Genomic DNA, 144,179 nt, shown 5'->3' with positions numbered 1-144,179 from the left:
ACTTCCATATCAAGAAACTGAAACAATTTCTTGTCGGAAACTCCCCCTTCCCCTCCCTAACCGACAAGGGTTATGAGGACCTCTACCAATTTTGAAACTTTTAACGTCATTCGATAGGGCTCCACTCCCTAATCAAGAAACAAACAATTTCTTGTCGCAACATCTCCCTTCCCCTCCATAACCGAATTAGAATAACCGAAAATTGCTATGGGGACTTCTACCAATTTTGAAATTTTTAAGATCATTCGATAGAGCTCCACTCCCTAATCAAGGAACTGAAACAATTTCTTGTCGGAACCTCCCCCCTTCCCCTCCATAAACGACAAGGGTTATAAGGACATCTAAAATATTGAAATTTTTTACGTCATTCGATAGGGCTCCACTCCCTAATCAAGAAACTGAAACAATTTCTTGTCGGAACTTCCCACTTCCCCTTCATAACCGACTTACAATAACTGACATGGGTTATGGGGACCTATATCAAATTTAAATTTTTAAAGTGAATCGAAAGGGACCCACTCCCTGATCAAGAAACTGAAACAATTTCTGGTAGTTACCTCCGAATTCCCCTCCATAACCGACTTAGAATAAACGACAAGGGTTATGAGGACCTCTACCCATTTTGAAATTTTTAACGTCATTCGATCGGGCTCCACTCCCTAATCAAGAAACTGAAACAATTTCTTGACGGAACATTCCCCTTCCCCTCCACTACCGACTTAGAATAACCGACAAGGGTTATAAGGACCTCTACCAATTCTGAAATTTTTAACGTCGTTCGATAGGGCTCCACTCCCTAATCAAGAAACTGAAACAATTTCTTGTCGGAACATCCCCCTCCCCTCCATAACAGACTTCGAATAACCAACAAGAGTTATGACCACCTCTATCAATTTTGAAATTTTTTATGTCATTCGATAGGGCTCCACTCCCTAGTCAACGATCTGAAACAATTTCTTGTCGGAATATTCCCCTTCCCCTCCATAACCGACAAGGGTTATGAGGACCTCTACCAATTTTGAAGTATTCAACGTCATTCGGTAGGGATCAACTCCCTAGTCAACAAACTGTAACAATTTCTTGCCAGAACATCCCCCTCTCCTCCATAACTGACTTAGAATAAACGACAATGGTTATGGGTACCTCTACCAATTTTGAAATTTTGAACGTCATTCGATAGTGCTCCACTCGCTAATCAAGAAACTGGGACAATTTCTTGTCGGAACATCCCGCTTCCCCTCCAAAACGGACAAGGGTTATGAGGACCTCTCAAATTTTGAAATTTTTAACGTCATTCGGTAGGGCGAACTCCCTAATCAAGAAACTGAAACAATTTCTTGTCGGAACCTCCCCCTTTTCCTCCATATTTGACTTAGAATAACCGACAAGGGTTATGAGGACCTCTTCCAATTTTGAAACATGTAAGGTCATTCGATAGGGCTCCACTCCCTAAATAAGGAACTGAAACAATTTCTTGTCGGAACCTCCCCCTTCACCTCCATAACTGGCAAGTGTTATGAGGACCTATACCAATTATGAAAATTTTAACGTCATTCGATAGTGCTCCACTCCCTAATCAAGAAACTGAAGCAATTTCTTGTCGGAACACCCCCTTCCCTCCATAACCGACATAGAATTACCGACAAGGGTGATGGGGACCTCTACCAATTTTGAAATTTTTAACGTCTTTCCATAGGGCTTCACTCCCTAATCAAGAAACTGAAACAATTTCTTGTCGAAACCTCCCCCTTCACCTCCATAACCGGCAAGTGTTATGAGGACCTTTACCAATTTTGAAATTTTAAACGCCATTCGGTACGGCTTAATTTCCTAATCAAGAAACTGAAAAAATTTCTTGTCGGAACCTCCCCCTTTTCCTCCATATTTGACTTAGAATAACCGACAAAGGTTATGAGGACCTATTCCAATTTTGAAACATTTAATGTCATTCGATAGGGCTCCACTTCCTAAATAAGGAACTGAAACAATTTCTTGTCGGAACCTCCCACTTTCTTTCCATAACCGACAAGGGTTATGAGGACCTCTCAAATTTTGAAATTTTTAACGTCATTCGGTAGGGCGAACTCCCTAATCAAGAAACTGAAACAATTTTTTGTCTCAACATCCCCCTTCCCCTCTATAACCGACAAGGGTTATGAGGACCTCTATCAAGTTTAAAATTTTTAACGTCATTCGATAGGGCTCCACTCCCTAGTCAAGAAATTGAAACAATTTCTTGTCGGTACCGCCCCCTTCCCCTCCATAACTGACTTAGAATAACCGACAATGGTTTTGGGGACCTCTACCAAATTTTAAATTTTTAAGGTCATTCGTAAGGGCTGCACTCCCATATCAAGGAACTGAAACAATTTCTTGTCGGAACCTCCCTCTTCCCCTCCCTAACCGACAATGGTTATGAGGACCTCTACCAATTTTAAAATTTTTAACGTTATTCGATAGGGATCCACTCCCTAATCAAAAAACTGAAACAATTTCTTGTCGTAACCTCCGGCTTCCCCTCAATAACCGACTTAGAATAACCGACAAGGGTTATGACGAACTCTAGCAGTTTTGAAATTTTTAACGTCATTCGATAGGGCTCCACTCCCTAATCAAAAAACTGAAACATTTTCCTGTCGGACACTCCCTCTTCCCCTCCATAACCGACTTAGAATAACCGACAAGTGTTATGAGGACCTCTAGCAATTTTCAAATTTTAAACGTCATTCGATAGGGCTCCATTCCCTAATCAAGAAACTGAAACAATTTCTTGTCGGAACACCCCTTTCCTTCCAAAACAGACATAGAATAACTGACAAGGGTTGTGGGAACCTCTACCAATTTTTAAATTTTTAACGTTTGTAGATAGGCTTCCACACCCTAATCAAGAAACTGAAACTTTTCCTTCGGAACCTCCCCCTTCACCTCCATAACCGACAAGGGTTATAAAGACCTCTACCAATTTTGAATTTTTTGAGCGCCATTCGGTACGGCTTAACTGCCTAATCAAGAAACTGAAAGAATTTCTTGTGGGAACCTCCTTCTTCCCCTCCATAACCGACTTAGAATAACCGACAAGTGTTATGAGGACCTCTCCCAATTTTGAAACATTTAAGGTCACTCGATGGGGCTCCACTCCCTAATCAAGGAACTGAAACAATTTCTTGTCGGAACCTCCCCCTTCCCCTTTATAAACGACAAGGGTTATGAGGACCTCTTAAATTTTGAAATTTTTAACGTCATTCGAAAGGGCTCCACTCCCTAATCAAGAAACTGAAACAATTTCTTGTCGGAACTTCCCACTTCCCCTTCATAACCGACATAGAATAACCGACATGGGATACGGGGACCTATAACAAATTTGAAATTATTAAAGTGAATCGACACGGACCCACTCTCTGATCAAGAAACTGAAACAATTTCTGGTCGTTACCTCCGAATTCCCCTCCATAACCGACTTAGAATAAACGACAAGGGTTATGAGGACCTCTAACCATTTTGAAATTTTTAACGTCATTCGATTGGGCTCCACTCCCTAATCAAGAAACTGAAACAATTTCTTGACGGAACATTTCCCTTCGCCTCCATAACCGACTTAGAATAACCGACAAGGGTTATGGGGACCTCTATCAAAAAATTGAAATATTTAAAGTCATTCGAAAAAGCTCCACTCCGTAATCAAGAAACTGAAACAAATTTCTTGTTGGAACATCCTCCTTCCCCTCCATAACCGAGTTAGAATAACCGACAAGGGTTATGGGGACCTCTACCAATTTTGAAATTTTTAACGTCACTCGATAGAGCTTCACTCCCTAATCAAGAAACTGAAACCATTTCTTGTCGCAACATCTCCCTTCCCCTCCAAAACCGAATTAGAATAAGCGAAAATTGTTATGGGGACCACTATCAAATTTGAAACTTTTAACGTAATTCGATTGGACTTTGCTCCCTAATCAAGAAACGGAAACAATTTCGTGTCGGATTATCCCCGAACCCCTCCATAGCCGACATAGAATAACTGACAAGGGTTATGGGCACCTGTATCAATTTTGAAATTTGAACGTCATTCTATAGGGCTGCAATCCCTAATAAAGAAACTGAAACAATTTCATATCGGAACCTCCCCCTTCAACTCCATAACCGACAAGGGTTATGAGGACCTCTACCAATTTTGAAATTTTAAACGTCACTCGGTACTGCTTAACTCCCTAATCAAAAAACTGAAACAATTTTTGTCGCAACCTCCCCCTTCCCCTCCATAACCAACAAGGGTTATGTGGACCTCTATCAAAATTGAAATATTTAACATCATTCGATTAGGCTCCACTCCGTAATGAAGAAACTGAAACAAATTTCTTGTCGGAACTTCCTCCTTCTCCTCCATAACCGACATAGAATAACCGACAAGGGTTATAGAGACCTCTGCCAATTTTGAAATTTTTAACGTCATTCCATAGGGCTTTTCTACCTAATCAAGATTCTGAAATAGTTTCTTGTCGGAACTCCCCCTTCCCGTCCATAACCGACTTAGAATAACCAACAAGGGTTATGAGGACCTCTACCAATTTTGAAATTTTTAACGTCATTCGATAGGGCTCAACACTTTAATAGAGAAACTGAAACAATTTCTTGTGGGAACTTCCCCCTTCCGCTCCATAACCGACAATGGCTATGAGGACCTCTACCAAGTTTGAAATTTTTGACATCATTCAATAGGGTTCCACTCCCTAATCAAGAAAGTAAAACAATTTCTTGTCGGAACATCCCCCTACCCTCCATAACCGAATACAATAACCGATAAGGGTTATGAGGAACTCTACCGATTCTCAAATTTTTAACGTCATTCAGTAGGGCTCCAATCCCTAATCAAGAAATTATAACAATTTCTTGTCAGAACCCCTCCCTTTCCCTCCATAACCTGCTTAGAATAACCAACAAGGGTTATGAGGAACTATATCAATTTTGAAATATTTAACGTCATTCGACAGGACTCCATTCCCTAATCAAGAAACTGAAACAATTTCTTGTCGGTACCGCCCCCTTGCCCTCCATACCTGACAAACAATAACCGACAAGGGTTTTGGGGACCTCTATCAAAATTAAAATATTTAACGTCATTCGATAGGGCTCCACTCTGTAATCAAGAAACTGAAACAAATTTCTTGTCGGAACATCCTCCTTTCCCTCCATAACCGACTTAGAATAACCGACAAGGGTTTTGGGGACCTCTACCAAATTTTAAATTTTTAAGGTCATTCGATAGGGCTCCACACTCTAATCAAGAAACTGAAACAATTTCTTTTCAGAACATCCCCCTCTCTCTATAACCGACATTGAATAACCGACAAGGGTTATGGGAACCTCTATCAATTTTGAAATTTTTAACGTCATTCGATAGGGCTTCACTCCCTAATCAAGAAACTGAAACAATTTCTTGTCGCAACATCTACCTTCTCCTCCATAACCGAATTAGAATAACCGAAAATTGTTATGGGGACCTCTATCAAAGTTGAAACTTTTAACGTAATTCGATAGGGCTTTGTTCCCTAATCAAGAAACTGAAACAATTTCTTGTCGGAACCTCCCCCTTCCCCTCCATTACCGACATCGGTTATGAGGGCCTCTACAAATTATAAAATTTCTAACGTCGTTTGATAGGGCTCCACTCTCTAATCAAGAAACTGAAACAATTTCTTGTCGGAACAGCCCTCTCCCCTCCATAAGAGACTTCGAATAACCGACAAGAGTTATGAGCACCTCTACCAATTTTGAAAGTTTTCATGTCATTCGATAGGGTTCCACTCCCTAATCAAGGATCTGAAACAATTTCTTGTCGAAACCTCCCCCTTCCCCTCCATAACCGATAAGGGTTATGAGGACCTCTACCATTTTTCAAATTTTTAATGTCATTCGGTAGGGCTCAACTCCTTAGTCAAGAAACTGTAACAATTTCTTGCCAGAACATCTCCCTCTCTTCCATAACTGACTTAGAATAACCGACAATGGTTATTGGTACCACTACCAAGTTTGAAATTTTTAACGTCATTCGATAGCGCTCCACTCCCTAATCAAGAAACTGAAAAAATTTCTTGTCGGACACTCCCCTTCCGCTCCATAACCGACTTAGAATAACAGACAAGTGTTATGAAGACCTCTACCAATTTTCAAATTTTTAACGTCATTCGATAAGGCTCCACTCACTAATCATCAAACTGATACAATTTCTTGTCGGAACAAACCCTACCCTCCAAAACCGACATAGAATAACTGACAAGGGTTATGGGGACCTCTGCCAATTTTGAAATATTTACTTCTTTCCATAGGGCTCCAATCCCTAATCAAGAAACTGAAACTTTTTCTTCGGAACTTCCCCTTAACCTCCATAACCGACAAGGGTTATGAGTACCTCTACCAATTTTTGAAATTTTAAACCCCATTCGGTACGGCTTAACTCCCTAATCAAGAAACTGAAACAATTTCTTGTCGAAACCTCCCCCTTCATAACCGACTTAGAATAACCGACAAGTGGTATGAGGACTTACCACAATTTTGTAACTTTTAACGTCATTCGATAGGACTCCACTCTCTAATCAAGGAACTGAAATAATTTCTTGTCGGAACGTCCCCCTTCCCCTCCACAACTGACAAGGGTTATGAGGACCTGTAAATTTTGTAATTTTTAACGTCATTCGGTAGGGCCAACTCTCTAATCAAGAAACTGAAACAATTTATTGTCGGAACATCCCCCTTCCCCTCCATAATCGACAAGTGTTAAGGGGACCTCTATCAAATTTGAAATTTTTAACGTCATTCGATAGGGCTCCACTCCCTAATTAAGAAACTGAAACAATTTCTTGTCGGAACTTCCCACTTCCCTTCCATAACCGACATACAATAACCGAGAAGGGTTATGAGGACGTCTACCAATTTTGAAATTTTTAACGTCTTTCGATAGGGTTCCACTCCCTAATCAAGAAACTGAAACAATTTCTTCGGAACCTCCCCCTTCTCCTCCATAACCGACAAGTGTTATGAGAACTTCTAACAAGTTTGAAATTTTTAACATCCTTCGATAGGGCTCCATTCTCTACTCAAGAAACTGAAACAATTTTTTGTCGGAACATCCCCCTCCCCTCCATAACCGACTTAGAATAACTGACAACGGTTATGGGAACCTATATCAATTTTGAAATTTTTAACATCATTCGATATGGCTAAACTCCCTAATCAAGAAACTGAAACAATTTCTTGTCCGACTCTTCCCCTCCATAATCGATTTAGAGTAACCGACAAGAGTTATGGGTACGTCTATCAAATTTGAAATTATTAACGTCATTCGATAGGGCGCCATTCCCTAGTCAAGAAACGCAAAACAATTTTTGGTCGGAACCTCCCCCTTCCCTTCCATAACCGACTTAGAATAACCAATAAGGGTTATGAGGACCTCTACCGATTTTCAAATATTTAACGTCACTCGGTAGGGCTCTTCTCCCTAAATAAAAAACTGAAATAGTTTCTTGTCGGAACTTCCTGCTTCCCCTCCATAACCGACTTACAATAACCGACAAGGGTTATGAGGACCTCTACCAATTTTGAAATTTTTAACGTCTTTCGATAGGGCTCAACTCCCGAATCGAGAAACTGAAACAATTTCTTGTCGGAACATTCCCTTCCCCTCCATAACCGAACATGGTTATGAGGACCTATACCAAGTTTGAAATTCTTAACATCATTCGATAGGGTTTCACTCCCTAATCAAGAAACTGAAACAATTTTTGTCGGAATATCCCCCTCTCCTCCATAACCGACTTAGAATAACCGACAATGGTTTTGGAGACCTATATCAATTTTCAAATTTTTAACGTCATTCAATAGGGCTAAACTCTCTAATCAAGAAACTGTAACAATTTCCGGTCGGATCCTTCCACTTCCCCTCCATAACAGATTTAGAATAACCGACAAGGTTTATGAGGACCTCTCCCAATTCTCAAATTTTTAACGTCATTCAATAGGGCTCCAATCTCTAATCAAGAAACTGAAACTATTTCTTGTCGGGACATCCCCTTCCCTTCCACAACCGACTTAGAATAACCGACATGGGTTATGGGGACCTATATCAAATTTGAAGCCTTTAACATGAATCGATAGGGACCCACTCCCTGATCAAGAAACTGAAACAATTTCTTGTCGTTACCTCCGCCTTCCCCTCCATACCCGACTTAGAATAAACGACAAATTTTATGAGGATCTGTACCCATTTTGAAATTTTTAACGTCATTCGATAAGGCTCCACTCCCTAATCAAGAAACTGAAACAATTTCTTGCGGTGCCGCTCCCTTCGCCTCCTAATCTGAATAAGAATAACCGACAAGGGTTATGGGGAACTCTACCAATTTTGAAATTTTAACATCATTCGATAGGGCTCCTTTCCCTATTCAAGAAATTGAAACAATTTCTTGACGGAACATTCCCCTTCCCCTCCATAACCGACTTAGAATAACCGACAAGAGTAATTGGGACCTCTATCAAATTTTAAATTTTTAAGGTCATTCGGTAGGGCTCCACACTCTAATCAAGAAATTGTAACAACTTCTTTTCAGAACATCCCCCTCCCCTCTACAACCGACATTGAATAACCGACAAGGGTTATGGGATCCTCTATGAATTTTCAAATTTTTAACGTCATTTGATAGGGCTCCACTCCATAATCAAGAAACTGAAACAATTTCTTATCGGTACCGCCCCCTTCCCCTCCATAACTAAGGATAACCGACAAGAGTTATGGGGACCTCTACCAATTTTGATACTCTTAACGTCATTCGATAGGGCTTCTTTCCCTAATCAAGAAACTTAAAAACTTTCTTGACGGAACATTCCCTTTCCCCTCCATAACCGACTTAGAATAACCGACAAGGGTTATGGGGACCTCTATCAACATTGAAATATTTAACGTCATTCGATAAAGCTCCACTCCTTGATCAAGAAACTGAAACAAATTTATTGTCGGAAAATCTTCCTTCCCCTCCATGAGCGAGTTAGTATAACCGACAAGGGTTATGGGGACCTCTATCTAATTTTAAATTTTTAAGGTCATTCGATAGGGCTCCACACTCTAATCAAGAAACTGAAACAATTTCTTTTCAGAACATCCATCTCCCCTCTATAACCGACATTGAATAACCGACAAGGGTTATGATAACCTCTATCAATTTTGAAATTTTTAACGTCATTTGATGGGGCTCCACTCCCTAATCAAGAAACTGAAACAATTTCTTGTCGCAACATCTCCCTTTCCCCTCCATATTCGAATTAGAATAACCGAAAATTGTTATGGGGACCTCTATCAAATTTCAAATTTTTAACGTCACTCGATAGGGCTTCGCTCCCTAATCAAGATACGGAAACAATTTCGTGTCGGATTATCCCCCTACCCGTCCATAACCGACATATAATAACCGACAAGGGTTATGACCACCTCTATCAATTTTGAAATTTTTTATGTCATTCGATGGGGCTCCACTCCCTAGTCAACGATCTGAAACAATTTCTTGTCAGAATATTCCCCTTCCCCTCCAAAACCGACAAGGGTTATGAGGACCTCTACCGATTTTGAAGTATTCAACGTCATTCGGTAGGGATCAACTCCCAGGTCAAGAAACTGTAACAATTTCTGGCCAGAACTTCTCCCTCTCCTCCATAACTGACTTAGAATAACCGACAATGGTTATGGGTACCTATACCAATTTTGAAATTTTGAACGTCATTCGATAGTGCTCCACTCGCTAATCAAGAAACTGGGACAATTTCTTGTAAGAACATCCCGCTTCCCCTACATAACCGACTTAGAATAACCGACAAAGATTATGGGGACCTATATCAAATTTGAAACTTTTAACGTCATTCGATAGGGCTCCACTCCCTAATCAAGAAACTGAAGCAATTTCTTGTCGGAACACCCCCTTCCCTCCATAACCGACATAGAATTACCGACAAGGGTTATGGGGACCTCTACCATTTTTGAAATTTTTAACGTCTTTCCATAGGGCTTCACTCGCTAATCAAGAAACTGAAACAATTTCTTGTCGGAACCTCCCCCTTCACCTCCATAACCGGCAAGTGTTATGAGGACCTTTACCAATTTTGTAATTTTAAATGCAATTCGGTACGGCTTAACTTCCTAATCAAGAAACTGAAACAATTTCTTGTCGGAACCTCTCCCTTTTCCTCCATATTTGACTTAAAATAACCGACAAGGGTTATGAGGACCTCTTCCAATTTTGAAACATTTAAGGTCATTCGATAGGGCTCCACTCCCTAAATAAGGAACTGAAACAATTTCTTGTCGGAACCTCCCCCTTCCTTTCCATAACCGACAAGGGTTATGAGGACCTCTCAAATTTTGAAATTTTTAACGTCATTCGGTAGGGCAAACTCCCTAATCAAGAAACTGAAACAATTTTTTGTCTCAACATCCCCCTTCCCCTCTATAACCGACAAGGGTTATGAGGACTTCTACCAAGTTTGAAATTTTTAACGTCGTTCGATAGGGCTCCACTCCCTAATCAAGAAACTGAAACAATTTCTTGTCGGAACATCCCCCTCTCCTCCATAACCGACTTATAATAACCGACATGGCTTATGGGGACCTATATGAAATTTGAAATTTTTAACGTCATTCGATAGGTCTAAACTCCCTAATCAAGAAACTGAAACAATTTCTTGTCGGAACATCCTCTCCCCTCCATAACCGACTTAGAATAACCGACAAGAGTTATGGGCACATCTATCAATTTTGAAATTTTTAATGTCATTCGATAGGGCTCCACCACGTAATCAAGAAAGTGAAACAATTTCTTGTCGGAACATCTCCTTTCCCTCCATAATTGACTTACAATAACCGACATGGTTTTTGGGGCCTATATCATATTTGAAATTTTTAACGTGGATCGATAAGGCTCCACTCCCTAATCAAGAAACTGAAACAATTTCTTTTCGGAACATCACCCTTCCCCTCCATCAGCGACTTAGAATAACCCGTAAGGGTTATGGGGACATCTATCAACTTTAAAATTTTTAACTTCATTCGATTGGGCTCCACTCCCTAATCAAGAAACTGAAACAATTTCTTGTCGGAACATCCCCTTCCCTTGTATAACCGACTTAGAGTAACCGACAAGGGTTATGGGGACCTCTATCAATTTTGAAATTTTTAACGTCATTCGATAATGCTCCACTCCCTAATCAAGAAGCTGAAACAATTTCTTGTCGGAACATCCCCCTTCCCATCTATAACCGAGTTAGAATAATCGTCAAGTGTCATGAGGACCTTTACCAATTTTGAAATTTTTAACGTCATTGGATAGGGCTCCACGCGCTAACCAAGAAACTGAAACAATCGTGAGTGAGGTTTAGATCGGTTTGATTTGTTGTGTGATTAAATTTATTTGTTCAGAAAAAAAAGTAAAGAAGCTCCAACAGAAGTAAGCCTCTGAGATAGGTAACTATCCTAGAAGCTTACGAGTTGGCTATCTTGTCTCATGACTGTTCTGTGGAAGGTTGTTCCCTCTACGAGTTTTCGTGGTTGTGCAGCTTACCTCCCCTCTTCAGTTATGATGACAGGGTAGGTAACGATACACCTACTTTTCTTTTGTAGGCATAATTTATCGTTTAAAAGCATGTTATTTGCTAGTTTAGGCTTATTTTTGGCATACAGTGAACCTCTAAAAGTGAATAGAAATTTATATTAGTTATGTGTAAATTGCTTCAATGTTCAGTTGTGTGAAAAGTGAAAATATAAAAAGAAAGGGAGTATACCAGTTTGACATAAGAAAAGTTACTTTGAATTGGACAATTAGATGTTAGTACAAGAAGACTTTTGGTATGTATGTATTTTTTTATATTTGGCATGCCGACTGAAAAGGAACATTAATTTGGAACTTAATTTGTATAGACAGATAACATGCTCGTTAGTAAACTTTTCTTAAATTGTTATTTTGTGCAGATCGCGGATAGTCGAAATTACTTGACATTTAGTTTACATGCATTTGATTTAAATAATTCTTTTTTGAGAAGTTTTTTTACATTTGTTTCCGATTTTGGCTTATTAAAAAAATGTGTTATCTTTGTTTAGTTGAAATTCAAATCTTTAATTCTATATTTAACCTGAGAAAACACCATAAAACGTTCTATCCGAGCGGTTTAGTATTAATTTACTTAGATACCGCAACAGATTGTATAAGAAACAGTTTGCGAAACATACAAACCCCTCAACAAGAAAAGATAAACTTTTGTTGTACTTACAAATCTATTAGCGAACATGACAGAATTTTCTCAGTAAATGAAATTGTGATTCCCTTTGTGGCTCTATCTTGATCAAAACCTTGAGGTAAAGTATCATAAGGATAAACATTTTTTTTTTAAAATTTATGATGGCCGCCATCTTCCAATATGGTGCCAATGTAGTTTATTATTTTTTTTATAAACTGTTATTCAGATATTATAAAACGTATTACATTTGAAGTAAATTAGTCCACTAGCCCTTTGGGGATCTTATGGTACATTTTGTACCATACGCGTTTTTCATGGTACATTGCGTTATTTCTCTTCTATTTGAGCTCTTTCGTCCGGGTTTTTTTTTTCAAGTCCAGAGACATCGTAGAAGACATTACGTATGGCTTCAGACTGTCCTGCGTCCAGACATGGGAGGTGATGACGTCATAATCTTAAAATGTATTTTTTTCCCTTTTTAAGCCTATGTTCATTATTTTTTGGCGGGCTTATTTTTGAACGTAGAAGATTGAAGTTTTGCACAAACATTCAGTCCACCGAGTAGTATTTACCAGATTTTTTGTTCCGATGTCAGTGCTAAAGCAGGGGGGGAACCAGAGGAGCAAAGGGTAAAAAAAGGGATATTTTTACTCCAAAAATCCCGTTTGTCGTCATTTTCCCGCCTCACATACATGATAGGACCACGTGAGTCATACCGTCTGAAAGGCCGTTCCATTCTGAAGAGAACGACGGTCGAATTATTATTCTAGGGTCATTAGGGCCGTCTCAGTGAATTTTTATCCAAATATACTTCTGTATAGGGTAAAAGTGGGGCATGGTAGGGAAATTTTTTCTGGCGGGCCTATTTTTTCACGTAGAAGATTGAATTTTTGCACAAACATTCAGTCCACCGAGTAGTATTTACCAGAAGTTTTTTTTCGGTTTCTGCGTAAAAACAGGGGGGTCCAGAGGGGCAAAAGTTGAAAAAAGGGAAATTTTGCCCCAAAAATCCCTTTTTCCAGGAATTTCCCGCCTTAGATACATGATGGAGACATATGAATGGTACCGCCTGAAAGACAGTTCTATTCTGAAGAGAATGATGACGGATTATAGTCCTAGGGTAATTAGGGATGTCTCAGGAGTTTTTTTCCCTGAGATCATAGTGTTTTATGGTGATTTGGGGCATTATGGGAATTTTCGATAAAAATTTTCCCGCCCTTACTATTCAAGATAGAAACTTGAAATTTGGCACACACATTCAGTATACCAAGTACTATTTATCGGATTTTTTTAGATGGCTACGATCACACAGAGGGAGTCCAGGGGGGGGCCAAAGTTCGAGAAAAAAAATTTTCTCCGAAATTTTCACTTTGACAATTTTTTCACGCTTCTGGTATATGGTATGAGCATGCAGGTGGTGCCATTTGAAAGCCAGCTCTATTCTGAAGAGAATGAGGTATGAACCATGATCCTAGGATAAATAGTGACGATGCAGTGGATGCTTGACTGAAAGTCTCAAAAATAGCCCAAAAAGCCAAGATCTCCAAAGGGTTAAAAGCTCAGAAATAATTATTTAATGATATACAGTGTTTTAAGAAATAATTGCCGCGATCTTCCCATATGGCGTCCAATGTGTTTGATTTTTTTTGAAAGCTATACCTTATATACTATAAGTATATTAAGTTTGAAGTAAATCAGTCAATTGGAAGCTGAGAAATATTTTTTTTTAAATAAGAAAAAGTTAATACATGATGTGATTAGTTATGAAATATGTCATAGCGTATACTCCAGTCCCAGTCTCCGCTATCTGTCATTGAAATACATAACTATGTCCGCTTATGTTACATACGCCGACAAGGGATGGCACTACCATATAATACTTGAGTTGTATATAGGTCAAATTTGCAATTATAAGAAACATTTCTCGGGATTCCCCCTGGTCTAGTGCTAAAGAGCTGGACCACGGTGCGCGTGGTCGCGGATTCAAATCCCACCGGGAGTACATATGAGTTCGTGTGGGGAGTTAGCCATATTATATGTTGGCCAAATATAATAATGTCTAAAATCCCATTCCAAACTGACGTAGGAAAATACGCATATGCTAGGAATATGCTTATTTTTCAAAGCATATAAATAGCAACGTGCGAATCTAAACCGCATATGGTGAGCATATTCTCTGGGACATAACCTTGCTGCTGACAAAGGATGCCTAACAAATCAAATAATAATAATTTATTTTTTGTTTGGAACTCAGTTATTTGTTTACGGGGGCGCGGTGGCTCAGTGGCAGAGCCTTCACCTCCGGTGCTTGGGGTTCCTGGTTCAATCCCAACTCGTTCTGTGTGGACTTTGTGATGGACAAACACCGTGTCCATGGGTTTTCTCGGGGTTCTCCTGTTTATTCCCGCATTCTTCATTCCACCATTTCATTCATTTCTTATCTTCACCGTCTCATTTAGCCTAACCGGCATAATCGTGGGACGTAAAACTCAAAGATTTCATTTCATTTTTCAGCTATTTGTTTCATTAACGTTCGAACTATTAATTTAAACCTCGTGTGGTCTGTTACTTTTAAAATAATGAACTGGTGAATTAAATTAATTCGTCTGGTAATCTTATAATTAGCAAGGCATAAAATTTGATTTTTATGTGTTCAGAACAACAGTGCTAGTGGGTAAAATTGAATAGAACTGAATACAGAGCAGCGCCAGTTTCCTAGTCACAATCCGGACTGTAATGTTCGCGTCAGTGTGAAAGGGAATACGAGTGCCATGACGCACTCAGATCAGTGTGAAAGCGGCCTTAGGGCCTTCCTCGAAAGCACCTATTTATCCCGCCTCGAATTCTAATTTATGACAAACTCTTGGAAACTTCGTGTCCGTGCACGCAAATACAGTGAGAGGGCGTAGCTCCTTCAAGGGGGTCTGGGGCCAGCGCCCCCAGAGAGCAAGCCTATTTATTTCGTTTTGGTTTTAATATTGGTGCACAGTGCAATAAAAATAATATTAAAATATATTTTCTTCAGTATTTAGACGTTTAGTTTACAGACATAACATTTCTTTCATGTTTTTCTTTTTTAAAATCTCTTTCTTTCATAAGTTTCTCTACCCTATCTATAAGCACAATTTAGACTTTCCCTTCGTGGCTTGCTAGAGTGCGCCTGGGAGATTGACGTGAAAAAATATATGTTACAAAATTACTTTTACGACCTTCTTCATTTACTGCACTAAACAATATTTGTAGGATATTTTGCATGTGCCTGCTTTTCTTCATTCTATTTTCTCCCGCTTTTTCTATATGTTTAATACAGTATCTTGAAAGTTTAATGTTGAATTTGCAAACATGATAACAGCTTGTCTTTATGATTAGAAAATTTTAACAAGTAGTCAACAATACACGTCTGTAGTCGGCGAACTTCTGTGCACTAGTTTGTTTAGTCTACCAAAGTTCAGGGAACTGGTTTTCTAAAGAAAGTAAAGGAACAATAACAATGCCGATTGTTTCAAATTTAATTGGTTACCTTTTAAGGAAGAAAAAGAGGGTGACAAATGCACCCCACTCAATCGTCACTCATATGATTAATTTGTGTTGAGCTTCGCTGGTGGAAACACGTCGACAGTTCATTGCAAAACATTCACGAAATAATACTTTGTGGACAGCATCATTATTGTAGAAGTTATATTTTATACTCTCCTTGCTGGATTTTGATTTTATTGTCTTCATCTCAGAGAGTAAATCATAAACCACAATATATGAAAGGAGCATTTGAAAATGGTACGTATACGTAATATGTAACCTTTATTTATTTATGTTTTTTATTTATTCCTAGGCACAACAGGCTACATAACCAAATTACAGTGTCCATTACATGTATTAAGCAATTATAAGATATAGTATATCAGATATCAAATTATGTTACTTTGAACACGCACACACACGCGCGCGCACACACACACACACACACACTACTGCTTTAGTATTGGTTTATTTCTGAAGAACAAAAAGAAATTAAAGCATCTATGTTGGTCAGTCAGTCAGAGTGAAAATTTTCCCGATTTTCACTTGTTATCGAAAAATTCCTTTTTTTTTTTTTTTGCCTTTTTGCTAAACTTACCTACGAAATTTCCCTAGACTAGGAAAATTTCCCTCAAACTACGAACACTGATTATTTATACATGCTCTATTGTTTGTATCAGATGACAGATTAATATACAGAGGTAAAACTTTGTGCCAAAGTTTCTTGCTCCGATATTTCCGAAAATCTTACAATAGTATCTAAACTAAAACTCTTCATTTTGACGCAAAGTCATTATGTGCAACCAGATGACAGACATCCAGCAGTGATAACTGGTCAGTATCTCTTAATATATAATTATTTTCTATTTGTGGTTGCCATAGCCTGATTTCTGAAATCTCTTTAATCACAGCTACTCTCATCCCTCCATGTGCAGTGGCGTTTTGTGCGTACGTGCTGCAAAGCAGCAGCATTTCTTTTGGCGCTATAATATAAATTTACTTTTGAAAAAATTAAAACATTTTGAAATATATAACTCCATTGAACGAAAGTCTTTAAAAATATACGGACAAAGAAAGTTGCAGCGCATAAAAATATTCGCCATTATTCCAGTGATGAAATGGATCATGGATCACCGGGGCGCTTGGGTCTCCCTTCTCAGACCCAGTGACTCAGTATGACCTGATGACTCAAACAGACCCGGTGACTCAGTCAGGCCCATGACCTAAACAGACCTGTGGCTCAAGTCAGATTCGGGTATCCAAACAGACTCATTCAGACCCAGTAACCCAAATAGACCCGGTGACTCAGTCAGATCTAGTCACCGAAATAGATCTGGTGACTCAGTCAGACCCAGTGAACCAAACAGACCCAGCGACTCAATCATAAACTTACCTGGTGTCCCAAGCAGAGTCGGTGACTCCATCATATCCAGTTTTCAACAGATCCGGTGACTCCATCATACCCGGTTTCCAAACAGACCCTGTGACTCAGTCAGACCCAGCGACCCAAACAGATCCGGTGACACAGAACCAGTCGAAATATCAAGTCTGCAGTATTACTCCAGAATTTTATATTTGATTCATGGTGTTCATCACTCGAGCTCGTACATTCGTTTGTTTGATTCCTGATGGGACATTTCTTAATCATGGTAGCATATTTTTAATATTTTAAATATAATTTAATCTTTATTCATCTTCTCATACTGAAAAATAATACTATACGTAGACTACACAAAAAGATTTTACAAAACACTGTTTGAGCCCAGCGACAACTTTTGTATTCTAAAGACTAATTTTATAAGTTTCGCTCGATTGAATTTTGACGATAACCTTATAAGAAAATCATTTAGTTTATTTTTTATGCGATTCTGTCTCTTTTATACTGTTAAACCGTGTAGTTATCTTTCAGTGCAATGCTTTGATACATACAGACGCAAATAACAAGTGAGAAAGAAAATTGTACATTTAGTGAGACGACAAAATCTTATTTGTTAGAATTAGTACATTATCAACTGAACCTCACACATATATCTGATGCGTATAACGATGTTTGGGTCGGGTGTCATGGGTTTGTCCAAGTCAGGAGGTCGGGTGGTCATGGATCTCACTGTTTCGGAGTCTTCCGGTCACGAGTTACGCGTGAACTGATCCATCACTGCATTGCTCACGAATCAGAGTCAAGGTCGATGATTCTGTGTCTGACTGCACGCAGACCACTCTCCTCAACCACAGATTCGTGGACAACATGGAAATTTTAAAACTTTTCTCTCCCTTGGGAGAGCTGTTTTTTACTTCGATAAGATCTCTTCTTCGTATCTGGATCTAGATATTCTCTTCCTGCTTTTCCTTCTGCCTTTCCCTCTATCAGCACGGTGATCCAATCGGAGTGTCGAATAAGATGGCCAAGCATCCTGTCTCTTCTTTTTCCTATTATCTTCATGACCTGTCGTCCTTCGTTAGCTTCCTTTAGTACGTCTTCATTCCTTTTCCTTTCGGTCCATGATATGCGCAGTATTCTGTGTCACACCACATTTCAAATGCTTCCAGCTTGGATATTTCAGCTTTTCACAATGCCCACGTCTCTGATCCGTACAGTGCCACGCTACATACCAGTGTCTTAATAAATCGTTTACGAACGTCCAACGACACATTTCTTGATGTTAGTAGTCCTCTTTTCCTATTGAATGCTTGTTTAGCCTGGGGCTATTCTGGAACTTACGTCTTTCTCACTTCTTCCGTCCGAGGATATTAGACTTCCTACCCTAAATAGGGGGACATCTTAACGTATTCGATTTTCTCTCCTTCTAGCCATACGTTTGCCCCTTCCTGTCCTGCTCTGGTGCACTTTATCACTGGTTTTCTTCTTGTTTATCTTCATTTTGCATGTATTTTTCCAGTTGGTCGTTCAAGTTTGAAAGTGCTTCCTGCAAGTCCTTTTCGTTCTTCGCTGTCAGTGCTATGTCATCAGCAAACCTTATTCTGCTGAAAACATGTCCATTTACTTTTACGCTTTTCTCGTTTTTATCCAAGAATTCTTTCATAACCTCTTCTTAAGGCTGCTATAACTGGGTAACTGTGAGAGCTGGTGGCGCTTTTGGAACAGAGTTCTACGTTGAGTTAAAACATGTGATCTGTGACAAAGGTTTCATTCAACTCCGAGCACAGAATGTAATTAATATTAATGAAAATGAATTCAATAAATACTGTAACATTTACATATGATTTGTACTGTTAATAATAGATGAAATGCTTCATTTACATAAAGTTACTAATGACTTTTTCTTTCTTTGTATCTTTGCATAGAACCTTCAAAAACGAGTGTATCTTTGAGGAGAAAACAATCGAAAACTATAGAAATACTTATTCGTCCGTGGAGCATTCGATTTCTAAGAAGACTTATTACGCCGCTGTGAATAGCAAAGGCAAAGTGCGAAGGGCTGTGGTCAAGACTGAAGGGAATCGAACCAAGGCTCTGCTGGGGAAGATGGCCAGGTACACTCAATTCCTGCCCAAGGATGTTAGCGAGGACCGCAAAGAGGATTTGCTAAAGAAACTCTTGAACAAGACTGGACAAAGCGAGTCGGTGGACTCTGGACATCACATTCGACACCAGAGTCATCAGCTGTGTCAACATGCAGCCGGAGAAATGGAGCCAGCGTCGTCGGCAGAGGAAACTGACGACCGGGGCAGAACGTCGTGCAAAGAAAGAAAGCATAAAAAAAGAAGAAACGCAAGAAGTGTAAGGAAGGTGAAGAGGAAGATTGTGGGAAGAGGCAAAGGAAGAAGAAAAAGAACGATAGACAAAATAAACGAAAGAAAAACAAAAACAATAAAAATAGTAGTGATAGTATTGTCGACAATAATCATAACCAGAACAGCAATAATACTAATAGTAGTGGTAGTGAACAATCCAAAGTTCGAACTCATGACAACCAAAGAGATAGAGACATCGTGACACAGTCGCCATTATCGACGGCGACGACATTAACGGCGACTGCGGCGGCGAGACATACGGACGCGGGGTGACTAGTACGAGGAGTCGCCTTTGTGGTGTTAATCATGTTTGGCGCTGTTGTACTCTGCAGCAGATTCTCCAGCGGGCGGCTCCAGTGAGCTTCCATACCATTTGTAATTTCTGTTCGTAGTTAAATGTGCAGCATAGTAACAAAAAAACAACGACAATAATAGGTGTGGTAACGCATCAAATGACCAATTGTAGCAGCAGTGCGTGTGACAAAATTGCGTATAAATTTGTGCGTGTGAACCTGATGCGTTAGAGAAACAAACAGAATGTATAGTTATTTTTATTTGACTATAATTGTAATTTTTTAAATGTATAGCATGTACATATGTAAATTTACCTCTGTGTCCGTGTAGATAATAAGCCTAAATCGAACAATCACCAAACGCCACTGTTAGTGATAAGAAAAAAGAAGTATTTATTTTTAATTATTTATTTTTTAGAAAATTTTATTCGCTTTTGGTATTTTTACGTATGCGTCGATGTCACCTCCCTCCGTAAATGGCCGGAATTTTCGAGTTCCTTTCAGTGCCTCGTTGGAATATAACGTCTAGTCTCGCTGCCATAAAGTCATTTCATATGAATATTATTCACGGTGTAAAGTATAAGAAAATCTAATTATACATGTATTATACAAAGCCATAACTTTTTTTTTTTGTATTTTGTGACTGCTACTCTTTCTGCTTAGTTCAGATAGTTTGGAAGCACGTCTGAAGTTTTTTTTAGGTTAATACCTTGTTCAGCAGAGCATAGTGTAAACTGCATAATGGTTGTAAAATAAAAAGGTCGGATAGGAAAGGTGTCATAATGATGTCCGATGGGAAAAGAACATGAACTGGCAAAACTGAAGTAGGAATATCTTTTGTATTAACATACATAATGTCTGTCTGTTTCACTGAAAGTACAAGTCTTATAATTATGGTGTGGAAGGGCAGGGGCGGATCCAGGACCGACTTCTGGGGGGGTCGGTGGGTTGTCATACTGCTACTTTTAAGGACTCCAAACTTTGTGATGGGTTTTATTTATATATATAAAATAAGAAAGTTTCCCCTTCTGGGTGGGCGATCGGGGCGATCGCCCCCCCCCCTGGATCCGCCCCTGAGATATACTGTACATTCAAATTACATAATACACTTATAGTTACAATGCTGTTTCAATATCATTAATGTTCTTTCATATAAAAATATTTTAAATTAGATTACAAAGATCTGTCTTGAATTGACTTATGCTGTTAATATTAATATTAAAAATCTATTCTGTATTTTGTTAACCTATTGTAGGTTGTACTCAATCTCCATACTGGTGACCTCTTGTTTGCATTCGTGTGTAATCTCCCGTAGTAAAAGAAATTGAAAATTTCAAGACAAGCTACATTTGTAGGAGTGCGTACTTTAAACTCTTGAAGTAAATTGGCACAGTCGATTTTATGATTAAATTACTTATATAGAAACAACATATCTTGCATTATTCGTTGCTGTTCTGGACTTAATGTATTAAAGTTTAAATCTAAAGATTGCCAATTGTATGTCTTCGGATATACTTTTCTCTGCCTATATGCCAAGTCCTTTAAATGTTTATTGTGAGTTTTTTCTATATTATTTACGTTTGTTTTTGTGTGAGGGTTTCATATAGTGGCTGCATATTTAAGTTCGGTACGAACTTAATGCTCATATAACTTTTGGATAGCAGTAATAATAGTAAACTCTTTATTGATCTTGAGGGCTGCGGTGGCTCAGTGGTAGAGCGTTCACCTCTGGTGCTTGGGGTCCCGTGTTCGATGCAAGCCCCAGCCACGTGAACTTTGCGGTGGACAAACACCGTGTGCGTGGGTTTTCTCGGGGTTCTCCCGTTTCCTCCCACTTTCTTCATTCCACCTTTTCATTCATTACTCAGCATCACCGTCTCCTTTAGCCTAACTGGCATAACTGTTGGACGTAAAACTCAAAGATTTCATTTCATTTTTCTTTATTGATCTTGATGAAACCAAGGTTTCGATACGCCTGGTCAACCATGTGGTTTAGCTGATTGTTAAATGTTAAATTTCTGTCATACATCACCCCTAAATCCCTGACAGTGTTCGAGGTGCATTTATTTCACGAGCTACCCTAGCCAACTGTTTTAAGTCACAAGAAATCGGGTGAGTATAGATTTATATTTAAAGGAGCAGTTCGAGTTAAAAACAAGTTTGATGCAATAGAAAGAGTAACAAAAAATAAGAGACCCGTATTTTTTATATCTTGATAGGCTGTCTCATTCAGCTTCTACAGACATTTGTTTTTGATGAATCGTAAATGCTGACGTCACGGTTGGGATACGCGAGAAACTCAATGTGAGTCAGCAACCACTCAATTGTACGCAGCTGGTAGACCTTTGATAGTGCATTGGATTTAATAGATTGTGTTTTGGATTTGTTAGCAGTCTTGCTTTGTGTTGAATTCTTGAGGGACGTTTTTGTTAGTGGTTTTTCGTACACCATTAGTATAAAAAAAAGTAGAGAGAGAGCAATAATTACGTTTGTTGTGCGAAACACTGTTTCTTCCAGACATGTTTTTAGGGTGGCACTGTCTCCCGGAGCTTTGGGAGATTCCCCGGGAGGAGACCAAAACAATACGTCTATAATATAATAAATATAATAGTACTGTGTAAAAATAATGTGCTCTCCGAATACTAGGTATCCCCCCCCCCCCGGATTTTTTTCTGAAAGAAACACTAGTGTGAAGTAGAAAACACGTATTAGCACAGCGAATGCTGCGTCTGTGAAGTAGTGTTTTCGGTTGTAATTCTTGTGCAATTAAAGCTGGGAATATATATATATATATATATATATATATATATATATATATATATATATATATATATATATATATATATATATATATACACGTTTCCAAGTCGTGAGAAATCACCAGATCGATATAAGTTATGGCTCAAGAAAATCAATGGGAAAAAATGTACGAAATAAAATCACTCGATATTAGAGCCCATCTTCAAGAAGTCAAGCTTACTGAAAGAAAAGTTAATGCCAGTGGCGGATCTAGGCTGGGGCCGGGGGCCTAGGCCCTCCCAGTTTTTGAGTGACAAAATTGATTTAAGCTATTATTTAGATATTTTTGAAAGTTAGTAAACATGATATACCTATCATAGTCTGGGTTCTGACTCCCCCCCCCCCCTGAGTTTTTACCGTCTAGATGGACTTCTGGCTAATGCCAGGAGAATTATTTACACGCAAACTGAGAAAGAATGCTGTTCCAAGTATATTATTGAAAGGTTTAAAATCCGAGCCATTGAACAAGCACCGATCTATGTCCAATTACCAACGTACAAATATCGTACAAGACGCAATTGACGGTTGTAGTCAAGACGAGGCATAAGAGGGTAATAGAGACGATGTCACTCATGATTCTGAAGATACTGCTTTAGAAATAAGCTATACAATGTGAATTAGGGAGTGAAATATACCAGCTTGAAGAAGGAATCAGTGACGATACTGTTTCTCAAGACATTGATTCATCGTTCAATTTCTCTGTATCATGTGACAATGATGATGAAACGGGTGATGAGAGTTGTTCCGCGGACAGCTATGCGAATAAAAGAAATTTAATCGCTGAAGAGTTTCTCGTATTCTGGCAAACTTTACAGATGTTATTTTATTTTTGCCTCATATATTGCGCTCCTGTACACACCTTGAAGCACAAAATTATAGGGTCAGTGTTAAAAATTGCAACAAAACGTGAAAATGATCATACTTATGTTTGGGTATCGGAAGAATGATTAAAGAAAAGGTACTTAGTTGTTGCAGCAATATCGTCCGCCATGTATTTACGATATTGGTTTCTATTTTTTTAAACAACGCTCGGAAGGGGAAGGTTCGGACAAAATTTTTTTTTCAGTTTCTTGATTAGGGAGTGGATCCCTATCGAATGATGATAAAAATTTCAAAATTCATAGAGGTCCCCATAACCCTTGTCGGTTATGGAGGGGAAGGGGTGGTTCCGGCAAGAATTTTTTTCAGTTTCTTGATTGGGGAGTGGAGCCCTATCGAAAGACGTTAAAAATTTCAAAATTGGTAGAGGTCCTCATAACCCTTGTCTGTTATTCTAACTCGGTTACAGAGGGGAACGAGGAGGTTCCGACAAGAAATTGTTTCAGTTTCTTGATTAAGGAGTAAAGCCCTATCGAATGACGTTAAAAATTTCAAAATTGGTAGATGTCCTCATAACCCTTCTCGGTTATTCTAAGTCGGTTATGGAGGGGAAGGGGCAGGTTTCGACAAAAAATTGTTTCAGTTTCTTCATTAGGGAATGGAAACCTATCGAATGACGTTAAAATTTTTAAAAACATTTGTTGGTTATTCTAAGTCGGTTATGGGGGGAAGGGGAGGTTTCGACAAGAAATTGTTTCAGTTTCTTGATTAGGGAGTGGAGCCCTGTCGAATGAAATTAAAAATTTGAAAATTGGTAAAGGTCCTCATAACCCTTGTCGGTTATTCTAAGTCGGTTATGGATGGGAAGGGGGAGGTTCCGACAAGAAATTGTTTCAATTTCTTGATTAGGGAGAGGAGCCCTACGGAACGAAGTTAAAAATTTGTAAATTGATAGAGTTCCCCATAACCCTTCTTTGTTATGCTTAGTTGTTTATGGAGGGGAGGGGGGTGGTTCCGACAAGAAATTGTTTCAGTTTCTTGATAAGAGAGTGGAGCCCTATCGAAAGGCATTAAAAATTTCAAAATTGGTAGAGGTCCTCATAACCCTTGTCGGTTTTTCTAAGTCGGTTATGGAGGGGAAGGGGTTGGTTTCGACAAGAAGTTGTTTCAGTTTCTTGATTATGGAGAGGAGCCCTAGCGAATGACGTTAAAAATTTCAAAATTGATAGTGGTCCCCATAACACTTGTCGGTTATCCTAAGTCGGTTATGGAGAGGAAAGGGTGGTTTCGACAAGAAATTGTTTCAGTTTCATAATTAGGGAGCGGAGCCCTTTCGAATGACGTTAAAAATATCAAAATTGATGGTCCTCATAACATTTGTCGGTTGTTATAAGTCGGTTAGGAGGGGAAGGGGCAGGTATCGACAAGAAATTGTTTTTTGTTTCTTGATTAGGGAGTGGAGCCCTATCAAATGACGTTAAAAATTTGAAAATTGATAGAGGTCCTCATAACAGTTGTCGGTTATGGAGGGGAAGGGGGTAGTTCCGACAAGAAATGGTTTCAGTTTCTTGATTAGGGAGTGGAGCCCTATCGAATGACGTTAAAAATTTCAAAATTGGTAGAGGTCTCCATAACCCTTGTCGGTTATTCTTAGTTGGTTATGGAGGGGAAGGGGGAGGTTGCGACAAGAAATTGTTTCAGTTTCTTGATTAGGGAGTGGAGCCCTAGCGAATAACGTTAAAAATATCAAAATTGATAGAGGTCCTCATAACCCTTGTCGGTTATTCTGAGTCTGTTATGGAGGAGAAGGGGGAGGTTTCGACAAGAGATTGTTTCAGTTTCTTAATTAGGGAGTAGAGCCCTATCGAATGACGTTAAAAATCTCAAAATTGATAGAGGTCCCCATAACCCTTGTCGGTTATGGAGGGGAAGGGAGTAGTTCCGACAAGAGATTGTTTCAGTTTTTTGATTAGGGAGTGGAGCCCTATCGAAAGGCGTTAAAAATTTCAAAATTGGTAGAGGTCCTCATAACCCTGTTCGGTTATTCTAAGTCGGTTATGGAGGGGAAGGGGGAGGTTCCGACAAGAAATTGTTTCAGTTTCTTGATTAGGGAGTGGAGCCCTATCTTATGACGTTAAAAATTTCAAAATTGGTAGAGGTCCTCATAACCCTGTTCGGTTATTCTAAGTCGGTTATGGAGGGGAAGGGGCAGGTTTCGACAAAAAATTGTTTCAGTTTCTTCATTAGGGAATGGAAACCTATCGAATGACGTTAAAATTTTTAAAAACATTTGTTGGTTATTCTAAGTCGGTTATGGGGGGAAGGGGAGGTTTCGACAAGAAATTGTTTCAGTTTCTTGATTAGGGAGTGGAGCCCTGTCGAATGAAATTAAAAATTTGAAAATTGGTAAAGGTCCTCATAACCCTTGTCGGTTATTCTAAGTCGGTTATGGATGGGAAGGGGGAGGTTCCGACAAGAAATTGTTTCAATTTCTTGATTAGGGAGAGGAGCCCTACGGAACGAAGTTAAAAATTTGTAAATTGATAGAGTTCCCCATAACCCTTCTTTGTTATGCTTAGTTGTTTATGGAGGGGAGGGGGGTGGTTCCGACAAGAAATTGTTTCAGTTTCTTGATAAGAGAGTGGAGCCCTATCGAAAGGCATTAAAAATTTCAAAATTGGTAGAGGTCCTCATAACCCTTGTCGGTTTTTCTAAGTCGGTTATGGAGGGGAAGGGGTTGGTTTCGACAAGAAGTTGTTTCAGTTTCTTGATTATGGAGAGGAGCCCTAGCGAATGACGTTAAAAATTTCAAAATTGATAGTGGTCCCCATAACACTTGTCGGTTATCCTAAGTCGGTTATGGAGAGGAAAGGGTGGTTTCGACAAGAAATTGTTTCAGTTTCATAATTAGGGAGCGGAGCCCTTTCGAATGACGTTAAAAATATCAAAATTGATGGTCCTCATAACATTTGTCGGTTAGGAGGGGAAGGGGCAGGTATCGACAAGAAATTGTTTTTTGTTTCTTGATTAGGGAGTGGAGCCCTATCAAATGACGTTAAAAATTTGAAAATTGATAGAGGTCCTCATAACAGTTGTCGGTTATGGAGGGGAAGGGGGTAGTTCCGACAAGAAATGGTTTCAGTTTCTTGATTAGAGAGTGGAGCCCTATCGAATGACGTTAAAAATTTCAAAATTGGTAGAGGTCTCCATAACCCTTGTCGGTTATTCTTAGTTGGTTATGGAGGGGAAGGGGGAGGTTGCGACAAGAAATTGTTTCAGTTTCTTGATTAGGGAGTGGAGCCCTAGCGAATAACGTTAAAAATATCAAAATTGATAGAGGTCCTCATAACCCTTGTCGGTTATTCTGAGTCTGTTATGGAGGAGAAGGGGGAGGTTTCGACAAGAGATTGTTTCAGTTTCTTGATTAGGGAGTAGAGCCCTATCGAATGACGTTAAAAATCTCAAAATTGATAGAGGTCCCCATAACCCTTGTCGGTTATGGAGGGGAAGGGAGTAGTTCCGACAAGAGATTGTTTCAGTTTTTTGATTAGGGAGTGGAGCCCTATCGAAAGGCGTTAAAAATTTCAAAATTGGTAGAGGTCCTCATAACCCTGTTCGGTTATTCTAAGTCGGTTATGGAGGGGAAGGGGGAGGTTCCGACAAGAAATTGTTTCAGTTTCTTGATTAGGGAGTGGAGCCCTATCTTATGACGTTAAAAATTTCAAAATTGGTAGAGGTCCCCATAGCCGAAGTTGTCCCCTATTTACATTTATTATTTGCGATTAGTACTTGTATTTTCATTATGGCTCACCAACAAGTTGACTTACTTAAGGTACTTCAACAAATGCAAGCAGAAAATAGAGAACATTTTCAGAAAACCGAAGAAAAATTAGATTGGTAGGAACAAAAATTAGATAGGCAGGATCAGGAACAGAATGAGAATAAGGAAAACGATGCTAAATTACGTGCACAAATTGAAGCAGTTGAAATTAAATGCGTTGAAGGAACTACAAAAATAGCTGATAGAATACAAGCGTTAGAGAACAAAGTAGATCAAAATATTGAAAGTGTCCAGAGGGGAATCGAACGTAATACAGTATCTATTCAGCACAGTAGAGATAACATAGATATTATAGTCCGCCACGTACGTTCAATAGGAATGAAAGTCACTAAAAACACAAATCATTTAATGGGTATATCCGAGAGGTTAGACTTGACACAAGGACAGGTAAAGGCTAATCACAGCATCTGTAACGCTAATAAAGAACGTTGTCTCGTAGCGCATAAAGAAACTGAAAGTCATTTAGACGAAATACACGACGAAGTTGTAGATTTATAAGAACAGGTTCGAAAGAACGAAGGGTCACTTCAGATGTGCTATGAAGAGATTAGGCAACTAGATTGTTATGTTAAAGTTAAAAATGAAGAGGCTTTCGAGAACAACGCGGAAATTAAAGTAGCACAGCGAGAAATAGGAGAAATTAGGCACGATTTGGCGTTAGTATACCAAAAGGTAGAAAGAATCGAAAACAAATCACGGAAATCGGAACCCAATACTAATAGTGACATTCACGTCGGGACTGGATACAAATCGAACAGTGACTCAGCTTACACCGAACAAAGTGAAGTTAGCAGTAGCGACGAAACTCATGTTAAGGTCAATGCGAATTGAAATTTTAGACGTAATAATCGAGAAACTAGACATAGAAACGTAGGAACAGCTAAATTAAAAGACCATCTTACACCGAAAATTATTGCGTATTTACTTAAGTTTAAAGGTGATCTTGCTACTGAGTCATTACATACATACCTGCACAAGTTAGCATTAACTGCGGAAGTTGCTAAATTGTCAGAAAAAGCCTTAGTGGAAGCCATACCTCGTGTATTGGAGGGTGTAGCCTTAAGCTGGTACTACAGACGTAATGAGGAATTTAAGACTTTAGAAGAGGTGAAAAAAGGGCTAATCGAATATTTGCTGGAGACGCAACGATACAGCATAGGCTGTCGGCTTGCAAAGCAACTCGATTCAATCCCAGGACCCACGACTCAGTACACGCTTTTTCTTTAGATCAGTTTAACAAACTGAGAGAACTGACACAGCAATTACCCGAGAATTTGATATTAGCAGACATCATACATATGTTACCACAGAGATTTCGTACGGAACTTGATTTACATTCTTGCACTATATATTAGAGAATTTTTGACGTCTATTCACAAATCAGAAACATTGTATTTCCAGCAAACTAGAAAAGAAAAACTTTCGCAGGGTAACAATTCTAACAATAGACAGAATCAAACTTTTCAGAATTATCAAACATCTTTCGGTTATAGTATAATAATCAGAATAGATATTACAATCACAAAGTTAACAATACCAAGGTTCAAAGAGTCGGTAATTGGAACAGGAGACACGCTAATGATCGTGACAACAACGATCGACAACCACGTTATCCTAATCAGAACTCTAACCACGAGCAAGATCGGAATCGTAACCCTCACAATTACAACAAACGACCAAAACCACGTAATGGTAACTCTAAGGATCGAAGGAATGATCACCGAAAAAATAAAGACAATAGACAATTTTGTGATCGCGATAATGACAAAAATCACCGGAACGACGAACGAAATTATGAAAGGTCTAATTATCGTCACGAACAAGACTCCGACTTTCAGGAAAACTAGATTTAGTGTTCAGTTTTCGCTTTAAGTTACTTAGGTTACTTAGACTTCAAGATTTTCGTTGGAATTATTCAAGATTAATATCCCTTTCCGTCCTTATATTTTATTTTGAACATGATTATGTTTTACAGACGTCTTGTATGACATTTCACTACCTCATAAAGACTAATGATTATTCTTATACACGCATTCTTCGATAATGGTTAACTAGTTTTACATTAATAAGACTAAAGAACTGTTTAGATGGAACCTGGCATCTTCGTCAGTCAATGGATGAGATTAGTTAAAATAATTCAACAAGGTGTATATATGTGTACTGGCATGCGAATTCGTAGTGTGAGTCGGATACACTTGGATGAAGGGATAACCTGTAATTTTTTTCAAAAGAATTCTTCTTTGTTGGAAGTATATATGTGTATCTTACCCATATTTGGGAATTTAAAATTTTTGTTTATTAGGATGCAAGATTTTGCCTTCTTATAGTCACACAAAATTAATCTTACGAATGTTTATTCGTCCAAACCCTCAGGATTGTTACGAATTAACATCCGTTTCCAGGTGAATTAACCTATATTCTTACGATTATTCATAATAAGATTAATAAATCGAACTTTTTAAATTCTATTTGAAGTTAACATATTCACTCGATATACTCTATTATTTTGAAAATATTTAGTGTTTTGTATCACTACATTTTATCTATATTTGTCAATTTTCATTTAAATATTTTAACCACACAAGCATGAATATTTTCGAAAGAAAAAATAACTAAAGAACTAAGAATATAAATAAAAATAAATAAATAGAAACAAAACTATATAGCCCTATAAACATTTTCACACATACAGCCCTATAAACATTTTCACACACATTTTCACATTCAAACCACGTATTCGTTTTCACGTAATCAGTTTAGCCGAAAGTGTTATACACATCACAGACAAATAGTGAATATACCAAAGCTCGTTTCAAAGCAAATGTTCACAGTGAAGTGAGAATATTTATTCTCAATGTTGAAGAAAAAAGAGGCTTTCACTCATGTGTTACAACTGTCTTCGCACCCAATAACCCCAATTGTCAAGAAAACTGGATTTTATCATTGGGACTCTCATCGTAGAAGAGAGAAGAAAGAAGACATCTGGATATGGAATTTTCAGGAACAACTCATGGAATCTGGAATCAACTGATAGCCATCCATCTAGATCAACTGTGTTTCAAACAAAATAAATAGCCCTAGTGATTCGTAGTGAGAAATCTATATTATTTTAATTATTTACTGCGAATAGTGTTCAAAAAAAACAGTGTTGCTGGTGTTTTCCTCACAACCGTCCACACCCAGTGAATCAAGAATAGTGTTGCCAACTCCATATTTTGAAAAGAAGCTATAAACCTCCAAACTTATTTTCCCATATGTGCTTATCCAGGATTCTCAACACATTACTTCGCTTACTCGCAATATGTTGTTTCCTTGCGGATCGCCAAGTTGTGATCGTCAGCCTGGCCACAAGATTACGCTTTTGGATGAAGAGTGTATTTCTTTTTTAACTTTTATTCATGCAACGAAATCGTTATTCTACCCATAGAGAAGAAAAGCTATTTTCCTTGCTGGCGAGAAATTCAGCTCTTTCTGCAAGTGTTCCTTAGTTACTTTTATCATTTCTCACGCTAGAACAAAGGATTTGTTGTTTTCCAATACAACGCTTATCGTCTGGACAAAGTGCTTCGTAGTAGCAGGCTCCTTTTTTTTCTTTCTCTAAAAATAGTTATCAACTTTACTATGACTGTTCGGGTTTCGTTACTATGACTGTTCCATATATACTTTCTTCATAACAACATTTATGAAGGTTGGGAATATTTTTGAACACGAAGTTGATATTGTGTGTGAACGAATTCTCGTCGTCTGTTGTGTTCCCATACACTCATATTGCGTCATCCTTCCTACCGTGAGAAAAGTGTTCACGGCTTGTAGGAGTCGTAGGTGAAATGACTCATTCCCACAATTACCATCGTTCGCTCCTTTCCACTGAACTGTTTCATGTGTAATAGTAATGTAAAAAAATCTAACAGTCATGGGAGGAATATACTAGTTCAGACTGCAACATTTGTTTAACTATCATTCTCAAGTTTTGTTCCCACAGAAGCGAAACATGTGTTCCCAGTGCTCTTCCTTATACCGTCGTCATATTTGTGTTGTGTAAGAATGCATAAAACTTTGACACTTCTTCATTATTTTGTATAACGCACTACCAACCCTTAATATAGTGAACAGGAGGTTCCCAAGCTTTGGTAGAAGCAGGAAGTCAACCGAAGTCTTCAGAGCAAGGAGGAACGAAAAGTTTAGAAGAACGTTTTACCTATATACTAACATAGGAGGAGTACGATGTATAATTAAATATGTGATAAGAGTCTTATTTTGGTGGTAAACGAAAAAGTGAACAACCATCTTTTGAAGTATAGCATTTCTTCGTAATCAAGAGATTTCATCATGGATTAGTATTCCCTGTATCTCACCATTCCCCTTGTCTTAAATTACGCACTGAAAGTCTCACGTCAGTGCAAATAAAATTTTATAGTGCAAGTGATATTGAATAGAAGGGCTATGCTTCTAGCGTTTTTATATAGTGTGTGCATATCTACGTTTATTATGCAATATTATGTGTCTTATTTTTCATTATTTCGTTTATTCAATTGCGTGAGTGCAATTTCTTCTGTCTGAACGTTCAAGCTCCGTAAAGTGAAAGTTTTATGTGTTGTTAGTATTTCTTATTCTACACCGTCCACATATATGCCTATTTAATAAATAAGAATTCATGTAAGGAAATTCTATCGTCTTCATTCGTGTTTGTATGAATCCCTGCGAGCAGTTGGCCTGCCAGTCGCGTATATGTATACGCATGAATACGCAAAAGTAAGAATAATCCAACCTGAGTCTCAAAAGCACTAATGTTGCTCATGTCAAATCACTTATTGTATTTCACCGTCATCAATCTGCGCCTGAACGGAGCTTGAGCCTGGATCAGAATTGTTATCAGCTGTTTTCTTATTCAGTTCTCCAGAAGCCAGCCCGGAAGGAAACGGTAGGTAGCATTCTGAGCATATCCTATTTATGTTTCTGTATTAATGTTTTTCTTTCGAAGCATTCAGGTATTATGCTTTCTCTTTCTATCGACGAATGTGCTATAAAAAGAGTCTCACTGTCGTGAGAATGTTACTAGGTAATCGTCACGCAGAAGGTAAAGGAACTGTTTGAATGGCGGGAGAGTAAATTGAAAAGGTGGATATATACTTCTGAGCCTATATTAACAAATGCAGCAAGCAGTTGTGATCATAGCAAACCTCGAACGACCTCTCGCCTGTTTACGAAAGAGTTGTTTCTTTCCCGATAGAACTTGTTTTAAATATTCACCTCTACTCCGATAAAGCGATGTGGAGACCAAACATGCAGAGTGTTTCCCGGTTTAACGTGGTTGCCAGATTTAAGGAGTAGCGTAGTAAGTTCACTTGACGGATATCTGATAATTTAAATATAAACAACTATGTAGTTTCTTTCCACATACTTTTAAATTCTTGTAAACTTATTTCCCCAAAACTTCGTGTACTTTTCTACTTTGTGCTATTATTTTACACTGTAGATAACTGAAATATTGTAACACTGAAGAGGTCCTCATAACGCCTGCAATTCTGTAGAAGAATGTTAATAGTGTATGTGTGAGTTTAAAATTAAATCATCCAGATATCTTATTGGTACCGGTACCATTTATATCTTGCAGCTAATATTGGGACCAGGATTCAATAAATATAGTACGGCACCACACGTCTTTCCCAAGAAACCGCCAGAAATAGCGACATAAGTATTTTCCCACCGCAAATATGAATAAAAATAATGCCTTTTGATCTCACTCTCGTTTTTGTATCTTTTCTAGTTTTTTATGCACATTTGGTTAGAACACGTCGGTCTTCCAACTCTGAGCTAAAAAGTAGGCAAATACGCGTATAGGTGAGTGTGTGTGTGTGTGTGGCAATACATAATATGCAAATTACAGTTAAGGTTGAACATGATACTTACACAGAATTGCCATTAATATTCATCCCAGTGTGTAAGAAGTGAATGGATTTTTTCAGTGTACAAACACTAGGGTTACGGAGCTAATTTCTCACAGGTAAACTGTACACCTTTGGCGACTGCTTTAAGGGACAGAAGAGGTGGAAATCACATTGGAAAATGCACTCTTTCTGCAAGATGAAATTCGATTACAACTCCTTGCTCTGATCACGAAGAATTTATAATGCACCCCTCCATGCAGCGAAACAACTTTCCCCTACTGAGTAAAGGTCCTAAGCTCCTCGTTAAACCTGCAATCTGCACATCGCTCTCTATTCGCAAAACACACCCCACTATCTAAAATCATATGTACCCTCTGTGATTCAATACACTGCTTCCACAGTAGTAATGTCCCTTTCATTTGGGTATGACTTGTAAGTTTTAATCAGATGTAAATTTGTAAGCCATAGGTACCAGTTACTTAATTTTTCAATGTTTTATAATTTGGAAAGATTGTACGAAATAATTCTATCCGTTACATTGTGTTCGTTTTCGTCAGTTTTTCCTTTTTCCTATTCTATTTTTTTTTAAAATTCCATTCCTTTGTTGTATTAGACCTGTTCAAAGTGATATATTTAACTTGGAACAGTATTTTCCCAAATAATTTTTATCATTTGTTATGAAAATGATGAGGGGGAATTTTTGGTGAATTTTATATTAAGGGTGTTAGCAATATTGGCTAGAAGCAGAGAAAAGGCAGGAGGCGCTCATATTTTGGTGTACAATTTCGGCGAGGTGTTTCGTTTAGACGTCATTCTCTACAGCGAATTAATGGAGATAACACTAACTTAAGGAAAAAGTAGGGAGTAAAATAAAATGAGGACTCCGAGAACCTGTAAATTTTGATTTTTTAAAAATTACGCATCCTTTCACAAACTAATAGGAAGAAAGAAAGACAAATATTGTTTCGCATTCATATTTTGTAGGGCAGCCATATTTCTGTGTAACATGTAAGTAATTGGATATGAGAGGCAGGTTTCTCTAAAACTCCTTCTTTTGGTTTCCAGTAAATGTCAAGATGTGATTAAAATTTTGATTTAAGATTCGTTTATTCTGTTATTTTTCTCCCTCATTATTTATTTCGTTATAATTCGTTCATATTCGATGAATTAAAAGTAGTGAAATTGATGATTATTTAAGTGTTCTGAGGCTTAGATTAAAAGGGTGTTTATATTCTGTAAATAAATACTGAAATTGTTTTTGGTATAAAGGAGACGAAGATAAGATTATTATTTCGTGATCTCGTTCTTAAAAATTTCTGATTTTTACTAGTAATAATAGCTATACTCTTTGTCACAAAACATATTCTACATCTTAATAATGGCAACACTTCGGTATGTTAATTGTAATATTAGATTTGTTGGACTAATGAGATGGCGCAATGGCATATATCGAAAATAGTTAATTCTGGTAGTGTAATTATGAAATTTTAAATATCAGGATAGGTAGTTACACATGCAAAGTTAGGATTTTTTAAAATTCATGTTGTATCTAGTTCGTTACCTGTAGAAATATTGAAATTCTGATTAATCATGGCATAATATTGTTACTTCGGTGCACGTAGAATTATTGTCTGTTTACATGTTTACTTCAGAATACGGAATAGCTGAAAAGGGGAGTAGTTTAAATTATGTGGTTTAATATATTCACTAATTATTTTGAGATACGTGGTTTTCCACAGTAGTTGTTAAAAACAAATTCTTGGGTTGTTTCTATTTGAGGGTCTTACTTACTACAGCTTACTCCTCAAAACAGTTGATCACACATACGTATTTGTTTTTTCTTTAAATTTAATTCTTTTTTTTTTTTCATTTTGCACCCAACATCCTTGTCTATTTCTTCTGGCTTTTGTATTGTATGTCTGTCAATGTGCAATAATCCTTTTCGTATGTTAACTGCCAATTTTATCAGTGTACTGTTATAATTCGGGGATCCATTGCCCATCCTTGAGCATAGGGAACCCAATTTAATTAGACTTACCGTCTGATGTCAAAAGCATTTAAAGAAGGATAAATGTGTTGTCACTTATGCTGTTCCATGTGATTTATTTGAATGTTGCTTTAGTTTACGTAATTTCGAAGGGAAAAAATTGTTATCGTTTATTTTAAATATATCTTGGTAGAGTGTATTACAGAATTGAACACGAGACGATTGATTACCTCTAATTGGACGTTTATGAATATAATATATGTGGCAAAATTCATTCTCGGAAAGGAAATCATCAAAACTTAGCAATTTTTGGTCAATTTTTCGATTCTTCAACCTTATGTTTCTGAATTCTTTCCCAATAACTGTGTGTTTACATTTAATTTTAATTTGTCCTTAAGCTATTTAACAGTTATTTGGATTTGATAAGTGATTAGGAATATGCAAAATTTTGAAAATGAAGGAAAGCTGGTATCGACGTTTTCGGCTGTTTCGTTTATTTTTTGCAATCCTTCATTAATGATACTGATTTATTTAATTTTCGGAGTAGTAGATAGAAATTTTGAAACGCCAAAGGACCACTGGCCAAAATGCTGAGACTAGTTTTTTCTTTTACGTTTTATGATTGGCGTATAAACTTTCCGTTTGTAAGGCCTCTGGGGTTAAGTAAAAGTCTCGAGCTTGAATTCAGTCATGGGAAGTATAAGTAATGTAGATACACGATTTTCTTGTTATTTTTACCCGGGGTTATAATTGTAATGTAATAATGTATCGTAGTTAATTATATAGTGATCAGGAAATGTAGCTCTTTTCTTCGTTGATTGAATAAGTTACGTAGCGACGCGTCAATTGTGAAAAATAGCCAATGAATGGTAAATATGAAAATATTATTATGATTAAATGAGTACTCGTAGTAAAAGTTTGTAACGGAGCTGAGAAAAAAAAATCCCCGCTGCTGTCTCTATTCTCTTAGTCATTGCGTTCGGTTTTAAAGTATAAATTTTGTGAATGCCATAACTGTAATTGTAACATTATTGAAGTCAATATGAATTCAGTACCTTAATTGGAATAAGTGGCAATTAAAATAAAATCTGTACGATATTAGGAACTGTATGTGATGATCATGCGTACGTGTTGATTGGACAACTAAGTGGTTCTCAATCTGGTCCTGTAGTTCCTCTACCTGTCGTCTGAAATTTAAAAATGAAAGAACAAGTTCCTTTTCCTCAATATGTATAAAAGTATTGGACTTAACTGATAATTGGACATCCACATTCACAACGTTGATTATTATATCTATTCTTTCTTTTGGAATCATGTATAGTTCTGGAAAATTTTTTACGAATCTATATTCTGGAAAAGTTCGAATGTTTAACCGAAGCAACAATCTTTTCGTTACGTTTGGTTGGATTATTGGATGAAGTGTTAGTGACAGTTTAAACAGCATATTGTCATGTTTAATTGGATTTTTGATCTTGGTACTAGAAATTGAGACAGATGTATCCTGATTTCAGTTTTCTTTATTTTTGGACAATACCATGGAATTTAGTTGCATTTTAGATATTTGGTAAACTGTCGCCTTACAGTATTTAGAAATTAAGATAGAAATATTTGGCTTCCTGTGTATGTCTGTTGGACAAATATTATTAAGTTTAATTGGTGACTGAATTAATTTATCAAAGTTAATTGTGAGGACTAAATTGATGGTCAAGAATAATTACTAAATTATATATTTTTTTCCTTTCAACCTTATAAATTTAAAGTTTTTCCTGTTCGGGTAAATGTGATATAATGATGAATGAGATGTTATGTCTAACTATCGACGAGAATGCTGTTTTGAACCTGGAAGACTGATTTGAAGTATTTAAAATAAAAGAGAAGAAAAATCTATTGAATTATTTTGCAGCTACGCAATGTAAGTGGGTTGTGCATTGACTCCTTTGTGCCAATCATTAGTACTTTGTCACCGGTGAGGGTAGGTCATTTCGAGCGCAATAATTTTTCCATTTGCTTAGTTCAAACAACATTTTTTGTTTGATGAATGTGTGATCCTCCTGTTTAAAAATGTTTATTTTTTTAACTATTTTTTTTTCTAATTTGAATTCCCATAATGGATGGACTGCTTATTAATATATGCATATATTTATTTATTTATTGGATGATTATTACGATTATTTCCTTTACTTAATATTAATTTATTTTATTTTATTGTTGTTATATTTTTGTTCTTTTGTTATCCCCTTTTGGGAAATAAAGCTTTAAAAAAAAGTCAGCGGTTTACATATTTATCAATTATTATTTTTCTTAAATCTCAGTATCTGATTTATGGTAGGTTTATGTAAAATATATTTTATTTAAGATATTGTTAATGTGTGATTCTAAGGTAGATATATAGAGTGATATGGATTTTTTAATTAAATGATTATTTCCAATCGAAAGCAGTTCCGATCTTGTTGAAGCAGGGATCTGCACTACTTGGCAAAGAGATTTGTATGATCATGGTAATGAGAATCGAATTAAAAATTAATTTTCTTATACTCTTCTTTTTTCATTTATTTATTTAACAATATTTTATTAACTTTTGCTTATCTGTACTGAATCATCGTGCCTTCTTTGGTATTAAGGTTCTCGGTAGTATAGCTGTACATCTCAATTGCCTAATTTCCAAAAAAGTATAAGAAATCCATTCTTTTCTTCTTAAATTCAATTCTAGCTGTTATTATTATTATAGAATTTATATATATATTTTTTCTTGGAGACAATATTTTTTTAACAAACGCGTCTCAAGACTTCGGATTGTGTTAATTTCAGGTATGATTTTATGCACAAAAAATATGTGATTCATTTTTCAAGTAGTTGATATGCTTTTAATTGGTTATTGTAAGTAGACTGAGAACACACATGAAATACCCGCTAAGATTTTTTTAACGTTTTAACGGGGAAATATTTTAAATACTGTAAATATTTATTCCTTTTGGTATTATTTGTTCGTCAACATAACAAACCTACACGGTTTGAAATATGTTTGTTTCCTCAAAACTAAAGTAGCCCTAATAGCACAAAATTTTCCCTAGGATGTCCCATGGCCCTCCCGCCCGGGAAAACGGGACTATTTCGGGACGATCCCATAGGACTCCTGCGACATCCATGGGACTGACACGGCAGTTCCAGATGTCCGCGTTTGTCCCGGGAAACGGGACGACCCGTGGGACTCCAGCGGGAGTCATGCAGGAAGAATCCCGTAGGAAATCAGAGGATATCCTCAGGCAGAACCACGTACGCGAATGGGATAATCCCGGGACGATCCCGTGGGACTTTTGAGACATCCGTGAAATCTTGATGAGAATCCTACGGGACTTCAAACGGAAGCTCATGTGTAACCGTGTAGCATTGCACCAGAAATGACGATGTGAATCTATTGACTGTTTTCAGGCTCTGTTTCAGATTTGCAAACACAATGTACAGTGCAAATCAAACGGAATATGTGTCATTTCACATGTAGCTACTTGAGAGGCGCCTTTGAAAAGCCAGAGCCTAAAAATAACCAATAGCTTAACTCTGTAATTACCAATAGAGCTATCGTGCAATACCACAGGGCGGCCTGTACATGAACTTCCGCTTCAAAGTCCCAGTGAGTCCCGTCAGGTACATACTTATAGGCTATAGGTAAACATTTCAAAAGCAAATGTTTGACTCTTTGGCTTGCACTCTCTATTACCGCAGTAACGTTTCCAATGATATTAGCTATGGTTAGGTAAAATTAAATTTCGTGAAAAAATATATCAATTGGTGCCTTTGGACAATCTCCTTGTAGGCGGGATAAACTGCAAAATGTAGCCAGTGGATGCTTGACGCCACATTGTATCATCATCAAATCCTTCAGACGTCTTCCTTGTGACAAAGTGATCTGTACGATTCAACATAGTCATATATGGGACTATGCGAAATTATAAGAGCGAAGATATAGCTATTTACAATATATAAGTTATCTGCATATAGTATTTTTCCACATTACTTGTAATAATAACTAACTTAGTGTTGTTCAGCTGTAAATTTCTCCTCAAGGGATAGAAAGAAAATAAGAATGGAACATGATTCAACTAGAAAAAAAAACTGCCTTTTCTGAAACATGAACCTAATTAATGATTAATAACCGAAGGTCACGTTTGGACCGTAGTTATCTAGCTTCTGTGTAGCAAAGAAAGATATGCTTAATAAAACAAATGGATTACACACGTACAATCTTTTATTCAAAAGCTATCATACATAAAGGGATTTTTTCAAAATAACCCTTTCAAAATATACATCTAGGGTTTTATAATGTGAGCATTTGCATATTCATCCCGGCTTCAGTCACATCGCACTTTATGTGTGTTCATTTGCCTGTCAACATCGCGCTTTGTTCATCCCCTTTCCCTACAAAATGGAAAAGGAAAAAAATTCTGTTAAAAGACGAAGTGAGTGCAAATATTCATAAAAAATTAGCCACAGAAAAATCTAATAATTACGTTAAATACATATGGATGTATGGAAAGTAGTAGGGAGATCACACTTGTTGGAATTACTCGCTTTATTATTATGATCCAGTCATAAGACAATGAGACCTGTTTTGCTTGAATTGAAAAATCTTTTCGCTAGAAATATGTAAGTACATGTGATGCTGCGAATCAGTCTCGCTTCTGACAAGAAATGAATATAATACTAAGTATTAATTATGAAGCAACAACGAACTTTAAAAAGCAGAGAAAGCACACCAAGTTTGGATTTAGTTCGCATAGCGATGAATATATAAAGTTAGCCTTTAAATCAGTAATCAAGCCAAAAGGCAAAGACAAGCAACATAGCTAACTGTCCAGGGCAATCGAGGCGCACACACATTCCATTTCGAGCTTTGGATAATGACGTTTGTCTCTTTTATTCATTGTTGAACATTACTATCCCTTGACGTAAGTAAAAAATTGTTTCAATGAAAGAAAAAAAAAACTCTATCAATTGAATTCATTTACTTTCTTTTGTATCAGATGTCATGTAAAAAGTGGAAAACGGAACATATGAAGCCAAATTACTAGCATTACTTTGTTACAAACCTTGAGATAGAAGTTAGAAAGGAACAACTAAGTAATAAACAAAATACAATATTGATACAAGTATTTGCAATAGGATGACCAAAAATTACCCGAACCGTACAAAAAAGAACAAGATTTCCGCTGGGCACAAACACACACACACACACACACACACACACACACAATGAAGACAATGTGAATCAACTTTGGTGTAGAACAGGGTATCTACTGGTACTTGAAATACTGGTAATCTACTGGTATTTGATTTTCTTACTGGAAATATTGGAATGTACTGGAAATTATTGTCTAATACTGGAGAAATGTAAAGATTTCCTTTGAGACCCTTCAAGATGGCAGTCCCATTATCTGGGTGTAGGTGATGATAAAATTAATTGGTCAAACATTGAAAGAGAAAATCAAGTTTTTTTTTTTAACCCACTAGTTTCTATGAATTCTTTCCATCAGTATATTGAAGAACTAGCTTTATCAACACATTTTACAGCTTCTTGAATATCATAGTATGACTTTTTTTTTTTAAATCCAGGTTGGTGTTTTGAAAATTTGTAAGTCAAGACGTCAACTCCAGTAAACACCCTGTAGAATCCCGAAGGACGATCGCCCCCAAGCAGTCTTTTGGCATGTTTATAGTTTATGTGAAAGTATATCGTGTAGGATTTCTTGGGACATGGCAAAACATTAAAAACGAAGACTGCCTGACCTGTATGAAGATAAAAATACAGAACTATAATAATTACAATAGCCATTTACACTGGCGCGCGTTAAAAGTCATAAAACGTATTTAGTAGACACATCCCAATTCGTAAATGGGTTTCCATGCCTATCGCGGGTGCGTTACACATGCAAAGAGAGTGTATTATTAATTTTACAACGACTTTTCTGAACTATTAAGTAGGGTCGCACAATGGTGTCTTTGGTGCGACATCAACAATACATTATAATACAGAATAATTTTCTGTATTATAATTGATTGCTTGAAGCTTCCGTTCACCACGTCGACTAAGCAAGAGCAAGCAATTTACAAACCTAAAAGTGTCAATATGTTACTTACGTTTCTCTCTTTTCATTCTTTCCGTTGCGTGACGAAGCCAGCTTTGAACTGGTCTTTTGATCTCAGCATCGGTAGCAAATTTGCTGGACGCGTGTTGCCTCGCTGTCTCTGGAAATATAATATTTCTGAATGAGAAAAACTGACAAATTTCTGCAATAGATGTGTGTTATAACAAGAAGGAATATGAAATATTCGACATGCATTTCAATAGGTGAAATGAGGTTCCAAAAGTTATGGGATACAAAGATAATAGGTCTATCGTGCTATACCTTCTCGAGCATGGCGACTGCAGCAACTTGGAATGGCATGGACTCGACAAGTCGGTGGAAATCCTTCATAAAGTCTTGGTTGTTGGCTATTATGACGTGATTGTTGCAAGTAAAACGTGTGCACAAATGGTTCGTACGATGATATCGTACATGTTTCTATTAACTTTATGTCTAGCAGTATAGTTGGCCGATTCATTGTTTAGAATGCTCTGCAAACCAATCGCGAATAATTTTGGCTTGCTGATATTGTCTAGGTCAATCGGACTCGAGGATCCAAGAATGCCATATAAACACGCACCACATAATTACAGGCCACAAGCTTGTAACTGCCTTGTTGATAATTTGAGTCTACAGCGTCTAGAGTCTCCGCCACATACGCACTCTACCATCAGTTCGTATCAACTGGGATCATGATCAGTATGGCTATCCGGCATATTGGCAGTTATCAAGAGCAACACACACATTGATAGTTTTCGTCGTAGAAGCAACATCACGGTCAATGACCTTTTACAGAAGTTCAAGTAACAGAAGTCGAGTGCTATGTGCATTTATATTTGTTTTCCGCAACACATGAAGTGGTTCTATACCGCTATCCCATAGCTTGTAGGACTTTAGTGTATTTCAAAAACAACATCCTAATTTTATTTAAAATCACGAAGCATTTCAGACACGTGGCAGCTTGTAATTCTACCTTATAATTAAGTTTAGAGGTTTTTCAAAACATGAGAAATATTTGTGTACTATACCATGATTTAAAAAAAAAATCTCCTGGATAACGCAAACTGCTAAACATTATAAAAAAATCTACCATCCATTCTTCTTTCTCAAAAGTAAATTTTAAAATAGAATGAAACAACAGTTCACGATCATTAAATTTTAAGAAAAGTCAATTATGATATTAAACAAGTAGTGAGTATCAAGAAACTAAGAGAATAAGTTTATGTAAGCTGGTATAAAATACTAAATTCACAATCCTCAATTTAATTTCTCGAAACATATCGACATTTATTTTCTCATAGAAATTCTTTGAAAAAACTGAGCTCTGTGAACAAATTACTTCGGAGAATTGTCTTACAATACTAACCTCTGGCTAATTTTTGTGGTGTATGGTCGACTCGAGTGGAAACACATACAAATTCTAGTTAATCGTCTTAAATAATAACATAAGAAATTACATAATAAATCATAATATATTACCTGTAAGAACATCACAAAGTGCAAGGGCTGAGAATGATGTCTTCGTCTTTCCGCCTGTCCAACTTATTTACGCTGCTAACATGTTGGTTAGAATTCGCTTCACTATATTCGTAACAATACTGTCAATATTAGTACCATCAATAAACAACCTTTCTGAGTTAAGGCCTTGTCCCATTATGTGTTGCAGTGTGGTTTTTAATCCTATGAGTAAGCATGTGAATCTTAAAACGAATTTTCGTTGAAATCTCCTTGCCACATTGCGTACAAGTAAATGGACGTACACCTTTATGAGTAATGGTATGATCCTTTAAAACTTGTTTTGTAGTAAATGTCTTCACAATGAAGACTAGCATGGGGTTTTCCGCCTGTATGAGTAATAGTGTGTTTCTTTAAATCAGACAATCTAGAAATTTGTTTTCACACAGTGTAATCATGTGGTTTCTCACCTGTATGAGTAACCAAGTGACGTTTTAAATTACCTTTCGTACTAAAAGCCTTTTTACAATAAGGGCAAGTATGTGGTCTTTCCCCTGTATGAGTAAGCAAGTGACATTTCAAAGTAGTTTTCTCACCAAAAGTCTTACCACAATATGTGCAGGTATGTAGACTTTCCCCTGTATGAGTAACCAAGTGACGTTTCAAATTACCTTTCATACTAAAAGCCTTTTTACAATAAGGGCAAGTATGTGGTCTTTCCCCTTTATGAGTAAGCAAGTGACATTTCAAAGTAGTTTTCTCACCAAAAGTCTTACCACAATATGTGCAGGTATGCGGACTTTCCCCTGTATGAGTAAGCAAGTGACGTTTCAAATTACCGTTTGTACTAAAAGCTTTTCCACAATAAGTGCAGGCATGTGGTCTTTCCCTTGTATGAGTAAGGAAGTGAAGTTTCAGTGCGCTTTTCGTACTTAAAGCCTTTCCACAATAAGTGCAGGTATATGCACTTTCCCTTGTATGAGTAAACAGGTGACATTTCAAAGTAACTTTCTGACTAAAAGCCTTACCACAATAGGTGCAGGTATGCGATCTTTCCCCTGTATGAGTAAGCAAGTGAAGTTTCAGTGCACTTTTCGTACTTAAAGCCTTTCCACAATAAGTGCAGTTATATGCACTTTCCCCTGTATGAGTAACCAAGTGACATTTCAAAGCAGCTTTCTGACCAAAAGCCTTACCACAATAGGTGCAGGTATGCGATCTTTCCCCTGTATGAGTAAGCAAGTGAAGTTTCAGTGCACTTTTCGTACTTAAAGCCTTTCCACAATAAGTGCAGTTATATGCACTTTCCCCTGTATGAGTAACCAAGTGACATTTCAAAGCAGCTTTCTGACTAAAAGCCTTACCACAATAGGTGCAGGTATGCGGTCTTTCCCCTGTATGAGTAAGCAAGTGACATTTCAAATGATCTTTCCGACTAAAAGCCTTTCCACAATAGGTGCAGGTATGCCGACTTTTCCCTGTATGAGTAAGCAAGTGGCGTTTGAATTTACTTTTCGTACTAAAAGGCTTTCCACATTTGGTGCAGAAATGCGGACTATCCCCTTTATGAATAAACATATGGGTCTTCAAATTAGTTTTAGAGGTAAACGTTTTGGAACACTGTGGGCAAGTAATTGGACTCGTACCTTTATGTGTAACATTATGAGTCTTTAACACACGTTTTGTAGTACACGTCTCTCCACATATAATAGAAGTTTCGGTTGTTGCGACTGTATGTGTTGCGGTTTCATTTACAAATATAGATTTTACAGTGTACTCAGTCCCATCAATAGGATATCCGTGTGAGGAACATCTGGTATCATTTGGCACCTGAATTAATGAAGCGGACCTTTGGCGATCGATTTCCACACTCGTATGGTTTAGAGAAGTATGTAATGTCAATTCGATATTTTGCTCTAGTGTTTGCATATTTTTGTACCCACTCCAAGCCGCGCTAAGCGATCTGAAAAATGTAAAATATACTTTCACATGTGACAGAAAAATCAATTATGGAATAGGAGACACAAAATGGATACCATTCTTTGGAACAAAAAACAAAAAAAAAAAAAAGTTACAACGACGGTAAAAGAGTTAACTCATTGCGGGTTAATAAATAATTTGAGTAATATAACAATTACACGCTGATATCGAAATAATATACTGTGCCTTAACTACAAATGTGATCAGGGGAAATTAACAATGAAAGGAAATAAAACTATCACTGTGTGATTATTAATTGGATACGTGTGGTAAAAGTACCTTTTTGCTTTATCAACATGTCACTCTTACGTTAAAGTATCTGAATTTCAGTAATGACAGAATAAATGCACATGACGATTTTCATTCTATTATTACCCTATTTCTGATGTAATCAAATGGCGTGAGAGTTTTCTTTCCTTGACCGATTACAATTTGCTACATAAACCTTTCCAGAAACAGAATGCCTTTAGTTTCCAAACTCTTTGAGCTAAGAATGTGGAAGATACTTAACCGTACCACTGCTTACAAGGCTAAAATGTGCAAGTATGATACTAGCCACCAGAAAACTGACTTCATTAAGGAGATGCTGATGTTAATTTTTAACGACGACGCTATTTCTGAAAGCGTATTAATCGGCAAATATTTCACGAATTTAAAGGTATTCATCCTCGTAATGCAACCACCAAGAGTAATCATGCATCTATTTTTGAGAAAATTGATATAGATGTTGACTTTAGTTCCACTTCAGAATAGGGTGGAGCCTGTCCAAGACAGCTAATCACTGGATCTTATGCTGTTTTCAATGATCACCTTCACGCTCTTTATCGCGTTCTGATCATGTTTGCGGGAGACTTAAAGTTTCAATTATTAACCACTTTTGATTTCCGAATGAGAGAGCAAAATTACAATAAATTTTAGATGGCGTAATGGTAGAAATACCTGTTACTTCCCAAAGAGTCTGACAATTGCAACTGATATTTGACGCCTGTGTCATGAATTGACCAGTGCTGAAGTGTCATGTCCACTTTTAAAAAAATAACGGAGGTCCTGCTGAGTAACTGATACGGTAGAAGCCTATAATTTTAACAGACACAATTATATTATTTTCGAATTAACGATACTCTTTGATGAGTTTGTCCATTTCCGTTCCATTACTGTGCCCAGTTTCAAGTGAATCATGGAATATTAATCACATTGCAGAACTGCTCTCGTAATGATAAGCTTGGACTACTGCAACCCTTTAATCCTACATGGGCAAAAACTTTTCAACCTTAATGAATTTAGGATCGGATCGTTCCAATCCAAAAGCCAAACGTCGTACTACAAGCGACACATCCATTGAGGCAATTGTGTCTGAACAATTTCAAATGAATGAAATCTTAAATTTTACGTCCCACTCTTATGCCGGTTAGTCTAAAGGAGATGCTGATTATGACAAATCAATGAAATACTAGAATGAAGAAAGTGGGAGGAAACGGGCGAACCCCGAGAAAACCCACGAACACGGTGTTTGTCCACCTAAAAGGTCCACTTGGCAGGAGCTGGGATCGAACTCGGGACCCCACGCACCAAAGGTGAATACTCTACTACTGAGCCACCTAGGCCCCTCTGAGGAAATTGAGTGCGAATGAACTAGCGCGATATGTGTTACTATTATATGTCTCTATCCAGAAAATTTTAGTGTCGTTTAGCTCTCTCCGATCTTCTACTAACAATTTCATTCTCCTCAAAGGTATTTTTCATAAAGGTCTTCTTTCGCTTAACGTGAGCAAGAAGTATGATGCCCCAAAGACTAGACACATAATGCAGAAATCAATTTAGTTCAGACTGCAATGCGATAGCACTCGCTTATAAGAATTCCTTTAACTGGGTTTTTCCTCAAGGCCTCGATCTCCGTATTGCAATAATTGCATTAACTCTCAAAACAGTTACGAAGTATGTTGCAAGGATCCCCACATTACGACTGACGCACGTGTCAACTCAACACGTGCTATTATTTATAAACAACGTGAGCAAGAAGTATGATGCCCCAAAGACTAGACACATAATGCAGAAATCAATTTAGTTTAGACTGCAATGCGATAGCACTCCCTTATAAGAATTCCTTTAACTGGGTTTTTCCTCAAGGCCTCGATCTCCGTATTGCAATAATTGCATTAACTCTCAAAACAGTTACGAAGTATGTTGCAAGGATCCCCACATTACGACTGACGCACGTGTCAACTCAACACGTGCTATTATTTATAAACAACTTAGCAGACAGCAAGCCAACACGGAGGACACCGAGGAACGCCGAAAGCTGACGGACCTCACGGAAAGGCCCGAGGAAGACAAATATAAGGTTGAACACCGAAGGACCCAATATGAGTCGTCCAACTGATCAAATCACCTACACCGCCCTGAGGTCGCACTGGACTAGGGATCCTCTCAACAACAAAGCCTTGAAAGCTGCCTTGAGCTGAGGGGGCTATCCTTCCACCCTCACCGAACCGGCAGGTGCCTTGGAGACTGTCTTGAGAGAAGGGGCACCGTGCAAAACACCTATACTCCTCTACTTGGACATTAAGGACAAAACAGTATTGTTCTCTTTGTAATCAAAGACAATTTGTATTTATGAAATTTTTTAATAATATTGGTGAAGGGATAAATCTCGGTCCATTACACACTCTACCAAAATCATTACATGGTGATAGGCACCGGAGTTTTGTACGGGACGCTCTTTTTTTTTTTACTTTTTAACAGACACAAGGCCAGTGTCGGAATCTTTTTTATCTAAGTTTTACTATCAAAATTCTACGTTTAATTATAAAAACTTTCTCTCTTCCTTTCCTTAAGTGCGATTTATGACGGAAACTAGATCGGATAAACAGACATATAGATCAGGAGAGAATAACACAAATATGACAGAGGGTGCATCCAATTTATCCTTTAATATGCCACACTTAAGGAAGGATCTGGAAAGGTTTCTTATGCTATTCGACCATATGGCAGCAATGCAGGAGTGGTCACCGGCTAAGAAAAAGGAAGTTTTACCAATATATTTACAAGACACGGCACTAGACCTCGTATTAAGACTTATAAATGAAAATCAATTTCATACAATGACTTATGACAATCTAAAATCTGAGTTAGTAGTTTTATGTAGACCAAAGGTCTCATCCTATGAAGCAGAACAGGAATTTTTCGAGGTACAACAGGGAATGGACGAGTCAATAGACTCATACTTTTTACGTAAATTTCGAGCAATAAGGCAGTTATTACCGGAAGCGACTGAAGAACAAAAGATCCGCCATTTATTTTTGGGCTTGCAGAGGGATTTCCTTAATATGATAACATTAGAAAGGTTTGCAACGGTAGAAGCGCTACACAATAAACACACTGGAAGCAGCTAATGACCTTTTAAGGAAAAGAGAACACGCAGAGGTCTCAGAAAATTACATATGTAATACGGCGAGAACAATATACCTAACCTGCATAATGCATCCTAAGACCTATCAACCGAACGAAAGTCTATATATATGCTAGACAACAGTTATACCATCATACCTGACCTGTGCGGATGCAACCTGTTACACAACCAATGAACTATATACCTGGATATCAACAACAAAATAATCCTTCCATGGCAATTTTTCAACCCAACCCTGAAGAAATTCAAACTACAAGCCAGGAACTTAAGACCGTTCCCTACCAAGAGCAAAACCCTCCACAAAGTGACCACTCTACCTTGGCCAATAAAATGGCAGAATTGTCGCTGGTGATAGCCCAGACGAATTATAAAAGCCAGAGGAATAAGAACCAGGGAAACGGAAAGAGAAAAATAATGGGAAGAGAAAACAGGGATAAGCACGAAATAATCAACAAGCTGCTCCCACGGAAGATCAAATTTTGGTGTGCGCAATATACCGGAAGCAGAGGCATGGGACATTTAATTGATACACGCGTCAAAAAAAAAAAAAACGCATAAGGCAGCCTTTTGACGAGGGAGCCGATAGTTACCATCACACGGAACGAGGAGACCTAAAAGAAACTGACACAAACTACGAAATTTCTATAATAAACGAACAATTAGGACAATTGGCAGAAAGAAGGGAAAATATTGCGCTAGAGGACGAAAATAACAGGTCGCATCTAACAATTTGTTGCTACATGAAAGGAAAAAATAAAATAAGTTATTTTCGATTACCAATAGTAAAATGAAATGATTTTTAAATGGCATTCACATGAACACTGCCATTAGTGCTTAATTAGTACTTAAAAGTATCTCCTCGAAATCCAACTTCCACAATACAATTCCTTGCGCAAGTGCTACAGGATATTTGAATAGGGCTCATACTGTTTGGTAAGCAGTCACCTGACTACGATCGTCTCATAATATTCCGAGAGCTATGTGCCCTTAAAAGTTCATTTCTCCAAGTTCTCGGCAGCCTATAACTCCGAAGCTATGGACTTTTGACCACAGGTTCATATTTTTCTTCCCGTATTTTGTTTAGAGGAACCACTTCTCTAAGTTTGCACGTTGATTTTTTTTTTTTGAAACCCGAAATGTTATCGAGTTAAACTACCACTTGTGAGTAAAGTTCTAATCCTGGTATAAATGTAGTCAAATATGTTAGTATGATATCTTAATTTATAACATATTTCTTACCCCAATTCCGGTGTATTTTAATTCCGACGAAAAATTTTAGGTCACACCATTTGTTATATAAGACGTATGAAAACAGTTACCATCAAGTCGTTCGTGGAAGGAAAAGGATCACTCAGATTGCTCAGAGGGGCTCATATACAAAACCAAGGTTACAATCATGCTTTTCGGAATCTAATAGTTTACTGCAGATTGATATAAAAAGCAGGGAAGTGTAGATAAAATTAAAAAATAGAAATTGGGGATATAAATCTCGGAGATTTAAGGTGAGTGGTACGGAAATTGAGATTTGTTTGTTTGTATTGAAATATATATTTTTATATTGGTTGAGAGTATTTTTTTCGTTTGTGCTGTTTCTATCGATAACTGACGCTTTGCTATGAAACCTAGCCTTTGCAGTAAATTATCAGCTAGTGAAAGCTCCACAGACAAATTTGGAAATTTTTAAAAAGTTTACAATATTTGGGTTTATAGCCTAGCAGAAAATAAGTCTTAGGAACACTTAAAACAATTTACAGCCTGGGAGCTTGACAAAATTTATATCAATACAATTAGGACTGATCACTAGCCGCGTGTTTCCATACCTTGCCTCACATAAAATTGTAAAAATAGGAACGACGAAAACTTCAAACGACCGGTGTGGGACACACCGTGGTTCTGTTGAGAAATCAGGAATTTCTCTTGATCTTACAGTGGTGGAGAGTTGGTGGGTTATTCCTATTAGCTAGTAGGTAAAAAGAGTACCAAAGTTTTGTTCTCATCCACATAACTAACTGGTGAGATTACGCCTGTAATTTAATTTAGTTAATTACTTCAGCAAATTTTTCTAAGTGTTAAGACTTGACGTATCCCGCGGGGGAAGTGATTCTCAGAAACTGCAAAAAGCTTCAGTTATTATTAGCCTTAAAAATTCATTTTTTAATTCTAGGTTTATTTGGTAGACAAGTCGTAATATTCATTCTTATGTTTACTTATTAGACGCTTAGCTAAGTCACATATGCCATTCTAGACTACATAAAGAAAGATGCGTTGATAATACTATATTAGAATCATCTCTGTTAATACCTTTATTCATGCAAAACATCTTTCGCTAATACGAAAAACCTAAATTGTAAAACTCAGTTTCGCTTTCGGCTTAAATCTATAACGTATTCAGGTCTTTATGAAATTGACAATAATACTTGGCGAATCTAAGGATAGATTTGTACAATAGAAGCAAGTTGCGTTGTTCCATGCCTTAGATATTAGAGAATCTAATGTCTCATTCAATCTCTCGTGCCAAATCTACTTCTTCAACGTTTGGTAACATTGAAAACGTTACACTGAAAATCCCTTCAAGTATTACCTGTCAGGAAAGTAAATGTACACCTATTTTTCGAGTCTGGCATTCCTGCGCTCCATCCGTGGAGAGTATGAGAATTAAATCAATCAAATGTTTACTGAGGGGCAAAAAGAAAAGTTTAATCTGAATAAGACATTGCAGAGGAGCACAGGCTGTGAATACGAATAATGCATAGTATAAATAAAAGACGACACCGAAAGAGAAAGCCAGAAACAGCTGTTAAACTTAGAAAAAAGAGTAAAAATTGTCGAAGTGGGAACATAAAACACAATTACAACAAATACGCCGACAACTAAACGTTCACCACGCCATGATCTTGATGTAGTGGTTAAGGTGCTGGCTTACAAATGAAAAGCACGCGAGTTCGAATCCACATCAAGGACGTTTTTAAAAATTTTGTTAATAATACATACAGCTCATGAGAGATGGTAAAAGAGGTCGTATTTAGTCTTTCGTAGCAATTATTATTGATAATGTTTAGTACTGATAATACTTTTTGTCTTTGCGTATTGCTTTTATTCTCTTCTTAATTTTGAAAGAGAAGAATATCCGAACAAATGCCACCAAAATTCCTCATATTTTGAATGTAAACGCCATTTGCAATTAGTAAAGAATAAAAATTGAACGTTCCGATGTAGCTGCAAAAAGTAAAAAGAAAAACATGGAAGTGGAGTGTTCGAATCCATACTCATGGTTATTAAAAATACAATTTCCACATGCTTTACACCTCCCGGCCACGTTTCTACGTTAGAAATTAAGAGGTTTGTGTTTAGGTTAGGCTGGTCAATACGTTTTGCAAAGGGGCCCGGTTTAGCTCTGACGCACCACAGGTGCGAGCAGGGAGCAAAACACCTTTTCTCTCTCCCTCTGTGTGCCTATTTATCTATCTATCTGTATGTATATATATATAACGATATTTGTGAATGCCATAACCACCCTAATTTTCAGCGGATTGAGACGAAACTTGACACAAACATTAATTGTTTAAATATCTTGATGACTTCGTTAACCAGAATAATCAGATGAAAATGTTCAAAATGGCGGCCCTTCAAACTCTTAAAAACTTCCAAGGGAACCAAATTTCTCCCATAAGTAGGTATTCAGAAAGTATGAATAACTTTCCCTCTTTTACTGAGATATTTGTGTGCAGGGACATATTGAAATATTGGACCTTGGAAAAATTGTGCTTTCCCCTAACACAGAGAACTGTAAATCATGTATTTCAAGTTCGGGAGCGTGTATGGCGAGGAGTGTTACTTGATTTGCTTTTAAGTAACACATTGTATTGCAAATAAAGGTAGGCAGCATTAGTGGTAAGTAAAATATTATTATTATTATTTTAATGTACATGGCAAATTTCTCTCTCTAATCACAAGCTACTTGAAGGACCGTAAACAGAGAGTTGTACTTTCAGGGGCGACTTCTAACCCCCAACCCGTGATCTCAGGGGTGCCTCAGGGGAGTGTACTTGGGCCACTGCTGTTTGTCCTGTATATGGATGATCTCCACCCGCACTTATCAGCTCAACCCAGTGGCCTTCTGCTTTTTGCTGACGATTGTAAGTTATACAGAGAAATATCATGTCTCCATGACACAATTGCTCTACAGGAAGACATAAATTACCTTACAAGCTGGTGTGAAATGTGGCACTTGAAACTCAACAGTAAGAAATGTGACAGTATTACTATTACTTTGAAAAAGTCTCCTGTTCCCTCCACATACCATATCAACGATTCCCCTATCACACATTCTGCTAGTCATAACGATCTTGGTGTCATCTTTGATTCAAAACTCACCTTCTCTGACCACATCTCCTCAATACTAAAGAATTCAATGCGCATGTTGGGACTTCTTTATCGATTCACCGAACTACGCACTGTTTCTTCATTAACAACTTTTTATAAGACTTTAATAGCGCCCAAGATCGAATACTGCTCTCCCATATGGGCCATGGCAGCACCTACACATCTCTCCAGACTTGATTCTGTTCTCAATTTCTTCATTGCTATAGTCCGTTTTCGTGTTCCTGCACTGCGATTATTATCTAAGAAGGAACTCCTGCGACATCTTAATATTCAGACCCCTGAAGTACGCAGAATTACCTCTGACCTGAAGTATCTACATAAAATACTTAATGGAAACTTAAGATCGGAAATATTACTTCAGGAACTATCCTTACGTGTACCTTCCCGCATCACCCGGAATACCCACCTATTCCATCTTGCCCGTCCTAGGTTGGCTGTTATACAGAGGTCTCTTTTTTATAGAATACCAAACTGTTATAATCAAGTAACAACTGATGTGGACATTTTTTCGAGCTACCCAGTGTTTGAAAGAGCAATTAAACGAGCTTTGACGGAATAGTTTTACTTTTACACTCTTTTTCTCTATGTTGTTATTGTTGTCTTGTTTTTTTTTTCTTTCTTTTGTTAGCATGTCCCTGTGTAAAATGGCAAAGTTATGCTGTATCTGGGAATTTGTTCAATAAATAAAAAAATAATAATAATAATAATAATAATAATAATAATAATAATAGGTGTTGTTTGTGGCAAGGCAATATCTTCCTCAATTCTTCTTCAAACGTAATAATTGTAACGCCATATCTCCCTTACAAACAAAATATTAGCAATTTATATCGAGAGAACGGGAAATTGTAGAGTGATGGGAGCAACGTTGGACAGTATGCACTCATAGTAATCAGAAAAATAAGGGATTTCAATGAAAAATGAACGAAGAGTCATTGTCATGGGTAGTCATGGAGCCACGGCAGAGCCCTCCTTAGGCAAAATGTCGATAACTTATATCGAGAGAACAGGAGGTTATAGTGAGATGGGACCAACGTTACACACTATGGACCCATAAGGCTCATCGAAAAAAATTAGTGGGGGGGACACCAGCCAGCCTTACTTATTTCCACATAATAATATAAAATTATATTGACGAAATACACACACGAGTTAGCTACTAATATTTGATATTATTATTATTATTATTATTATTATTATTATTATTATTATTATTATTATTGACAGCGTCTTTTCATTACGTGTGCATGTTTGACATGAAGCCAAAGAGAAGATCCATCATTTGTAGAAAGAATAAGAATAGTCAGTTACTTTAACTGTGAACGACAGCGAAAAATACGAAAAGAGTGATTAGCTGTAGCGAAAAGAAACAATACTTTCTCTAAAATGGATAAAAAACCAAGCCGAGATTGATTCGAACTCCCATGGACGGCGTGAAAAGTCAGTGCTATGTCCACTTTTCTTTTAACTGACTCACAGAACGTGTTTCAGTAACTTACTTATTGCTAATTTTACTTGCTTCACTCGTTCAACTTGCTTTTTCTAATACTTAAACGACAGAGAGACAAACACAGAAACATAAGGAACAGTTAAAAATCATAGATGCTCTCCCGCCGGGAATCGAACCCGGGACACCAGACACCAAAGTCGCACGTGCTAGCCACTAGACCAGAGGAAGGGCACTGCTCACTCTCTGTATCGTTAGGGATCTCGACCACTGTATTGCCAGCTATCACTTTTGTGAGTTGTATACTATGATCACATGTTTCTTCTTTGCTAGGAGTTAAACCTAAATTCTATGTAATACATGAGGTATTTAGACCTACATGCTCTTCATATAATGTAATAAAAGAGTCATGCTGGGAATAAAAAAAAAGAACATTCCTTGGACAAAACGGAAACTATTGGCATCAGAAATATTTATCTACGAGGCATGTGCAGTAGTATATTTCAGAATAGTTACTGTTTAGTTCAGTAAACGAAAAAAGGGGTGTAAAAAAGCAAATATGTGGCGTCAACGAGATCGATCAGAGTTGACAGAGGCGGAAGCAGATGTGTAGTAATAAAACAACTTGGTTAAATTGATAATTGGTTCTTTATTCTATAGCAGATCGCATCACAACTTTATGGGAGAGCAGAGAAAGACTTACTAACGCTGTAATATAGTAAGCTTTAGTAACACGATCCCATAGACGTAAATGGATGTAACTGTGAGTACTACAACTTGGATTTAACGAAAGCCGTTTAGATATTCAGTGGTTTGCAGGGTTGTATAAGACACAAAAAGATAAGACACAATACAATTCTTCATACCTCAGCTTCCAGTAACTAGATACATGCAATTTCTGGTTAGATACTGAAACTGCTGTCGGATTTTAATACATGACGTATTGCAGGATACAAAATGCTTTGCATTATTTGTTTGTTTGTAGACAGCTACTAGGTTAGTGTTCTGAAAGGTTGTGTATAAACTAGGGATAGCCAATTCCGGAATTATTACTTTCCGGACTCCCGAAGGTAAAACCGGACAAATTCCGGAATTTAGAAATTTCTGATTTCGTTAACATTCCGGAATTCGGAACAATCCGGATTTTTTCGAAATCCGGATTTTTTCTCAATTCCGAAATTTTCTAAATTCCGGATTCTTCCCGAGTTCCGGAATTTTTCTGAAGTAGGGTGTTTAACTAAATTTCATAATTTTCCGAAATCCGGAAAGTGAAAGTTCCGCTTCCAAAAAATGAATTTATTTTGGTTAGTATGAATCGTGGCGGAAATAAGTCTTTGACCAGGTAATGGCGATTGCTTTGAAAGAAATGGGGTGTATGAGAATTCAATCTGTCATGTTTGTAGTTTCGTGTGGAGAAAAAACAAACTTGTGAACCAGCGGTTTAAGAACAACTCAAGTTATTAATGTGAACTTTGCCGACATCATAAAAGAAATACGAAAGACATTTTGAATCGAAGAAATATAACATACAAGTTTGCAAGCGGAGACAAAGAAACCTAACGTAACCAGACTAAAGAGAATCGTTTACCGCGTAGCGATGAAGGTCAAGCTGTTTTCGAGGGCAAGTTTCGAGTTGAGTCGAGTTTGATAATGGCCTGCTCGCTCGTTCAGTTCGTTTTAACTCGTTTTGAAATAATGGCCTGATTAGACTGGAAAGCGAAAGCCATGAGAAATGTAAGCAGTAATGTGGAATACTTTAGTGTTGCTCAAGACAGGGGTGCGTCTCATATCGTAATTTTAGTGCATCTCGTGGGGCAATTTTAGTGTATCTCGTCTCGTCTAGATAACGAGAAGACAAGAGTTTTTTTTTACGAGACAGCCTCGAATGTCGTAATCACCAATATAAGTATATACTATAGTTCTTAAAACCAAGGCGGAGACCTGCACTGTCGAATTCTTGAGCCCAAGCAGAAGACCAACTCGGGTAGTAATATCAACCGGCTCGGTTCGTATCAGCTGAGCGAACAGCTCGAGTCGGCTCGGTTGTGATGAGCCGATGACCCGAGCCGGCTCAGTTAGAAAGAGCCATCGACTCAGCTCAATTGAGCCGATGGCTCGAGCTTTCTCGGTTGGGATGGGTCCCCTACTCGGCTCATGTGAACCGGTTCAAGCCAGCTAAGTTGAATCTAGTCCATCGGCACGTTTCGATTCAGCTGAACTAAGCCGATGGCTCAAATCGGCTCGGTTTGGTGAGCTGTTGCCTCGGCTCACTTCTCGGTTCGGTTCGATAGTGAATGAGCTGTAAGCTGAGCCGCTCGAGCCGTTGAGAAGCCTAAACCCGGTCCCAGCTGTTTTGAACATGTTTCGCTGAACCCTATAACTTTTAACAATTTTTGGCTCGAGCCCGAATACTTGCCCCTTCGGAACTCAAACCCAGAACGTGACCGATGTCCTTCCCTCCTGAAGACTTCTCGACGACCGAGATCGACAGTCAATTGGCTTTTACTATTCAGATACAGACCGTATATCTTTTAAAAATTATACACGGTGTTGATATAATAATAATAATAATAATAATAATAATAATAATAATAAAAGTTTTAAACTTGCCGTTGAAATTTAGCAAAATTTACTTAAAAGTAGAGATTTCGGGGAAAGGGTGCCGTACCTTCAAGACACACCTCTGCAACTACCAACATTTTAAACTACAACGTTCCGTTGAAGTTTCATGTAGAAAGTATTCTACTGTATGTTTTAAGGAAAATAACTCTAATAAATACAACTGAATATCACGCAACAGTAAGGCATATAATGAACTAAATTTTAGGATATGCAGAGGTAAATATAAAAACTTTGCTACAAAATACCTACACAGAGCATAATTCAATGAGCTTTTAAATATAATGTAACGAAATAGCCTATGAGATTCAGTCTACAGAGCAATTGTTACTTGAAGAATTGACATAAACTATTTCGAGAAACACAACACGGGAAATGTTTACAATACTTTTCGTCTCGTCTCGATTCTCATCTCCAAAGAGAGACGAAAATTTTGAGTTAGCCTTGACTCGTCTCGAATGTAAAATGTTCTCATGTTATTTTATTTGTTTTAGTTTAGAAACGAGATGAGATACTCCTCTTCTCTGAGCAACATTAAACCAAACCGAAATATTCTTTCCAAATGTAACGTTTCTGCTTGTAATGGTATGACCTGATCGATAATTAGCTCCTAGCTTTTAATCTTCTACGAGATAATAATAATTATTATTAGTTTATTATTACTATTATTATTCCTGAAGATTAGATAGTTCAAGTATTGAAACATCCGAGTATTCAAATATCTGAATATAATAAAACGTATGTTATCGCCGATCAATCGTCACCAAAAATAATAAAGTGAAAAAAAATACAATGTGCATTCGCGCAAGCACCTTGACCACTAAACCGCAATCACTACGCGGTAAAAGTTTCGTTTTTAGTCTGGTTACGTTAGGTTTCTTTGTCTCCGCTTGCAAACTTGTATGTTATATTTCTTCGATTCAAAATGTCTTTCGTATTTCTTTTATGATGTCGAAAAAGTTTACATTAATAACTTGAGTTGTTCTTAAACCGCTGGTTCACAAGTTTGTTTTTTCTCCACACGAAACTACAAATATGACAGATTGAATTCTCATACACCCCATTTCTTTCAAAGCAGTCGCCATTACCTGGTCAAAGACTTATTTCCGCCACGTTTCATATTAACTCGGCAAGAATCCGGAATTTAGAAAATTCCGGAATTGAGAAAAAATCCTGATTTCGAAAAAATCCGGATTGCTCCGAATGCCGGAATTATTCCAAAATGGGAATTTTCCGAATTCCGGAATTTGTCCGGTTTTACCTTCGGGAGTCCGGAAAGTAATAATTCCGGAATTGGCTATCCCTAGTTTATACACAACCTTTCAGAACACTAACCTAGTAGCTGTCTACAAACAAACAAATAATGCAAAGCATTTTGTATCCTGCAATACGTCATGTATTAAAATCCGACAGCAGTTTCAGTATCTAACCAGAAATTGCATGTATCTAGTTACTGGAAGCTGAGGTATGAAGAATTGTATTGTGCCTTATCTTTTTGTGTCTTATACAACCCTGCAAACCACTGAATATCTAAACGGCTTTCGTTAAATCCAAATTGTAGTACTCACAGGTACATCCATTTGTGTCTATATGATCGTGTTACTAAAGCTTACTATATTACAGCGTTAGTAAGTCTTTCTCTGCTCTCCTGTAATGTTGTGATACGATCTACTACAGAACAAAGAACCAATTATCAATTTAACCAAGTTGTTTTATTACTACACATCTGCTTCCGCCTCTGTCAACTCTGATCGATCTCGTTGGCGCCACATATTTGCTTTTTTTACACCCCTTTCTTCGTTTACTGAACTAAACAGTAACTATTCTGAAATATACTACTGCGCATGCCTCGTAGATAAATATTAATGATGCCAATAGTTTCCGTTTTGTCGAAGGAATGTTCTTTTTTTATCCCCAGCATGACCAATTTATTACATTATATGAAGAGCATGTAGGTCTAAATACCTCATGTATTACATAGAATGTAGGTTTAACTCTTCCAGCAAAGAAGAAACATGTGATCATAGTATACAACCCACAGAAGTGGTAGCTGGCAATACAGTGGTCGAAATCCCTAACGACACAGAGCGTGAGCAGTGCCCTTCCTCTGGTCTAGTGGCTAGCACGTGCGACTTTGGTGTCTGGTGTTCCGGGTTCGATTCCCGTTGGGAGAGCATCTATTATTTTTAACTGTTCCTTATGTTTTTGTGTTCGTGTCTCTGTCGTTCTAAATTATTAGAAAAAGCAAGTTGAACGAGTGAAGCAAGTAAAATTAGCAATAAGTAAGTTACTGAAACACGTTCTGTGAGTCAGTTAAAAGAAAAGTGGACATAGCACTGACTTTTCACGCCGTCCATGGGAGTTCGAATCAATCTCGGCTTGGTTTTTTATCCATTTGAGAGAAAGTATTGTTTCTTTTCGCTACAGCTAATCACTCTTTTTGTATTTTTCGCTGTCGTTCACAGTTGCAGTAACTGAATATTCTTATTCTTTCCACGAATGATGGATCTCCTCTTTGGCTTCATGTCAAACATGCACACGTAATGAAAAGACGCTGTCGATAATAATAATAATAATAATATCAAATATTAGCAGCTAACTCGTGTGTGTATTTCGTCAATATAATTTTTTATTATTATGTGGAAATAAGTAAGGCTGGCTGACGCCTCCCCCCACTAATTTTTTACGATGGGCCTTATGGGTCCACAGTGTCCAACGTTGGTCCCATCTCACTATCACCTCCTGTTCTCTCGATATAAGTTATCGACATTTTGCCTAAAGAGGGCTCTGCCGTGGCTCCATGACTACCCATGACAATGACTCTTCGTTCATTTTTCATTGAAATCGCTTATATTTCTGATTACTATGAGTGCATACTGTCCAACGTTGCTCCCATCACTCTACAATTTCCCGTTCTCTCGATATAAATTGCTAATATTTTGTTTGTAAGGGAGATATGGCGTTACAATTATTACGTTTGAAGAAGAATTGAAGAAGATATTGCCTTGCCACAAACAACACCTAATATTATTAATAATAATAATAATAATATTTTACTTACCACTAATGCTGCCTACCTTTATTTGCAATGCAATATGTTACTAAAAAGCAAATCAATAACACTGCTCGCCATTCACCCTCCCGAACTTCAAATACATGATTTACAGTTCTCTGTGTTAGGGGAAAGCACATTTATTATATTATTCTTTCAAATAACACGTTTCACAAGTTACTTCACTTTTAATGTGTAATTCCATATCGTCACTAATAATGATCTTGTTCTGATAGAGAAATAACTCCCCTCCTGCAAACAAACAAAAAAAAAAAAAAAAGCCTGACCGTAGCGAAAGGGCCTGAACCTTCTTTGTGCGATTAATCGGGTCCAATATTTCAATAAGTCCCTGCACACAAATATTTCAATAAAAGAGGGAAAGTTATTCAAACTTTCTGAATACCTATTTATGGGCGAAATTTGGTTCCCTTGGAAGTTTTTAAGAGTTTGAAGGGCCGCCATTTTTGAACATTTTCATCTGATTATTCTGGTTAACGAACTCATCAAGATATTTAAACAATTAATGTTTGTGCCAAGTTTCGTCTCAATCCGCTGAAAATTAGGGTGGCTATGGCATTCACAAATAGCGTTACATATATATTCATACAGATAGATAGATAAATAGACACACAGAGGGAGAGAGAAAAGGTGTTTTGCTTCCTGGTCGCACCTGTGGTGCGTCAGAGCTAAACCAGGCCCCTTTGCAAAACGTATTGACCAGCCTAACCTAAACACAAACCTCTTAATTGCTAACGTAGAAACGTGGTCGGGAGGTGTAAAGCATGTGGAAATTGTATTTTTAATAACCATGAGTATGGATTCGAACACTCCACTTCCATGTTTTTCTTTTTACTTTTTGCAGCTACATCGGAACGTTCAATTTTTATTCTTTACTAATTGCAAATGGCGTTTACATTCAAAATATGAGGAATTTTGGTGGCATTTGTTCGGATATTCTTCTCTTTCAAAATTAAGAAGAGAATAAAAGCAATACGCAAAGACAAAAAGTATTATCAGTACTAAACATTATCAATAATAATTGCTACGAAAGACTAAATACGACCTCTTTTACCATCTCTCATGAGCTGTATGTATTATTAACAAAATTTTTAAAAACGTCCTTGATGTGGATTCGAACTCGCGTGCTTTTCATTTGTAAGCCAGCACCTTAACCACTACATCAAGATCATGGCGTGGTGAACGTTTAGTTGTCGGCGTATTTGTTGTAATTGTGTTTTATGTTCCCACTTCGACAATTTTTACTCTTTTTTCTAAGTTTAACAGCTGTTTCTGGCTTTCTCTTTCGGTGTCATCCTTTATTTACACTATGCACTATTCGTATTCACAGCTTGTGCTCCTCTGCAATGTCTTATTCAGATTAAACTTTTCTTTTTGCCCCTCAGTAAACATTTGATTGATTTAATTCTCATACTCTCCACGGATGGAGCGCAGGAATGCCAGACTCGAAAAATAGGTGTACATTTACTTTCCTGACAGATAATACATGCACAGTTATTATGTGTACTTTCTTTTCCAGTTTAATTGTTTGCAAAATATATTCGCTCAGTGCTCTGCGACATTTAATCCGTGAAAAAATCAGTTCATATTAAAGTACTTAACAGATGTTATTTAAGATCATTCTGTATGTGTTTTATTTGATGCTCGTCGACCGTTGAACGAAACCTTTAGGTGGCCATTCCTACCATTTTAATTAAACAAATGTGCTATTGCTGGAGACAGTGCTATTAGCCAGTTATTGGCCAAAGAAAGAGGGTAGTATTTACAAGAGTCGTACTTCGAGAGTCGTAATGCTAATATCTTATTTAGTGTTTATTATCCAGTGGCTTATATAATTTATGTATACTTAGATAGTGTTATTTAATAACGTGCCTTTGTAGAGTCTATTTTAAGTACGTGTTTCGCGTAGTGTGAATATATTGTATCGGTGTCTAATACGTCACATCAAGGTTCCGGAGAAATAAAAGTAAGAAACAGGCTCTTATTTGGTGGAATTATGATGTTGAAAAAAACATTAGTGAAAGTAAATATGTGTTTATTTGTGAGGAATTATGATGTTGAAAAAAAAATATTAGTGGAAGTAAATGTGTTTTCTCTGTTTGAAATGATTACAAGGAAACTCGCGTTAGAAATGGGTTAAGCATAATGCAAATTTAGTGCTATTGTATATATATTGTGTGAAAAAAAATCTTGAATACCAGGGCTGCTAAAAATTATCCTCGATAATACTGTCATGTTCTGATCATACAACTTTATTGTCAAAAGACTTAAAAGGAAAATAGTTGTCAAGCTACAAAAGTGTCTTTGATAGTTCTTTTATTATTTTTCTCACTGTTAGAACCATTATGTACACATATGAAAGAATATTTGATAGTTACATCACTGATTATACTATAATGTTAACTATGTATGTATCAACACATATTTTTGTTTAAAAAATTGGTCGTTTTATTGATGTTTATCAAAACAAATACATGAGAGGTGATGGTTATACATTTTGTCATTTTCTATTTTTCTGGTTATCTGAATAAAGATTATTTTCAGATTGAAATATTCGTTCTTTGCTTATTTAAATGAATACGTAACGAGATAATTCTATCCATTACATTGTGTTAGTTTTCTTCAGTTTTTTCTTTTCCCTATTCTATTTTTTTAAAATCCCATTTCTTTGTTGTATTAGTCCTGTTGAAAGGGATATATTTAACTTAGAATAGTATTTTCCACACAGTTTTTATCATTTGCTATTAAAAGGTTGAGGGGGAATTTTCGGTGAATATTATATTAGAGGGAGTTAGCAACATTGGCTAGAAGCAGAAAAAAGGCAGGAGGCGCTCATATTTTGATGCAAAAATTCGGCGAGGTGCTTCGTTTGGACGTCATTCTCTACAACTAATTAATGGACATAACACTAATTTAATTAGGGAGTAAAAAAAATATGGACTCCGAGACCCTGTAAGTTTTGATTTTTTGAAAATTACGCCTCCTTTCCCAAACTAATAGAAAGAAAAAAAGACAAATTTCGTTCCGAATGCATGTTTTGTAGGGCAGCCATATTTATGTGTAACTTGTAAACAATTGGATATGAGAGGCTAGTTTCACCAAAACTCCTTCTTCTTTTGGTTTCCAGTAAATGTCATTAAAAGATGTGATTACAATTTTAATTTAAGAGTCGTTTATTCTATTATTTTTCTCCCTCATTATTTATTTCGTTATAATTCGTTGATATTCGATGAATTAAAAGTAGTGAAATTGATGATTATTTAAGTGTGCTGATCATCGGCGCAAATCTGTCTTCAACATTGGGGGGGACGGGTAAGACCGTTCCCAAGCGAAGTTCAAAATATTTATGAAATTGAAAAACAATGCTCTAGAGGATCAGTGGAACAGAATTGTTTTCAGTGGCGTATTTAGGAGGCTATCGGACTCAAGCTCACCCCGAAATAAATTTACTTTTTGGCATTCCACGTACAACAATAATCCTTCTTACCATTTCTAAGAATGTCATTGAATTTCCATTTTCTTATGCTCTTTGTTCAAAAATAATACTCTATTTGTCAAATTTCATTCCATGTAAGAACTGCGTCCTTTTGTTCTTACTTTCGTCCTTTCTACTTTTCTGTTTCTTTTTCTTGACATTGCTTTCTTTCATTTTGCCTATCATACTTTATCGGCCGTTGTCAGTTGTGATTCAATTCGGCCGTCATCAGTAACACCAACTTGCGCGGATATCAACATGACAGGACTTTAGTTATTATAACAAAGGAAAAATTATATGGTTTGGTTATTTTTAAAAGAAGGAAATGTTTGAATTTTTAAAAAACGGGGGAATAATTAGCCCGGAAAATTAGGAAGGCCAAGAGGATGAATAGAATAAAGGGATAGATTCATTCCTAAATTTTTGTATCATATCATATAGAATCTATCGGTCTGCAATTCTTGCCATTATAACTTCAATTTATGCATAATTAAAATATATTTAATTCTCAAACTCAGGTTGGCAATTGCCCACTTCCTACCTTGTGTTGGGCATAGCCCTTCGAAACAAAATCCTAAATACGCCATTGGTTGTCCTCAACATTGGGACGTGGGCAGATTTGAGGCTTATTCTAGAGAAGGGAGATGAAACTCATATTACGGTAGATGAATCTGATCAACTGTTGTAGAGTATATTATATATTAGGCGATGTAGACGAAGTAGTAGTACATATCAGTATTACGAATCACTGCCGTGAACACATTCTAAAATATGAATACATGCATATTTATAATTGGTATGTTTCTAATTAGGAATCCATAAAGATCCACGTTAAAATTGTTTTACAATAATATAATAATATAAATAATGACTTCCCCAAAACTATGAAGAAAGAATATCAATTATGTATGACGCAACAATACTCTTTGAGCAAAATGATGATGATAAACTCAATAACACTACAGGAATTGTTACAAAAATCTGACGCATGTCATATACTCTTTAGTTAACAGATATAATTTTAAGATTATGGAGAAAAATATTCCAGTAATTGAATTCTTTTCTTTGCTTACGAAGCATCCTCTCTCAAAAGAAAAATTGTAACACGCGGAAATACGTAGGAACAACCGTTGGCTCGAACTAGCAGAGAAGAGAAAACAGGCAAAATTACGTTGGCTACAAAATCCGAATTAAATAACCACACAACATTTCGCATATATCAGGCGGGAAACTTCCAAAACTTCCAAAGAAACGCGATTTTTTGAAAACTGAAATTTAGGAACTTGAAGATAATAGTAAAAATAAAAACATTCGGTACATGTATAAAGGGATCAACGAATTTAAGAAAGGCTATCAACCTCGTGCTTTTATTAAAGCTAGCTAATGGAACAGTTTTCACTTATACAGATAACATTTTAAATAGATGGAAAGATTTTTTGACGATTTGCTTAACATACAGCCAAAAAAAAACTAATGTGCGGGGTGAAAGGGTGATACACACCGCAGCACCGTACATTCTAGAAACTAACCGAATAGAAGTACAAATCTCTATAAACAAATTAAAGAAACACAAATCTCTGGGCGTAAACGAAATTCCGGCTGAGTTAATTTTAGCTGGAGGCGAAAAATTGTGGAACAAGATACACAAACTCATTTTTCGTAGAACAAGCAAGAATTGCCACAAGAGTGGAAAGAATCAATGATTGTTCTAATAAACAAGAAAGGCGACAAAACTGACTGTAATAATTATTTAGGCATCTATCTTCTGTCAACATCCTATAAAATCCTTTCAAACATTCTATTAGCAAGATTGACCCCATGGGCAAATGAAATTGTTGGAGATTATCAGTGTAGATTTAGACTAAATCAATCAACTATAGACCAAATATTTATCATTTGCCAAATACTCGAAAAGAATGGGAATACAATACCCCGGTACATCAACTATTTATTGATTTTAGAAAAGCTTACACCTCGGTTAGGAGAGAAACATTGTACAACGTTCTTACAGAATTTGGAATACCGAGAAAAATTAGATCAATTAAGGCATGTTTAAATGAATCCCAAAGTAAAGTCCGGATAGGAACATTTTTGGCCACAAGCTTTCACGTCTAGAACGGCCTGAAACAAGGAGATGCGTTGTCACCATTATTATTCAACTTTGTCCTGGAATACGCTATAAGGAAAATCAAAGATAGCAGCCAGGGCCTAGAGTTGAATGGGGTTCACCAGGTTATTGCGTATGCTGACGATGTAAATTTAATAGGGGATAATAGGAGAACAATAGAAAGAAATGCAGAGGTCTTATTAAATGCTTGCAGGGACAAGGGTTTAGAAGTAAATGCAAGGAAAACTAAATATATGGAAGTGCGTGGGGACCGTAATACGACAAACTATAAATGCGTTAAAATATTAAATAATACTTTTGATAAAGTGGATGCTTTCAAATATCTAGGTTCAATATTAACAGACGAAAATCTTATTCAGGAAGAAATTAAATGTTGACTAAAAACAGGGAATTCGTGTTATTATTTAGTTCAAAATCTCTTGTCGTCGCGAATTCTGTCGAGGAATTTGAAGCCTAAAATATATAAAACGATAATCATACCTGTTGTTCTGTATGGTTTCGAAACACAGTCGCTTACTCTGAGGGAAGAACATAGACTGAAAGTATTTGAGAACAAGATGATCAGACGAATATTCGGACCCAAGAGGAACTTGAATGGGGAATGGCGGAAACTTCATAACGAGGAATTATATAAATTATACGGCTTACCAAACATTGTTAGGGTCATCAAGTCTAGAAAGCTTAGGTGGGCAGGGCATATAGCCAGGATAGAAGAAAGTAGGAACGCTTTTAAAGTGTTAGCGGTAAGACCAATCGGAAAACGATCATTAGGAAGACCTAGGCGCAGATGGGAAGACAATATTAAGATGTATCTCGCAAAAATAGGAATACAAAGTAGAAACTGGATGTAGTTGGCTACGGATAGAAGTCAGTGGGGAGCTTTTGTGAACGCGGCATTGAACATCCGGGTTCCGTAGGCTATAGAGTTAGTTAGCTTACGAAGCATGAGTAGATGCCTAGGCTGATACTACTAATAGATTAAATGCGCATTAACTGAAAAGATGGGTTCTACTGACATTGGATAGTCTATATACTCTTCGTGTGCTAGGGTCTAGGGGAGAGGAGGAGATAAGATTTCATATCAGGTTATGTCACGCACAGTTGCACGCCTTCATTTTCATTAAAAATTGAAAAGCCAAGAGAAACAAATTTCATTTCACTTTCCTTTGTGGCAGTCGGACACAAGTCATCGCACTTATCTGCAAAAAACACTTTTCAAATCGGATTATTGGGAGAGCCTCCAGTTCCAATGTTGGGGGGTCGTCTTCCCATTTCCCCGGAATTTGTGCCCGTACCTACAGCTGAGACAACTTTCCAACATGAGGAGAGGGGCATATCCTCCTCTGGTTTTTTTTTTCATTTTGTGCCCAAGTAGCGGAAGTGGAATTAATACATATTGATGAGACTATTAAGTGCACTACAGCAAGAAATTCAGTTTAAAATACTACAGAATACGATTCTTTATAAAAAATGGAAAAGCCAAGAGAAATCAATTTATTCTTACATTCGTTTTTGGCAGTCGGAAACAAATCATCACACTTATCCCCAAAAGCACTTTTTAAGTCAGATTATTGGGGGGACATACCCCCCAGGTTCAACATTGGGGGAGACATGTCCCCCCGTCCCCCCTGGGATTTGCGCCAGTGGTGCTGAGGCTTAGTGAATAAAAAGATGTTTATATTCTGTAAATAGATACTAGAATTGTTTTTTGTATAAAGGAGACGAACATAAGGTTATTATTTCGTGGTCTCGTTCTTAGGTTTCTGATTTTTGCTAGTGTTAAGATACTCTTTGTCACAAAACATATTCTACGTTTTAATAATGGCAACAATTCGGTATGTTAATTGTAATTTTAGATTTGTTGAACTAATGAGATGGCGCAATGGCATATATCGAAAATAGTTAATTCTGGTAGTGTAATTATTAAATTTTAAATATCAGGATAGGTAGTTACAAATGCAAAGTTAGGATTTTTTAAAATTCATGTTTTGTCTAGTTCGTTACCGATAGAAATATTGAAATTCTGATTAATCGTGGCATAGTATTGTTATTTCGGTGCACGTAGAATTTTTGTCTGTTTACATGTGTACTTCAGAATACGGAATAGGTCAAAAGCGGGAGTTTAAATTATGTGCTTTAATATATTCACTAATTACTTTGAGACACGTGGATTTCTACAGCATTGTTAAAAACAAAATCTTGGGTTGTTTATATTTGAGTGTCTTACTCACTACAGCTTATTGCTCAAAATAGTTGATCACACATACGTATTTTTTAAAATTAATTTTTTTTCCACCCAACATCCTTGTCTATTTCTTCTGGCTTTTGTATTACATGTCTATCAATGTGAAATAATTATTTTCGTGTGTTAACTGCCAATTTTATCAGTGTACTGTTATATGTTCGGGGATCGATTGCCTATCCTTGAGCATAGGGAACCCAATTTAATTAGACTTACCGTCTGATGTCAAAAGCATTTAAAGAATGATAAATGTGTTGTCACTTATGCTGTTCCATGTGATTTATTTTAATTTTGCTTTAGTTTACGTAATTTCGAAGGAAAAAAGTTTTCGTTTATTTTAAATATATCTTGGTAGAGTGTATTACAGAATTGAATACGAGACGATTCACTACGTCTGATTGGACGTTAGTGAATATAATATATGTGGCAAAATTCATTCTCGAAAAGGAAATCATCAAAACTTAGCAATTTTTGGTCAAGTTTTCGATTCTTCAACCTTATGTTTCTGAATTCTTTCCAAATTTTGACCCAACAACTATGTGTTTACATTTAACTTTGTCTTTAAGCTATGTAATACTTATTTCGGTTTGATCAGTGATTAGGAATATGCAAAATTTTGGAAATGAAGGAAAGCTGTTATCGCGTTTTCGGCTGTTTGAAGTGTATCCCACTTTTCGTTTACTTTTTGTAATCCTTCAGTAATGGTACTGATTTATTGAATTTTCGTAGTAGTAGTTAGAAATTTTGAAACTTCAAAGGACCACTGGCCAATATGCTGAGACTAGTTTTTTGTTCTGCGTTTAATGATTGGCGTATAAACTTTCCTTTTCAAGGCCTCTGGGGTTAAGTACAATTTCTAGCTTGAATTCAGTTTTTGGAAGTATAAGTAATACACAGACGATTTTTTTTAAAATTTTTACCCGGGGATATAATTGTAATGAAATAATGTATCGTAGTTAATTATATAGTGATTAGAAAATGTAGCTCTTTTCTTCGTTGATTGAATAAGTTACGTAGCGACGCGCCAATTGTAAAGAATATTCAATGAATGGCAACTATGAAAATATTATTATGGTTAAATGAGTACTCGTTGTAAAAGTTTGTAACGGAACTGAGAAAAAAAAAGCAATCCCCGCCGCTGTCTCTATCGTCTTATTCATTGCGTTCGGTTTTAAAGTTTTAATTTTGTGAATGCCCTAACTGTAATCGTAACATTATTCAAATCAATATGAATTCAGTACCTTAATTGGAATAAGATGTCATTAAAATAAAATCTCTACGATATTAGGAATATATGTGATGATCATGCGTACGTGTTGATTGGACAACTAAGTGGTTCTCAATCTGGTCCTGGAGTTCCTCTATCTGTCGTTTGAAATTTAAAAATAAAAAAGAAGTTCCTTTTCTTCAATATGTATAGAAGTATTGGACTTACCTGATAAATGGACATCCACATATACAACGTTGATTATTATTTCTATTGTTTCTTTTGGAATCATCTATATTTCTGGAAAATTTCTGGAATCATCTATATTTCTAGCATTAATCTTTTCGTCACATTTGGTTGGATTATTGGATGAAATATTAGTGACAGTTTAAACAGCATATTGCTATATCCTGATTTTAGTTCTTTTTTTATTATTATTTTTGGAGGATACCATGGTATTTAGTTGCATTTTGGATAAATTTATAAACTTCCGGCTTACAGTATTTAGAAATTAATATAGAATTTTTTGGCTTCCTGTGTATGTCTGTTGCACAAATATTATTAAGTTTATAATTGGTGACTGAATTAATTTATCAAAGTTAACTGTGAGGAGTAAATTGATGGCCAAGAATAATTACTAAATTATATATTCTTTTCCTTTCAACGTTATAAATTTAAAATATTTCCTCTTCGGGTAAATGTTGATACAACGATCAACGAGATCCTATGTCTAATTACCGACGAGAATACTAAGTGTTTTGAACCTCGAAGACTGATTTCAAGTATTAAAAATAAAAGAGAAGGAAAAAAGAAAGAAAAATCTATTGAATTATTTTGCAACAACACAATGTAACTGTGCTGTACATTGAGTCCTTTGTGCCAATTATTAGTACTTTCTTACCGGTGAGGGTAGATCATTTCGGGACCAATCTTTGTTTTATTTGCTTAGTTAAAATAACATTTTTTGTTTGATGAATGTGTGATCTTGCTATTTAAAAATGTTTATTTTTTCTTTCTAATTTGAATTTCCATAATGGATGGACTTAATTAATATGTGCATATATTTATTTATTTATTGGATGATTATTACGTTTATTTCGTTTACTTAACATTAATTAATTTTATTTTATCTTCTTATTATATTTTTGTTGTTTTGTTATCCCCTTTTGGGAAATAAACCTTTAAAAAAGCTCATCGGTTTACATATTTATCAATTATTATTTTTCTTAACAGTCTCACCATCTGATTTATAGTATATTTATGTAAAATATATTTTATTTAAGATATTGTTAAGGTGTGATTCTAAGCTAGATATATATAAGTGATATTATTTTATTCGAAAGGGGTTCCGGTCTTGTTGAGGCAGGGATTTGCAGTACTTGGCAAAGGATTTGTATGATCATGGTAATGAGAATCGGATTAAAATTAATTTTTTATACTCTTCTTTTTTCATTTTTTATTTAAAAGTACTTTATTAACTTTTGCTTATGTTTACTGATTCATTGTGTTTTTTTAGACAAGGTTCACGGTAGTATAGCTGTAAACTATGAGCAAAATAAATGACGCGTCTCTTTACTTTGAAGTTTTTTGAAAATATCTCCGTTTTCTTTATAAGTTGTAAACTTCGGAAGGTCTCCCTAGCAGCATAGGTTAATAACAAACCCGTTTTTAATATTTGTGTTAGATATTAGCTTAAAATAAATAAATTAGAAGCAAAAAACATTAAATCGACCGAAATCACGTGAATTACCAACTCTACTAAAGTGGGAAATTTTCAAGAACGCGAGGGAATTCTGCAGTTCAACTCGAAGCAGTGACACCTATGCCATTGAGAGAAATGTGGATTAAATCTACAAACGAAATATTTCTAATATGTCTTATTACATACATTATCTGCGAACTCCAAATATATGAATCTATACTAAGTATAACGTATAGACAGAGCAAAATGTGGAAATTACCTATGAAAAAAAAGAAAATTGGTAGCACGATCGTAATGAAAAATCTTCTTTATCGCAGAACAGGTTCAGTTCAGATTAGAAAACAAATAGCTCAGTTAGTTAAAGCAACGAGTCTGTATGCCGCAGATACCTGGTTCGAACCCCATTGAAGTGCAATTGTAATTTTTATTACTAATGTTTTTTTATTTATTTTTTATGTGGTAAAGATCAAATTGTAACATATGTGTAAAACTCATGACGATACCAAAACAAAAAAGAAAAAATGTTGTCGCACTTGCGTTAGTGTCCCTAATTTTTGTTTGCAAAGAGTTTCGTAATTATTTCCCCTATACTCACTGCTCACTACATGCTCACAGGTGCATAAGAAATGTTTTCCAGTAAATGTATATTCTAATTTGGAGAATTTTATAAAGTATCACAGTGTTTATCACTAGAAAGTCTTCTATCTACTTTTTTGGACACTTTGATAACAAATTTCCTTATTAAATGTTTTATTTTCCTTATATATATTTAATTACGGAAAAGTTTTACAATGTATTTGTTTTAAATTGAAATTGTTTTGAATTTACCGCATGAGGAAAGTAGCCCGAAGAAGGAGAGCTCAAGTAACTGATATTCTAGGTAAAAACAACCAATTGTAAATTGATGAAGCGTCTTACCTTCAGCACATAATCTTTACGTTAGAAATTCAGACAGGAAAATCCGATTTTTTTCCTCTCCTATGACCACTTATCTTAAAGCTCTACATGTAATCATTCGTGTCACATAATTTCGGCTCTCCAAAGACATTCATATTTAATAATAATACTATTAATAATAATAATAAAAATAATAATAATTATTATTATTCCTGAATATGCCCCCTTACATAATGTAGTAACCTTAGACATCTTAGTTTAAAATGCTTTTTTTAGTATTAAATTTAGCAATCCCCTCCCCCCTAGTACTAGGCTATATTTTACATTTTATCATAGTGTTTTTAATAGTTTAAACACATTTTTCAAGAATACATTCATTACCTAGGAAAACTTCACAAAGAATATGGCCCGCTATAAACAATATGAATTCCGCCCCCCCTATCGCTTGGTCTAGTGGTTAGCAATCCTGCCTTCTGTGGTCCTGGGTCCAATTCCCGGAGGGATACTGTTGAACGATAAACGTGGTTTGGATTCCACTATAATCAGTATCCACATCTCCTTTCGCCATTGAGGGATAACCGTGGAACGCAAAACTCAAGAAATCAAACAATACTTACTTCCCCTTCACTCTTCCTTCTACATCCAATCTCTCCATTTGTCGATACAGTCCCCTTAGTACTATGAAACACTTCTTCCATGAAGAAATGGAAAAAGATTATGTAATTGCCGCTACTTTACAAGAATATAAACCAAAAGAAGTCAGTAGAAAACACATTATAAAATTTACTTTCTGAGGCTCGTTTTAGCGCTCCTCTGACTCTGGCGTCCCGGGCATGCGCCCGGGTTGCCTTGCCCTTGAAAGTACGGACGCATAACTAAGGGTTTGCGGTGGAGGGGTTAACCTTCATGTTATGCCATTGGTTTGACGTGTTTGAAATTTTCAGTAACTGATCGGTTAGTGAAATAAATTCGACGGTTACTGATATTTAAAGTTTAGCTAAGACAAAGTTACCTAACGAAATACATTTGATATCGCGATGTCACAATTTGATTTTTCCTCACATAAAAAAGAAAAACAATAGTAATAAAAACCTTACTTGTATTAGGCTCGAACTAACACTCTAATTCGTACAGACTAGTTGCTCTATCCAACTGAGTTTCAATTTCTTACGCGAAAGAAGTCTGTTATATTACAAGACATGCTTTTTATTATGATCGTGCTGTTAATTTATTCTCTCAATAGGTAATTTCGACTATTTGATTTATCTATATAAATAAATGTTTAGATTCACATACTAAGAGTCTTTGGGTAATGTGTGTAATAATTTCGCGACAAATATTCTTTTTTAAATGTATTGTATGCTATGATTTGCCCTGATTGTCTGTTCCTATGGTGGTTGGAAAACACACATCAGAACTGTTCGAAGTAATACGAACACGGCTTAAGAACAGGGACTGAACTGAGTTATCACTCGATTGATCTTGAGGGCAAATCACCAAAGGATAGCTATAAACGAAATTTCTGTGGAATTCTGTTCAGTATCACGTTTCTCTGTCAATCACGTTTGTTTTTAGGAGTAATATTTTACAAACCTAATCTTTCGATAGAGCGCAATGGCAGAGAACCAAAGGGAAGGAATTCTAGCCTTTGTTAATGTGGGGTACCACTATGTGTAATAAAAATGTCACCTCTCCCTGAAGTGATACTTTATCGAAAATAACTCGTTTTTCTTTATATATCCGAAGTTTCTGAGGGCTTTAAAATGAGGAAACGTTACTGACAAACAAGAACGCATTTAGGGGTGAGTTCAGGGGGTCCGGACCCCCTCTGAAATCCCAACTTTTATGTAAATTTAACCTAATTTTGGGGGTTATTTTTAAAAATTTTATTATAATTTATCCTAATATTGAAGTCGGACCTCCCAAATAGCTTTCGATCGCTCCCGAAATAAATTTCTGCGTACGTGTCTGCTGACAAATATATTTTCAATATATTCGTTAAATAATAAAAAAAACTAAATTAGGAGCAAAAACGATCAACACGAGCTAACTTTTGTCCACTGCAATATTGTTAGAACAGATATTAATAGCAAAAACTCCTAGTCAATGCTGAACCTTGGAACTTCATCCCGAACAGCAGCATATTTTCGAAATACACTCAGCCCTAGTCAGAAAGCATTGTAAGCGAGTTACGTTTCGCAACATCGCACGGAAACAAATGAATGCTGAATTGTATTCTAACCCGTTTTTACTACTATTACTACTACTACTTTTGCTATAGTACATGGGCAAACTTATTTTAATCAACGAAGTTTAATGAAAATTAAAAAAAAATAATCGTTAAATCAGTTTTCGAATATTATTTTTAATCTTTTTTAACGAAAGAAGTGTTATAAATTATTCAAAAATAATAAAACTAACACTCCTTAGGCAGGGTTTGAACCCACGGCAAAACCAATTTTCCTTTCTATCATGTTGCGTTAGCTCACTCGGCTACGAAAGCCGAAAGCATAGGGCGTTTTCTTTGTGCCATATTTATGTCATGACTCGTGATGTCACCAACAGAATCACGATATAGACGTCATTATTTTTTCTACATTGCAGAGCCCCCCGAGATATGATCATTGTGTACTTAGGCTGAAATTGTCATTTGGAGCAAACACTTTAATATGAAGCCAAAAATTCCTTTAAAATAGACGAAAATTTGAAAGTATTAAGAATTTTAATATTTTTGCCTTTTCCCATAAGGGGGTTGTAGCCTCTACATCGAAGAGCCCCCATAGATTTGATCATTGACAACTCGGACTGAAATTCTCATTTTGAACCAAAACTTTAATATGAAGTCAAAAATTGAACATTTACATCAATTTTAACTTACTGTGTTCCGTTTCACCCTACTATTATGTTTGTTTAGTTAATTGGTAATATGTGACAGCTTCACATCATCAAAAGAATCTTTCACTTCTTCGCCCCCCCCTCCACTAGAATCAATATACACTTTTCCTATTCTTTTTGTCACCCTTGGTAGTGTAGGAGCTTCCTCGAGCAAATAAAGAAGCGGTAATATTACAATCAAGGGGTGCTATATATTAGGTATTTCCTTAGTTACCTACCCCTAACCGCACAGGGCCATTTTCGGTAGAAAAAAAAATTTTACGTGATATTCCAATCATGAAGGGGGAGAGGATACTATAAATATATTTTTTATTCATTTTGTCCACCCTGCTTATCACAAAATTTTCTGTTGGGTGGGTACTGAAATAAGAGGGGCAAAATAAAACCTTGTGTCGCCGCCCACATGGTTGCTCAAATTATTACTAAAGGAAACATTTTAAACTAAGATGTCTAAAGTTACTACATTATGTAAGGGGGCATATTCAAGAATGTTTTTTTAGCAATAAATGTTTTTCTACAGTGAAACCTAGAATATGATCTGTCCGAATAGACGTAAGACTTCAAACCTTCTGAACTACTCTACAGTATTTGGAACCGGAGATACCGATACAGTAATTGAAAATAAAGTATTTAAAATTATGTCTTTTATAATCGCACCTGCGTTTGCTTAGTGTACTGAAAACAAAATATTGTTTGCTCTTATGTAGAAAAAGTTTTTAACAATTGGTTCGTAAAAGACTCCGAGGGTTAGAAATTACGTGTTTCTTTTATCCAAACGAGCAAAATTATTATTTACATAACACATAGTAGATTTCGGATTACTAACGTTCATCACAATTACTTCATTAGTAACATAATAAAGTAAGTCCAGGTGTAGTAAGATAAAATTTCCACTTGAATTACCCGGCATTATTGATGACGTTGTCTTTCTTAATCGACAGTTTGAAATAAAAAAAATATTTTCACAACTGATTGTAATTTTGAGAAACTTGTGGTTAAGAAAGTGGATAGTTTTGAAGGGCTACAGCCCGTTATTTCAAACCAGAATTACAAGATACCATTTGTAGTAAAACGTTAAGACATATTGTGCGCAACTGCTTTATCTTCTATATGAAAAAGACTGAGTTCCTTTATACTACTTCTCTGTTTTTTCTTCGCTAAACTTGAAAGAATGGCGACATTCACATGCATGAGCAAGGCGTTCCATTACATAAGCATTTTGCCACAATTAGTCTAAGCATGTCATCATTCACCTGTATGAATAAGCACGCGAATCATTTAATTTCTTCTTTAACCAATCGCCTTCTAAGAATAAGCACAGCGACGTGTCTTTTCCGAATAATCGCCTTGCAGCAGTAACTATGATGATGTAAAATTTTAACTGTATGGGTAATAATGCAAACTATCAAATTACTTTTGTAATTGAAAGGCATGCCACAAACAGGGCTTGGATTTGGATTTCATCTATATCAATGAACATCTGGATCTTTAAGCAAGTTTTGCATGAAATTCTTTTCCTGCTTACAGTGCAACTAATCGACATTCAATTGTATAAGTATATATAACACGTTGTACAGTGAACAACATACTGCACTAAATGCCTTTGCTTTTTCACATCCATTAGTACGTATTCGCACCCATAAATCACCTTTCTGAATTGAGGCCTTGTGCCATTATGTGTTGCAATGTGGCTTTCTAACCCTATGAGTAAGCCTCTGTCTTCAAACGAGTTTTCGTTGAAATCCCCTTGCCACATTACGTAGAAGCAGATGGACCTACACCTGTATGAATAACGATATGATCCTTCAAATCATATTTTGTAGTAAACGCTTTTCACAATGAAGGCAAGCATGTGGTTTTGCGCCTGTATGAGTAACGTGTGTTTCTTTAAAGCAGACATCGTAGAAAATTTTTGCAAAGCATGAGGTCTTGCACCTATACGAGTAAACAAGTTACATTTCAAAGTACCCTACCTCCTAAAAACTTTTCCACGATAGGTTCAAGTATGCCATCAAAACCCTGTATAAGTAAGCAAGTGACATTTCAAAGTACCTTTTTGATTATAACGTTTTGCACACTAGGTGCACGTGCGCTTTATTTTCCCGGTATGAGTAAGCAAGTGATGTTCGAAAGTACCTTTCCTATTAAAAGCCTTTCCACAATAGGAGCAGGTACGCGATCTTTCCCCTGTGTCAATAGACATATGAGTCTTTAAATCGTATATTCTAAGAAATGCAATGCCACATTGAAAACAAGCATGTGTTTTTACGCGTGTATGTGTAATAGTGTGTTTTTTTAAATCATACTTTGTATTACACATTTTGCCACAGACAGTGCAAGCATGCGGTTTCTCACCTGTATGACTAAGCGACTGACGTTTCAAACTGCTTTTGGTACCGAAATCCTTTCACAAGTGGAGGTATGTGGTCTTTCCCCTGTATGAGTTCGCAAGTGACATTTTAAAGCACCTTTGTGACTAAAAGCCTTTCCACAATAAGTGCAGGTGTGCACTTTTTCCCGTGTATGAATATGCAAGTGGTATTTCAATCCATTTTTCGTACTAAAAGCCTTTCTACAATAGGTGCATCTATGTGGGCTTTCCCCTGTATGAGTAATCAAGTGATATTTTAAAGTACGTTTCTGACCAAAAGCCTTTCCACAATAAGTGCAGGTGTGCGGTCTTTCCCCTGTATGAGTAAGCAAGTGACATTTCAAATTACCCTTCTGACTAAAACCCTTTCCACAATAGTTGCAGGAATGCGGTCTTTCCCCTGTATGAGTAAGCAAGTGACATTTCAAATGATCTTTCCGACTAAAAGCCTTTCCACAATAGGTGCAGGTATGCCGACTTTTCCCTGTATGAGTAAGCAAGTGGCGTTTGAATTTACTTTTCGTACTACAAGGCTTTCCACATTTGGTGCAGGAATGCGGACTATCCCCTTTATGAATAAACATATGGGTCTTCAAATTAGTTTTAGAGGTACACCTTTTGGAACACTGTGGGCACGTAGTTGGACTTGTACCTTTATGTGTAACACTGTGAGTGTTTAACACACGTTTTGTAGTACACGTCTCTCCACATACAATAGAAGTTTCGGTTGTTTCGACTGTATGTGTTCCAGTTTCGTTTACAAAAATAGATTCTAATGTGTGCTCTGTCCCATCAATAGGATATCCGCGTAAGGAACATCTGGTATCATTTGGAACCTGAATTAGTGAAGCTGATTTTTGGTTGTCGATTTCCACACTCTTATGCTTCACAGAAGTATGTAATGTCAATTCGAAACTTTGGTGAAGTGTTTGTGTATTTTTGTACCCACTCCAAGCCGCGCTATGCGATCTGAAAAATGTAAAATATACTTTTACGTGTGACAGAAAAATCAATTACTGAATAGGAGACACCGACTGGATACTATTCTTCGTAACAAAAGACGAAAAAAATTGTGTTACAACAATGGTAAAAAAATAGACTCATTGCTGGTTAATAAATTAGTTGAGTGATTTAACAATTACACGCTGATATCGAAATAATATACTGTGCTTTAATTACTAAGGTGATCAGGGGAAATTAACTATGAAAGGAAACAAAACTATCACTGTGAGATTATTAGTTGGATACGTGCGGTAAAAGTACGTTTTCGCTTTATCAACACGTCACTTTTACGTAAGGTTATCTCAATTTCAATAATGACAGAATAAAAGCACATGACGATTTTCGTTCAATGATTATTACCCTGATTTCTGATGTAATCAAATAGCGTGAGAGTTTTCTTTCCTTGACCAATTACAATTTGCTACATAAAGCTTTCTAGCAGCAGATTGCCTTTGGTTTCAAAACTTTTTGAACTAAGAATGTGGAAAATACTTAACCGTACCACTGCTTACAAGGCTAAAATGTGCAAGTATGATAGTACCCATCAGATAACAGGCTTCATTAAGGAGATGCTGATGTTAATTTTTAACGACGACGCTATTTCTGAAAGCATACAGATCGGCAAATATTTCGCGAACGAAGATATTCATCCTCGTAATGAAACCACCACGAGTAATCATCCATCTATTTTTGAGAAAATTGATAGAGATGTTGCCTGTAGTTTCTCTTCAGAATATGGTGGAGCCTGTCCAAGACAGCTAATCATTGGATCTTGTGCTGTTTTCAGTGATCACCTTCACGTTCTTTGCCGCGTTCTGATCAAGTTTGTCGGGAGACTTGATGTCCCAATCATTAACACTTTTGATTTCCGAATGAGAGAGCAAAATTGCAATAAATCTTAGAAGGCGTAAAGATAGAAAGTCCTGTTACTTCCCAAAGAGTCTGACAATTGCAACTGACACTTGACGCCTGCATCATGAATTGACCAGTGCTGAAGTGTCATGTCCACTTTTGAAAAATTAACAGAGGCCCTGATGAATAACTGATCCGTAAGAAGCCTATAATAGTAACGAACACAATTATATTATTTTTGAATTAACGATGCTCTCTGATGAGTGTGTCCATTTTCGATCCATTACTGTGCCTAGTTTGACGTGAATCATGGAGTATTAAATACATTGCAGAACTTATCTCGTGAAAATATGCTTGGACTACTACAACCCTTTAATACTACATTGGCAAAAACTTTTCAACCTTAATGAATTTAGGATCGGATCGTTCCGATCCAAAAGCCAAAAGTCGTACTACAAGCCACACAACAATTGAGGCAAGAATTGTGTCTAAGCAATTTCAAATGAATGAAATCTAAAAATTTTGCGTCCCACTGTTATGCCGGCTAGGCTAAAGGAGATGCTAATTTTGACAAATGGATGATATATTGGAATGTAGAAAATAAGAGGAAAAGACGAACCCTGATAAAACCCAAGAACATGGTGTTTGTCCACCTTGAAATCCACTTGGCAGGAGCTGGGATCGAACTCGGAACTCCACGCACCAGAGGTGAATGCTGTACTACTGAGCCACCGCGGCCCCCTCTAAGCAAATTGAGGGCTAATGAACTAGCGCAATATGTGTTACTATTATAGCTCTCTCTCCAGAAAGTTTTAGTGTCATTTAGCTCTCTCCGATCTACTACTGACAATTTCATTCACCTCAAAGATATTTTTCATAAAGGCCTTCTTTCGCTTAACGTGAGAAAGAAGTATGATGCACCAAAGACTGGACACATAGCGCAGAAGTCAATTTAGTTCAGACTGCAATGCGATAGCATTCCTTTATAAGAATTCCTTCAAACAACAGGGTTTTTCTTTAAGGCATCGACCTCCGTATTACAATATTTGTATTAACTCTAAAAACAACTTCTAACAGTTTCAGATATCTTCGCTAATCGCAGGACAGCTTAAGCTTACATAATTTTGCTTGCTGATCGTATCTTGCATGTCTTTTTTAAATAAATACTCTTTCCTTCTTCAAAAAGTTTCCTTGTTGAACCAGACAATTATTCTGATAACACTAGCAACTTGTATGCTAATATGGCCCGAATTCAGGGTATATTAATTCATCATGACTTATGGTACACACTTAATAAGCTCTTCGACATAAATGTGCGTGTAGTAATTTCATATCATCATGGAAGAGTTCAAGGTGTAATATTTTTCATTCGATGCAAAAATTCGGTTCTATTGCTTAATCATTTGAACTTTCATTTCAGATGGAACACTTGAAATAACTTAGAATTTCAAAAGCTACTGAGATACTTCGTACCATTTCTGGTCCTATGATTTCTGTTTAAGTATTAAAAAAAAAAAAGAGCATTATGTTATTATTTACCTTACAAACTTTTCATAAATTACAGTTTACTATGTCCATTATGTCTCCATCCCTGACGCTGCTCTCTGCGCAGTAACCATTTTCGACAGGCTTCATGGCTATATGTCATGCTCTTGAACTATACGTCAGATGTCGGCATTCCGTTATGACAGCCTCAATGCAGGTAAATTTTCGTAGCCGTCTGCATGCTTGACATATGTTTGAACTTGTCCAATATGAACGTTGAAGCCACAGAAATAGTTCTCAATCACCATCATACACAATCCAGCAATAAAATAACAAGGAATGTATTGAAATATTAAGAAAATTATTCTAACTTTATTCTGTTGTATACGAACGGCACCAGGAAGAAGAATTTTGTTGGCTATTCTTTCGGCATACGAAATTTGGCATGTACCTATGAGTTCGGTATTTCCTAGCGAAATAACCGAAAATAACTTTGCTCACGAAAACTCGCTTCAGCTAACACCATGTCATGTGCTTATCAGAATTAACCCGTAGAGCGTTAATAAAAGTGTGGAAATGTTTTAGGAATATACATTCTCCTAGATATCATTTTGTTTAAATGAAATCAGATACAGCAATATAACTATGCTTTTGTTGGCTTCTGGTTGCTGGGGGTTAAGAATGGTGCATAGAGAGATGTTGCACTAGTACAGCCCCTTCCCCACATCTCGGTATTTATTTTTTTGGGTGTCGTCTCCTGACAATCTGTATGGTACCAGGTAAATAAAAATAAATTCATCTTTGTTAAACATATTAACATAATTGACAATCACCCTTCTATACTAATTTAAAAGCTTCTGGAACACCGGCGCATCAAACATTTCTCTCTAGCATCAAAATTTTGTAAGGTAGTCAAGCAATTACTTTTCAACTATATATTATATACATACATATATACATACACATATATATAAATATATTTGAATATACGAAGAATTTTTTGGGGATATTGATACACTAGAAACAATTCACGACCATCTAATACTATTATACATATCTTGATATACCTTTTCAATGTTCATATTTCATAATTTGTTCTTCGGATTAAAATACATCCGGTTTTATGAAGTGTATTTTAAAGAATTCCCTTTACACGCTTCATTCGTATTGCTAATTAATTAGTTATATTCTTATGTTTTTTCTTTGATTGTCTTAGTTTATCAAGATCACTCTACGTGTTTTATGCAAACGTTATTTTGTATTTTATTGTGAACTTATTTTGCATTAATGCGTTTTAGAAAACTTGTTTTGATATATTAGAATTGTTAGCGATTGCTGACCAAGCCAATTAGTAACGTAGAGTCAAGAAGTTGAAGCTTCCCTTAAACGCCAATCAATCAACCAATTCAAAAATAGAATTTTTCAAGCAAACAATCCATACATGAAAATAAAATAGACACTACAGTAGTATGACACGTTTTACCTACAGTTGAACATATCATATACTGTTTCCAATTGAAGGTGATACCGAAATTGTGATTGATAACCCTTCCGGACTCAGGTGGCGAGAGACACACACAGGTGTGTCACTTTTATAATCGCTCATGTGTTGACACTAATTAATATATCGGGATAATTTTTTTCCAATTATGGTTGGACAGTTTACCATATAAATTTTCTTTTTTTTTTCTGAGTATCGAATTTCCTTCTAAAATTTCAGCTCAAATTCATAAATTCGTGAATTTTCGAATTTTCTTTTACCTTTGCTTTACATAAAGCACCATAGAAACTTTCAATAGGAAAATTAGGGAAAACAGACTGGAGGTTTACAGTAGACCCTGTTCTCTAAGTGAAAAGATAATTGTTATTCTTTTTTGCTAGAATGAGAATTTTTTAATGTCTTGCTTAGTTTATTAGACATAGTCATGATACTTCTAGGATATATTAGTGGTGTACCAAAGTTTATTTTAAGATACTACACACACGTCTGGTAACAGTGTTTTTAATCACAAAATTATTTGATTTTAGGTGTAAAAATCGAATAATATCCCACTTTTCCTTCTATAATTTCCTTCTTGTTAGCGATATTGGAACAAGCGTACCTGTATCTGAAAGTCTCGATTCTGGTAAACTCAATGCAGCATACAATGTTTCAAGAGGACAATTAGGGAAGCTGCAGCACAAGTATAACTCTTGATTTTTGCTTCTAAGACGGAAAATAATCTGTCTACAATGAGAGAGAGACTTTTCTTACTTTTTTTATAAGGCAGCCAGCGACTTCAGATTTTCTATGTACCTTGTCAACATACAAAAGAATTTTTTGGTGACTTCCACCATATGGGAACAGTGGTGGTAGTTACAAAAAAATCTTGAAATTTGTTAGGGAATTTTTTTGTAAATTTTCACTCCTATATTTTTCTCCCACTGGCTTCACCGCAATGTAAATTACACCAAAAAATAGCCACATTCCCCTTCTAAACCACATAAATTGGGTAAATAGTTTTTGAGCAATAAGTCACTAACTGAAAATGTAGGAAAACGCCGAAAATTGTCTGGGTCCGAAAGGGTTAACTTAATTACACCAGTGCACAGGGGGAAAGGAACTTCGAAAACTTGGCGAAAAGAGGAAGTCGTGTTTTAATTTTGATGGAACTTGATATGCATAAGTATAGGAGGTTGCTCAGTACGAATTTGATACTAAAAGGGAAAATGGTGGACAATAATTCAAAAATATACATATATATACATGTTTGTGTGTGTGTGTGTGTGTGTGTATGTGTGTAATATGAGTAGAGATATTTAAGAACAATCGGATGTGAAACTAGCAACAAGTGAAATCATACTTGCTATACACTATTATGCTTCGAAACAACACAAACTATCGCAGCCACTTTTTTCTACGACCTATATCACTTGACAGTTTGTGTTTTCTGTGCTGATTGTCATCGTATTTCGGGTTACTCATCTGTTTCCCAGTTTGATTCTTTTTAGAATATGTTGTCTCATTTCCCGTGCTCCATGTTTTACATTCTCATTCCACATCGTAGAATTCACATTGCTCACCACTGTATTAACCTCAAGGTTGAATGAAAAAGAAAGTGGAAAAATAGATATATTCGTACTTATATGGCTATTTTTTCTCAATCAAACTCAATCCTTGTTGCACGCACGTGTGGCTTCAGGAGAGAAAGGACTTCCCGACGGTGCTTTCTTCTGGTTCGTTGAGACATGGCCTGTCGTAAGGTGGAAGTTAGGGGATCAGGTGTCACAATTAGTCGGAACATTTTTTTCTGCCTTTTCTTTGGAGCACTTACGTGCGTAATGCTCTTGGTACTGTTTAATGTGCTCTCGGTACTGCTGATGTACTACCGGGCCTCTGAACTGATTGTGACATGTAGAACAATGGGTAATTTGCAATATACAATTCCGGGATGCCACTTGCAGAGTTTTAAATGTGTTTCCCCTCGATATCCAGTCCTGAAGATAAAGCTTGTAGTAACACAGAAGACTTTTCGATGAATTTCTTGAAGAGTCCTTTTATCGCAGCTACATTTTCCGCATTGTAAAAAATCCTTCCAGCCATGTTGCGTTCTTTTCATCTGCCGCTGCTGCCCAGCTTTGGCTAATCAAGTATGAGACCTAACTTAAGTTTTCAATTTCTTTTATATGTCTGACTTCCTTTCCTTTGCGCTTTTCTGATCTTCTTTCCCAACTTGCCATTTCTTTATATTTAGTCTTAAGGCCACATGAAGAAGCCACCCCAGGAACGTAATAAATACATATAAAAAAAGACTAAATCTGAAGGAGTCGGGATTTTTAGGCTTGCTGATGGAGGTCTTCTAACTGTTCATATCTTTAGGTTTTGTGACGCATAAATAACAAGTTTGTGTAGACTTTTACGTGGTCATACCGTTGCTGATTGGCCGCCTAGCATCGTCAAATGGATCCTGTGTTGGACTTGAAACGCCATATATTCAACGTCAGACTCTTACCTGAATCGTACGACGTTGCAGTGTGTCTTTCAGATTGTGTCCAGAACTTACTAATCTTGTTCGCTGCAGTTGAACTTGCTAGATTTCTTGTGATACTTTTGACTTGTCAAGTTATCTTTGTTCTCTGCACTTTATCGCGGCTGCATAAACAAGAGTGTTTTCACACTTGGCTGACTGAATTGCCTGTCTTTCTTCTCTTTAATCTTTCACTTCTTTCTACTAAGTCTGCTTTGGGTGTTTGACTTTTGCCGAGGTGGATGGCTATTGTTCACTGTCACCCAAATTAATATCAGTACTCAGCAAGTTCGCATAATTTCTCTCTACCTTATCGTACTCGAGATTGCATTTTTCGAGGTTATGGAACATCGGATAAGAAAAGGTGACTACTGCTGTTTGGTTATCACTACATAACATCTCTCTACCTATTATTTAGTCTTCCACGAAGCTCAGAAGCTGCTGCTTCTTGGCTTCTCTGTTCTCTTCTACATTCCTCAGAAAGTCAAATAGCTTTCTATTAGTAATTTTTTGTGGTGTTGGTTTGAAAAGATATCAAACTAGGTATTCATATGGTGTATTTTGGTTACAAAATTTCACACACCATCCACAAAAAATATACGCTTACAATCTAAACGGGCAAAAATGGTTCATTGCTTCAAAAACATAAATAATTCAAGTATCGAACTGCGAAAATCCCCATCTTCTATCCGCTTTTCCCGGATTAAAAACCTACGAAACCATAAAAAAAATGTATTTTAATTCGTGACTGACAACTTACTTCTCCATAAGCATCCATATAATCGACAAATTACATATAATATCAAAACTAGATATGTATCATTGAATTAAAATATACACACACAGATAAACAATAGTTACTCATCGGTAGATTCGATTCTAATGTCCGTAAAAATATCGCGAAATTAACCTTTGTACCATTGAAAATACATAGAACGTTTACAAAGTTTTGCTTTTGCTTTCACTCCTAATCAAAGCAATGAACATGTCAGTAACACTGACAGCTATATACGATTGAGAACTTCCTGGATGATATGCGTTAGGTGATATAACCGTTGACGAACTTTCATTTTTGAGGTTTTCATCATGTTTTCGGTGTACTTGGCCTACTGTGCAGTGCCAGCGGAACTTCAATGTGAAAAACATGCATATTAGACCTTTCTTTCGGATAAACCTGATATATAAATCAGTCTGGAAAAATAAAAAATTATTAAATTTTATATTGAAGAAATAAATTTTAATACTTTACAAAGAAATACTATATATATATATATATATATATATATATATATATATAATATTTTCAGTATTTTCAAATATGATATATTACGAAATTACCTTTGACTATAAGGTTCCCCTTTTCCATCTTCAATTCCATCCTCAAATGCCGATGAATCAGCTGATTTTACAGATGAGGCAAACCTATCAATTTTTAACTCGTCAACGAAATCCGTTAAATATGTGTTATCATCATTGGTTTTTGGCTCAGGTTTCACTACGGGTAGTAATCCCGAAGTTGGAGATGTAACGTTCTGATGTGTTATCGGACTCTCATTTCGGACTACTGTCAGCTTGGCTTCTTTGCTATCCGTGAATCGCACACAATTTTCATCAACTGGATTTCCATTAAAACGTTTGCTTTTTTCAGCCCTGTGCACAATTTCCGATAGCATAGAAATTAATTCACATGTAAGTTTGTGTTCATCTTCCATCGTGACAATTCCAACATCTAGTTGCTAACAATCACCTACAGGATATGAACTAAGTAGAAGATGATTGTGAATCAAACGATGTTTCCAGGTGAAAGGTCCTCCTTTCCTACAAAAATAATACAAAAAATATTTATCTAAGAGAGTGGAAAGAAAAAAAATAATAAGGAATCGAGAGTTGTAGATACAATCAACGACAAAATGAAAGTTTTATCTCATATCTGCCACACTACATTAAATTGGCATTAGTACTTAAGAATGAATGTGCAGTAGTAATAGAGGTATATTCACGCGCAATGCATCTAAGTGCGTAGTAGTTTGAGTACGAATGACGCGGACAACAAATCTATGTACTTCTCAGAAGACTTGTAATATATATAGAAAATGGCCGCACGCTTATTTACTTTCTTCAGGTTTGTACTACCTTCGCGTATTATATTCTCCTTTAGATCTTACTATCTTTACGCGCGATTTTTCTGCGATTTATCGTGGTAATTCATGTTAACAGATGCAATACTGATCTTGTATGATCAATGTACAAGTTCTTGTACAATCACACCTGAAACGAATAATGTGTAGATACTGAATGACGGTATTAGTTTTGCTGCAGAATACTTTTTGTTATTAGAAAAATGAAACACAGATTTGTTCAGCTGATAGTGTCTTAAGAACATAACTGTAATTTAGAAGTTATAAAAATGTTACACTTCTCCCTGAAACGAAAATGTTAATAGGTAGAAAGATTAATAGATCGCTAAATCAATACTGAAATCAAAAGCTGCAGTGGATTTCTATCACTTCTGGTTTAAATAGATAATAAAGGATACAGAAAATGTATTCCTGGAACGTTTTTTTTTTTTTCATTTAAAAAATTACTTTACGATATCTGTTGAGTTTTCTCTTCTACAGTGATGAACAAGAGATAGTAATGGTCAGTTTCTATCATTTACATTTTGAGTACTGCCTCCGTACCCAAACTTCTATGTTCTATGTTTTAACCCTTTGCGTCCTTGGTAAATGTGATGATACAAGTACTCCTTAAGATTTATTTCGTCTCTTGGACGGATGGACACACAGATAAGTAAATGAGTAAGGGAGTTTCCCTAAATAAATCTACTAAACAAGATTTGTTCATAATTATAGTTCTTTTGTGAACAGAATAAAAGTTAGGCCCAATATCTGTAATGAACACTCAAATAAAATCTAGAGGGGGAAAGTTATACCTCTTCATGAGGATATACGTTTTTGGAGAGGGTAAACACTGGCATCTCCCGTTAATGTACATAGTAGGAAAAGTAAAAGCTTCAACTAATTTTAAATAACAATTTTGTCGAACCTATAAAACAGAAAACACAATGCTAAGATTATTGTTTTACTTAGTGCTCGGGAAATCTTCGGATAGAAACGGTGATCAGTTAACTACATTCTGAACTGTGATTTGTCCTGAAGAAAAAAAGGAAATGATTCATAATATTAGAAACTGTAAACTGAATCAGCGGAAAAGTAAAAAAAAAAAAAAAAATAAATACAGGCATCAAGCGGGATTCGAATACAGTTCAAAAGATTTGAATAACAAGTGGAGAAAAGTGCTTAACATGTAACAAAACAACTGTACATTTATATTTCAGTTATACTGAGAGCTAAGGGATACCTTAAGACACTAAACATTAGAACCTTAAGCATATTTGGTTTGCCTTTGTTCAAAAAGGGTGTACGTTTTCTTTAACTACAAGAGAGACCCGCGGTAGCTCAGTGGTAGAATTCACCTCTGGTGCCTGGGGTCTTTGGTTCGATCGCGCCAAGTTAACTTTGTTGTGGACAAATACCGTGTGTGTTTGTGTTTTCTCGGGGTCCTTCCATTTCCTCCCACTTTCTTCATTCCACTATTTCATTTATTCCACAACATCACCGTCTCCTTTAGCCTAGGCGGCATAATCGTGGGACGTAAAATTTCAAGATTTAATTTCATTTAACTACAAGAATGATTCTGCATTTGCTAAGGTACTATCTTGTTTTGAAACTAACATGTCATTAAACTATAAAAAAGGAGCTGAATATTTTAAACAGCAAACATCAAGGAGTGAAGGGCGTGCTTCGATACTACGAGGTACTCTCTGAGTCTGTTGTTGCCATCTGACAAATTTAAGGGACTTGGAAAAAGATCACGTACGCAATTATACTTTGGAGAACTGTAAAAGAGAACACATAGAGATAACGATTAATAACTCACAGCTTCACATATACAAGAAAAAGAATGTTTCCATACACAAGTTACATATTCCATAAACTAACATTCGTTTTACACACTTCGTAAATTACGGAGAGAAATAAACGACGAGTTATTAAGAGCAAAAGACAAGCGAGTGAAGCAGCAAAGAGGAGAGGCTTCGAAAGTGCACCCCGGCGATTTTGCTGAAATTTTGCACAGATAATAAATCACAAGAAAGCATTTAATCTGAAACGGTTCACGGTAACACCTAATAGAATTCGAAATATACGGAGTTATCTGATTGCCTGAATTAAGACCTCAATGATTTATTCCGCTGCAAGCGAGGTTTTCTTCATCGTATCCATGGCGAAGTCAGAAGAACAAGCGCGTAGTACTCATTAGATCGATGGTTCGCGCCTAACCCGTGGTACTTCTTTAGTGTGTTTAAGACTCTCCTGAATATAAACAAATAACGCATGGTATATTCCATTTCAATTCAGGCAAAGCATGTACCATCACCATCTCAGATCTCGATGAAACATTTTTTATAGCAACTAGACATGTTTTTATGGGACCCATATTTTTGTTTTGTCAAAAAAAAAAATCCTGCCAAGTAATGGATCATCAAAGACGAAGAGTACAATTTATGAATTGTAGAAGATATGGATTATGGTCAGATTCGGAATTCCACCATTCAGCTATGGAGACAGGCAGAGGTATAATTCTAGTATTTGTATGTACATAGGGATATAAATAAACTATATTTTAGTTAGTTAGTAGTTTGGTTTGCGCATGCGTATTATTTTGTACATAAATGAACAAACAAACGTCAGTTTATCTGAAAAGTCAAAATTTACGAATTTTTCGAGCACTTCCGGTTCAAATTTTAAAATTTTGTTTTCACAGTTGGTAGGACCTAATTACTCGCTTTCACCCCCACCCACCCCCCCAAAAAAAGCAATTGTATCACTTAGTGTGAAACCGTTTTGTCGCTATAAATTCCAGAAATTGTTAAATTTTCCAAATTGCCATTTTCGGCCGTCATTTCCTCGGAAACACTATAATTTATAATTCTAAAATTTTGCCACATGGTTCAGCTTTATATGAGTAATAAGCACACGAAGTACCATTCTCGACTAATGCTTCATGAATAAACTACAGTCTTTTCAAGTTAGCGAAGTTCCGTTAAATTTGATGTCACAGGTGGCAATACTGGAAACAATAAAATTTCAACGATTTGATGATGATCGTGGTTCGCATTTATTAAATGAAGAACAAAGTTTTTCCAGACTTCTTTTTATTACTTTAATCAAAAAAGCTCTCTGAAATAATAAAATGAGCCTCCCCCTATTTCTCCGTTTCCTTTAACCGAAGTAATCTGAGGTGGAAATTACGATTACGAAACTCACAAATTTTAAGTTTACTTGAAACGGCCATCCAATAAATTCTGATGATCTATAAGAAGCCTGAACTATTACCTCAGTGATGATTTGGAATGCTCCAGATAAAGTCCTCTTATGTGCAAAGTCATTACAGTGATCGAAAATGGACAGAGTTAAATCGGAACTTTCTTACGCGTTCCATTAAAAAATTTACGGGCTTTTTATACAGAACAATCCCAGCATAAGAATGGGTCATTTGAAATTTTAATCGACCAAAGTAGGTAAGTTCGCAACCTGTGAGGGAAATGTGTTTGTGTATTGTGGAAATTTTAAAAATGAATGAAATGAAATCTTTAAGTTTAACATCCCACGTTAATGCCGGTTAGGCTAAAGGAGACGGATAATGAGAGATGAGTGAAATGGTGGAATTAAGAAAATAGGAGAAAACGGGAGAACATCGAGAAAACCCATGAGCACAGTGTTTGTCCACCACAACGTCCACACGGCGTGAGCTGGGATCGAACCAGGAACTCCAAGCACCAGAGGTGAACGCTCTACCATTGAGCCATCGCGCCCCCTGCAAATTTTAAGTTAGCTGCTACTGCGTTCAACAAATCAAAGGTGGAGCCTGTATTGAAGGTTTTATGAGTGACCTATATTCTTTAATAATATGATCCGTATAAAATGACAGCTGTCTTCTTCAAGTATGTGGTGAACGTTCTGGAGTGGAAGGAATAAGTATGGAGTTTTTAATTATTGATCCTGATGAAAATGAAAGTGCTACGTATGCCATATGGGAAAACAATGATCTCGTTAAAATCTGTGCTACTTTTTGTTTTCGTATCGTGCGTTGCTGGTTTAATTGTAAGAATTGTTATTCATAACTACAACAAGAAAATGGAAAGAGAATTAATCGCTAGAAGATACAAATTCTATATCGTGTAGACTTCGCTGAAAACTGGACTGTTATTCTGTAAAGTGAAATTCAGAGTTATCACTGTTGAACGAGCAAATTTCCCATCCCTACAGAACAAATGAGTGTTTTGTTGTAATAAGCGACGACAAAACACGATTCGGCTCATACACTCATAGTCACAGACAATGTTAAAAAAAATACTCGAAGAAAAGCGAAAATATAGGTTATAGAAAAAGGTTCGAATACTTGAAAATAAGTGTCTACAATTTCCCAAACCATGTCAGTGATTCCTGATTGTGCTGCATCCCTCTAGAAATCGCTTTCAGGTGTTCAAGATGCAGAAAAGTCATATATAGCTTTGGTTTTTCAGTGAAACCGTCCATGCAAGGGTTTCTGCGACAGTATTGGGGGTGGGTTGTAAAGAATGTGGTAATCCAGCATAACCTTAGGCAAAAACATTATATATATATATATATATATATATATATATATATAGTATTAAAACTACAGAAGAATTCGTGAGTATAGTGCAAGTACAAACTCTGGGTATTACTCTTGTATTGTTGTCAGCAAGAATAGGAAAGTGTGCGATTGGCAACTAGTATTCAACGAAGGTACTTTTGGCTTTCGGAAAATGGCGAAGTTTTTATGACAGTAACGGGTCAAAATAAACTAACTTCACGGTGCCACAAACATCGAGTTTGTGAAACTCAAAGTAAAGATTTAAGATGTCTGCAGAAAGAATTTTTTTTTTTACATGCATATATGATAACCAGCGCTGGGTAGCAGAAAAACTATGCATAAATCACGAATTACGTGAAGTTCTGTCCATGCTCCCACATGGACCTTCAACAGAATACAGGTTTTCAAAAGACAATAACAGAAGTGAAAATAAGTGTTTTGTAACTATCGACAATGTGCTACGAGTTGTGAATGCACCAAAACCTATTGAAACATCTGCAAGGTTACATGCTATTACCGAAGAAGACACAAAACAAGCAAATGATTGGTTCATTTGAAAAAAAGTGAAATTCTGTTTTCGAAAACCATTTAAAATAAGTGGACTTAAAATTTTTTTAGTAATAGTAATCTCCACCTGAGATTACTTCGGTTTAAGAAAACGGAGGAGTAGGGGCAGGCTCATTTTATTATTGCAGAGAGCATATTTGATCAAAATAATAAAAAACAGTCAGGAGAAAACTTTTGTTCGTTATTTAATGAATGTGAAACACAAACATTATCAGCGTTGCACTTTTATTGTTTCCAGTGTTGCCAACTGGAACACCAAAGTTAACGGACCTTCGCTAACTTGAAAAGGCTGTAATTATTTCATGAAACCTGGCCAAGAATGGTACTTGGTGTGTTTATTACTCATGTAAAGTTAAATCTGACAATATATATATTTTTTTTTAACAACGAAACGATTGCACACAGAAGCGGTACATTTTTTTTTCAGAAAGCGGGTAATTAGGTCTTACCAACCGTGAAAACAGAATTTTAAAATTCGGACCAGAAGTACTCGAAAAAATTAGGCAAACTTCAACATTTGAGATAAACTGACGTTCATTTGTTAATTTATGTACAAAAACATATGCATCTCCAAATCAAACTATAATAAAATATAGTTTATCTATATCCGTATGTACATACCACAACAAGAATTATACCTCTACATGTCTCCGTAGCTGAATGGTGAGACTTCGAAGTTGACCGTTTTCCTAGTTTCCTACAATTTCCTACAATGGGTCATCCCCGTCTTTGATGGCCCATTCCTCTACGGGAAAATTTTTTTCGGCAATACAAAAAAAATGTGTCTCTTAGAAACATGTCATGTTACTATAAAAGAGTTTCAACAATAACTGAAATGGTGATGGTAGAATTTTATTTTTTCTGCCTGAGTTGAAATAGAAGGCAGCGCATATATTCGATTTAAGATATTTTTGTTAGTAATTTTGTTGTTCGTTGGTGCTTCCTCGCGTCTCTACCGCTGGTGGTATAATTTTCGTAACAGAAGTGGGGCCACCGTTGCTCGTCGCAGCCGCGCTGCCATTTTTTGGTTATATGTCGAAAGTTGCCCATCGGTGATCCGCCGACGTTTACGTCATAGGGAATTGTGTTCGAAAAATAAGAGAATAAAGAAGCATTTTACCCATGAAGTCCGTTGGCACCCCTAAAGTCTGAAACGGTAAATCAGATGTCAAAACCGAAAACACGTATTCCCTCATTGCGAAGATACCCCTATCAAGGTAAAAGAATTTGTCCCAAAATTCTCCGTTAGGTTGATACAAAATTTGCAAATGGCAAGGGGAATTAAACATCATATCATTTAAAACTATTAATAAAGATAAAACGACGGTAGGATTCTCGAGTCTCTATACCACACTTGTGCAAAATAGCGATTAAGATGCTAATAAATCTTTCACTGAAAACTCTGGCCACCTCTAGAAGTGTGAAATTGTGAAATCGATATCAGAAGAGGTAGACACATTATTACCTTTGCAAAAGAATAATGCACGAAGGTAAAACAAAAAGTGCCCAATTTTAAGTTTTTACATCACTAACGTTAAATTCTAAATTCCACGTTGTGCCCTTTATGTTAAGGGACAGGTGATTGTGAATTATGATTAATAGTAGATTACAGATATGGAAGGAATGCTACTGGGACTAGCCCTAACGTAACCAAAAAATTGAAAAATTTAAAAACAAAAAACAAACAAAAAAAAAAAAAAAGAAACGGTGGATATTGTCAAAGTTTATGCCGAATTGTCTCTTCTACTCATATATAAAACTCATCTTGCCCCATCGTTCTTTAAAGGATCAGCAAATACACGTTTTCCCGCTTTGACATCTGTTTCACCGCTTCAGACTTTTAGGGGTGTCAACGGACTTTATGAATTCTTTATTCTTTTATTTTTCAGATACAACTCCTCCCATGCCGGAAGCGTCGGTTGACCTCCGATAGACAACTTTCGATCTCTCGCAAGAAATTATCGGCACCGCTGCGACGATCCGCGCTGCCTCAATTAAATTTTGAAAATTACACCACCAGCGGAATAGACGCGACGAAACACCAACGAACAACAAAATTAATCCCACGAAATACGCTAAATCAAACATATGCATGTTTGTTTACATTTAGATGTGTCTTACACTAAAAAAGTACCCCGGGACGCACGGAAACGATGGAGTAAACCTCGTTTGCAGAAGGATAAATCATTGAGGTCTTAATTTAACAAATCAGACAAATTCCTATATCCCGAGTTCTATTAGAAGGTACAATGAACCATTTCAGATTTATTGCTTTCTGGTATTGTAACTGATGGGTGTGCAAAAATTTGTGAAAAATTGCCGACGTGCACCTTCCGAGCCTTTTTTTTTATTTGAGCCTCCACTTTCCCCTACCTTTGCCATTTCATATGGTCTTATTAAATGGCAGACGCTACTGCCTCTTACTCGTAATTCTCTCTCTACTACTTTTTCTTTTAATTTTTTTTTTCGTATGATTTCTCTTCTCTTTTTATGATTGGCCTCAGTTAGGGTGAGGAGAGATTATCTTTTATTGGCATGATACCTAAAACAAAATTTAAATCATGCCCTATCCTTATTTTTTTCTTTTTTCTTATTGTTTTTATTTAACTTTTTCAAAAATTTGAAAAGATACAGAAAGGCACATACACACACACACATATATACATACATATACATGAGCAGGAAACACCTTGCATAAAATTCTAAAGGTATGAGCTGAAAAGAGAAAAGAAATAATTAGTAAATAATTTAAACAAGCATTACTTGGATCTTTTTCTTTCTTTAAATAGTTGTCACCCCTGTGTGAATTTATTTCTTGATGTTATTTATACCTGTCTTTCCCACTAAAAAAGAAAGTTCTTTGAATGGAAATCGGACTTCCAGATTTCCAATTTTTCGTTAGTTGTTAGTTCTCGAAATCAACATCAGAACTGTTTTGGCCTTTCTGAATTTCTCTCACCACCTTTGTAAAATGTTCTTATTTTCTCTCTTCTTCTAAAACACTTGTTATATTTTAAAATCCTGCCACCACTTGCAAAACACTAAACAAGGCACTATACACTAACACAAATAAAGAACGTAAGGTTTAACTTCTGGAATTGTCATCAGAAGTTAGTTTTTTTCCTTGTTTGATTAGGTTTATTTTCTTCTAATTCTTTATTTCTTTATATTTACAATGCAGGGTGTGGGTCTTGTTATTTTTTTCTTTTTTTATCGTTTCTTTCCTTCCACAACTTTCCACATGTCTTGCAACAAATTGTAATTTTCCTAATTTCATTTTATCGTTTACTAAAGTTTGTATATTATCCCTTTTTAATTGGTCTCTTATTTTGTTATTTGTTATATAATTATTGCAATTCCAGAAGACATGTTCTGGTGTTTGTACTTCATTACATGTACATTTATCGTCATTATTTATATTAAGTCTTCTCAGATGAGATTTATACGGTCCATGTCCAGAGATGTATTCTATTAATTCACTACTTATTGTCCCCATTTCTTCTCTTATTTTTAAGTTTGGGATAATGGTTTTTGTTCTTTGTCCCTTTATCGAATCCCTCCATTCATCATCCCGTTTCCGTTTAATCAGTTTGTTAATATCGTGTTCGCTGCTTGGCAATTCTCCCGTAATATCTAATATCTTGGTTCTCTCATTATTCTTTAGCCACGTCTTAATACATCATCTTAATATCTGAAGGTGTATGGGTTCTTCATTGGCCAAAAGTTGTATTGTTTCTGCAGAGATAGTTTTTATGATGCCATGGGTTCTAATTAGCATTAATCGCTGCACTCTTAATAATTTTTACCTTAAGTTTTTTTTTTTTTTTTTAGAAACAGTCTATGACCCCAGATTCGGCACAATATTGTGCAATAGCCATTAGAATAGCTTTGCTATAGAATTTAAAAATCTTTCTGTCAATTTTAAGAACTTTTATAGCGACTGTTAAATTTGTTGGCTATTTTTTTCATCTTCTCTGTTGTTTCAGTTATATGTTTTTCGTAATTTAGCCGTTTGTATAGCCATACACTACTTATTGAAAATGAAATCTCTGAGTTTTACACTACTTATTGAATTCATTCACAATTCCTATTTTAGTGTTCCTAATTTTGATTATGGGTTCTCTCTGTAGAGTTTGACCAAATACTTTAATTTTCGTTTTATCAACCGATAGAGTTAATTCATTTTCTATACACCATCTTTCCAGATTTTCTAATATTATATTTCCTTTTTCTATTTGTCTTCTTGAGGATGCTGTCATCACAATTGCTAAATCGTCCGTATATCCAACTACGCCTAATGTTTCTTTTAGATTGTTTAGTTTTCTTAAACATGGTTGGAAAGTAATGTCCCACATTGAAGGTCCGCATATTGAACTCTGTGGGCATCCTTCTGTGCTTATTGTTGTTGTATATTTTCCTGGAGATTTTAATGTAATCGTTCTGTTAGTACAGTAATCCAGCATGATGTAGAGAGCTTTATTAATTTTTAGTTTTTTGAGTTCTTTTAAAAGTACTGGTCCCCATAGATTGTCAAAAGCACCACTAATGTCGGCATAAATAACAACTTGATACTTTTCCAGTTTACCTTCTTCTATAAGGTCAATTACTCGTTTTACAGCTGTTTCAGTGCTTTTTCCTTTTCTGAAACCATATTGCAATTTGTCATTATTTAAAATTCTGCTTTTGTTTATTCTTTCCACAATGGTTCGTTCGAAAAGTTTACTTATTACATTTAATAAGCAGATAGTTCGATAAGATTTTGGATCGTCATTTTGCTTGTCATCTGATTTTTTGAATATGATTAAATTTGCTTGTTTCCACCTTTTTGGAATTCGTCCGTTTTTAAAACACAAGTTGAAGAGTTTTGCTAGGTATGGTGCCCAGCATTGTTTAAAAATTTCCGACTTTATTCCATCCGGTCCAGGAGCTTCTTCGTTTTTAAGTCGTTTTATGTGATTTATTATTTCTTGGTTTTCTATTACTTCTATTCTCTCTTTTAAAGGTGGTAATTGCATTTCTCTTATAAAATTTTGTGAGTTATAATCTTCTTCAGGTATATCCTGTGGTAAGAGAGATTTTATTAGATAGTCTATTGTTTCTTCCCTCATTCTTGGGAAGAAACCTTCCGAGCCTCTGCTCTTTAGTACAATTTTAGACTGGGGTAGTGTGGGCGATCAAAACTTGATCCACGACATACTGACACACCAATCACAGTGACTCATTGACCCGCTCAGACACATTTTGATCCATTACCCTTTATGAATCACTCTGCCATTTTGTACCAATTTCGACTCACTAAAACTTACCGAAAACTCTGACCCATTATGCACGCCTTCCTCTGCACTGACTAAAAAGGTTACACTTGTAATAAAACAATTATATTTCCAGTAGATAGCTTTAGATACGTATAGGCTGCATTACAAATGCCAAGTCGTAAGTCCTATCGCTATTATTATAATTGCAAATATCAAAATCCAAAAGGGCCTGAACTTCTTCTCTTATTAGAATCAAATAGAAAAAAGAAAAGCAGAGGTGTTGAAAGTAAAACGTGGACACATTCATCAGTGTTCAGATGAAGTTGTCTACAATGCAGTGAGCAGAATGGATCGATAGTTTGTAATAGCTCAGTGAGTCAGTGTGTGTCACGGTGAGTGGTGTTTCGCATTGGGTCACGTACTGTTGACCCACGATCCACTGACCCACTTACAAATCTTGATCCATTTGACCCACCGACCCACTCCATCTCATTTTAACATGCCTTATTTCTTAAACATATATCAACTCAAGTTTTCTTGATTGCGAAGATTGGCTTGAAACACATACTGGTTCAGATGACCATTCCTTCTCACGGTGAGAAATTGATATGATTAAAAAGTGGGCAGAAAGTGCAGATCTTGAAGTGAAAACAAACTAAGCTACAAAGTTATTAGAAACGCTTTCCCGAAAAGTATGAAGTCAACAATAATTTCATAAATTTTTGACATTTTCCAGATCTCCCCTTCATCCTCTTAAGATGGGAATAAATTTGGATATAAACACCACTGGGAAAAATCACTATTCATCTTAACGACCGAGAAAACTATGATAACACACTACGATCAGTCGTCGTTTTACATTATTTTTACACATCACTCCCCCCAATATCCATAACTTGAAGTATCTTTATATCACAATATTTTCTTCTTATATTGAAAGTAATAACTCTCCAACGTTTCGTTGAAGTTGCTCCAGACATTCCGGAGATACGCTAGAATATTCATTTATCCACAGACATTAAAATACGTGTAATTCTATGAGCAACGCCTTCGATGCTGCCCCTGTAATTACAGAATCCAGCCGACATGCTCGCTCACGCCTGAACGTGGCATTACATGTCATTGCACCTGCAATCTAATAGTTTTACAACCCAAATTATAAATTCGACGCTAATCTCAGTCAATTGAGACATTTTATTTTAAACCCCCTTTCACTCCACAGTAACATCGTCGTTTTTGATTCACATTAAATATCAACACAGGGTACTAATGGAAGCTAAACTTATAGACTTGAATAGGATAGGGAGTTGCGACAATCAATTTAGGTAATCTAATAGATTTACAACCCGAAATATAAATTTGACACTAATCTCAGTCAATTGAGACAGTTTAATTTTCATCCATTTTTCACTCCACACTAATATCGTCGATTTTGTTTCCTATTAAATGTTATCACCTTCCCACCAACAAAGGGTACTAATGGAAGCAAAACTTAGACTTAAATGGTATAGGGATTGTCGAAAATCAATTTAGGCACCCCTAGAACTATGGATTCCATACTAATACCAGTTGTTTTGATTATTTTTATCAAGTCACTATTTCTACCAACAACAGGATACTAATGGCTTAAAAACAAATTTCTACAGTAGTGTTGCTATTTATCTCGGTGATCTCCGAACTATTGACTCTGCACTAATATGAATAATTTAAAATCACTGTATATATTACTCCCTTCCACTCTCCTCTATTGCAAGCTGAACTCAAACTAAAAGGTCCTCCGAACTGCTCTTAATGAACCTGCAGACCCCGAAAGATACGGATTCGAAACATTATTGATTTTCAATTATTTCTATATTTCGCAATTTCACACATCTTTTCAGGATGCTAATGGGGGCTTACCTGACATGGTATCTGTAGTACCAATCTTTATCTAAGCGACCCAAGACGGTCTTACTTTAATCATTTTTATGTCTGCCTCCTCTCATGAGAAGAATAGTTATGGTACCGCTGAGGGTTAATTTGTACTAAAATGGCATTACCACTGCTACCAGTTAACTTACCGACGCTGAAAACGTACGGTTTGACCTAATTTCGGTTGGTTTCCATATATTGTCGTCACTGCGTAACGTCCTGGGCGCTAGTGGGTAGAGATGGGCACGAGACGAGCTATAACTCGACTCAACTCGAATTCGAATAAACTTAAGTTTCGTTTCAAAGGTAATTTTCACGAGTAGAGTTCCGAGCCCAGTCCACAGTGTGCCAGAATCAGAATCTGACTGGAAAAAAGTAGTTTTGGCAACTACGTCTAATCTACATTCGAACAGCACAGTTGTGTTAAGTAATAAATAAGGTTTCTTGCTGCGTATCAGTAAACACGGATAATGGCATATAGTGGCGTCAGCAGCACTTCAAATTTGATGGTTCATTATCTGTTTTATAGTGCGCTGAATTGGGGTAGTATGAACGTAAGGTTTGCGGTTTAATTGCACATGTGAAAAGGCAACGAACGATCGCAAAATAAGCTATGAGTAAAGGTATGTACATCTACTTGCTGTTTGACTAAAGTTTTGATTGATTGGTTTACGTTGCTGTTCTGTAGAAGCATTTCTAGAGAATCGAAGTATTCACGTATTGAAGAACTGCTATTGGAAATTGAAATTGAGATTTAAAAATGTACGTTCATGTCTGTAATGAGATCTTTCGTCAAGGTGTAGTTTGATATCTGTATTTCGAAATACAGTTGTGATCTACTGCCCGTTCTTGCCCGATTTTTATATTTATCGCCTTTTCAAAGTTAGGTGTAGCGAGCCGGATACGCTCTTCGTGACGTGAAGAACCTGTACGAGGTATTGCGTTCTAAACCATCAAACGAAGCACTTTATAATTATGATACGAACAGTTATGGAATGTAAATTCTTTCTGTGGATGTTCTTCGCAGTGTGAGAGTGATTTTAAGTGCCCTCAAAGTGATTTCGAGAAGCGTTGGAAGCTGTGTAATAGAATGACTTATAAATTTTTATCCAAATATAATGATTGGTTGGACGGACGTATTAAGTTCTCCGATAAAGTATTTACTGGTTTCAAAACGATCTCTTGAAGCCAAGAACATAGGCCTTTGACAAGCAAATCAGGCAGACCTAGTAAACTCTTCGAAGATCCGGAAACAAAGTCGAAGAAAGAAAAACTTGTACAACCACTCGTTACAAAGCATTCTGAGTAAGAGCTGGTGTTGGCTACCCAATGTTCATTGAAAGCTGCTGGAAAAAGAGATGCCGCGGTTGTATTAGGAGAAATCACTCAAACGACACCTAACGGAGCAACGAAAATCAAAAAGCCTTATCATTTGCCAAAATTCTCTCAAACACTTATTCTCCGTATGAAGTCGTGGCTCTTATTATAGATAACAACTTAACGAAAAGACAGTATGCACATTTGAGACTAGGTGCAAAGGCAAAACATTGTGACATATATCCGTTGTATAAAGTGGTGTGGAAAGCAAAATTAAAGCGTTATCCCAGAGAAAAGAATATTATAGTAACTGACACGTCAGCCGAAGATAATTTACAAGCAATAGTAAGTCAGACAATTGAGCGCATCGTGATTTTACATGAAGATTACATTGAACAGTGCATCAAAGATGGAGACATAATGAAATTAATGTGTGAGTGGGGTTGCGATGGAAGCAGCTGTCATAATGTATAAACAGAAAGTTGAAACAGAAGACAAATTGAACTAGTGGATCAGATATTTTTGCTATCTCCTTCGTTCCCTTACAGTTGTATTCAACATTAGATGGGGAGTTGACAAAGCAATTTTGTAGCAAAATCCCAAACCATTGTCGCCTAGATTTTGTCGACCCATTAAATTATTGTACCAGAAAAGATAACTGAGCTGTCGAGAAAAGAGGTATGTTCAATGGAAACGCAAATACGTAATTTAAAGCCTACTAATGTACCAATTCAGGAGAAGGAAGTAAATGATATCCCTAAACTTGTGTTCACAATGGTGAATGGGAAGATGTAAAACTCTGTTACAGAAACTTCCTCCTCAAACGTACTCCTTGAAGGCACTTAAAGTCACTCTCACACTGCGAAGAACATCCACAGAAAGAATTTACATTCCATAACTGTTCGTATCATAATTATAAAGTTCTTCGTTTGATGGTTTAGAACGCAGTACCTCGTACAGGTTCTTCACGTCACGAAGAGCGTATCCGGCTCGCTACACCTAACTTTGAAAAGACGATAAATATAAAAATCGGGCAAGAACGGGCAGTAGATCACAACTGTATTTCGAAATACATATATCAAACTACACCATGACGAAAGATCTCAATACAGACATGAACGTACATTTTTAAATCTCAATTTCAATTTCCAATAGCAGTTCTTCAATACGTGAATACTTCGACTCTCTAGAAATGCTTCTACAGAACAGCAGCGTAAACCAATCAATCAAAACTTTAGTCAAACAGCAAGTAGATGTACATACCTTTACTCATAGCTTATTTTGCGATCGTTCGTTGCCTTTTCACATGTGCAATTAAACCGCAAACCTTACGTTCATACTACCCCAATTCAGCGCGCTATAAAACAGATAATGAACTATCAATTTTGAAGTGCTGCTGCCGCCACTATATGCTATTATCCGTGTTTACTGATACGCAGCAAGAAACCTTATTTATTACTTAACACAACTGTGCTGTTCGAATGTAGATTAGACGTAGTTGCCAAAACTACTTTTTTCCAGTCAGATTCTGATTCTGGCCCACTGTGCAGTCGCTGTTTTTGAGTTCGAGTTTCGAGTCGAGTCTACTTTGATAAATAGCTCACTCGTTCAGCTCGTTTTAACTCTCTTGAAATTATGACCTCATTAAACTGGCAAGTGATAGACATGAGAAATATAAGCAGTTTTGTTGAGTACTTTTAGTGTTTCTCACGAGAGGGAACAATTCTTACATCACGTCTCGTCTCAATAACGAAACGACAACAGATTTTTTTTTAACGAGTCAGCTTCAAATGACGTGAGCACCAATATAAGTATACAGGGTGAACCCGAAAGGAGTGCATTAACTCTGGGGGGTGACTCAGGACATCAAAAATAGACCAAACGTCATCTTGCATATTGGCGAATTCCGCATCATGTAAGATTGACAGGGGTACAATCTTGGAATCGAAAATCGACTCGTTACAATTGAAACCGAACAGAATGATGTGCACATACTTCGAGAGGTGATTCATGACACCGAAAGAAAACAAAACGTTCTGTATGTTGTCGAATTCCGTGAAGTGTACGAGTGCCAACTTGGTATTGAAACCCGACTGTTGACGATACAAGTAGATCAGAAAGATGTGAATCCCGCACGATCACGACCGTCTCAAGAGAAGGCTTTCGTCGTAGTGAGTGACGTCACATAAAGTAGTGACAAGCAGGCGCACACCGTATAGTATGGTGGGCAGCGTTGACCAGCTCAACACCAGATTTAAAGAAGCAAGTCGTTTTACAGAAATGTATTTTTGTATATATATATTCAACGATACGCACTAATTGCTAAGAGGAGAAAAGAGAAAGAATTAGAACTTTGATTCCATCACATTAAAACTGTTATGTTCGGGGGAGAATAATAGTAATAAGAAACATACGTATCATATAAAAAATCTTAAAAATTATATTTCTGACAAATCTCAAGAGAACGTTTAAACATTCTCTTAGTACTTAGTAACATTTAAAACAACAGGTTCTTTTAAAATCTATCATGCAAGATAGCATAGAGAAATTTTCGTTTAGAAAATATATCTCATTAAGAAGAAATTATGTTTCAAAGAGGAATATTTAATTTGAGCATATCTTTTGAATAATTGATGAACTAAGGAAATTGAAACAGAGCATGAAAGGGGCTTGAGAAATTTAGTATTTGGAGAATCGAGAAAGTAATGTCCAGGATACAGAAATTTCTCCTGTCACCTTCGAAACGAGACGAGCAGTATATGTTTCAATAAGAGGTGAGACGAGAAGTGTATGATTTAAATGTCGGCATATTACACTCATAGTGAACATCTCGTGACGCGGGAGCGTTCTCATAATTTCCAGATAAATTTAAGAAGGAAACCAAGACATACATTTATAAAACGAGAAGAGAAACAATTCTTCGAGAATCAAAACGAGACGAGAAGCCAAAAATTAATTTAAGAGACGACAGGGAAAAACTTTATTTCTTGTCTCGTCTCGTGAGCATTAGTATGCAAACTTACCACTAATTAAATTAAGTCTGCCGTATTAGAAACGAGGGAGAAGATTGATGGCTTAATAGTACAGTCTTCACACTTGATGTGAGGACCATAATTCAATCCCAAGTACAATAGTGTTCCCTACGAGGAAGACGAGAAATGAGAATTTCTCGTATCGTCAATTTTTCTAGAATTCTCGTCTAGTCTCGATTTTCGAAGAATTATCTAAAAAGCTTTTTCTCGTCTCCTCAAGTAGTTTCTGGTCTCAATTCAGAAGAAATTATCTGCTAACTTTATGTTGCTTGATGGTAATTGAGGAGAGTAGTACAAATCTGTTTTGAGATGTAATTGGGAGACGAAACCAAATCAAGTAAAATGTGAATTTTAGCATTCTTATTCAGAACCGAGATTATATGAGACATAGATTGTAGATCTTGTAATCGATTCTTGAGTCTGTTCGGGCTGCCATTTATGTGTAATCGCCTGGTCGAGTTGCTGTTTGTGGTTGTGTCCTCCGTTGTCCTACCAATGAGTATCTTCCGGAGAGCTAGAGTTACCTGGGTAAGACATTGAAGGATCTCTTCAAGAAAGGATTACAAAATCATTTTCGAGTTGCTAGTTGGTCTTAATGATGAGATGAGCACTGAACACCGAGAGGTTCGGACGCCTTGTCTCGACAACCTCACGGACGATCAGACTGTTATCCAGACCACAACACACACAAACATCACTCATACACACAACGAAAATGCACTGGATTAAATGACTACTTATTTATTAGAATACTATGAAAAAGAAAAAATAACGAAGAGAAACGATCACAACACTAACACTGCACATGTTTAAATATTTCCATTACTAAAATCACACTTTACTTTTTCAGTGTACTCTAGCTCTTCGTCGATTTATATATTAATTTAAGATTGAAGATTAAGATTGAAGATTAAGATAATGATTTCACTAAATATGCTTTTCTCACACCATTAATAGACATGGGGGATTAGCACTGGGGAAATTGTCGCCGGGATAATCCCACGGAGTAATAGGTTGCTGCTCAAATAATCATCAAACGTCGATGTTAATCGTCGGTAAAAATAGATAATCTCAAAAGTGGAATGATAATGTTGGAGGACGTGTTTATAACTTTGACGCACAAGGTATGTGAACGTGGGACTTACTGATTGGGGCTAGCCGTAAGAAAACGTCCTTCACCGTCTAATAGCTTGCGCTCATTAGCTCATCATCATACTTGTTGCTCGACGCGACTTGCGTAGTTGCTGCCTCGAAACGTGGAGTAACACTCCTCGAAATCACAGGTTCGAGATACGAGCTGCATTGATCAAAAGATCAATGTTGGCAGTTCATTCTCAAAAGCACTCAGGTTAATTCACCTGTATGTGCATGCACAAGAATGTGGGAAAGAATTGATGTTAATTTTAGTCCACTTGCCACGACGCACTGGACATTGCGATAATTCGAGCGTGTGAACGTACAGATAACGAACTGGTAGAACGAAATGGCTCGCATCGTTCTGGCTGTCGAAGATCTGGTTAACTAGTATTTCCATAAATGATCAGAAAATTCACTTCAGTTCCAAATAACTGTAGAATATATACTGTGTATATTAATAAATCAGGGAGAAACACTGAAAAACTTCGTCGCTCACTGAAACGTTCTCAGCACGAGCTAACCTTTCAGATATATATATATATATATATATATATATATATATATATATATATATATATGAAAACATTATGAAAGACTTCTTTGTCCAATTGCGTGGGGAGAAAACTGTTTCCATCGAAGAAAGAACTTAGTTGAGTCGCAGAATATAGTATAAGTCGAAAAAATAATTACTGTCTTTACGAAATATTCAGAGCGTCTACAAAAAATATTTCTGTAATCTTGTAGCGCTTATAATCTACAGTTTAAGGTGGAATTCGAACCAAATATCTTACATAGAAAAAGCTCACACGCTGCCACTACATCAACAGTCAAGGCTAAGAATATCACTCTTATATATAAATATATAAGTGATTATAGCCGAATTTAGTAAGACTGTCGCAGAATTCAATAAAAATTACATCTTGTAACCAACACTCTTAACAATTAGCATGGACAACGTCAAATCGTCACAATCGAAAAGTGTGCGTAGGACTGAAAAGAAAGAAGAAAAAACTTTGGATTGGAATGTTTTGACAGAATTAACATACATTAACATTCGTAGTTATTACAAATGGGTCATTCCATGTGAAATCAACAAATTAAACAGGGATTTCTGACCCGACCATCTTAGATTTTTACCAAATTTTAGTATTTCGTAGGGATAGTCGAGATATGGAATTATGCAAGTTTGCAGCTTCCTGTGTGCGAAGTTTGTGAATTATGGGGGGTCAAAAATACGAAAAAATCGCCCACTTTGGTACATACACGAAACTTTCGGACAACACTGCTCTTGATCTAATTGGCGTAGAGAGCTGATTCTTGTTTTGTTTGAAAGAGCATAAAATAAGCTTTCCAACGATATAGCGCGTGCCTAGTTCTGAAAGAATGTCTATTTAAGGTCACCCAGTATGACCTTTTGACCTTGAACTTTTGAGGATGCATATCTTCGATTTTTCTAAAACTCGCATATAATTTACACACAAGCTTACTCTATAACATAAGGGAAATAGAAGTTGGGACAGTAATGGGAACTTTCAATAAAATTGTTTTCTTAGTAACAATGTGTTTGTACCAGACAGAGTTTTAATGTATAAAGCAGTTCGCAACACTGTAACATTGCACAACAGCATGATAGATTACGCAGCCATCTGCTACAGAAAGTTTTGCAAGATTGAGAGGTGTGGATACGTTAGTTAGAGGAATGTGTTGATAGGGGACTGAGTCCACACGTTCAAATATACGACTGAGGTGTTTATGTGCTGGTGCTGACTTTGTACTTAAAAACAGAAGCTTGATTGTGGTGTCTGTTAAGTCAGTGTTCCAATGGTCAGTCTTATTTAACGAATTATTATATCAGAATAGTGCCATCGTCGAGATTTAAGAAGAAAGTTTGCTGCAATCCATTTAATATAAAGACCATGAGAATGTCAAAACAAATTTGAGAAATATGATGCCATGGATGATTTCCAAGTGTTCATCGCTAAAAGATGGATTTAAAATTGGTGATTCTTCTCGTAAGAATCTAGCAATACCTTGTGATGCGAGTGCGACTCCTGTAATAACAGAGAGTGTGATATTGAGCAGTGCAGCACCGATGCTGGAAATAGTGATACTGAGCAGTGTGTCAAAGAAAGTGCGTTAGAATCTCTGAACCGCAGCCCAAAAGATCACAAAATTATTAGACATTTCTACAGAGTATGGGAAGCAAATTGCAGCAGAAAGTGAAATTATAATGCAGTTGAAAGAAAAATTCGAACAACGGATAGAGGTGTGCAAGTAAAATTGCTAACTGTACTTCCAAAAAATTGACCTGTCAGAAAACATCAGCAAGAATTTCACTGCACTAACTACATGGCTCGTAATGCAAAATAACTTACTCATCAACAATCTTCATATCTTAAGGATCTCAAAGGAAAACTTCTTGATAAACAGTACATTGTTCTTTTCGATTCTACAGAAAATTATTCGTTCGTTTTCCTAGAAGCATCACAAGGTTTCCACTGGAATAACGGTCCAGCAACTATTTTGCTTATACTCCAGAAGTCTCCAGACGTCTACAGTTATAACTGACAATGTGATCGTCGTATATGACTGTCTCAAACATAATACAATTTTAGTGCACCTATTGCAGAAAATACTTTTTACCTTCCTCAGAGATAAATTCGGTTCTGAAGATTTCACAGAATTATTCTATTTCTCCGATGGAGCAGCAGCTCATTACAAAAATCACAAGAACTTCATCAAAGTTAGATACATTAAAGCGATTTTTCCGAACCTGTTGAATGTTTTTTTGTCGCCGCACATGGAAAAAGTACGTGTGATGGACTCGGGAAACTTGAAAGAGACTTACTGCAAGAGCAAGTTTGAAAAGACGTTATAGTGACCAGATAATAACACCAAAACAATTATATGATTGGGCATGGCAAAATGTAAAACATATGAACTTAAAATATGTCACTAATAAGGAATACGAAGTGGAAGCGTCACTCCTGTGGCTTTCGTGGTACATTATTTAAAAAAAAAAAAAAATACTCTTTTCCAGCTTGGACATGATAGTTGTCGCTTTTTTATTAGTAGTACATTAAATGCAGTGTTACAAACTGTTTTATACGTTAAAACTGCCTAGTACAAACAAATTGTTACTAAAAAAGCAATTTTATTGAAAGTTCCCATTACTGTGTAACTTCTATTTCCCTTATGTTATACAGTAAGCTTGTGTGTAAATTATATGCGAGTTTTAGAAAAATCGAAGATATGCATCCTCAAAAGTTCAAGGTCAAAAGGTCATACTGGGTGACCTTAAATAGATATTCTTTCAGAACTAGGCATACGATATATCGTTGGAAAGCTTATTTTATGCTCTTTCAAACAAAACAAGAATCAGCTCTCTACACCAATTAGATCAAGAGCAGTGTTGTCCGAAAGTTTCGGGTATGTACCAAAGTTGACGACTTTTTCGTATTTTTGAGCCCCCATAATTCACAAACTTCGTCATACAGGAAGCTACAACTTTGCACAATTCCATATATCGACCATCCCTACGAAATACTAAAATTTGGTAAAAATCTAAGGTGGTCGGGTTGTAGGCTTTGTTGATTTCACATGGAATGACCCAAATGTGGAATTGTGTATACAAATTATCAGATCATAATAACCCTAGTTGCTTTTGTCTTTCTTGAATGTTTGAACCATTTTTTTTTCGTGAAATTTTGTGTACATCATGGACTTCCCATATTAGTAGTTCACCCGTTAATTACATATGAGTTATTGTAATTAATTTGCAAACTACTGAGAATAGTGTCATTTTATTCAACCTCCAATATCTTTTTACTGGGTGGGGTATTTAAAATATCTCAAATGGAGAAAAATTTCTTCTGTTTCAGGATTTCGCACTCTGAATTCATTACACAAATGAAAATAATAGTATCTGAGTAACCACATTAACTCACTGACCTTCTTAACCACATAAATTACTGAAGCTTGTTTTTCTTTAAAATCGTTATTGATATTTACTTCAGTTACTTCTGTTTATAATTAGTATGTGGTAAACAAATATGGCTGTCCATTGTGAATGTTCCATTATATATTAAAAATAACCATCCCTCTTATTTTTTTCCACTCCTGTAGGCTTGTTGATACATATTAGCAGCCTAGTGGGTATATATTTAGCACTTTTGAAATTCATGCACTAGACAAACTACGTTACTAAGAGAAATGTTGGTTTGCAACCGAAATTAATGTATAAATACATGTCATAAGGCCACTGTGGTAAACAGGAAATATGAGAAGCTAATATTTATATACATCTATTTCAAGGTAGTGATTTATTGAGCCGTTACTTTAATATTACTATTATTATTATAAGCATTAATTCTGAGGAAGATGTAATACATTTCCGTTGCCTACTTGCAGAGAAAGTTATATGAAATTACTATACATAATTTCTGGATTATTGGATTCGAAGGGACAATTTGTTAAGATCCTGCCTATTTTAAGGGTACAGGAAATCTGAAAGTTCTGTATTTGTATGAGAACAATGCTACAAAGAAGTAGCTTAATATCGTGTGAACTCAAAAATAAAATAACTGAATAAAAATCGATCATTTTTAAGATTCATTGTTAAGAACTGTCTTGATGAGAAAGAAACTACAGGCTTACCCTACTAAATTACGTGAGTATGAAGTATTGTCTGGGGTGATAATATGGAGCCATTTTTTTCGTGGATTGTCTTCAACTGAAATTCAAATGCACTCACTTTTGGACTGTTTCGGTAATTCACTTTACAATTATGAACACAAGTAAAATGCACTTTTGCCTCCGAATTATATTTATAAGCACTTGCAGTAACAATTCACTGTATTTAACACCACAAACACAAAGCGCAACTAAAAGAGCGCGTTCACTGTTCCACCACTCGATTTTAACTCTCGTAAAAACTGTCACTCACTCGCTCTCAGAAGTCTGTCGCCTTCGTTTGTATCTACTCGTAGTGACGTCACGGCAGAATCTAAACAGCTCCATGGCCTTCTATTGAGAAGTGGGTCGCAAGACACGGAATTCCACAGCATGCAAAGGGAGTTGTCTTTTATTGGTGTTACAAATCACCTCACGAAGTATATGCACAACTTTCTGTTTCGCTCCAATTACCATTATTCGAATCTCGATTCCAATTAGCTCTCCTGTCTCTTGGACGACGCGGAATTCGACAAACGACTTTTTGTTTTCTTTTGATGTTACGAACTACCTCTCGTATTTTGTGCACATTTTTCAGGTTCAGGTGAGCTTAAGCTGAAGCCCGTGTAATGATGTTATTCGCTTCGGTTTGGTTCAACGGAGCAAACAGCTCGGAAGGTTCGGTTGAAATGAGCCATTGACTCGGCTCAATTGAGCAGATGGATTGAGCCGGCTCGCTTAGGATGAACCACCGACTCGGTTCGACTAGACTCAGGCGAGCCATTGGCTCGAGCCAGCTTCGTTGAAACGACCCCTTGGCTCGGTTCCATGGAGCTAAACTGAGCCGACGGCTCGAGCAGTGTTGGTTGTTGTGAGCCAAAGGCTCGGTTCAGTTTGATCAGTTCACCTTTCGGTTTGGCTGGATAGTGAATGAGCTGCGAGTCAAGCCGCACAAGCCGTCGAAAATGGAACCGATTCATCTGACCTAACCTAACCCGCGCAAAATGTCACTGATAAGCACAAAAGGAATTCTTATCAAAAATGTTCCGGGCTACAAGAACAATTAAAAAAGAATATTCTTTATAATTCTAGAAATGTAGAAATATATTTCAAGAACGTAAATGACATTCTGTAATGAAAATGATGAGAAGGAACCTCAATATGACAAATAGTTGCAAATAAATACTACATAATTTATTGCTATTTCATGATTTTCATAATTTGTCTGGCTACCGACGATCTGTGAACATAAATCAGATGTTATATTTTAAACATAATAATTTCTTATGTTATGCAATGATTATATGGATATACATATGCATCTGATTTATTTTATATAATTTTCATACATTGAGGAAAATAGAATTTCATACAACTTTTTTGACCCAAACGGGATTCAAACTGATGACTTTACGATTTGACACGTCGCTTTTTAACACTGTGCTAACACGGCGACTCTGCCCACCTTCCTTCTAAAGAAATATAACTGAAGTTCCTTTGTTATTCGTTGCAAATTCTGGGGCTTTTTCTTTCTGCTACGGATGGGAGAAGTTTGTTCTCTATCTTTCTTTTCATCGGAAAGGTTCTTTTACATATCTAAATGTTCTTTTACGTATGGAAAGCTACATGACCAACAAGCATGTACTGACACGAATACATGGTTTCGAAGTATTGTATCATTAAATATTTCAATCAACGTTGCTTTTCTCTACACTCAATAAGAAGTATTATTATATTTCACATAAACAAAAAGCACATCTGAAAAATTTTTCTCGATTGCAAAGGTTGGCTTGCAGGTTCGAAACTGGTCCGAAAGTGGCAGTTTTTCCGAAATTAACCGAAGTTGCACTTAGAAAATTTTTACGTCAAAACAGCAATAAAGATTGGAGTCATTCATTATGAAGCAGCGTGTACATTTTAATTTGTATGAAATATTTTTAACAAATTGGTAAAAAAAATGATAATAGTTTACAACAGCAACTTCTCATCTCCCGTGCACACCCATACTTCTTACTGTTGTAGTACCTACAGAGATGATTCAATATCATGTACAATTGGTAATAGAACACACAACAAACCCAGATTATGTTGTGTTCACACTCCAACGTGGAGTGTGAATTCTCGTGATGTAGGTTTGTTGTGTGTTCTATTATCAGTTGTACATGATATAGAATCATTTCTGTAGGTAGTACAACAGTAAGAAGTATCCACGTGCACGGGACATGCGATACGTGTTTTTAATTCCCTCACACATAGTCATACTTTAAGTACAAGGGCACATTATTATTATTCTTCCAATACGATATAAAACAGATATTCCTACAAAAACACCTTAAGTACAAGGGCAATATTATTTTTTCAAATACAGCATAGAAAAACACATTAAGTACAAGGGCAAATTTTAGGAATGCAACGAAAAAGAGAAGGACCAGGAAGCATTCATTTCACATATCGTAAGACGGACTTACTTTGCAAAAATATGAAGATTTTCATAGTCCTGTCAGCAAAACCATGAACAGCAAAGAGGAGTTTCAACTGCCACCGAAACACAGAACATCTAACTGTATTTTTGCTATAATATTTGTAGTTAATATTAGTTCTAATTACCGTGAGGATTCGTTGTTGTAGAGGTATGGAAATCAGTCACTGTAAAGGCTGCCAAAATTTGAAAAATATCACGTACAAGAATTTGAATTTAGGACAGAATGGCAGGGGACATAATGGCAGGAAGACAAAATGGCAGTGGACGGAATGGCAGGACAAAATGGCAGGAGGACGAAATGGCAGTGGACGAAATGGCAGAAGGACAGAATGGCAGGAAGTAAATTTGGCAAAAGCATAACTCCTAGGGCTCGTATTTTAAGGTTTCACCTATTGAGTTTGTTAGTAGGTAACGGTTCTCGATTTAGTCATTTCTGCCTCGAACTTCCAAAGCATATAAATACAGCTAAATTGAAACAAGAGCGTAAAAGAGGGTAACTATCAGTTATCCAAACTTAACTTGAAACTTAACAAATCTTAACTTTTTTCTTAAATTTATTTCTTTGCAACCATCTTCCAATTGATATCTTGGTCTTATAACAGTTCTAACTACAAGAAAATATAGATTGAAACCAAACAATGTAAGTACAAAGCTGGAAGAATGGTTACTATTTGTTCTTCAATACTAATACATATCATAGTACAGACCTATAAAAACAGCTTGTAGTTGTAAGAATGACTAATTACGTACATTTTTATTAATTCTCAATTTTAACGGATATCGTAGAACAGATTATAAGGAACAATCTGCAGTCGTTAAAATGACCAATTACTTACATCATCATTAATTTTATATAACAAAACTAGCCTTTGGCTAGTTGGAGGCTCTAGGGGTTTCTTCATCCCACTTTAGACCCCCTAAAAATTAAAAATATTCACTATATGCAATTTTCCTGTGGGTTTGTCCCGGAAAACTACAATCATGCCAAATTTAATCATTGTAACCCTACAGGAAGTGCTCAAAAATTTGGGGGTGTAGAAGACGTCCCCTATAAATAACATGGGAAAGATTTCAGTTCCCCATAAAACCACTCAACGTTGGAAATTTTTATTTCTGATGATTCACTTAGAAAATGCTAACGAAAACGGGGAAATTCTTCATCCCCTCTTTAGAACCCCTACAGTTAAAAATATTCACTTTTGGAAATTTTCCTGTGGGTTTGCCCCGGAAAACTACAATCATGCCAAATTTAATCATTGTAGCCCTACATGAAGTGCTCAATAATTTGGGAGTGTAAAAGGTGTTCCATATAAATAACATGGGAAAGATTTTTCAGTTCCATATAAAACCGGATTTTTTGGATTTTTTATTTTTACTGATTTACTTAGGTAGTGACAACGAAATCGTACAAACATACCGAATTTCAAATTTATATTCCAATTCTAAGTACCTAAAACATGAGATTATATGTTCAAAAAAGGGCCATTTAAATAACATGGGGGAATTCTTCATAGTCTCTTTAGACCCCCTAAAATTAAAAATATTAACTTTTGGGAATTTTCCTGTAGGTTAACTCCGGAAACCTACAATCATGCCAAATTTTATCATTGTAATCCTACAGGAAATGCTCAATAATTTGTGTCAGCTCATGTAGTTTTATATATAGTTAGGATAGGATATATCGTAATATAGACTATAAACACACTTTGCAGTCGTAAGAATGACTAGTTACAGTGTCGTGAACACTCCATAAAACATATCCTAGAATACGCCGTAAAAACAAGTGCTGTCGATTTTTTTTGTGACATTTGCTGTTTTCGGTTTTAGAAAAAACCGGAAATCGAAACCGCAAATGCGGTTTTCGAAACCGAAACAAAAGCGGTTTTCAAAACCGAAACAAAAGCGATTTTCAAAACCGAAACCGCAAAAGCGATTTTCGGGTTTTTCAAAAACAGATTTCGACAGCACTAGTAAAAACTATCTGCGCTCGTAAGAATAACTAAAATATAGTCCTTAATTTTATATAACAAAATATATCATAATATAGACTATAAACACAGTTTGCAGTTGTAAAAATGACTAATTACATGGAAGGCATAGTGATGGGTAAATTCCCGGGAAGATATTTTTCGGGAATATTCCCTGGGAAGATTCCAGGAATGGGAATTATCCGGGAATTTATGTTCAATCAGAAAGAAAATTGCATTCTATTATTATATTATGATTTTAAAGTTGAATTATTTTTTATATCACAGCATATTATTACTGTTTTCCAAAGAGGATTCTTTAAAATGTACATCCTGACGGTACTATGTTACTTTATTAACACTTTGTTATATGTAGAGAGTACGCATAAATGTATATTTATTCACAATATGTTCTATCAATTAAATATGCTTGAAAAAATTATATAGTAAATTATATAGTAACAGTTTAAATTTATATGTAAGATGATTTGCTCAACTTGACTCTATTACTGATATTATAAACACATTAAATTTATAAATGTTATAAACCAATTAGATTGGGTAAATGCTAGAAGACACATGTCTCACCAATTTATCAACATTTGCGCATATATATTTATGTTTACAAAATTTGCAATTATATTTTAGCTCGTAACATTGCCATACACGACCTTTCATTCTACCTATTTCTCGAAATTCCATACGTTAATTCACATGTAAAAGAAGTCCGAGTACCTCTTCAGAAATTCGAGTCAGAGAGAGGAGACAGACCGACGTCTATTACTAATGGTGGTTCAGGGTTTATTAATAGTACTTCATCTCTATTTCTACATAATTCAAAATTACTTTACAAAATGGTTCCTCTTCATCATTTGTAAATTAGTACTTTGCTAATTTTGGATGTTCTTTAGCATTGGGGGGCCAGGTTTTGCACCTACTTTTTGCGATATTCTATTCCGATGCGGCTGTTTTATGGTTTCATATGTTAAATTACGTTACCAACATTAAATTCAGACAGCATTGCAGAGCGAGCGTTAGCGAATGAAGGCGGGTTGGAGCACCGCATGGCACGTTGTTTTCTCTATTCGTTACCAACAATTCACTTTCTTTTCTCACATAAATTACTTCCACTTACTTTTTCCGCTTTGTATAAATCCCCTACTGCCCTTAAAATTGTCTTTGATACTTTCTTGACTACTTGAACATCACTATCAACTTCTTTCTTCGGTATATCATCCTACTTTTTGCTAGTTTTGGCCTCCCAATACTAAACAATTACCTTACATTTTAGTGCAAATGGAAATGGAACTTAAAAATTCATATTATTAGTTATATAAAGTACCGTCAAATAATTTTAAATTTTTAACCTCCAAATTCTTTAAAACCTAGAAGTAAATCATAACATATTAAAATAAAGTAATTAGTCATATGGTTCTTATAATTTGAAAGATAAAGTAAAGAAATGGAAATAAATTCCTTCCCGGGAATTTACAGGCCAGGGAAAAAACCGGGAATATTCCCATTTTTTAAATTCCTTCCCACCGGGAATATTCCCACTGCCCATCACTAGCCAGGCAGGCCCATATTCAGGGGGTCTAGGGGGGCGGCCCCCTAAAATTTTCACGGTAGGCTTGCAAAATGAACTATAATATGGTGATGAAGTATAATATGGTTGGATCGGCCCCCCCCCTACATTTTTGGGGTAGCTACCGGTCTGATACCAGGTCGTTAACATCTTATAACACATATACTAGAACACAATATAGAACATTCTGCAGTTGTACGAGTGACTAATAATTACATTGGTGTTAATTTTATATAACAAAATATAGCTATATCGTAACATACTATACATACACTTTGCAGTCGTAAGAATGACTAGTTACTTACAGTGTCGTAAACATCCTATAACACATATCCTAGAATATGCTATAAAAACAATCTGCAGTCTTAAGAAAAGAATGGCTAATTAATTACACCGTCGTTAATTTTATATAATAAAATATATCGTAAAATATACTACAAAAACAAATTGCAGTCATAAGAATGGCTAGCTAGTTACATTGGCGTCAATTTCAAGTTGTGATCAATTCCCGCAAGAATTCCTCAAGAGATTTTTTGTTTGTGTAATAATCCACACATAGGTTTCTCAATCTATGCTGCAGATCAACATTTTTCTTACGGGGTATTGTCCTCTTTCGCACTAGGAAATGGTAGAATGAACGGTGAAATTTTCTTTCTGGAGGCTTTGTATGAGTTTCCGTACCGTTGGGTGGTTGTGTCCAACCAAATGGAAAAACTTGTGATTCCACCCATTACATAAGTTATTTATGCGAGTATTGTTAGACAGAGTTGCCTCATGAGCATTCCAAACTTCCGGCGGAAATCTTGGTGGCACTCTCTTAATTCTTACTACATCAGAATTCTCAGAATTGAAATATGATTAGCAGTTCGAATTTTGGAACATAATGAATAAATCTAAAATTTATGTGGAAATCTTCATTTACCCAGTAAGAAATAATATAGTTTAAAACCCGAGAATTCAAATTATACTTTCTGCCATTTCGTCCTCTGCCATTTTGTCCTCCTGCCATTCTGTCCGTTCCCCAAGAATTTTCGTCAAAGTTAAGTCAGTTTCGTACAATACTACTGTGTATAATGAAATTTTGATGCAATAGTTGAAATTTAAAAGGGAAACAGTTTAAAGTCTTAAAAAAAGTAAAACTGGAAGAAGGCGGTTTCAGCCTCTAGTCGGGGTTACTTTGCACAAGTCAAAAATACCTCTTAAATACGAAATTATTACTCCTGGAGCCTCCTACATTCTAAATTTAGGTAGATGTTCAAATGAATTTCATGTTGGAAAGCAAATTATGAACAGTGGTGGATTCAGAAGAGTAGTTTGAGAGGGTTCTCACTAACAAATGTTTTTTCGACTTTTTTTTTTTTTTTTGAAATAACTAGGCTTTTGGGAGGGCTTGCAACTTATAGGAATGACTAGCATTACATATTTTTGAAAAAGAAATCAGCAATTTGGGTGGATTTCAGGCTGAAAGTCCCATATCCCATAAATTTTCCATTAATTACGGTTGGGATGATATTCTTGGACATAAGGAATAACTAGGGCAAATTAGTTCACAGGGACTTTTTTTTTCTGTTCCTGAGTTGGCATTTGTGTGGGACATATGCTAAACTATTAGAATGTGGTCCCTGTGCCGGTTCCGGTAAACACTTAATTTTCTTCAGAAATATTGGTAATTCATACTAAGTATCGATACCAGTACCCTCATTCTAATATCAATATTTGTAAAATGTATGCTGTTTCGTGTCGAAAGTTAAATGTATAAATACTCAAGGGAAAACATTGCACAGAAACGTTATATTCATATCTTTATATCCATTCATATCAATATATTCATATTTCTCCTCCTTCGCAACACGGGAAGTTTGTCTCGTATACTATATGTGAAAAGTTTCTGGAAATTCGGATTTTATTACGTTTCTTTAGACAAAAACATATTCGTAAATAGCATTTTCCTCTTGCACTACTTATATTTAATTTTATTCCGTTACTTAAAATATTAGTTAGTTTTACTTGTATCGACTGAAATAGTATGCTATTATTATTTTTTTAAGAAAAAAAAGAATCCCACTTTACTTGCGTGTTCTTAATAGTGATGGTCAGTGAGAATATTTCTGGTGGGAAGGAATTTAAAAAATGGGAATATTCCCGGTTTTTTTCTCTGGCCTATAAATTCCCGGGAAGGAATTTATTTTCATTTCTTTTCATTATCTTGCAAATTATAGGAACTATATATATTACTTTACATTTATATATTAACTTACTTCTAGGTTTTAAAGAATTAGAAGGTTAAAAAATTTAAAATTCTTTGACAGTACTTTATATAACAAATAATATGGTTTTTAAAGTATATTTCCATTTGCACTAAAAAGAGTAATTGTTTAGTAGAAAGGGTCAAAACTAGCAAAAGTGCGATGATTTACGGAGGAAATGAGTTGATAGTACTGTTCAAGTAGTCAAGAAAGTATCATACACATTTTTTGGATAGTAGGGCATTTGTACAAACCTTAAAGATAAGTCGAAGTGATTTATGTGAGAAAAGAGAGTGAATTGCTAGTAACGAAGAAAGAAAACAACGTGCACTTCGGGGCTCCAACCCGCCTTCATTCGCTAACCCTCGCTCGGCAATGCTCTCTAAATTGAATGTTGGTAACGTAATTTAACGTATGAAACCATAAAACAACAACATCGGAATAGAATATCGCAAAAAAGTAGATGCAAAATCTGACCCGCCAAAGCTAAACAATCGCTAAAAGTAGCAAAGTACTAATTTACAGATGAAGGAAAGATATCATTTTCTAAAGTAATGTAGAATTATGTGAAAATAGAAATGAAGTCCTATTAATAATCCATGAACCACCGTTAGTAATAGAGGTCAGTCTATCTCCTCTCTCTGACTTGAATTTCTGAAGGGCAGGGATGTAATGGGGCATATACACACCTGAATTTTTTATAGTCCAGCATATACTCATCTTAAATTTACGAAAGAATTAGCGTATATTGGGGTGCGTATACCCCAAGTAGTCTTGCGTATACACTATACATTAGAAAACGATCGAACGTATACATACCAAAAATTGAAGCATTAAATGACTGCTGAAGAGGTACTCGATCTTCTTTTACATGTGAATTAACGCATAGAATTTCGAGAAATGCATGAAGAAAAGTCGTGTGTGGCAATGTTACATGCAAAATTATAAACCAGGAAACTATCTTGCAAATATTGTGATCATAAATATTTATGCGCAAATGTTGACAAAACGGTGGGACATGTGTGTTCTGGCAGCTACCCAACCTAACTGGTTTATAAATTTTAATATGTTTATAATGTCAATAGTAGAAGTTTAGAAAATCCACTAACATGTAAATTTAAACTGTTTAGCGGTTTAAAAGTATGTAGACTTACTGTTCCATTTTTGAAAAATATTTACTTTTATAGAACATATTGTAAATAAATATCCATTTTGTGTACTCTCTAAATATAATAATATATTAATACAACAACATAATATCGTTCAGAATTTACATTCTAAATAATCCCCTCGGGACCACAGTAATAATATTCTGTGATATAAAAACCAATTTAACTTTGAAATCATAATATATTAATAGAATGCAATTTTCTTTTGACTGTACATAAATTCCCGGTAAATTCACATTTTTGGGAATCTTCCCCGGAATATTCCCAGGAAACATTCCCGAAAAATATCTTCCCGGGAATTTACCCTAACATCTTCAGATACCTTCGCATAGAAAAATGAAATGGAATCTTTCAGTTTTATGCCCCACGCTTATGCCGGTTAGGCTAAAGTAGACGGTGATTATGAGAAATGAATGAAATGGTGGAATGAAGTGAGAGGAAACGGGAGAACCCGACAAAACCCACGAGCACGTTGTTGTCCAACAAAAGTCCACACGTCACGAACTGTGATCGAACAAGAGACCCGAAGCACCGGAAATGAACGCTGTATCATGAGCCACCGCGCCTCCCACCTTTGCATTAAACTCGTGGCCTACGCTGCTGATGCCCGTCAGCGTAAACTGTAATTAGCCACTGTAATTATTTGTCTGCGTTAACAATTGAAAAATATATCGATTGTACTATACTGTTCTCAATGATGTATTGCTAATTTTTTAGGTGGGTATACGCTACGTCCTTTGTCACACACACACACACACGCACACATACACACACACACACACACATATATATATATATATATATATATATATATATATATATATATATATATATATATATATATATATATATATAGGGTGTTTCAATACTAATTAGTCTTTGAACTATTAAGATTTCAAGTTCAAAGTTCATAAGAAAGTTGGAATGAAATATCCTTGCTTATAAGCAACTCACACTGGCTCTCTACGCGTATCGATTGTATAACAAGCAGGATATGTATATGAAAAAACAAAAGAAGTCTGAATGGAGAACAGAAACCGAACCAATTAACCTATCAACCAGAACCTAAGAAAAAGATTACTTATAATGTTATAGATTAATTAAAGACCTCATTTAGGTGTCTGCGTTAAGTACGTCAGCCTGTAGAAGTGGTTCTACTTGTATGACTGATAACTATAGGAAGAAAGAAAATGAGTTGGACCAATGTTGTTTCCGCCACGATGCTCATTTCCTTTGGTCCAATATATCACTATGACACCTTCAAAGGATATATCTAATGTACACAGAATATACACATATTTCGTTTGAATTAAAATGTTGAGTACATTTGGAGTAATTTAAGATTGAAATTTTGAATTTTAACATTGTAAATCAGTCGCGAACCACAGCCTACTGGCTGCTGTGACAATCAGGACCTTAACAAAGACGTGATTTATCGCCCTCAACCTGTAGTTTGTCCGTCCTGCAGCTTACAACCTCTCTCTTCCTCTCTCTCCGAAATTGCGTTTAGCTGTTGTTCTTTTCCTCGGAAAATGAATTTAGCTTTCTTTTGTCGGGTCATAATTGCATTAAAATAGGAAAAGTTTAATTTTGGTTTCGTTACCACATGACCGTTTTTGAATTGATAGACTAAGTGACCCAGTATCCTAAGCACCAACTGCAATAACGCCGAAATTAGTATCCGTATTATTACTAATATCGGCCTTCTTGCTGTTGGTACTTAGGTTACTGTGTCACTCAACTATTCAATTAAAACAACGACAATCTGTGTCCCAATGGGCAAATAGTTAATGACTTGAAGCGTTTATATCTAAGTATAAAGAATTGAAAAATAAACAATGCAATAATACGAAGAAAAGCCGTTAGTCATTGTTGTGATCTTCAGACACGAAGCTTTCTTTTGCTGCTTTAAATGCATTGTGATGGTTCCGGGATTCCACCTTAAATGCAGGGCAATATTTCAGACAGTCACGGTGTTGAAAACTGACGCTAAACGTCAACAAATTCGTATAAAGGGCGGCTCTTGAGGGAAGTCACATTGGGGCTATGCCAATTTCTACACAAATTTAAACCGAATTAAGCATATGCCAATTTGGTTTGATAAGTTTTTCTTAATTAAACGTTCAATTTTTGTTTTATCAGAAGCGATTGAAAGAAGTCGCTTAGACCAGACTGCAGAGTCACCTTGGATAACAATTTCGATGCCAATTTATAATTGAATTAAGCCCTGATACCAGCGCCGATGTTAGAGTCGGGTAGTATTGGTACACCCATCTAGAACTTTAACCCAATAATTTCTTTCGATTCGATTTTTAAATTTTCCGTCAGGAGCGATTTTTAAAAATCGCAAACGAAAATCTTTCTGAGAGAAATAGCTTAAGTAGTAGAGCATGGCTTCGCATTCTGTAGGTCGTAGGTTCGAGTCCCGCTGCCAACTATCCTGACTGTGGATTTCCTTAGTCCTACCATGCAAATTCTGGGATAGTACCTACTAAAGAGGCCCTGGCCGATAACTTGCCAAATCCTTTCTACGTATTATTATTGTTGTTATTGCAATTTGGGTGGACTTTAGGCTGAAAGACCCATATCCCGTAAATCTTCCATTAATTAAGTTTGGGATGATATTCTTGGACGTAAGGAATAACTAAGGCAAATTACTTCACAGGGACTTTTTTTTCTATTCCTGAGTTAGCATTTGTGTGGGACATAACATGTTATGCTAAATTATTAGAATGTGGTTCCTGTGCCAGTACCGATCAATACTTAATTTTCTTCAGAAATATTGGTAATTCATACTAAGTATCGATACCAGTACCCTCATTCTAATATCAATATTTGTAGAATGTATGCAGTTTCGTGTAGAAAGTTAAATGCATAAATACTGAAGGGAAAACATTGCACAGAAACGGTATATTCGTATCTCTACATTCACTCATATCAATATATTCATATTTCCCCCCCTTCACAATACGGGAAGTTTCGTATACTATATCTGAAAAAGTTTCCGGAAATCCGGATTTTATTACGTTTTTTTAGCAAAACCATATTCGTAAATAGCATTTTACTCTTGCACTACTTATATTTAATTTTATTCCATTACTTACAAAGCAAGGATAGGAATGGCGAAAAAAGCCTTTAGGAGGAAGAAAACTGTTTTGTGGGACCTTGAAGAAAGAGTTGAGAAAAAGACTCATAAAATGCTTCGTGTTGTACTGTATGGGGCGGAAACGTGGACATTACGTAAAGGTGATGCAAATCGGCTGGAAGCCTTCGAAATGTGGGTGTGGAGAAGAATGGAAAGAATTATTTGGGTCGAGCGCAAAACGAATGAGAGAGTGTTAGAAATGGTGGGTGAGAAAAGAACACTTTTAGATATCATTAGGAAGACGAAGAGAAACTGGTTGGGACATTGCCTAAGAGGAGATTGTATCATGAGGGACGTCCTAGAGGGTATGGTGGAGGGAAAGAGAAGGAGGGGGCGAAGGAGACTACAATTAATGGACGATATTAAAACAGAAAGATCATACGGGAAGGCAGAAAGGTTAGCGGAGAATCGTGGAGCATGGAAGCTTCTAAGCTGCGGCAAGTAACCTGCCAATAAAGGCAGAATTCCTATGATGATGATGACTTACAAATATTAGTTAGTTTTACTTGTTTCAAATGAAATAATATTCTACAAAGTTATTTTTAAAAAATCCCACTTTGCTTGCGTGTTCTCAACATCTTCAGATACATTCGTATAAAAAAATGAAATGCAATCTTTCAGTTTTATGCCCCACACTTATGCAGGTTGGGCTAAAACAGACGATGATAATGAGAAATGAATGAATTGGTGGAATGAAGTGGGAACAAACGGGAGAACTCCGAGAAAACCCACGAGCACGGTATTGTGCACCACAAAGCCCACACGGCACGAGCTGGGATCGAACAAAGGTCCCCAATCACCGGAGGTGAACACTTTACTACGGAGCCACCGCGACCCCCCACCTTTGCATAAAACTCGTGGCTAACAGCACCGATGTCCATCAGCGTAAACTGCAATTAGCCACTATAATTATTTGACTGCACACAAATCCACTTTTATATCGTTCTTCTTTCGAGGTATGCCAGCTAAGGAAGTAAAGTCTTTCCACGTGTGTAATTGCTTACAAATATCGAATTCATTAAAAAAAATCATGTTTTTACCTATTCAGACGTAATTTAAAGCACAGTTGATGTGCACAGGTCGATGTAGAACAGAAACATACAATTTAAAGAAAAGCCGTATATATTTTAATATAACATTAAAAACAATATAAAGATATGAAAATAAAAACGTGTATTTCAGAAAAATAACTATGTAGAAACGAAACTAAACACGCACATATTACAAACAACACACTTTTTTTTTCAAAAGTCGGCAAGTTTTACTTTCTGTCGACCAGTGACTGGAACCGATTCATCTGACCTAACCTAACCCACGCAAAATGTCACTAATAAGGACAAAAGGAATTCTTATCCAAAAATGTTCCGGGGTAGAAGAACCATTAAAAAAAAGAATATTCAAGACGTACGGTACCTAATATCACTTTTTTATTTTTCCTTTAATAATCCTCCTCCTTTACTTTTTCTTTTGAAAAATTAGTATATTTATATTCCCAGTAAATTCTAAATTAACGAAAGCATTTTTACAAACAATTTATAAAGAAATAATGGAACCGAACTTAAGTGCTTTATTCTGAAGTATGTGTTGCTCGCAAATGTAACGTTAAATTTGCTTTCTTATGTTCTACTTTGTTAAATATAAGTCGCATTCTACAGGACGAAATGAATCAACGAAAAATTTGAGGAGTTACCTGGAAAAGTCTATAAGTGTATAGCGTTATATCTCATGATATTTCCTATCGATGAGTGATCCTATGAAATTGTTCTTGTTTAGAGCATCATCTATTTCGTTGATTTTGTAAGATACGTAGCTACTTGTGCGACAGTATACATTCACTTGGTCGAAAAACAAAACGACTCTTTGATTTTTACTGAACGTATCAACTTAGTCGATTAATTTCTTTCGATTCTGTTCAATTATTTAACCTAAATTGTTTTTTTTTTCACTTTCTTGCTCTTCCTTTGTAGTTTCTTCTTCTTCTTCTTCTTCTTCTTCTTCTTCTGCGATTGAAACTTGCAAAGATCGCTCTCCCGGCAATTATAGACGGTGGGATCAAAGAATGAGATGAGGAATTAAGATGAATCTTTACAGAATCTTATAAGATGCTAAATAACGTAGATCTTTGTAAATAAAGATAATAGGCAGTAAGAACAGGTGGGGATAAGGTGAAAATAAACGAATCTACATTAAAGGGCCAGAACCGTGAAATTTATGAAGAATAGAGAGAAATGGCGGGCAATATTGTTGATAGAGAGGGCAAGAGAAAATGAGATGATCGATGGAGCCTGTATCGAGACCACAGTTACAAAGTAGAGTAGTAAATTTTCGGAGAAGATATAAGCGTTGGGGAGTATACAGAATGTGAAGTCTGTTACGGAGCAGAAAATGGAGGTAAGAGGGAAAGAAAGGATGTTGAATGAACCAAGATGGAGAGCGAAGAGAGCAAGGATGGTACCAGTACCAACGTGCCTTTGTACAGGAGGCATTATAAGCAGTCCAGCGTTGATAATGAAGTGTAATAAGTCGTGGAAATGGTCTATAGGCGAAACAGAAAGATCTATGGGAGTGTCGTGTAGGGCTCAGAAACGGGCTGCTGCATCGGCAAGAGAATTCCCGAGGATGTTTACATGACCTTTGGACCAAATTAAGCAAGTAGTATAGTTGAGGGAAATCCGACGGTATAGAAGAAAAAGGATTTCATAAAGAATCAAGGAAGATTTTGAAATCCAGGGGGAAGATTATAAGGATTGGAGGGGAGATTTAGAATCAGTGGCGATACAGATAGATGTATACTGATGCTGGAGAGAATGAAGAAAAGTCGCAAACAAGGCATAAGCTTCAGTGAGAAAGGTAGAGACATAATGGGACAGTTGAATGCTGAAACATTGTTGAAGAGAGGAATCGTAGAAGGCTGATTCCAAATGCACGCCCTGGCCAGAACCATCGCAGTACAAATGAACAGTGTCATGAGGGAGATGAGGAATGGATAAGGAAAAGCAATGTTGGTAAGATACGAGAGGGAAAAGGTGGGTGGAAGGGTATTCGGGAAAAATGATAGAAAAAGATTGGGAAAAAACTGGATAGTAATGCAAGTGCAAGGGAGAGTATACGTGCGCTGGATGTGTAATAGATGTGGTGAAAGATCTAGGTAGCTGGAGTATATGAAAGGGAGAGATGCGAGATATGGAGAACATTTGCGGCCTGTATGAAGGTGTCGAAGCAGAGTGAGTTTAGGGAGGACAGAGGATCGTGTAAATTGGAAACGTTGATGACAATTTGTCTGAGAGGTGTTTCAAGTGAATTGCTAAAGGTGGAACTCGGGTCTCAGAATAAAGCGCAGTGGCAGCAGTGGTGGAAGGGAGGCTAAGAGTACGGCAGAGAGTACTATATTGAAGGGATTGGAATTTTTGAAAGACTCTAGAAGGAGATGGAGATATAAAAAAACCACCATACGTTAAAATAAGTAAGTAAACCTGTTTATATAACAGGAGGAGAACACGAAAATCTGAACACCAAGTAGAAGTGGAAATAGAACGAATTAAACGTAAGAAGGGTGATGTTTTTTGATGTAGAAGATGATAATGGGGGGTCCAACGTAAAGAAGAGTCTAAGACGATTCCAAGGTATTTAACAGAAGGACGGCGAGGAAGAGTAATACCGGTGAAAGTAAGGGAGGGTAGGGCGGGAGAGCGTTTGCGAGTAAAGACTAGAAAGGAAGTTTTGTTCAAGTTTATTCTTAAGAGAGGAGGGAAGAGACACGTGGATGGTGCTAACTGGGAATGGAATTGATGGAGCCAGGGAAAGGAAATAGATTCACCAGAGAGAGGACGACACGTCTTGTTACGAAGGGACCGGTAAAATTTCCAAATGGAGGAAAAAGAGGAACCATAACGTAGGTTGGAACAAAATTGGCGTCAGGCATTACGACGGGTTTGTTGAAGAATACGGGTCATAGTGGCTTGGGTTTGTTGATATACCAGAAAATTGGGATAGGAGCGAGTGGCGAGGTGTGTTTTAAGGGCTTGACGCCGTCGGAAAATCCATTGCTGACATTCCCTAGTCCACCATTTAGGATAAAGAGCATGGACAATAGAGGAACGAATGCGGGAGAGGGATCAGGGCGGGAGTGTGATACTGCCTGGGAGAGGCGAGAACAGAAAGCAGTGTGAAGATGGAGAGGATCACTAGACGAGGGAGGGGGAGAGAAATAATCAAAGCAGGAAGAATAAAGGGACCAATCGAGATTAGTAGAATATGGGCGACCTATAGAGGAGGAGGGTGGAAAGGGAGCAGAAGTAGAGTTATGTTAAATGATGGGGAAGTGATCACTGCCGTAGGGGTCGGAAGAAACAATCCATGTAAGGTGGCTAGAGTAAGCTGGAGAACAAAAGGTGAGATCAGGAGCGGTAGGAAGTTCACGGGGACGGGGAAGACGTGTAGGAGTGCCAGTATTCAGAAGAGTACAGGGTAAGATGGGAAGTAGGCGATACAGGGCAGAGCCAGCGGGGTTGGAAAAAGGAGCCCTCTAGAACGGGTGATTACAATTTACGTCACTGCCTACAATCCAGGGAGGGGAAAGGAAATTATAAAAATAAAGCCAGAGATGATCAGGAAGGCGAACGTGAGAAGGAATGTAGAGGTTAACCAGAGTGAGAGAGTGAACGGTGATCATTTGACATTGAACTTCTGGGTATTGGATGGGAGGAGAGTGTAGAACGTAAGGTAAAGAATTATGAATGCCGAGAGAGAGCCCCCTCGACCGTCTGGGCGAACATCATGAAGCCAATGGTAGGAAGGGGTGTTAAAACGGTAGGAATCTGTAAGTCAGGTTTCTTGGAGTAAGAGAAAAGACGGATGGAATAGAGATATGAGGTGATATAAGGCATACATTTTACTGCGAGAACTCCTCATGTTCCATTGTAAGAGAGTAGAAAAGCAGGAACCAGATGATTTTATAGTGAGTGTGATTGTAATAGCTTGAGTATGGTGATGCAAGATTTGTAGTCGGGAGGAGAAAATTTATGTTGTGATTTTTCTAAAATTGAAAGGATAGAAGAAACAGCGGAGGAAAAAGAAGGTATAGGATCTGCCGCATTTGACGGTTTCTGGAAAGCTGTGACAGTGCTGCGAAGGGGAGAAAATGCTAAAGGGAATTGGTCAGTTGGAAGAGATGGGGGACGGGCAGAAAAAGAAAGCGAAGAGTGAGGACTAAGAGAGCGCTTTTTTCTAACACCGGAAGGAGAGGAAGGAGAATGAGAAGTGGAAGGCCGAGAAATAACAGCTGAATATGGAAAGGAAGCGGAGGCAGGGATAGAGAACGGAGTAAAGCTAGAATTGGCAAAAGAGAACGTAGTAGAATGGAGGTGCATTTCGCCAGCCCCCCCACCTTGGAGTTTCGAAAAAAAACCTATGCCAATCGTTTGTGCTACGTTTGTGCCGGAATGTACCGCAAAAATTTTCGTTTGTACCACTTCCGGTACGAAGTTATAAGGGTTTTAAAGTGGGGGGGCTGGGGAAACGGCAGCCCCCCCACCTTGGAATTTCGAAACGAAACCTATGCCAATCGTTTGTGCTACGTTTGTGCCGCAATGTACCGCAAAAATTTTCGTTTGTACCACTTCCGGAACGAAGTTATAAGGGTTTTAAAGTGGGGGGGCTGGGGAAACGGCAGCCCCCCCACCTTGGAATTTCGAAACGAAACCTATGCCAATCGTTTGTGCTACGTTTGTGCCGGAATGTACCGCAAAAATTTTCGTTTGTACCACTTCCGGTACGAAGTTATAAGGGTTTTAAAGTGGGGGGGCTGGGGAAACGGCAGCCTCCAAACTTGGAATTTCGAAACAAAACCTATGGCAATCGTTTGTGCTACGTTTGTGCCGGAATGTACCACAAAAATTTTCGTTTGTACCACTTTCGGTACGAAGTTATAAGTCATTTAAAGTGGGGGGGCTGGAAAAACGGCAGCCTCCAAACTTAGAATTTCGAAACAAAACCTGTGGCAATCGTTTGTGCTACGTTTGTGCCGGAATGTACCGCAAAAATTTTCGTTTGTACCACTTCCGGTACGAAGTTATAAGGGTTTTAAAGTGGGGGGGCTGGAGAAACGGCAGCCTCCAAACTTGGAATTTCGAAACAAAAGCTATGCCAATCGTTTGTGCTACGTTTGTGCCGGAATGTACCGCAAAAATTTTCGTTTGTACTACTTCCGGTACGAAGTTATAAGGGTTTTAAAGTGGGAGGGCTGGAGAAACGGCAGTCTCCAAACTTGGAATTTCGAAACAAAACCTATGGCAATCGTTTGTGCTACGTTTGTGCCGGAATGTACCACAAAAATTTTTGTTTGTACCACTTCCGGTACGAAGTTATAAGGGTTTTGAAGTGGCGGGCCGGGGTAACGGCAGCCCCCCACCTAGGAATTTCAAAGCAAAATTTATGTCAATCGTTTGTGCTAGGTTTGTGCCTGAATGTACCGCAAAAAGTTTCGTTTGTACCACTTCCGGTACGAAGTTATAAGGGTTTAAATGTGGGGGTGCTAGAGAAATGGCAGCCTCCAACTTTGGAATTTCGAAACAAAACCTATGGCAATTGTTTGTGCTACGTTTGTGCCGGAATGTACCGCAAAAATTTTCGTTTGTACTACTTCCGGTACGAAGTTATAAGGGTTTTAATGTGGGGAGCTGGGGAAACGGCAGCCCGCCACCTAGGAATTTTAAAGATAAACCTATGCCAATCGTTTGTGCTACGTTTGTGCCGGAATGTACCGCAAAAATTTTCGTTTGTACCACTTCCGGTACGAAGTTATAAGAGTTTTGAAGTGGGAGGCTGGGAAACGGCAGCCTCCAAGCTAGGAATTTCAAAACAAAACTTATGTCAATCGTTTGTGCTAGGTTTGTGCCTGAATGTACCGCAAAAATTTTCGTTTGTACCACTTCCGGTAGGAAGTTATAAGGGTTTTAAAGTAAGGGGGGACTGGAGAAACGGCAGCCTCCAAACTTGGAATTTCGAAACAAAAGCTATGCCAATCATTTGTGCTACGTTTGTGCCGGAATGTACCGCAAACATTTTCGTTTGTATCACTTCCGGTACGAAGTTATAAGGGTTTTAAAGTGGGAGGGCTGGAGAAGCGGCAGCCTCCAAACTTGGAATTTCGAAACAAAACCTATGGCAATCGTTTGTGCTACGTTTGTGCCGCAATGTACCGCAAACATTTTCGTTTGTACCATTTCCGGTACGAAGTTATAAGGGTTTTAAAGTGGGGGGGCTGGAGAAACGGCAGCCTCCAAACTTGGAATTTCAAAACAAAACCTATGCCAATCGTTTGTGCTACGTTTGTGCCGGAATGTACCGCAAAAAGTTGCGTTTGGTCCACTTCCGGTACGAAGTTATATGAGTTTTCAAGAGGGGCTGTGGTAACGGCAGCCCCGCACCCAGTAATTTCGAAATGAAACCTATGCCCACTCTTTGCACTACTTTTGAACAGGAACGTTTCGCTAAACTCTTTTCTGTACCACTTCCGGTACAAAGATACGAGAGTTTCAAACTACGGGGCTGCCGTTTTCATACTCCCTCGGAATTTCGAAACGAGACCTATGCAAATCGTTTAACAACAGTTGTGTCGGAATGTATCGCAAACATTTTTGTTTGTATCACTTCCAGTACAAAAAATATGACAGTTTTAACTAGGGGGCTGCCGTTTCCAGAACCCCCATCTTGGAATTTCGAGATAAGACTATGTCAATCGTTTGTGGTACGTTTTTACCGGAATGTACCGCCAAAAAATTTACGTGCCTGAAGTTGGCCCCCCACCTCTCCCAAATTACACCAAACGTTGCACATCGTTAATGCATCGTTAGTGCACGTTAGTGCATTTAGAACTAACGTTAGTGCTATCAGCTTTTACGAGATATTGAAGATTTTGGTGGGGGACCAACTTCATATGAAGTTAGCCCCCCACCCATCTTTATGCAGACAGATTTTCACTAAACTTAGCGCATCGTTAGTGCATCGTTAGTGCACTTAAACACACTAAGCACTACCGTAAGTGCTACCATATTTTGGGATTATTCAAGATTCTCGGTGGGGGGGCCAACTTCAGAAATATCAAATTCTATACAAATAGAGGTAGAAACATGGGGTTGACGGTAATCGTTAGTGCATTGTTAGTGCACTTAAACGCAATAAGCACTAACGTTAGTGCTACCATATTTTGGGATTTATTCAAGATCTTTGGTGGGGGGCCAACTTCAAAAATATCAAATTTTATACAAATAGAGGTAGAAACATGGAGTTAACGGCAATCGTTAGAGCGTGATTAGTGCACTTAAATGCACTAAGCACTAACGTTAGTGTTACCACATTTTGAAATTTATTCAAAAGTTTTGGTGGGGGCCAACTTCAGAAATATCAAATTCCATACAAAGTGTCAGTATTTTCAGGAATCAGTAACGAATGCACTAGTTACTTTGTTAGTGCTTGAAGAAGGCACAAATTCACGCTGACCACCAAAGATATTTTACTTGTAGCAGCTACACTAATTAAGCACTAACGTTAGGGGTTGGTGCACGAAGAAGCACTAACGATGCACTAAGGATTGTACTGGAAATGATTTTTAGTGCTTTTTAATTTGGCAGAAATTTGACAGTGAAAAACTCCCCTTAAATTTCTTATGTGAGTTGAGTTGAGTTGATTTTGAGTTTAACGTCCCTTTTCAGCAGCGAGGCTATATGAGACGTGGATCTACTGATTAACGTGGAATCCGAACCACATGAGCTCCCGCCGGGAATCGAACCCGGGTCTCCCGCGCCAAAGGCACGTACGCTAACCGCTTAGCCACGGAGGAGCTCAATTTCTTATGTGAGTTTCCTGATATGTAACTGGCCATAACTACACTAATAGTGAAGCACTAACGAAAACGGCTCTAATTTTTTCGTTATTGGTTGAAGTGGGGCGCCAAGTTCATGAAAGCTTCCAAAGGTTTTTTTACTTGTAGGACCTACATTAATGAAGAACTAACGTTAGGTGTTAATGCACTAAGAAACACTAACGATTTCAGTAGAAGAGGTCATTAGTGCTTTTGATTTTGGCGGAAATTTGACGCAATGAAAAATTCCACATGAATCTCTTATGGGATTTTTGTGGCATATACTTGGCCATATCTACATCAATAGTTAAGCATTAACGGAACTATGAGTGTTTTGCAGAAGCGCTAACGATACATTAACGAATGGACTTATTTTTCGTTACTGCTTGAAGTGGGAACCAAGTTCACGCTGGCCCGCAAAGGTTTCTTACTTGTAGCACCTACACTAATGAAGCACGAAACTTAGGTGTTGGTGCACTAGGAAGCACTAATATTACAAGGAAAGAAAACTTTCGAATTTATCGTGAACTTAGCCCCCACTACAAGCACTAACGAAAAAATTAGTTTTATACGTTAGTGCATTGTTAGTACTTCTAGAAGATACAAGTAGTTTCGTTAGTGTTTCACCATTAGTGTAGAAATGGCCAATTATAAGTCTCAAAACTCCCATAAGAAACACATGGGGAATTATTCATTGTATCAAATTCCCATCTCATTCAAAAGCACTAATTACCTCTGTTAGTGCAATTGTTAGTGCATCGTAATTGCTTCTTAGAGCACAAACACCTAACGTTAGTGCTTCATTAGTGTAGGTGTTACAAGTAAAAAAAACCTATGCGGAAGTCAGCGTGAATTTCGTACCGACACTTTAAGCACTAACGGAATAGTCCAATTCGTTAGTGCTTCTATAAAGCACTAACAATTTCGTTAGTGCTTCACTATTAGTGTAGTTATGGCCAATTACATATCACGAGACTCACAAGAAATTTAGGCAAATTTTTCATCGAATCAAATTTCCGCCAAATTCAAAATCACTATTGATCTCTTCTAGAGCGATCGTTTGTGCATTGTTAGTGCTTCTTAGCGCATCTACACCTAAGGTTAGTGCTTTATTAGTAAATGTGCTACAATTAAAATACCTTTTGAGGCCAGAGTGAACTTAGCGCCCCCACTTCAAGCACTAACTAAAACTTAGTGCCATTCGTTAGTGCATTGGTAGTGCTTCTGGAAAACACTAACAATTTAGTTAGAACTTCAATATTAGTTTAGTTATGGCCAATTACATGTAACGAAACACATAATAAATTTATGGGAAATTTTTCATTGCGTCAAATTTCCGTCAAATTCAAGAGTACTAATGATCTATTCTAGTGCAATCGTTAGTGCATCGTTAGTGCTTCTAGAAAACACTAACAGTTTCGTTTGTCTTTCAATATTAGTGTAGTTATGGACAATTTCATGTCACTAAACTCCTATAAGACATTTATTGGGAATTTTTAATTGCATCAAATTTCCGCCATATTCAAAAGCACTAATGATATCTTCTAGTGCAATTGTTAGTGGTTCTTAGTGCACCAACCCCTAACGTTAGTACTTCATTAGTGTAGGTGCTACAGGTACAATATCTTTGGAGGGCACGCTGAACTTGCGTCAACTTCAAGCACTAACAAAAAATTAATGCCATTCACTAGTGTATCGTTAGTGCTTCATGAAAGCACTAAACGTTTGTATGAAATTTGATATTTCTGAAGTTGGTCCCACCAGAAATCTTGAATAAATCCCAAAATATGATAATGCTAACCTTAATGCTTAGTGCATTTAAGTGCACTAACGATGCAATAACGATTGTCTTTAACTGCATGTTTCTACCTCTATTTGTATAGAATTTGGTATTTCTGAAGTTGGACCCCATCTAAAATCTTGAATAAATCCCAAAATATTGTAGCACTAACGTCAGTGTTTAGTATTTTAAGTGCACTAACGATGCACTAACGATTGCCGTTAACTCTATGTTCCTATCTCTATTTGTATAGAATTTGAAATTACTGAAGTTGCCCATCCCACCGAAAATCTTGAATGAATTCCAAAATGTGGTAGCACCAACGATAGTGCTTAGTGCGATTAAGTGCACTAATGATGCACTAACGTTTGCCATTAACCCCATGTTTCTATCCCTATTTGTATAGAATTTGATATTTCTGAAGTTGGCCCCCCCACCAAAAATCTTGAATAAATCCCAAAATATAATAGCACTAACGTTAGTGCTTAGTGCTTATAAGCGCACTAACGATTCCCGTTAACTCAATGTTTCTATCTCTATTTGTGTTGAATTTGATGTTTCTGAAGTTTTCCCCCCACTTTAAAACCCTTATAACTTCGTACCGGAAGTGGTACAAACGAAAATTTTTGCGGTATATTCCGGCACAAACGTAGCACAAACGATTGCCATAGGTTTTGTTTCGAAATTCCAAGTTTGGAGGCTGCTGTTTCTCCAGCCCCCCCCACTTTAAATGACTTATAACTTCGTACCGGAAGTGGTACAAACGAAAATTTTTGCGGTACATTCCGGCACAAACGTAGCACAAACGATTGCCATAGGTTTCGTTTCGAAATTCCAAGGTGGGGGGGGGCTGCCGTTTCCCCAGCCCCCCCACTTTAAAACCCTTATAACTGCGTACCGGAAGTGGTACAAACGAAAATTTTTGCGGTACATTCCGGCACAAACGTAGCACAAACGATTGCCATAGGTTTTGTTTCGAAATTCCAAGTTTGGAGGCTGCCGTTTCCCCAGCCCCCCCACTTTAAAACCCTTATAACTTCGTACCGGAAGTGGTACAAACGAAAATTTTTGCGGTACATTCCGGCACAAACGTAGCACAAACGATTGGCATAGGTTTCGTTTCGAAATTCCAAGGTGGGGGGGGGCTGCCGTTTCCCCAGCCCCCCACTTTAAAACCCTTATAACTGCGTACCGGAAGTGGTACAAACGAAAATTTTTGCGGTACATTCCGGCACAAACGTAGCACAAACGATTGCCATAGGTTTTGTTTCGAAATTCCAAGTTTGGAGGCTGCCGTTTCCCCAGCCCCCCCACTTTAAAACCCTTATAACTTCGTACCGGAAGTGGTACAAACGAAAATTTTTGCGGTACATTCCGGCACAAACGTAGCAGAAACGATAGCCATAGGTTTTGTTTCGAAATTCCAAGTTTGGAGGCTGCCGTTTCCCCAGCCCCCCCACTTTAAAACCCTTATAACTTCGTACCGGAAGTGGTACAAACGAAAATTTTTGCGGTACATTCCGGCACAAACGTAGCACAAACGATTGCCATAGGTTTCGTTTCGAAATTCCAAGGTGGGGGGGCTGCCGTTTCCCCAGCACCCCTACTTTAAAACCCTTATAACTGCGTACCGGAAGTGGTACAAACGAAAAATTTTGCGGTACATTCCGGCACAAACGTAGCACAAACGATTGGCATAGGTTTGGTTTCGAAATTCCAAGGTGGGGGGGCTGCCGTTTCCCCAGCCCCCCCACTTTAAAACCCTTATAACTGCGTACCGGAAGTGGTACAAACGAAAATTTTTGCGGTACATTCCGGCACAAACGTAGCACAAACGATTGCCATAGGTTTTGTTTCGAAATTCCAAGTTTGGAGACTGCCGTTTTCCAGCCCCCCCACTTTAAAACCCTTATAACTTCGTACCGGAAGTGGTACAAACGAAAATTTTTGCGGTACATTCCGGCACAAACGTAGCAGAAACGATTGCCATAGGTTTTGTTTCGAAATTCCAAGTTTGGAGGGTGCCGTTTCCCCAGCCCCCCCACTTTAAAACCCTTATAACTTCGTACCGGAAGTGGTACAAACGAAAATTTTTGCGGTACATTCCGGCACAAACGTAGCACAAACGATTGGCATAGGTTTCGTTTCGAAATTCCAAGGTGGGGGGGCTGCCGTTTCCCCAGCCCCCCCACTTTAAAACCCTTATAACTGCGTACCGGAAGTGGTACAAACGAAAATTTTTGCGGTACATTCCGGCACAAACGTAGCACAAACGATTGCCATAGGTTTTGTTTCGAAATTCCAAGTTTGGAGGCTGCCGTTTCCCCAGCCCCCCCACTTTAAAACCCTTATAACTTCGTACCGGAAGTGGTACAAACGAAAATTTTTGCGGTACATTCCGGCACAAACGTAGCAGAAACGATAGCCGTAGGTTTTGTTTCGAAATTCCAAGTTTGGAGGCTGCCGTTTCCCCAGCCCCCCCACTTTAAAACCCTTATAACTTCGTACCGGAAGTGGTACAAACGAAAATTTTTGCGGTACATTCCGGCACAAACGTAGCACAAACGATTGCCATAGGTTTCGTTTCGAAATTCCAAGGTGGGGGGGCTGCCGTTTCCCCAGCCCCCCCACTTTAAAACCCTTATAACTGCGTACCGGAAGTGGTACAAACGAAAAATTTTGCGGTACATTCCGGCACAAACGTAGCACAAACGATTGGCATAGGTTTCGTTTCGAAATTCCAAGGTGGGGGGGCTGCCGTTTCCCCAGCCCCCCCACTTTAAAACCCTTATAACTGCGTACCGGAAGTGGTACAAACGAAAATTTTTGCGGTACATTCCGGCACAAACGTAGCACAAACGATTGGCATAGGTTTTTTTTCGAAACTCCAAGGTGGGGGGGCTGGCGAAATGCACCCGTAGAATGGGAAGGTGGATCTCCCTTTAAGGAGCGTTGTGCAGGGGTCGTGGTTAAATAGCGTCGTTTGGCATCCGTATAGGATAGATGTTCTGTAGCCATCAGAGTATTAATTTGAATTTGTATGAGGCGTTCAGGACACTGAGAGAAGGTAGCCAAGTGGTCACCAGCACAGTGCTTGCATTTGGGAGGTGCAGAGCAGGAGGAAGAGGGGTGGCCGGGTAGGCCGCCCGTAACACAAGATTGTTTACCACGGCAGGCCTGCTTAAAATGGCCGTAAAATAGGCAGTTAGTACATTGCTTTAGTCTCGGAATATATGTTTCAACGGGAAGGTGAAAATAGAAAAGGTTGCAATGGGAGGGGAGAGTGTTGGCATCAAAAGTAACTACCATTGTTCCGGTGGGGATGGAAGAGGATGTAGAATCCGTAACAGAAGGTAAGGAATGGGAGGTTGGAGGTAAAGAAGAGTCAGATATAGGGGGAACTGAAGGAGCATCAGACGAAGAACGTTTACGAAACATGCGGCAAACATGTAAGATTGGAGCGCTATTGCGTAACGCAGTGATGAGTTCATCGTCCCTTAAGGACGGATCGACTCCTCGTAAGATACCCTGACATGAAACGGCGTAATTCGGAATGTAAGCACGCAAATTATGTGCCGCTAATAAAGGATGTTGGAGGAAATCGTTGGCTGCTTTGCCAGTACAAAAAAGACCTTTAAACCCTGAGGGCCAAGAGTGCGAATATCGGTTACATCTGTGAGATTGTTATTATATAAGGGTCTACCTAGTTTCATAGGATGTTGTTTGCTCAAAGCAGACGTGGAGGACGCGTGGACGACATAAGGTCCTAGATGGTGAGTTTTATAGCTGTTATTAGTAGTATGTGCATAGGGCACATTTGATACGTGAGAATGGGAATTAGTAGACGTTGAAGTATCTATATTAGTGGATTGGAGCACGTGGCCGTCCGAGGAGACTGCCATATTTGGCAGCGACGAAAGAGAAAAAAAATTAAAAAATACTTGCACTAATGCACAACACACTTAGTAAATAAAAGGAAAAGAACACTACACAAGTCAAGTACACTATAACGCGAGAACAACGTAACTAATTAGCACTCGAAATCGGCTGTAGACCTAGCACAGATGTACACTCAGTCGAAGCTAAATCAAAACCTTTTGTCGTTTCGAAATCATGCCGCAATTTCAAACAGTGATGGCAACACGTGAGAAAAATCCCATGCTGAGGGAATTTTCGACATTGAATGGGATAGAGGGAATTTTCGTCGAAGTTGCCAATACATATGGGAATTTTTATTATATGTATAATTCACGCGAACAAAATCCTCTACGAGCGAAAAGTATTATACATACTGGGCTTTTTGCAGAGTCGTTCTGACGCAGGAATATTGTATTACTAAAACGTTTGACTAACATTTGTTCCCTGCAGTAGTCAGGTCTTTAGTACGACCAGTGATAAAAATTATCCGGAAAATTTTCCGATCCATAAAACCATACTCCACTTATTCCTACATCGTTGTTTATCCTTGATGTGAGGTGGAAAATTTTCTTCTACTTTTTTCCGGAAAATTTTCCGTTCTTAATTATCAGTGATTAAATAACAGTTCCTCAATATTCATAAAATTGATTGAAATAATGTATAGATATGTTAAAAAGTTAAAGATTGTTTAAAGAATCTGAAAATTTTCATGCCTCAGACAATTTTCAGTACCATGTAGGAACAGGTGAAACAATTTTTCATGAATCGAAATATTTTATGTCTTGTATGCAAAAATTGAAGAACTTTATATGAGTCGGAAAATTTTCATCATTTTGAAGCAAAAAGCAAAACAACTTTTTGTGAATCGGAAAGTTTTTTACTCTGTAGAAACAAGTGAAAGGAACTTTCATGAATCGGAAAATTTTCATCACGATGTAGATACAAGTGGAAAAACCTTTCATAATCCGGACAATTTTCGATATTATGTATAGTGATGTTTGGTGGAAAATTTTTCACTATATTTAACAGCACATTCAGCTATAAAATTAAATTCCTGTAGAGGAAAGTTAGACAGCAACAAATTATCATTTTCCAATTAGCTTTCGAAAACTAGAAAATTTTCTAATATTTCAAGTTGGGAAGTAAAAATATACAGTGTTTCTCTCTCCCTCTGTGTGTGTGTGTATGTGTGTGTGTGTGTGTGTGTGTGTGTGTGTGTGTAAAGTGCAGAGAACAAACATCGAGTTCGTAGAGAACAAATATCCCATTCCGAAATTTAAATTTTTACAAGAAATTTAAAAGAAACCTTTGTGAATTTATCAATTTCAGAAACAGAAAATTCCACTACTTTTTCATATGTAGGCCTGCCTATATAATGAAATAACTACATAAAAGTTCTTAATAAGTGTAACAGAAAATAATCTTCATAATCTTCAGAAAATGATTTTATTGTGTTTATCACTTATAAGTCGTATTTTCAATATTGGAATTTTGTATAAACAACATCTTAGAGCAGATATTTGTATTGTAAAACTGCCATTATATTGTATAAAAATGTATTAGAAATAGTGACGATTCGATAGAACATGTATACACACACACACACACACACACACACACACACACACTCATATATATATATATATATATATATATATATATATATATATATATATATATATATATATAGTGGCGGATCCACGATATGATCAAGGGATTGGCTAAACCATAGTTTGACGTTTTATCCAGTGTAAAGCAGGATTGGAGCCCGTTTTATACAGTGTAAAAGTGAGCGTCAAGGGGGACTATAGCCCCTATACACCCCCCTGGATCCACCTCTCCTACATATATATATATATATATATATATATATATATATATATATATATATATATATATATATATATAACAAATATGTTTTTTATTTTGTTATTTAAAATGAAATTACTTGCTTTTAGAACGCAGCGCTAATAGTGCTGCTTTTTATGTTTCTTTTATTATTTTATTGGAAGAACAACTACACAAATCAGCTTCCTTATTAGTTATATTTCACTTTCTCTTCTGATTGAACATATGAATAGGTAAATAAATGTTTTTTTTTTTCACAAAGTGGTCAGTATGAGCTTTCATGAGTCACTTAAACTCGAATTTTGGGTAGTCAAAAGTTTACAGTATGAACTATATATTATATCTACTTATTTGTAAATACTGCAGTATGTAAATCTAGAAAAGTAGTAAAGCTATGAGAAAACCGTCTTATGCGTATTAAACTGACGAAATCTAATATTGTAAGATCAAAGGTGGATTCTGAGGGAAGAACGCATTGAAGTTTTTGAAACATTCTTGAAATGAAGAATCGTTAGATTTTCACTTCATGAAACGTTTTAAGACAATATTTATTACCAATAAATTTTACGGCTAAACAACGATGTAGGAATAAGTGGAGTATGTTTTTATGAATCGGAAAATATTCATGACTTTTAATAGTTTGAAATTTTAAATAATGGAATGGGATATTTCTACTCTACGAACTCAATGTATGTTCTCTACAGTTTGCATACACGCACACACACACACACACACACACACACAGAGAGGGGGGGAGGAGTTGAATTGAGTTGATTTTGAGTTTGACGTCCCTTTCAGTAGCAAGACTATATAAGAAGGGACCAACTGATTAACCCTAAATCCGAACTACATGAGCTCCTGCTGGGAATCGAAGCCAGGTTTTCCATCCCAAAGGCGCGTATGCTAACCGCTTAGCAACGAAGGAGCTCGCAGATGAAGAGAGAGAGAGAAACACTGTGTAAAATTTTACTTCCCAACTTGAAATATTAGAAAATTTTCCGGTTCTCGAAAGCTAATTGGAAAATTATAATTTGTTGCTGTCTAACTTTCCTCTACAGAAATTCAATTTTCTAGCTCAATATGCAGTTAATTATAGTAGAAAACTTTCCACCTAACATCACTATACATAATATCGAAAATTGTCCGGATTATGAAAGTTTTTTTCACTTGTTGTCTACATCGTGAAGAAAATATTTCGATTCATAAAAAAATGTTCAGCTTGTTCCTACATAGTACTGAAAATTGTCTGAGCCATGAAAATTTTCAGATTCTTTAAACGATCTTTCACTTTTACATTTCTTTACTTGAATTCAACCAATTTTATGATTGCTGAGAAATTGTTACTTGATTACTTATATTTTTTTAGAACGAAAAATATTCCGGAAAAATATAGCGGAAAATTTTCCGGAAAGTTTTCTACTTCACATCACTAAGTACGACGCTAAAAATACGTCAAACGACTCCGTATAAGGTGTCTCAACGTGTCAATGTTCTCAACATTCATTCTGAAATCTTTCTTTCTAACCGGTAAAATCCGTGCTAGTGAATAGTGGCGTTATCATATGTGACTTTCAAAAATCAGGTACCAAGAAATGAAATTTTTGTCCTGATATTTCAATAAGCAACAAAACAGAACGAGGGCCGAATGAAGGAAGCATCGTATATGTCTGGAGAACAAAACTTTTGTAGTTATAATCGGCTCAGTATAAGGTGAAAGCACAAAGGTGCACTGGAGCCACTACATTCCTGACAGCAATAAAATACACATGTTTCCGATTAAATAAAATAGTTGCGGGCAGCAATGTCCCAGTGGTAGATCGTTCACTTCTAAGGATGGGCATGAGTCGAGTTAAATGTAAGTTTCTCGAGTCGAGTTCAGAGTCGAGTTGAGTTTGATAAATGGCTCCCTCCTTTAGCTCGTTTTAACTCGGTTTGAAATCATGGCCTGATTAGACTGGAAAGCGAAAACCATGAGAAATGCAAGCAGTAATGTGGAATATTTTTAGTGTTGCAGTAGTAGTGGTGCCAGTTGATCGCGTTTTGTTCATTGACCCTGGCTTTTAGATAAGAGACAACCACCGAAGCTTTATGATACTTTAAGATCACTTTCTTGGTTCTGATGTTAGTTCGTGTCATTTTTAATTGAAATAACATTGACGGTTTAGTTCAAATCAATATCTCAAAATATTTTAAAAGTGCACAAATTTTTCACCGAGTGCAAAGAGGGAATTGTTTAAGGGTTATCCGTCAAACATTATCCAGTTTGTAACTATTCGATTAACAAATATACGGATTTTAATTATTCGGTTAACAAATAAACGCTTTTTTAATTATTCGATTAAATTTTGAGTCTTCACTAATTTCCAGTTAGTACAGAAGTTCAAGTGAAAATTTGAAACTCAAACGTTTAAAATCAAAAATATTGAAACTGAAATTTTTCGAATTAAAATTATTAAACTAAACTTTTCGAACTTGAAATATTTCTTGAATTCGAATTTTCAAACCGAAAAGAATCAAACTGAAATTTTGCGAATTAAATGTTTTCGAAACAAATTTTGGAAAACTAAAAATTTTCGAACAGAAAAGATTAAATAAAAATTTTGATTTCAAATTTTTCAAATCAAACAATTTCACACCGAAATTTTCGAACTTGAAAGTTAAACTAAAATTTGCGAACCAAAAGAAGTTGAAACTAAATTTTAGAACTAGAAAGTTAAAATTTACGAAAAAAAATTAAATGATTTTTCAGACGAAAAATTCAAACTGAAATTTTGCGAATTAAAAGTTTCAATCCGTGTCAAGCTAAAAATGTTAAAACTTTAAATTTTAAAATCAAAAATTTTTGAACCAAAAAGGTTGAAACCAAATTTTAGAACTAGAAGATGAAACTAAAATTTTGGTGTTAAATCTTTAGTGGAAGTGCATGGATTGAAACCTACTTCGATTTTGAATGGGGCGAAAATTTTAAGCATAAAAGTGAATCAGTTATCGTTTATTGACTCTTTAAATTTCATGCCAATGGCTTTAGGTAAATTATCCAAGACATTTCATTTACTAACGACCAAAGAATATTTCCCACACTTTTTAATACTACTGCAAATCAAACGTATGTCCGAAAATTACCCAACATTTATTATTATGGTGCAGATGAAATGGAAGTGGATGATCGAGAGAAATTTATGACATGATTTATGACATGAATTTAAGACATGAGAAAAATTTTTGACATGATCGAGAAAAATTTATGACACCGGAACGATACGTTTATTTTCCAAGAAGAATTAGTGAAATATTGTGTCCAGGACGTCAACGTACTTCGAATGCCTTGTATATCTTTCATGACAGCTTTTGAACAAGAAACTCGCGTTAATCCTTTCCAAGAACCTATCACTTTGGCGCGTGCGTGAAATTTAGTATTTCGACGAAATTTCTTAAAACCCAATACTATTAGCATTCTTCCTGCACGAGGATATCGCCACAGAAATAATCAGTCACGGACAGCTTTGCAGTGGCTTGCCTACATGGAAGAAAAAGGGGGATATCCAATTCTACATGCAGCAAGGGGAAAAGAAGTTTCTGTTTCTGGTTTTCATCTGGACGGCTCCTACAAAAATCCCGACACTGAAGAGGAACATGTGTATGAATTCCAAGGTTGTAGGTTCCACGCATTCTGCAATTTCAAAACAACAAACTCGTATGAGTAACAAGGAGCAGTGAAACTTTTCGCACTCCATATGTGAAACTTTTCGCACTAAAAACTGTGGCACGGTCGCTGAACGCTTGTCTCTGATGTGTTAAATCCCTGGTTCAATCTGCAAGCAAGTAAGTTTATGATATTTTCTCATTTCACCATTTCTTATCATCAATTCGCTTAGCCTCGAGGGGACGATAAATTCAAGATTTCCTAAACTAGCACCAAGAATGAAACTAGGGACGATTGCAATGTCTATAACGTAGTAATCAACACATGTAAGGTATCCATGTTCATCCCTGAGATATATTTTAAGGAACAAAATGAATCACAAAGTACATATCAAATCTAAGGAAATAATTTTAAGTACACCTCCAAATAATCATATAACGTAATAAGGCCCCCCCAAAAAGTCGTTGATTCTCATCAAAGGAAACGAAAAAAAATTAACGTGGGCTATAATACACCCTATAAGGTAAGAAATAAAGATAACAATCTCCAAAAATTTATACTCGTAAAAGGGAACGTAGTAAACCCCTAAATGGGACTACACCATAAAGGCGGAGCATAATGAAACCAAAAAGGCACGGCCTAACATCACTTGACCTCATGACGTGATCCTGAAGGCGATGCTAAGGTGGGCGCAGGGGCGTCAATTGTTAACCATCAAAGGGAACAAAAATAAGGTAGGCTACATATACACTCTATAAGGTAAGAAAGGGAATAACATTCTTCAAATCTTATTCCCATAAAAGGAACAAATTAAATCCATAGGAGAGACCACCCCATAAAGACCGAGCGTAAAACTACGTAAACTAAATTGGACGGGTCACAAAATTTCAGTGGCCGCCACACTCCAAGGGGTGCAAAAGTTAAAATTTAGGTACCACAAAATAAGCTATACATACACCTGCACTCCATCATAAGGTAACAATCTACAAATTTTATGCAATAAAAGGAAACGAAATACACCATAGGTGGACTACCCCATAAAGGCGGACGGGGTGTGACCTAGGGGCACTGCGGCGCAAAAGTTGAAACTAAATACCGCAAGGTAAACTATACATACATCTGTATTCCATCAAAAGGTAACAATCTCCAAAATTTTATGCCATGAAAAGAAACAAATTCAACCCATCGGTGGAATTAACACATAAATGACAAAAAGAAGAGTTTATTGCGGGATTCCGTGCTGATGGCTACTATCAAGATCCCGAGACGTTAGAGGAGCACGTCTATGAGCATATCGACTGTTTTTGTCATGGCTGTAAAATGTGTATTACTTCAGGCCGTAATCAACCCATCTACGATTATCCGGAAGACACCATGGAATTCCGTTATGAAAAATCGGGAGAAAACATAAGATATCTCGATATTGTTTCTTTGCATCCGTTCATCAATAAGTGTGCTAAATACCCTGTGGGACACCTACAGGGAGATGAAAATATACCACCAACAAGTAAAGTCAACGGTCTAATGAAAATGACGATTAGGGAGATGAAAATATACCATCAATAAGTAAAGTCAACGGTCTAATCAAAATGACGATATTGCCAAGTCGCCACCTTTACCATGGTCTCCTCTCGTATCGATGCAATAAGAAATTATTGTTTCCACTACGTGATGCTTGCGCCGAAGAAATGAACTTAGACCCTACAGCAACGCGTAGGCACAACGATCAGGAGCGATGTCTCACTGGAACATGGGTATTGCACAAAATACAAAAGGCAATAAAATTAGGATATCAACCGGTGGAAATCTTTGAAATTTGGAATTATGAAATGGAACAATATGACCCCATCACGACAACAGGTGGTTTGTTCACTGAATACATCAACAAGTTTTTAAAATCGAAAATGGAACCTTCTGGATGGCCACGTTTATGTGTCACCGAAAAAGAGAAAACGAAATTTATACAAACCGTCCTGGGGCGTGAAGGTGTTACTTTGGACCCGTCCAAAATTGAAAATAATCCTGCACAAAAAAGGTCATCTAAGCTTTGTCTTAAGTCTTTATGGGGCAAGCTATCCCAGCGTGCAAACTTTAGCCAGACCACGATTATTGATCGGCCTGAGGAATTTTTGAAAAACTAACGTCCCCCGACATTGAACTCCATCAAATTGTGTTCATCAATGATATCATGTTGTATACGTTTTGGGAGTACAATGGACAAGTTCCTGTTCAAAAACGATACACAAATGTCATTTTAGGGGCGTTTACAACATGTCAAGCACGTCTGAAACTACAAATACCTGAAAATGTTGCAGGAACGTGTTTTATATTTCGACACTGATTCTGTGATATTTACAGAAAAACCGGGGAGGCCAACCATTGAACCTTCCACGTTTTTGGGATATTTATCAGATGAGATGGATTCTTACGGACAACGAGCCTATATCAAGATATTTGTTAGTGTAGGGCCGAAAATCTACACTTTAGAAATATATAGTCCAGACACCAACGTCACCAGCTATATATGCAAGATTAGAGGATTTACCTTAAACTACGATGCAGGACAACATTTAAATTTCACCCTAAAAGAAATTATTTTCGTATCAATACCGTGGATAAGTCACCATTACCATCCCCCATAAAATATCCATGATAAAAGATCATACCATCGTCACTCGCAAAGAACAAAAAAATTACAGCATCCAGCACACAAAACGTTGACTGAGAGAACTCAATTCATATGATACGGTTCCGTACGGGCACGTTAAAAAACGAAAGCTGGAACAAGAAAAAGATGAAGGAAAACTATGAATACCCAATGAGGCCACTGTAACATATTCTTTTTCATTTTCCTTTCCCCTGATCATAAAGCAGCAACACCAAGGAAAAACGGAGTCATCTGATACCCAGAAGAGTTCATAAACCGCAAATCTGACATCAACAGAAGAAAATGCAGTCATTTCGCATCCCGAGGAGGAAGAGGAACTGACCAAAGAATGATACATATCAATCTTTAACGAGTAAGTTTTATTTTTCTCTCATCAACATTTACTCGTTTTT

General features: G+C 36.7%; 1 protein-coding gene across 2 annotated transcripts; it reads right to left on the bottom strand.

The window, feature by feature from the left end:
* Positions 1-39,397: 39,397 nt before the first annotated feature.
* LOC145675739 (uncharacterized) lies at positions 39,398-123,036 on the bottom strand. Of its 2 annotated transcripts, XM_081746374.1 has the most exons (5): positions 122,761-123,036; positions 85,247-85,726; positions 42,762-44,700; positions 41,296-41,403; positions 39,398-39,576 (listed from the first exon to the last, which is right to left on the bottom strand). In XM_081746374.1, the coding sequence occupies exons 2-3, from the start codon at positions 85,618-85,620 to the stop codon at positions 43,179-43,181; spliced, it is 1,896 nt and encodes a 631-aa protein (XP_081602500.1). In that variant the 5' UTR covers positions 85,621-85,726; positions 122,761-123,036; the 3' UTR covers positions 39,398-39,576; positions 41,296-41,403; positions 42,762-43,178. The 2 variants fall into 2 exon arrangements, with proteins under 2 accessions (XP_081602500.1, XP_081602501.1); XM_081746375.1 differs by lacking the exons at positions 39,398-39,576; positions 41,296-41,403; positions 42,762-44,700 and adding an exon at positions 68,607-77,531.
* Positions 123,037-144,179: the final 21,143 nt, after the last annotated feature.

Source organism: Thermobia domestica, chromosome 18 (genome assembly GCF_964235325.1).
Source record: "Thermobia domestica chromosome 18, izTheDome1.hap1.1, whole genome shotgun sequence".
In the NCBI taxonomy this organism is placed as follows: Eukaryota; Metazoa; Arthropoda; class Insecta; order Zygentoma; family Lepismatidae; genus Thermobia; species Thermobia domestica.
The sequence above is the reverse complement of the archived record's forward strand: the minus strand, read 5'-3'. Positions and strand labels throughout refer to the sequence as shown.

Coding starts and splice junctions, on each gene's coding strand:
- LOC145675739 (XM_081746374.1), bottom strand. CDS start 85,620: ATGGAAGATGAACACAAACTTACATGTGAATTAATTTCTATGCTATCG. Junction 44,701..85,246: donor GGGGAACCTTATAGTCAAAG/GTAATTTCGTAA, acceptor TACATTTTTCAG/ATCGCTTAGCGCGGCTTGGA.